This window comes from Musa acuminata, chromosome BXJ3-8 (assembly GCF_036884655.1).
Source record: "Musa acuminata AAA Group cultivar baxijiao chromosome BXJ3-8, Cavendish_Baxijiao_AAA, whole genome shotgun sequence".
Taxonomy (NCBI): Eukaryota; Viridiplantae; Streptophyta; class Magnoliopsida; order Zingiberales; family Musaceae; genus Musa; species Musa acuminata.
This window is the reverse complement of record NC_088356.1, coordinates 41,028,007-41,169,417: the sequence shown is the minus strand read 5'-3', so window position 1 is coordinate 41,169,417 and position 141,411 is coordinate 41,028,007. Positions and strand designations below refer to the sequence as shown.

The window sequence follows — 141,411 nt, the reverse complement described above, 5'->3', positions numbered from 1 at the left end:
GTTGAGCTGGTTGTCAGAGCCGATTAGATCCTCGAGTCGGGGGGTGGGTTGGTCGATGACTCGCCACGAGGGCGTCGGTCCGCCACTCCCGAGGTTGGGCTGCCTTCCTAAAAAATATCTTTCGTCGGGTAATCCCCGACTTTGGCCCCTCCGACGAGTGTTGGCTTTGATGAATCGACAACAAAAGCACCCACCGCATTAGCTTCAACGTTAGTACTATCTGTTAGAAATCACTGAAACTAACTTGTGTTTCCAAATCGTTATAATAGAAACACAATAAAAACTTATGCGGAAACGAAATAGCGTACCTCCAGCCATTGTCGCTAAGAATTTCTGCAGAGGTTTCTTCTTGAACTTTGGTACTTCTCGGCTCAGAACTCTCGCTTTAGATGGTGTAGGAAAGTCTTTCGCTTCAAAGAGATGATTGAGCCCAGGGACCAAAATCCTCATATATATAGATGTTCTCCCATCAAGAACATTTATTATCACCAAATCATAATGTTCAAGAATTAATTCAGATTTGTAACGTTTGGACCATAATGAAGAACTTTAATGATATTAAATATTTAATTTAATAATAACGGTTTCATGTTAAAGAATAAAAAAACTGAAATCATTTAAACCATAATTAATGAAGAAATTCATGATAATGAATTATGAATCTTAATGATAACAGTGATATTATTATTAAATTAGATATTTAATAATAACGGTTACATTCTCCCACTTGCTCCATACGTCTATCTTAATAATTTGAATTAATTTTTCTTGAACAACTTTCTTAAGAAATAAATACACGAATCATAGCGATAAGTCCTCTAAGAGCGAGTATTGTCATCCATGTATCACGATGTATTTAGTTTCTTAATCTTAATATGGTAATATTACTTAATGAATAAACCTTATGTTTATTCTTGGTCCAGTAACAATATATTTTCTCAAAATAATGTGCACATGAATGAGAAAATTGCATAATATATAAGACTTTCAATATCATTACAAAGTGGAACTAAGTTCCATTTTCTCTACATGATCCTTGAATTTCAGAGGTGGCATGCCTTTAGTCAAAGGATCAGCAATCATCAATTCAGTGCTAATATGCTCAATGACCACTTTCTTTTCCTTTACACGTTCTCTTATGGCTAGATACTTAATGTCGATATGTTTACTTCGACTTCCACTTTTATTGTTTTTAGCCATAAAGATAGCAGCTGAATTGTCATAGAAAATTCTTAATGGCTTAGAAATAGAATCCATGATTCTAAGCCCAGAAATGAAACTCTTAAGCCATACACCATGTGAAGTAGCCTCAAAACAGGAGACAAACTCAGCTTCCATGGTAGAAGTAGAAGTCAAGGTCTGCTTAGCGCTTCTCCAAGAAAATAGCTCCACCGGCCATCATAAAAATATATCCTGATGTTGATTTATGAGAATCAACATAACCGGCGAAGTCTGAATCTGAGTAACCAATCATATCCAGATTGTCTGTATGTCTATACATAAGTATGTAATCTTTGGTTCCTTGTAGTTACCTCATCACTTTCTTTGCAGCTCTCTAGTGGTCCATACCTAGATTACTCTGATATCGACCTAACATCCCCACAATAAATGCAATATCAGGTCTAGTACAGACCTGAGCATACATAAGGCTTCCTACGACAGAAGCATATGGGATGTTTTTCATTGATTCCCTTTCAAAGTTATTCTTTGGGCATTGGTTCAAATTGAACCTATCACCTTTCACAATGGGAGCAACACTTGGTGAACAATCCTTCATCCGAAATCTTTCTAAAAGTTTATCAATATAGGTTTCTTGTGATAGACCTAAAATGCCTCGAGGTCTATCTCTATGGATCTTAATGCCAATGACATAAGATGCTTCACCCATATCCTTCATGTCAAAATTTTTAGAAAGGAATTGTTTCACCTCATGTAGCAAACCTTTATTGCTGGTTGCAAGCAAAACATTATCTACGTATAAAACAAGGAAACATATTTTACTCCCACTAACCTTCTGGTATATGCATTGATCCATGGGATTTTCAACAAATCCGAATGAAGAAATCACTTCATGAAATTTAAAATACCATTGGCGGGAGGCTTGTTTTAAGCCGTATATAGACTTCCTAAGCTTGCAAACCAAGTGTTCACCAACACTAGAGGAGAAACCTTCAGGTTGTTTCATATAAACCTCTTCCTCTAGATCTCCATTTAGAAATGCTATTTTCACATCCATTTGTTGTAATTCAAGGTCAAAATGAGCAGCTAATACCAAAATTATACGTAGAGAATCTTTCTTATATACAGGAGAAAACGTCTCTGTATAATCGATTCCCTCTTTTTGAGTAAATCTCTTTGCAACAAGTCTTGTCTTGTATCTCTCAATGTTGCCTAACGAATCTTTCTTAGTTTTAAAGACCCATTTGCAACCAATGGCCTTTGCTTCATTAGGCAACTCTACAAGATCCCAAACTCCATTGCTCATCATGGAATTTATCTCCTCTTTCATGGCATCATACCATAAATTTGATTCTTTGCAACTCATGGCTTGTGAAAATGTTTCAGGATCATTTTTGGCTCCAATATTATAATCAGATTCTTGTAGATATACAACATAATCACTAGGAATTACTGATCTTTTATTTCTAGTAGATCTTCTTAATGTTGTACCAATGGTTCCTTGAGGAACTTGTGGTTCAACTAGTTGTTCAGGAGCTTGTTGTAATTCCTGAACTGCTTGATCTATTAGAATACTATCAACAACTTGTGGAATTTCAATGATTGGTTGTTCAGCACTAGTTTGTACTTGAGGAGTGCTATGAACTATAACCAATCTATCATTTGATGTGGAAGGTTGAGATTCTATATGATAATGTGCGGAAACTATGTTTTTGAAATGATCGCTCCCACTAATCACATCATCCTCAAGAAATTTAGCGTTTCTTGATTCCACAATCCTAGTTGTGTGAGATGGACAATAGAACCTGTAACCTTTGGACTTTTCGGCATATCCAATGAAATACCCACTAACAGTCCTTGGGTCCAGTTTCTTCTCTTGTGGATTATATATCCTGACTTCAGACGGACATCCCCAAATGCGCATATGTCGCAAACTCGGTTTCCAACCTTTCCATAATTCAAATGGTGTCTTTTGGACAGCCTTAGTTGGAACTCGGTTTAATATATACACAGCCGTCTTTAGTGCTTCAGTCCACAAGAACTTAGGAAGACTGGAGTTGCTTAGCATACTCCGCACCATGTCTAATAAGGTTCGGTTTCTTTTTTCTGCAACATCATTCTGGTCTAGAGAACCAGGCATAGTGTATTGGGCAATAATCCCATGTTCTTGAAGAAACTTAGCAAAAGGACCAGGTGCTTGTCCATTTTCAGTATATCTACCATAATATTCTTCACCCCGATCTGATCTCACAATTTAATTTGCTTACCACATTGGTTCTCAACTTCAGCCTTAAAGACTTTGAAGGCATCCAATGCTTCATTTTTGTTATGAAGCAAATATATATACATATATCGTGAGTAATCATCTATAAAAGAGATGAAGTATTTCTGACCATGTATGTCCATGTCTGGACAACATATATCAGTATGAATTATCTCTAATAAGTCTGAACTCCTATTAGCACCCTTTTTGGACTTATTGGTCTGCTTTCCCTTAATACAGTCCACACAAGTCTTAAAATTAGTAAAATCAAGAGTACTAAGTACCCCAACTTTAACTAATCTTTTAATTCTCTCTATGGAGATATGTCCTAATCTCCGATGCCATAATATAGAGGAGTCCTCATTAATATTACACCTCTTAATGTCAGCGTGAACATGCATTGAACTTTGAGTATTATCATTTTGTAATAAAATACGATAAAGACCATCAGACAAAATACCATTCCCAACACAATCAGATTTATGTAATAAACAAAATGATGTGTCTTTAAAATTAAAGGAATACCCAAATGGTACGAGTCTGGAAACATAAATTAAGTTTCGTGAGAAACTTGGTACATAAAAGGTTCTTTCCAATTTTAAAACAAAACCACTACTTAAAGTTAAAATGCATGTTCCAATTGCTTCCACATGTGAGCCCATCTTATTTCCTGATAAGATGCTTTGCTCACTTCCCACTGGCTTCCTTAGGTTTTGCATACCCTGCAAAGAGTTTGCAATATGGATTGTTGATCCAGAATCAATCCACCAGGTGTTAATATTAACATTGACCATAGTAGATTCATAACATACATATGAGGTTGGTTTACCTTTCTTTTCAAGCCATTGTTGGAATTTCATGCATTCCTTCTTCATGTGTCCCTTTCTTTTACAAAAGAAACACCTTACTTCTTTCTTGATATCAGCTTGGGGTGGTATGTTACCTTTTCCCTACTGATGAGCTTTCTGATTAGCTTGATGTTTGTCAGTTTTGTTTTTCCCTCGAGTGGTTACTACCAATGCACTCTCACCCAATTCCATCACTAGCCTCTCTTCTTCTTGAACACACATGGTCATTAATTCATTGATTGACCATTTATCCTTATGTGTATTGTATGAAATTTTAAAAGGGCTATATTGAGGTGGAAGGGTGTTCAGAATATAGTGCACCAAGAATGATTTTGACATATTAACCTCAAGTTTCTTAAGTTGAGCCGCAATATCTCGCATTTGCATTATGTGCTCACGCACACCCTTTATGTTGGTGAGTCTAAGGGATGAAAATTTCATAATAAGGGTACTTGCTAGTGCCTTATCCGAAGTGACGAATTGTTTATCAATAGCTTTTAGCAAGTCTCGGACATTTTCATGCTGGTCAACAGAACCACGTATGCCAACAGTCATCTTAGTTTTGATAAACATCACGCTGAGCTGATTGGATCGCTCCCATCGCTCATATAACGTGATCTCAGTTAGAGTGTTGTATTAGTGACTATAGGTGGTTCGTCTTTCCTGATAGCATAATCGATATCCATCTACCCTAAATGGAGGAGAACCCTCTCCTTCCATATCTTATAGTTATCACCATTAAGTTCAGGAATATCACATCGAATATCAGCGAAATTAACAGTTTGAGAAACTGCATAAAATCAAACATGCTTATGTCAAAATTTGAAGCTTAATAGACTAAATTATATGTTTTACCAATGTGAAACATGCCAAAAATATGAATCTCATGACATAAAAATTGCCTGTGGGCTAAATTCTTAATTCAAATAGATTCATATGGTCTTTATGATAAAACTATCAAATTATATTCCAATTCATAATCCCTGTGGGTAAATTATGAAAATAATCTGATATTTTATCCTGATTAATTATATTAAATATAATAAAAGATCCTGTGGGATAATAATTATTATATGAAATATAATCAGTCACAATATGATGTCTAATTACTTATGTGATCCTTATTTTAACTTTATATATAATTTTAATTAATTAAGGATGCTGTGGCTAATTCTTAATTAATTAAGATTATATGGATCACTAGACATTTTAAACATAAAAATTTACTCATAAGCATAATTTAATATAACTAAATATGCATACATAATATGAGCATTTTACCAACTAAAATGTTGAAAATGATATTTCCTCATGATTTTCAATAAAATATATCAAGAAGTTTCCAAGAAGAAACCAAAATCAGATCATTTTCATGGCATAAAAAATGAAAACTCTTTCGTATCAAGGCAGAGGTCAAAAGGCTCTGATACCAAATGTTAGAAATCACTGAAACCAACTTGTGTTTCCAAATCGTTATAATAGAAACACAATAAAAACTTATGCGGAAACGAAATAGCGTACCTCCAGCCATTGTCGCTAAGAATTTCTGCAGAGGTTTCTTCTTGAACTTTGGTACTTCTCGGCTCAGAACTCTCGCTTTAGATGGTGTAGGAAAGTCTTTCGCTTCAAAGAGATGATTGAGCCCAGGGACCAAAATCCTCATATATATAGATGTTCTCCCATCAAGAACATTTATTATCATCAAATCATAACGTTCAAGAATTATTTCAGATTTGTAATGTTTGGACCATAATAAAGAACTTTAATGATATTAAATATTTAATTTAATAATAATGGTTTCATGTTTAAAGAATAAAAAAACTGCAATCATTTAAACCATAATTAATGAAGAAATTATTAATAATAAATTATGAATCTTAATGATAACAGTTATATTATTACTAAATTAGATATTTAATAATAACAGTTACACTATCCTCTAACTTTCACGTTAACTTTTGAACAGTTTCTTCTCTTGTAACTATAGATTCTCTTGAAATAGCTTCTGATCTAGATCTTGCTTTTGCTGAAGATCTTTCTTTCACCTTCAGATCCAGATTCAGATTTTTCTTCTTCTCTTATATCTGATCATGATTGCCCAATTCTATTCAATACAATACTTTATTCCCTTCCGTCAAACTCCCCCGGTGCAACTCAAATCAACGTTTCTTCACGGACAAATGAAACTCATTCACTTGGGGCATCAAAGCCAATACTTGATTCTTTCCTGGCCCAAACTCCACTCTAAGTTTAAGCTAAACACCTTTCCTAATATCATTATAATAGCAATACCAAAAATAAGCTTCATTAACGTGTTCTAATCAGATCCTACTATCTCTAGTTTTGACATAAGCTATGTTCATAAGAATAACTCAGTCAGGCAATTTATAGAAAAGATAATGGATAGTTAAATTACACACAATCATCACACATTATTTAATATGCAAGAAAGAATTATTAAATTGTTTCTTATATTAATGAGGAAAGAAATGCCATGTGACATGTTGGGATGAGTAGACATCTATCATAGCATGGAGCTGTTTGATAGATAGTAATGTGATGTAGCATCATATTATCTGTGTACTGGATCTTTTATCAAAGAAAATTAAAATATACATATATATATCTAACAACATCATTATGTTTGCATGAGGACTCAATTTCAAGTGTCTGGAATCCTTCAATCCCATATTTGATAGTGACCATTTACTTTTTTGATTTGACACAGTCTCATGATTGGACTGTGTTGTTTCTTAGATGCAGAAGTTTACAGTCCATTATCAATTTGTGCTTTTACTCTCCCTCCCCATTTGCAACCCTTAGGAGTATGAGCATCAATTACTCTTCTTCACATTTTGTTACTTGCTTCTAAGCTTGCTACGTTCTCATAATTTGGAGAGTGCTGCTTCTCACAAATAATTTTCTATCATCAGCTGTACTTCCACATTCATCACAATCATGGAGGAAAACGATTGGTGAATAGTGAGAATGCATATCACTTGTCTTTCATTCAATCAACAGCAGGCACAGTTGAGGCGTGTGGCTTCTTGTTGTTTTCATCTCAAATGTTCTTTGCAAATCTATCGAAAATGATTTCTTTTGAGGGTCTTTTCTTCTGTTTAATATCAAAGACTATATTATTATTTTTAATATCAAAATTACATATGATAATTCTTCAAATAACAATCAATTATATCTTGCCGAGTAAGATTAGCCGATCTTCTTATCATGCTCCTGAGGAGTAGTTTGATGAATAACAAGTAAATCAGGGCTTGAAGATTGAACAAATCTCATGACAAATTCATCAGATGAATTTTACATATATTAATTTTATTGTAGTTTTCATCGTTTCAGTGGAACTAATAAACGGAAATTTAATATTCAGAACAGCACTAAAAGAAAAGAAAAGAAAAGAAAAGAAAGATGACAAGACATCAGTATTATCCTTGTAAATTAAATTTTATACATACTTATATATGAGGATTATCAATGTCATCACCATATATATCGACACACAGCCAAGGATTGCTCGTCCTTGAGAAGAGGACTGAACAAAACATGTCTTCATCATGATTACTGTGAAAAAAGGGATCTGGATGACACATCCAACATTGCTGAACTTTGAAATATATATAATGTCTAAATTATTGCTTGGCCATCTATAAATAAACCTCTAAATGAGCTCCATCACAACAACAAGTAATTAACTCCTCTTCCTCCCTCCTTGTCAACAATGGAGATACCATCGTCGGCCATATACTTGGCCCTTGTCCTAGTTTTCACACTCCTCACAGGCCTCTACGGCGGCCGCCGCCGCCAGAAACTCAACCTCCCACCTGGGCCGAGGCCGTGGCCTGTCATTGGCAACCTCAACCTCATTGGTCCTCTTCCTTACCGCTCCCTCGCCGCCCTCTCCCAAAAGCACGGCCCACTGATGCACCTCCGCTTCGGCTCCTTCCCGGTCGTCGTCGGCTCCTCCGTCGACATGGCCAAGTTCTTCCTCAAGACCCATGACCTCTCCTTCGTCTCTCGCCCTAAGTCCGTCGCCGGCGAGTACACCTTCTACAACTACTCCAGCATCGGCTGGTCGCCTTACGGCCCCTACTGGCGGCAGGCACGCAGGATCCTCATAATGGAGCTCCTCACCCCCAAGAGGCTGGACTCCTACCAATACATTCGGGTAGAGGAGGTGCGCGGCCTCCTCCGGGACCTCTTCAGATCCACAGAGACGCCTGTCCTCCTCAAGGACCACATTTTCACTGTCATCCTCAACATCATTAGCCGCATCTTGTTGGGAAGGAAGTGCACGCAGGAGCAGTCGGTGTCGTCGGGGGCGCCCGCGGCGATCGTCCCGCAGGAGGAGTTCAAGGAGATGATCGAGGAGCTGATGCTGCTCAACGGCGTCATCAACGTGGGCGACTTGATACCCTGGCTGAACTTCCTGGACCTGCAGGGCTATGTGAAGAGGATGAAGATGGTGGGCAAGAGGTTCGACAGGTTCCTGGAGCACGTGCTCGACGAGCACAACGAGCGGCGTCGGCGAGAAGGGAAGGCGTTCGTTCCCAGGGACCTGGTGGACGTGCTCTTGGAGTTGGCCGATGATCACGGTCTGGAAGTCAAGCTCGAGAGGCATTGCCTCAAGGCCTTCATTCTGGTCTGCATATATCCGCTGTCTCCGTTGTGGTTGTCTTTAAGCAGATCGATTTAGGTAATATATTGTTCCACTTGGACTGACGGAACAGGACATGATCGCCGGCGGCACCGACACCTCCACCGTGACCATTGAATGGGCCGTCTCTGAGATCCTCAAACGACCCGAGACCTTCGACAAGGCAACCGAGGAGCTGGACCGGGTGATCGGCCGCGGCCGGTGGGTGGAGGAGGAGGACGTGCACCGTCTGCCGTACATCGAGGCCATCGTCAAGGAGACCATGAGGATTCACCCGGTGGCGCCCCTGCTCGTGCCTCGGCTCTCCCGCGAGCACACCACCGTCGACGGCTACGACATCCCCGCCGGGACGCGGGTGCTGGTGAACGTGTGGGCCATCGGGCGCGACCCGGCCGTGTGGGACGCTCCGGAGGAGTTCCGGCCGGAGCGGTTCGTGGGCAGCCCGATCGACGTGAAGGGACACCACTTCGAGCTGCTGCCGTTCGGGGCGGGTCGGCGGATGTGCCCCGGGAACAGCCTCGGCCTGAAGATGGTGCATCTGAGCCTGGCCAATCTGCTGCACGGGTTCAAATGGAGGCTACCGCCGGGGATGACGGCGGAGGAGCTGAATATGGATGAGATCTTTGGGCTGACGACGCCGCGGAAGGTGCGGCTCCAGGCCGTGGTCGAGCCAAAGCTTCCGGCTCATCTCTACGGCGCCTGATGATGCTGTGTTACGTGGGGTGAACAAATCACAAATTCCAGCTTTTGCGTGATAGTAGTACGTGTTGTTGATTAGTAGGTTGAAGGGAAGTTTGCTGTTGTCCAATAAACTCTACTCTTGAGTTAAATAAATAAACAAATATATATATATATATATATATATATATATATATATGCATGTAATAATTTTAGATAAGTAAAGTACTCTTGAAAAATTTCTAATGCATTTTCCATATAAGCAAATATGTTAAGTAATCAATTTATCATCAAAAATATTTTTTCAACCTAAATGGTTGGTTAGGTCATTTAATTTAGATGAAACTTGAGTTTATTCAGTTCAATTATAACAATCATTAATTTATTTTTTTATCTAAATATGTTTGATTCAAAATTCATCCCAAAATTTTTTTATGATAATAATTTTATTATTATTATTATTATTAATTAAATCTATTACGAATTATATGAATTTAATCTAAACTTAAAATTTTATGATAATAATTTATTACGAATTATGATCCTCTTAGATAATAAATATCCTGACTCTCTTTGAAGAAGAAAGGAGATGAAACATCATTAATGAGACAGACAAACATAGTAGATGAACTTTAGGAGAAGTTTAATGATATGTTCCACTCTTTACTTATTATACGTTTTTTAAAATTAATTTTGATCTGCACAAATAAGCTTTTCCTATAGAATTAAATGAGTGAACGATTTTTTTATGGGTGATTAAAATGCCATCGTGTATAGAATTTTTTTTAGCAATAATCCTACAATTAATATTCTAAAGAGGTACTAATTTATAACTTTATTCTAAAAAATATATGAGATTAGTAAAAAATGAAAGACAGCAAGCAAGTAAAGAAGAAGAAGAAAGCATATCTCGATATTATTTCCTAAATTTCTAATTGATTAAAAGGTAAGTCGAAGTCTTGCACGATCATTATCATTAAGAACTCAATAACTAAAAATAAGTCAGTTTACATGAGAAATATTCAGAGATAGAAAGATGAACATATCAATAGAACTCTTCTTTTCCTGGAGGGAGAAAATTAGCTCCTAAATTATCTTTTGGTATGATTCCACAGGGACAAATTCCTTCAATCGATGAGAAGACTGTCGACCTCGGTATACTCGAGAAAAAGAACGTTCTATCAATGTAAGTGCAGGCACAGACAGTGAGAGTTTGTGTTTGACGAAGGTATTGGCTAAACATGTTACAAGATACGTACCGTCTACTCTAACCCATACATACATACCCTATTGTTACATCAAGTAAAGCTCGAACCACTAAATCCCAAATTCTGAAGGCAAAACTTCTAAAGTCAGTGATAACAGTAAGATCAGATCTCTAATGATAATAATCTCAATAACAACAGCAAACTAATATCAAAAATCTTCTTTTTAGTTTATTTCTATCATGGTATTAGCTCTCGCCGTGAAGGCCACTTCTAAACATCTTGAAGTAGACCCGTCTCTCTACCAGACTCTGTCGAATCTCGGCTCCTTCTCCTACTGTCTCGTGGACCGTGACTCCATCTCAAAGTAGTGTAGCGTTTTCCATGGACGTCCTCCAGGATCGTTATGTCGGCCTCCTTCTAAGCTGAATAAGGGCCACCATGCCACGCCCTCTTCTCTTCCCGACACTAGCGGCATTCTTTACTGTCGCCCTTCCTCTGTCTCTTCCTGCAGAAGCAGAGCCGACGTAGCCTTGCAACTATAGAACTACTGCAAAGAGACTACAGCACTACTGCACAGAGATTTGCAGCTTTACACAATATTGATCATTGTCAATATTGATCAATAACCCACAACCGATTTGCCACCATTTGCCACCAACATCTCTTCCTCCTTGATCATTGTCTCGCTGCAGACTTTTAGTTGCTCCAACATATTGGTACATACCCTCCATATGTCCTCATCATCTATCTTTGATGCTCCCATTACTGTTCTTGTAGGGAACCACATTATTTTCCCACAAACAAGCCTTATCTCCATAAATGCAGTAACCCTCATTCCCTTCAAATTATCTAAAGGTGGCAACTACGCATCCTGACGTGCTCAATTCTCTAATCTACTATTTGGCTATGATCTTCTAGGCTATGTCGATGGCTCTCTTCGTTGTCCACCAGCGATGCTTAACATCCCAAGTGCACTCAGTCCAATACCAAATTCGGACCACAAATTATGGTTACGCTAGGATCGTCTCATCATTCAAGCTATTCAAGCCTTAGTCGCTGGATCCCTTGCCCCACTCATTTCTTCATGTGATACTGCTGCCGAAGCTTAGTGCAAGTTACAAACCACCCTAGCCAATCGTTCCCGCACTCGCATGCTTAGTCTCCAGTCCTGTCTCATGATGATAAAACAAGAGGGAAGTACTATTGTTGATTATCTACATAACATAAGAATTATCATCGATAACTTGGCCTTGATAGGTCATTCCCTCAGTGATGAAGAGGTTACTGTCCATATCCTCAACGGCCTAAGAGACGAATACAAGGAATTGGCAGCAGCAATACACGCACGTGATTCACCAATATCATTTGAAGAACTCTATGACAAGTTGACTGACTATGAGATATATCTCAAGCATGAGGACAAGTTGCCAGGACCATCCATCATAGCTCAAGTCAGTCAAAAATCTAAGAAGAAAAGCACCCGGTACAACAAATCTATCAACAAAGGTTTGGCCTAGCATGCCTGCACTTGTGGGCTCCAAACAAACCTCCCCTCCTCAACATTTCAATTACAACCATCAAGGTGGCTACTTCAATTATCCTCAACCTTGGCGTCTTGATCACATAAATCAACAAAAAGTTGTCTGCCAACTATGTGACAAAGTTGGTCACTCTGCAAAAGTTTGTAGAACTCGACCCAGACTTCCTCCTCCGTCGCATCGGCCTCGCGCAAATCTTATAGCTACTCCGACTACTGGTCATCAAAATTGGATTGTGGACTTTGGCGTATCTCATCACATCACCTCTGATTTATAAAACTTGTCCATCCACAACGACTAAGGTGGAAACGAAGACATCATTATCAGTGACGGTAATGGACTCCCCTTTACTCATACTGGTTCTACAATGCTTAATTCACATAGCACTTCATTTACGTTAGATGATGTTTTGTGTGCACCCCACATCAAACGAAACCTCATTTCTGTTTCTCAATTCTGTAAACAGAATCATACCTCAATTGAATTCTTTCCTAACTCCTTTCTTGTCAAGGATTTGAGCACGGGGGCACCCTTGGTCCGAGACCAGAGTAAAGACAACATTTACGAGTGGCCGTCAGTTCCACAAATCACCCAACCCGCTGTCTACTCTTTGGTCGGAGCTCCAACTGATGTGTGGCATCGTCGTCTTGGTCATCACTAAACTTTTATTCAGCAAAAATTACTTTCCGGTTATTCTCTTCTTATGCTTACAACTAATAACATCATAACTCATTGTGATGCTTGTTTAAGTAATAAAAGTCATAGACTTCCTCTTGAAAAATCCTCTGTATCTTGCTCTAATCACTTCCTTTGACAAATTCAGATTTTATGTTATTTTCGTAGACCACATTACCAAATACACATGGTTATACCCTCTTCACCATAAATATGAAGTTTTCACAATCTTTACTAACTTTCGAAGACTGGTCGAGAACTTCTTTCAGTCTAAAATTAAAACTGTTTACTCCGATGGTAGCAGTGAATATCAAGCCCTCACATCCTGCCTATCTGCTTGTGGTATACAACACCTCAAGTCGCCTCCACACACTCCTCAACTCGTCGGTTCTGCTGAACGCAAACATCGACATATAGTTGAAATTGGTCTCACACTTCTACATCAAGCCTCTATGCCACCAACTTTTTGGACTGCAGCATTTCAAGTTGCCATCTATCTCATTAATCGTATGCTCACTCATGTCCTTGAATACGAGTCACCATTTGAAAAATTATTTCACAAATCCTCAAACCTTCAAAAACTCAAAGTGTTTGGATGTTTATGTTATCCATGGCTCTGTCCCTATGCCTTACATAAGTTAATATCAAAATCTAAACCTTGTGTTTTCATTGGATACTCCCTTGGCCATAATGCTTTTCGATACTATGAACCCCAATCTCGAAAACTCTTTACGTCTCGTCATGTTATTTTTATAGAGACTACCTTTCTGTTTCACAACCCTGAGTCTCTTGCTGTGCGACCTACTCCATCACACATACATCATTGGAGTACGCCATCAATCCCATCAACCGAGTCTCCCATAATATCATCCAGTCCTTCTCCTCATGATCAACACTCTCTCCTTTCGGTGCAATAGCTCCTCACTCCCTCCATTGTGCCTCTCCCTTCTTCACAAGGTTCTCCTACGACTGAAGGTATTCCCTTGGAATCACATTCACTACCTTTATCCTCTTTTGGGACCAATGACACTGAAGTCTCTTAGCCTACCCTAATTTGTGCCTCTCCACAGCCCATACCTACAACACCCTCTATAGCCCCTATACATCCAATAACAACACGCTCCAAAAGTGGTGTCTTTAAACTATGATAAATCCTTGACCTACATACCATCACAACATCTTCATCAGAGACCACTGAACCTATCACAATTACTCAAGCCCAAAAATCTCCATACTGGCGTAAAGCCATGTGTGAAGAATATGATGCACTCCTCCACAATTCTATATGAACCCTTGTGCTCTCTCATCCCACACAAAATATCATCGGGTGTAAGTGGGTCTTTCGAATTAATCGGAACCTAGATGGATTCGTAGCCAGATATAAAGCGCATCTAGTGGCCAAAGGGTTTCATCAACGACCTAGTGTTGACTTCACTGAGACATTCAACCATGTTGTTAAACCCATAACAATCCGATTTATTCTGAGTTTGGCCATCTTAAAAGGCTGACATTTATATCAACTCGACGTTAACAATGCCTTTCTACAAGGGACCCTAACTGACGATGTCTTCATGCAGCAGCCTCTTGGCTTCATCCACCCTCAATATCCAAAGTATATTTATGAACTATAAAAAGCTATTTATGGATTTCGTCAGGCTCCAAGAGCTTAGTACACCGAACTTGGTTCGTTTTTGGCATCAATTGGCTTTATCAACTCTAAGTCTGATACTTCCTTATTTCTTCGTCACCAAAGTGGCAATATATTATATCTTCTGGTATATGTGGATGATATTATTGTCATGGGCAATAATCATATGGAAATCAAGGTATTCCTCATGCATTTAGCATATTGATTCTCCCTTAAAAATCTAGGAACCTTGTGCTATTTTTTGGGAGTGAAAGCAACATACACATCTTCCGAGCTCTTTCTATCACAACGAAAGTATATTCAAGATCTATTATCTAAAACGAACATGCAAGCTGCAAAGGCAGTTACAACACCTCTGTCTAATGGCGAGTCGCTCAAACTATGTGATGAAAGCCCTACTATAGACCCAACTCAATACTGTCAAGTCCTTGGCTCCTTATAGTACTTATCTCTCACTCGTCCAGATATCTCATTTGCGATTAATAAATTATCCCAATTCATGCATCGACCATCTACTATGCATTGGTCTGCAATCAAACGAATATTGCGATATCTTCACGGGACTATCAATCATGGCCTTTTTTTTTTGCAAACACTGCCCCCTTCATCTCTATGCCTTTGCTGATGCTGATTGGGCAGGGAATTTTGATGACAGAACATCCACATCGGGGTATATTCTTTTCCTTGGACCTAATTCAATCAGTTGGAGTTCCAAGAAGTAAAAGACAATTACATGTTCTACAATTAAAGCTGAATACCGTATCATTGCCACCGCTGTTGTAGAACTCAATTGGGTCATAAATCTCCTCAAGGAACTTGGCATCAACATCAACTCTACTCCTACAATATATTGTGATAATGTTGGAGCCACTTATATATGCGTCAATCCGGTATTCCACTTCCGCATGAAACACATCGCCATCCACTTTCACTTTGTGCGAGAACAAGTTGTATTTCAATTTTGGTCCAAATTTGGGGTTTGTGGATTATTGTCAAAATGTATTTAAATAAATCCTACTCGTTGTTCATATACTTAATAAAATAAATTATAAAATTTATTTTTATAATTGATGGATTATATATATATATATATATATATATATATATATATATATATATATATATATATATATTTGGAGTGATCATTAGCAAATATACTCAAATCACATATCATTAGATCGATAGAGATTGGACCATGTAAAAAAAAATTATTACATTTATAATTTTTAATAAACGACATACTATTGATAATATCTATATAATCATAAAAACTATTTTCAAAGAGTATCATTTGTTTTTTTTAACTTTTTTAATTAATTTTGATAATGAGTTTGTAAATACTATGTCTATTTAGCTTTAGGGGGTGTTCTTTTTCATATAAGATGTCCATGTCATGTTTTAAATTTTTAACATTTTTTTTTGTCTCAGTAAATCAGCTATTTCTAATTCTTGTGGACTCATATTATGTAAGTAATAAAAGAGCATGCTAGATTTTATAAATTAATTGATAAAAAAATAAAATAAAATTCTTGAGATGTACCTACCTACCTACCTGATGGAATTCAATTTATGAACTGTTTAATAAGAGCTTGAATATAAAAAGAATTATTATTATAAAATTTTATTGCAATAAGTTTATACACATGACGACATTGGAATGTTTGTAAAAAGAATTAAAAATCATTAAAAAATTATATATTAATATTATTAGAACATTAGAAGAATATGACTAATATGGCAATGAAAATTAAATAGTTACATTATTATCTCGAGTAGATGATTTACTTTATTGATTCTTTTCTTAATCCTCGTTGTTGAGTAGCTGATTAGCTTGATTATTTAACTATGATTGTTTATATTTCGATGTTAATATTAGTAAAAAGAATAATTATTATTAACTTATATGATCATTATAATAGTGCAACTTATAATATATATATATATATATATATATATATATATATATATATATATATATATATATATATATATATATATATATATATATATATATATATATATATATATATATATAACAAGCTACCTCCCAATCTTTGAATCAAGTTAGTGATCAGAGTATTAGAACTAATAGATGGGAGAAATTATTTCTTGCAGAGATAAAAGAAACCTAAGCGATTGTTAGGCTTGAATTCTGAGCTTGACGTTAATCTAATGACTTCTTTTAAGTTTGATTATAATATTCAAATTTATAATTCTTTAATAATTATCACATCATTCGATAATATTTTTAATTTTAATCATAAATAAATAAATATTATAGAAAGAGTGATTGACAATAACTTTAAAGCAATTCACAAGCAAAATATAGAAGCAATTCACATTAATATTAATCATATTAAATCTCAAACCAATATAACATCATCAAGCAAATTCTAAAATCAAACAATTTAATTTATTCAAATGTTTCAGTCTTACCACACAATAACAACAGTCATCCAATATAACATTAACAATAGCATCCCTTGTTGGCTAAATTTCATATCTTTGCCGATCAACAAATGATCCATATATTTCATCATAAATATCATACAATCATTGTTACAAAAATAAGGATAAAATGGATTAATATAATAATCACACAAGTTGACCAATGTGAATAGCATGATTCATTTAGATTCGTCTTGTTGAAGACATTTGACCAACTTTATCTTCCGTATTGTCTAAATAAATCAATTGTAGACATATCCTTCAATTTCTTTACATGTTTCTCATCAAATAAACACCTAATATGAGATAAAATATTTTGATAGCATAACTTACAATTAATCTAAATATATTTGAATATAATATTTTTAAGAGAGAATTGTAATACAAGTAGAATTGTAATACCAATGGTTATCGCTATATAGTAGAACCAAAATATATTGAATGGAGTTATCTATCTAAGGTGATCCTTAGAATAGAGTTTGTAATTCTTCATCCGAACATGATGATGATGTGTCACCTACAATTGAAAAAGGATAAAAATATTAGTTGATCTATCACAAAGTAAAATAAATTAAGGAACAAAAATCAAGTATATTAGTTTTCCTTAAAGTATATTAGATATGGCCAAAATTTTTATCCCAATTGTATAATTTCATAACAAAGAATAAAATGATAGACATTTATAACTTCATCAGTAAATTCTCCCATAGCTACTAAAAACTAAAATAATTTATATTCAGTTCCATCTTTCTGAAATTAACAATGGCTACAATTAATTAATATGAGTTTTATGAATATTAGGGATAAATATATTATTTCCAAAATTTTCAAAATATAGATATGAAAAACCATCAACAAAAAAGATTATATGATCACATGAAAAATTTAGATAACTATATATGGAATATTATCCATAATGCAACCTTAAATTCAAGAATAATGTTGTCATGACATGATGAACAAGTCACAGTAAAATAATCATTAACCGTAACAACGAATTGAATACGAATCCATACTTTGTCACCATGTAGAGAGAGGGGCTAAGACAGGGACAGAAAGCACGCTTCCGCCTCTCACAGAGACAGTGAGAGGATAGAGCGTGTATCTTCTTGCTTCGGCCCACACAGATGATCTCCATCCGGATTTGTAGTTGACTAAGCTCCACTGTCTAAGCCATACTAGATTATATTATATGACCTATATATATATAGTTGGTTTATATGAATCGTTTAGATTATGATGAACATATTGACTATTAATGACAATGACCATACTATTAGATAATTGATGTTTGCATTCGTTGCCTTTTGACTAATTTCTTTTTTTTAGATGACATTGTCTTCTTTAGCTGAATATATATATATATATATATATATATATACACGTCAACTTGCACCTCCGAAAGCTGATGGGATGACTATTTGATGTATCTCCGTTTGACTTCTACACATACAACCAATCACATTAGATTACCAATAGTGTCTCAGCAAATCCCTCCGACTGCAACCATCTCCAGTTTTTTATGGGGCGGATCTTCCCACGTCCTTCTCAATGCCACTCCATCCTCGCTGTCGCCTGAGAACCATTCGCGCAAGCATCTCCGCCCTTGAAATGGCGGTAGCCGCCAATGGAAACGCAGCAGCACCCCCGCGTCCCCCCCCCCACAGTTGACTTTCTCCCATCGACCGCTAGATATTTCACCTCGGCTTGGCGAGTACAGAGAGATCAAGTCAGAATCTACCTGCTGTTGGGTTGAGCCCATGGAACCTCGCGTCCAAGGGCCTGCACCGCCTCCGGTGGTCGACGAGGAGTCGCGCAGGATGCAGAAGAACAAGCGGAAGCCGGTCGTCATCTACACGGTGTCGCCCGAGGTGATCCACGCTGAGGCCAGCGAGTTCATGGCGTTGGTGCAGCGCCTGACCGGGCCTGGCTCGTCGCGACCCGGCGAGGCGCCCGCGAGGGCTCGGCCGTTCCCCAAAACTCGAGACCAGCAGCTGCCGGTGAGGGTCAAAGCTCGGGCACTGATCGGGTCGGGATCGGAAGGAGCGGCGTCGGCTCCTGATGCACCCTCGCCTTCGGTTGCTGCCTCTGACACGCTCTTCTTCCATGGCTCGAGTCGTCCGTCGCGTGCTGTGCGTAAAGATGAGCCGCCCATGGCATCTCATAGCTGGCTGCTTCATGGAGAATACTTGGATCAGAGCCCTCGCCATCAACCTGGATTCCCGTAGGCCTCGCCATAACTGGATATCTTCCGCCAAGGTTCAGACCGGTAGGGTTTGATCGCTTACAAGAGTTGATTAGTGTGCGTCTCCACAAGGCATTTGCGTTCATCACCTAGCTGGCTTTTCTGAGGTTTGGCAACACGTCAAGTTTACCTGCAGCAAATGTTCAGAATGAGATGATGGCAAAGCTTTCCTCACTGTCAATCTCATCATTCTTCAAACCTTATCCGTTTATGTTCCTGTTTCTGTAACAAGGTTTGTGATTCTGCTGGTTGTCTTCTTCAACATGTAAATATGGAATCAGATGGTGGCATGTACAACTCTGCTTTCAATGGGAATTTGGTTTCATGTTCCACAGCTTTGGCCCTTTTTTATCACCAATATATTATATAAAGAAAGACATGGATGGAGAATTACCTGAAATAGAACATTTCCAGATGAAAAGTATTACCAGCCAAACTTAACATCTGCCGCAGACACAGTGATCAAAAGTATCATCCAACTCTGCAACCACTTAAGGGAAATCGAGAGAGCTTCAATGGTATCAGAGTATGTAACATCCAGAAGCCAAAATAGAATTGACGTGGAGAACTATGATGGAGGGTTGCTAAGTCCCCGATTGTTGGCAGATCAACGAAGATTATCGTGGTGAGAAAGATAAGGATTGACCGTGGAGCCTCTTAAGAATTTGGCTGCGAGGATTTTCCTCAATAGAATGGAGCTGGCATGCGAGGGCTGGTGTGAGGCGTGAGCTGGTGTAGAGAGCTGACCTACTGGGGCAAGTGTGAGGTGCCGACGTAGAGAGCTGGCCTATGGGGAGCTAACGTGAGGCACCGATGTAGAGGGCTAGCGTGGAGAGCTGGCCTATGAGGGTTAGTGTGAGGTGCCGACATAGAGAGTTGGTGTAGAGAGCTTCCTACTTATGACAAAGTTGTCTCACAGTATCTCATTTTCTACGTCAGAGATCCTGCACGATAGGTCAATACCGAGAGTTATCTCGACGTGACCTCTTCAATGCTTACGTCAGAAGGATAGGAGTAGAGAGAGTTAACAGTATTCAAGAAAGTATAATGTTCACCCGCCTGCCCTTGTTTGGCCTGGGACTTGATTTTTATACCTGAACACCTAACGAGGATTAGTGAGAGTCCCTCTTACCTTATTCATCATGGGCAATTAACGGAGGCAGCTAACTGATGTGTCATTCTAAGGCCAGTATTGACGCTGCGTGATCAGGATGACATTCCTTGTCTGACATTTTAACTGCTATGAGTAAGATAAGGAGTGGTCCCTCCTTCAATCGTCCAAAAAGGAGATATCGAGGAGGCAAATCATACTGTCGGCCATTAATGTGTCAACTAGAAATGGTCATGCAAGCTCTTTTTGGGAAGCCGGGATCGACAGGGATGGTGGGCTGATCCCTTATCACAACTGCATTGAGTTGGCGAGGGTTTCTATACTTTTGCTTGTGTGACTTCCTCAGTCCGGGTGACAAAATGAGTTAGTAGAGCTGACGCTTTCCCGGGCAGTCGACTTGCAGCATTATTAAGCAAGACATGATGACATGAACTAAACTTGATCTTAACATCCTCTAATTTTGGAATCCGGATGTCACCAGGAGTAACAACAAGCTGACAAGTTCTGTGATTTCTTCCAGATAAGAGTAGACAAACTGTAGCTGTCATATCACCAGGATGATATATTGGAAGGGTGCTAAGGTTTTCCTTGCTCAAATAGCTCATCTCATATCCTCTCTCATGAGTTACATAGACACAGTGACAACAACAACAATTACTGTAACACTCTTATCAACAAAGGTTTCATTGATCTTCACCCTCAACCTTTGTCAAGAATTATGTTGGGATGGAGGAACAAGGAAATAATTAAATACTACAATACGAGTAAAAAGAATCCTTTCGATTCAAAAAAATTCATGTAGTATTTAAAACAAAATGATTGACATAAAATACTTACAAGATATTCTTAAATATATTCTCGTCCTATTTATAGGACCTAGTGATAATTACCTCACTCATGATTGAGGTAATTATTGAAACTATCCTATGACATTTAGATCATGGTAATTACCTAGATAACTATTAGATCATGATAACTGTTAGGGTAAACAACTTTGTGCCGTGGCCTCGAGGCCGACGCGACTCGTTTCGGGGCCGGATGGCGGGGATCCTTGCTCGGGGTCTCTCGAGATTGCTGAAGTGATCGGTCATGCGGACCGGATCGCGTCTGGGTTCGTCGGGATGCCTTGAGGGGAAGGCGTCTTCTCCTTGCATCCCGGGGAAACGGCTTCGTCGCCTTACCTGCATACAGGTCGGGTCGGGAGCTCGGCCCGACCCCTCCGACGATCAAGTCAGTGAATAGTCACAGGGGGTTTGTTATCTATGTTCGTGTCCCCACTTTCGTTTAGAGCCCGAGGGTATTTATAGGGAAGCTTACTGTTTCCTGATGTGCCCGCTTGTAGGGGGCAGGCTCGTACTCCTGGTAGCGTCTAACACTGGTGTTGGTGTGGCGTAAAGAATAGAGTCTGAGCAGGTTGTTAATGGACCTCGATCTGCATTCTGGTGCGTTTGACCAGGTTCCGTCCGGTCGATCGAGGCATGAGGCGTCATCAGGCGTCAACCGAGTCTCATCATAATTATTATCCTCATCACATTCCCCCCCCCGGAAAGAAGCTATGCATCGGTCGTTGTAACGGGAGTCCGAGGCAGGCATGGCTTCGGGCGTAATGCGGCCGAGGAGCACGACACAGGCTGGCTGGCCGCACAGGTGTGTCCCGGGGATTATGCGACCGAGGAGCACGACGCAGGCGGGCTGGCCGCGTAGGTGTAGCCTCGGGGGTCATGCGGTCGAGGAGCACAACGTAGGCAAAGCTAGTCGCGCAGGTGTGTCCCGGGAATCATGTGGCCGAGGAGCACGACTCAGGCGAGCTGGTCGCGCAGGTGTGGCCTCGGGGGTCATGCGGGCGAGGAGCACGACGCAGGCGGGCTGGCCGCGTAGGTGTGTCCCGGGGATCATGCGGCCGAGGAGCACGACACAGGTGGGCTGGCCGCGCAGGTGTGGCCTCGGGGGTCATGCGGCCAAGGAGCACGTCGCAGGCAGGCTGGCCGCGCAGGTGTGGCCTCGGGGGTCATGCGGCCAAGGAGCACGTCGCAGGCGGGCTGGCCGCGCAGGTGTGGCCTCGGGGGTCATGCGGCCGTGCCCAATTGCTCAGCCGTGCGCGGGCGCAAACGGCTAGGTTGCTTTCTTCCTAGGGAAGCTCAAGGGACCGTCTCTTTCGGGAGTCGCTTGCTTTCGAGGCTGTCATGATTAGCGCTTTCGTACTCGCACCGCGCGATAGTTGGCTGCCACGTCAGGCCATATTTATGGCAAAGTGACGTTTGGGTCTGCAGACGCAGCGCACTTCAGGAGAGGAAGGGTCGCCATTTTGGCGGGATGGGGCCTATAAATAGCGCACCGTCGGCTTCCTGCACGCCCTGATACTTGCATTTGTTCAATCTTCTCTCCGGGCAACCTTGTTTCGCACCCCTCGGCCGTCCTACCTTCCTTTCCAAGATTTGGTAAGGATGGTTTCTCCTTCTCTGCCCTCTTCTTCCTCACCTTCCACTTCTGGTACTGTCGGAGAGAGGGCGTTGCCGGCGAGTCCTCGCTCGTCGTCCGATGAGAGGGCTGCCAAAGCCCTCGAATCGCTAATGTGGCCACATGACCGAGACTCAACTGTGAGCGAGTCGTCGCTCGGCTCCCTTCGGGATCGTTACGGTATCCCGACGAAATTCACGCTCATTGCCCCTAAGCCGGGGCAACGGGCGTATGACCCTATCCCTAGGGGCTTCGCCCTAACTCTAGACACCTTCGAGGTCGGGCTGCGCCTCCCTCTCCATCCAGTTATAAGTTCGTGCGTCTCGTGGTGGCACATTTCTCCTTCTCAAATGGCGCCAAATTCCTAGTGCTATCTGGTGGCGTTCCTAGGGGAATGTCACTACGCCAGCATTACCCCGAGCCGGTCCATTTTCCTCTCCTGCTTCCGTCTATCCAAGGGGTCGGGAGGTTATTACCTGTCCACCCGACCGGGCTTCCGGGTTAGCGGGGCTCCTTCTAGCAACAAAAGATGGAAGGAGCGTTTCTTCTACGTATGCCATCCGGAGGGCTGGAGTTTTGGGCTCCGGTGGGCGGCGCGCTGTCACAGACAAACTTCTAAACAGGATGTTTGATGTAATGCTTATGTATGTCTGTGTCTTTTGGCATGTTCATGCCTTGTACAGAATGTAGAGGGGCGGCCGAAGGCTTAATAGTCCCACTTTAGTTGGGTTGGTGGCCTCTTTAGGCTTGTAAATAAAGGTTGTGTCATGTGGACACGTGCGAGAGATTTTTGGTCTGTAATGGATCATTTTACCCTTTGTTGTGCCACTGTTCAGAGCTTGTAAAGTCTGTTTGTAATTTACATTGTCTATGAAGTATTTTTCGGAGATATTTACTTGTGGATCCCGATTGAGGCGTTCTCTCTAACCCGTTCTCTCTTTTGGTGGTCCTAAGGGACAATGGGAGGCCTCGGGGAGGCTGACTTTTGCGGACGGACACGCAAGGGTGCCGCACGACTTAGGAAAAACCAGCTAAGTCCGTGATAGATGGTATCAGAGCGGGACAAGCACTCATAGAAACACTTGGCATGCAAACGTGGGGGACCTAGCAGGGCTGCGTTGAAGGCAGTCAGCACATGCGCGACCGTTTAGGGGAAAACGGGCATGGAGATGTAGGGAAAAGAGTCGCTCAGAGGAGCGGGCATCTGAGATCGGCATTCAGAGGAATGGCCAACCCTTCGTGCAAGAGGCACCACGAGAACATACAAGCTTGGAAGAATGCGGAGCCCACAAAGGTTGGGATGGCTGAGTTTGAGCTACGGCTCAACGTTGACAACTATACTTGATGGTGCTCTAGGCAAGCGAGGCGCTTGGCAAGAATGAGACCATGCAAGGTGGAATGAGTTGTTCAGTGATCGAAAGAGTTGTGCAAAGCTCACAGAGGTGAGGGGAATTGCTAACTCAAAGAATTCGGTACTCATGCATGGGCTTGTATGCGAACGATGGAGTGTTCGCGGCCATCCCAAGGTGGCCGAGACTCGGCGCCATGGAGCATTAAAACTTTCTCTTCGGCATGCGAAGGATACGTCCGTAGGAGGCTAAAGGGTGCAGCGAGTTCAGCATGTTGCTAGGCCTTGAGTGGTGCAGCGGGGGCTGTATTGACGTGGAGTCGCAATCTAGCAAGTGCGTTTGCAGGAGGCAGAACAGTGCACAGTTTGTTCAGCAGATCGGAGTAGTCCAAGGGGATGGTGGTCTCCGAAACGAAGAGAGATGTTGCTCCAATGGGATAGTTATCCAGAGGGATAAGTCCCGGCTCTCTAGAGGGAGAATACATGGGACGGACCTCACAAGTTGAGGAGGAGTACCTCAACAAACAACAACTTCATGAAGCTCGATGGACTGACCAAGTGGTGAGGAGTCGTTGCATAATCTCGCTCGAGAGAATGCATTGGTGGATGCATTGCGAGATCAAGTGGGGGAGCAACACAAATGAAGGCACACTTTGAGTCGATATGAGATCGAACTCAAGGGAGGGCTGACCCGTGGAATGGTGGGCGTGAGGGCCACCATCGACTCAATGCGAAAACGAGGAGCGGAGCAACTTGGGTGTAACTTGGTGAAGTACCCAAGCCGCATGAAGGGAGCCAACAGAGAAGTTGGAACATGGAGCAGAGGCACAGTGCTTTCCTTAGACAGAGGTCAAGGACATGAATTCTTGCAGAGGCAAGAGCAGGATCATGTTGTTCCATGGGTCCTTCATTCTGACAGAGCAGACTCATCTTGCATGGTGCCAAAGACGAAGGGAGCTTCTGGGCACATGCACCTTATCTCGGGAAAGCATTTGATGGAGGAACTAAGGCGACTCAATTTGCGGAGGTGAAGTTGGGTTCAGAAGGCCTTAGCACGGGGCAAGAGGATGCAGAGGCGGGTACTCTTGAAGAATATGCCACAGTGTTGCTATTCGAGTTGCTATGAAGGAAGCGGTGCGCAGCGGAGATTGTGCTGGTAGGGGCAGAAGCCCAGGATCCAAACAATGGTGCACCAATTGCAGCGAAGTCGGGGGATTTCGGGAGCTACTAGGCGACGGACTGTCCTAGAGCGGTGCTTCATCTAGGTGTGACCCAAGAGTGGGTGGATGAAGGTCGATTGCCAAAGGAGCGAACAAAATCGAAGGTGGAAGAGACCCTACCATGTATTGGCAGAGGCCACACATGGAGAGTTCACAATTCGAGTTTATTCCACAAGGATCAGAATGCAATGGAGATGTCACCAGGAGGCGACATGGTGCAGCGGATCGTGGTGGAACAGTTCGTGGCAATGCGATACACACGACAGGACCCGTGAGGGATTAGATCATATGGAGGTATGATCGGGAGCTACTAGGAGCTCCGCTTTGGTGAACAACATGACGGCAAGAAGGGCTATGGATTCAAGGAGTGAAGGCCATGGTACCGCAGAGGCGGGTCTTCCGGGCGTGCACCGAATTTTGCATCGGATGAAAACCTTGGTCATCAGCATATGGGGGCTGGGTTCCACCAAGAGAAAAGTTCGAATGCAAGTACCAGTGAGTTCCATGGGAGGGACTTGATCATGCAAAGGTATGATCGAAGCAGTTGGAGAGTTAGACTGCTCCAGAGTTCATATTCGCTTAAGGGAGCCCGACAAGTCAGAGGACAAGGTCGAGTAAGCGAACGTTGCTACCAAGGAAGCTAAGGAGAACAGAATCGGTGCAAACCCTACAACGTGATGGCAGAGGCCATGCATGGGAGTTGTAGTCTGTCTTTCCATCGACCAAACAGACTGCTTGGAGAACACAGAGGTGTTGAAGCAGGGGGTCGAAAGGGGCGAGGAAGCGACGACGAGTCCAGAGGGACTTAGCTACCCAAAATCAAGCATCAGTTAGAATGGAGGTGGACTCAGAGGAGTGCCACGGAGACATCTCTACTGATCGTGAAGAAAAGGGATTCAGATTCGAGGCGACGGATAGTAGGGCCATGGGCATGGCAGCGCCATGGTACCGCAGAGGCGGGACTTCCATAAAAGTTATTGATCCCTTGCTCTCATGGAGGGAGAGTGCTTGGTCGTGAAAGGGGCCGAGGAGGTGGAGCATGCAGAGGCAATCTCCAAGTACCGAGACAAGGCTGAAGGGAAGAGGCCAAGAAACTTCGTAAGACCGGTGTCAACAAGTTTCTCATCAAGATAGCCGTAAGTGAAGGACTTCGGGTCATGCAAGAGTGCACGACCAAGGAACGAAGCAAGCAGTTCGCGGTGCTGTACCTTTGCTACTCAGTGGAGTAGGCGGCAGGGTTGATGGAGAAGACGGTACAATCCCAGAGGCGACCTCATCTATCAGAGAATTACTCCAAGTTGGGGTGAAAACTTCCCGCATTCCAGAAGTTCGATGGCATTGAGAAGGTGAATCACAGTAGCTAACTCAACGCAAGGAGTGCAAACACTTCAAGTGCTTCAGAAGTGTGAGCAAAGAGCAGGCGAAGGCCAGTAACCAGCTCGATGCATGGAGTACAACCTCGAGGAGGCGGGCGAAGTCAAGTAACCTTTGCCTTCTCAACTCTCAAGAGAATGGGCGAAACCGAGTACCCCAATTCTCTTATCTATCCAGCAGAAGAGCTCTGCACAAGTTCAAAGACCCTTCGAAGATAATGGAAGACAATAGTTGTCAAATCCTCACCAACGGTGATCAGTGCTACTGAGAGTAGATTGTCCGCTTCATTTCCCAACGAAATGCCAATCGAAAGAGGAAGTGATGCGAACCTACTTGGATGTGACAACTAAGTGAAAGAAGAGACAATGAGCAAATTTTGTGGAGGAAGGACCCAAAACTTTAAAAGTTTGTGAGACGATGCTCATTAAAGCTCCAACAAGCATCCACCCAGTTCAAGCAGCATGTGGAATTTTGAGAGACTGGCACAGTAAGGATGGTCTTTTCCTTCATCTGGAGGATCCGCAGGAATCAACAAGGATCAACACAACTCAGCCAACCCCACACCAGAGTCAGAGTCATTGGTGAGTTGAAGCAGCATGGCGGATCAAAAGTTCGACTACTCAAAAACAGCAGCGGAGAGCAGCTGGGAGCCAGGAGGCGCATTGCAGCTGGAGCAGAAGATTGAAGACTCAGCAAAGGCGAAGAGTTGCAGTGTTCACAAAGGCTTCGACGAGGACGTCGAAGGAATAAGTGGGGGAGAATATCACGGACAAACTTCTAAATAGGATGTTTGATGTAATGCTTATGTATGTCCATATCTTTTGGCATGTTCATGCCTTGTACAAATGTAGAGGGGTGGCCGAAGGCTTAATAGTCCCACTTTAGTTGGGTTGGTGACCTCTTTAGGCTTGTAAATAAAGGTTGTGTCATGTGGACACGTGCGAGAGATTTTTGGTCTGTAATGGATCATTTTACCCTTTGTTCTGCCACTGTTCAGAGATTGTAAAGTCTGTTTGTAATTTGCATTGTCTATGAAGTGTTTTTCGGAGATGTTTGCTTGTGGATCCCGATTGAGGCGTTCTCTCTAACCCATTCTCTCTTTTGGTGGTCCTAAGGGACAATGGGAGACTTTGGGGAGGCTGACCTTTGCGGACGGACACGCAAGGGTGCCGCACGACTTAGGCAAAACCAGCTAAGTCCGTGACAGCGCGCCGTAGACAACACCGCCCCAGTCCTGAACGACGAGGAGCGCCAGGCCCTTCGAAGACTTAAGGAGATTCTCCTGGCCTCCCGAGTCATCCGGAAGATGACCGAGGCGTGGCTGATCGAGGCGGGTCTGAGCCCGGTGCCTCGAGGTATGCCTTAAGCGGGTAGCGGTCGGTTTTCGTGTTTTTGGTGTTCTGACCAAGGTCAACGTTTTCATACAGAGATGGTGAATCTTGTTGCCATGCGTGGAGGGCGTTCTTCGTCGACCACATCCTCGCGTCATCCGGCTGGTCCGGGCATCGGCTCGAGGGAGGCGCCGGTGGAGCTCGAGGCCGGGCGTCCCCGGAAAAAGGCCAAGATTGCCGCCCAGAAGAAACCAAATCTGCCGGGGGCTCGACCAAATGACGTCGTTGTGGAGCCGGGCACGCACGACCGGCGACGGGGACTTGGCCGAGGGGAGGCCGGGCCGAGCAACGAGGGGGCAGGGAAAGCGCCCAGGGAGCGCTCTATCCGTGACTTATGCCGCCTCCCTACGGGGGCGCAGAATGAGTCCTATCAGGCTCGTTTGATGGGCGAGCTTTCGGAGGGCCAACCCTCCGACTGGTTGGTGGCCCGTTGGGCGGGGTTGACCCGTGGGACCCAGGTATGGGCCGACAGGGAAGCCGCGGCCACGTTCATCCGAGGCGGGCTTCACCCTAACATGGCTCGCGAGCTGTATACCATGCCCTCGGATGTCCTACTGGGCAAATCTGCGAAGTCCTTGCTGTGGGTAAGCGTCCCACCATTGGACCCCAACTTTATACCCGGGCGGCGTTGGTTCTGACTTTTTCTCTACAGGGCCAACATTATTCCATGGCGTTGGCAGACCGCGTGCGTGATGCAGGTCAAGCCCTCGGCATTTTGTGCGACCGGAATGCCGAGCTACGTAGGCAACTCGAGGAGGTCCGTGCGGGGGCGGCTCCGGAGGCGGTCGCAACAGTCGAGCAGAGCTCCTCGGAGCTGGAGGTAGAAGTGACGCGCCTCAAGTCTGAGGCGATGACGGCCGATCAGCATACCTCGGCGCTGGAGGCGGAGGTCCTTCGCCTGAAATCTGAGGCGAAGGCGGCTGAAGAGGAGAAGGAAGGGCTCCAAGGGCTCCTAAGGGTGACTCGGACCGAGGCTCATCTGGCCCGGAACGAGGCGGTCATGTAACACCCCTCACTTCCGAATTTTCGTATAATAGTTCTGGTGATAATGTAAGCATCTATTTTTAATTGACACAAGAAATAGAGTATGAATCAGAGGTAACTTATTTTTAAGATTTGGGAGATCTGTTCAAAAAAAAAAAAAAAGAAAGAATCTGAGGACCTATATGTAAACCCTAAGGACCTAATCGTGAATATGATAAAAACGAGGACTAAACTGCAAAATGCACCAAATGACAAATTCCACCGCTTAAGCCTCTCTGCCTTCGTTGTTAAGGAAGCAGAGGAGGCAGCTCGTGGGTGACCAGGGAAAGAAAAGAAGAAAAAGAAGAAGAAGAAGAAGAAGAAGGAGAAGAGAAAGAAAATTTGGGGCTTTTAGGGTTTTTGCTTTAATCTTGTTACCTCGGGTCAAAATTTGCAAAAGGCAAGTGTTCTAACCCCATCCTACATAAGTATTTGACTCTGTTTTTATGTTGATTCAAAATAAATTGGAAGATTTCTATTTAGAAACTGATATATCTCTCTTTGGACTTAAACCATGGATTCTGAAAGTCTTTCGGTAAACTGACCCCTAAGCACTGTTTCGGCTATAAGTTTTAATATAGAATGAGAATTCAGGCAGGAACTATTTTGTTTGGAATTAGACTCGTATGTGTTTCTTTTGACACCGATTTTGTAGATTTTGGACACCGAATACTTACCCAAAAATTTGTTTCAAAAGAGCCTATAGACGCTGTAAAACAGAGTTCTGATTTCTGACCTTTCGATACTAAAACGCCTATAACTCCCTGTTGAAAATTCTGATTTGTATCAAACTGATTTTATTTGAAAGTAGACTTGAAATTCTCTCTTTTGACATATAGTTTGAAAATTTTGGAGTTTAATTGCCCACCCTATCGTCTGTTGATTCCGACCCTATAAATTCTGTAACACAGTGATTGTGATTTTGACCTTGTGTTACCAAATCAGAGGTAACTCAGTGTTGGGAGCCCTGTTTCATATGAAATCTGTTCCATCTTAATATAGATTGATATATGATTCGACCGTAGCCTTATTATGGGTATTGGAGCATAATTGTTATTCTAAAATATTTGTTTGATGTGCCACTGGAATTCTGTCCGAAATCGAGCTTTGGTTGATTTCGCGTATTTGGTTCCATTCCTTTGGATATCTGAATTTGTCTAACCTTCTTATTGGAATTGAGCTGATTATGATTGCTTGGAATCCCTGTACACTCTTGCTTTCAATTCTTTCCTAAAATGAATACTTTTGTGAGAGATTTGTTCCTTGCATCATTGTTTTTGAAAAGGCACATGTACGTTTGGTTGTTCCGCGTGTGCTTCCGTTATATGCTGCTTATTGTTGAAACTGCCTTCTTGTACTCTGGTGTGTGGGATAATGTGAACCTTTGCCAGAAATGGTAAAGGGAGTTGTGAACCTTTGCCAGAAATGGTAAAGGGAGTTGTGAACCTTTGCCAGAAATGGTAAAGGGAGTTGTGAACCTTTGCCAGAAATGGTAAAGGGAGTTGTGAACCTTTGCCAGAAATGGTAAAGGGAGTTATGCATAGAGCCTGCGATGCTCTGCCGGCCCCCTCTGACTTCACCTAGACGTGGGTGGATGGAGCTCCCAGACGTGGGAGACTTTTGTCAGGTGGTCATTCAGAAATGGATGAATCACATTCTGACTGAGATCCCACTACACCCTCTATATGTTTGATATGACATCCAGAGTTTTGGTGAGTTATTTTTGTTCGTGCTCTGGATAAGTATGATATGATTGCAACGTCAAGGACGACGTTTGAGCTTCTGTACGACATATGAGTTTGATATGCTCTGAAATGCTTCATTCACTATTGAGTTTGCTTCGTAATGTTCCATAGATCGTTGATGTGTTCTGGAACATTTTATATGCCATTGATAAGCTCCGATATGTTTCCTTTGTTTCTGATATGCTCCAATTACTCTATGCCCCATCTGTCTGGAACCAAATATGTATGATTAAAAAGGACAATTATGATTCTGCTCTTAATGATATTATGTATACGAAATCGTATATTCTGCTTTTGTGTTTTGATACTGTATCTCTTGGAAATTGTACTATTTTGTTATGGATATGTTAGTCACTTGCTGAGCTCTTTATGCTCACCCCGTTTGTTGATAAATTTTTCAGGATAGCGTATCGCTTGCTTAAATGTTAAGAATGGGCTGGGGCAGTGGAAAGTTTAGAAGACGTTGGGCAGAACTTTTGTTAGCATATATGTAGTTGTGTATAAGCTACCTTGCATCTAATGAAATGTGACTATAAATCTAAACCTGTGGATTTTGTGTAAGTTGAAGGATCCCTCATGTATAGGGTTTTGGAATGTTAAATTAAAATTGTGTAATGATATGAACTTATGGTAAATCGATGATTGTGGTGACTGCATGGATTTCCCCACTTGTGGATTTATATTGTGGTTTTTATTTTGATGAGTCGAGTTTAGATTGTATGAATTATCGAGTGATGTGTGCTATGTTTATGAATTGTACAGGGTTATGAATTGGTAGATTATAGAAGTGAAATTTTTGATCTGAATGTTTTCTTAGTGACCTCAAATGTGTGTTTGGATCCTGGGTTAGTTGTGACGAAAGATTTTAAATATAATGGATATTTTTGGGGGCGTGACAGAGGTGGTATCAGAGCATGATTTGAGAATCACTAAGAATGTTATGTTTTTTTTTGAGGTTTATTGACTATCATTTAGAGATTGATCAAAGAAAATGTTCTTTTGATGTTTTAGGAAGCAAGGATGACGAGATCATCTGGTTCTCCTGTTGCATCTACTACTGATCAATTGAGTGGTATTATGCGGACTTTGGAGACTATGGCACAAGTGATGCAACAACAACAACAACCTGTCCAACAAGGAAGTAATGATGGAATAGAGACATCAAACCGGACGGGGTTGGGAATTGGACAGTTTAAGAAGCTTAGTCCTCCCAGTTTCAGTGGTGAGTCTGATCCAATGGTGGCGGAACGATGGATGATGCAGATAGAGAAAATATTTGATGCCCTAAGTTACTCTGATGAACGAAAGGTTTTTCTTGCCACCTTTATGCTGGAAGGAGAAGCTGAACACTGGTGGAGAATGATTAAGAGGATGTCTGAAATCAAACATGAGCAAATGACATGGAAGTTATTCCAAGAAAAGTTTTACGACAAATATTTTCCCGATTGTATGAGAGAGCAAAAAGAATTGGAGTTCTTGAACCTTATCCAGGGAAGTATGACGGTTACAAAGTATGAATCTAGATTTACTGAGCTCTCCAGGTTTGCCACACATATGACTGATGATGAATCTAGAAAGGCAAGAAGGTTTGAAAGGGGATTACGGCCAGCAATAAGAAGCCGAATGTCAGCTTTAAAATTACAAACATATGCTGATACGGTAGAAAGAGCCTTGAAAATTGAAAGAGACATGGAGGAAATTCAAGAAATCATTGGCAAGAGCCAAAGGGACAAATTTACTAGCAAAAGCAGGAGAGAAAATAAATATGAAGATAGTAACAAGAGGTTTAAGACATCTGGATTTGAGAAAAGGAAACCATGGGGGAGGACTCAGTTATGTGAAAAATGTGGATCAAATCATGAAACGAGTCGGTGTTTTCGGGTGACTGGAGCATGTTTTAGTTGTGGAAAGCTAGGTCATCAAATAAAAGATTGCCCACTGAACAGGAAAAGAGAGCCACTGTCTCCTAGACCCTCAGCCCATGCTAGAGTGTACGCTATCACGGAACAAGATTCTAAAGCTTCTAAATCTGTGGTGGAAGGTATTCTTCATGTTTCTAAAAGAAATGCAAAAGTTTTGTTTGATCCCGGCTCCAACTTATCATTTGTTTCACAACACTTTGCTTGTCACTTGGATATTCTACCTAAACCCCTGGATTATATGCTATATGTAACAACTGCTGTTGGAGATTCATTGGCAACAAACGTAGTCTACCCATCTTGTTTGATCTCTATTGGAGACCATGAACTCCTTGCTGATTTGATTCTCCTAGAGATCCAGGGTTTTGATATTATACTTGGCATGGATTGGTTATCTTCTCATCACGCTAGTATTGACTGTTACAAAAAAATAATTACCTTCTGCATACCAGATCAGCCTATATTTTTCTTTGAGGGCATTAAGCATGATTTGCCTCCTTGCTTGATATCCGCACTTCAAGCTTATCATCTTATGCAGAAAGGTTGTCTTTGTTATATGGTGTGTGTAAAGGAGCATTCAAATCAGGAAACCCACATAGATGAAATTTCAGTGGTCAAAGAATTCCCTGATGTATTTCCTGATGACTTGCCTGGTTTACCTCTAGATAGAGAGGGTGAATTTGCTATTGATCTAGTCCCCAGTACAACCCCAATATCTAAGCCTCCCTACAGAATGGCACCACTTGAGTTAGAAGAATTAAAGAAGCAAATACAAGAATTATTAGATAAGGGTTTCATACGACCCAGTGTATCCCCATGGGGTGCTCCGGTACTATTAGTGAAGAAGAAGGATGGAACATTGAGGCTTTGTATTGATTATAGACAGTTGAATCAGGTGACCATCAAAAACAAATATCCCATACCTAGAATTGATGATTTGTTTGATCAACTGCAGGGTGCACAAGTATTCTCTAAGATTGACCTGAGGTCAGGTTACTATCAGTTGAGGATCAAAGAGGAGGATATTTCAAAAACAGCCTTCAGAACTCGATATGGTCATTATGAATTCTTGGTGATGCCTTTTGGTTTGACTAATGCCCCTGCAGCTTTTATGGAACTAATGAATAGGACATTTCAACAGCTCTTGGATATCTGTGTAATTGTATTTATTGATGACATATTGGTGTATTCAAGGAGTAATCAGGAGCATGAGGAACACTTGAGGAAGGTATTGTCCATACTAAGAGAAAAGAAGTTGTATGCAAAGTTCAGCAAATGTGAATTTTGGTTGAATGAAGTTGCCTTCTTAGGCCATGTGATTTCAGGAAAGGGTATATCTGTTGATCCAAGGAAAATAGAAGCTGTAGTTGAATGGGAAGTACCAACAAATGTGACAGAAGTTAGGAGCTTCTTGGGCATGGCAGGTTATTACAGGAGATTTGTGGAGGGATTTTCTCGAATTGCTCAACCTCTCACCAAACTCACTAAGAAGAATATGAAATTTGTATGGGGTGATGATTGTGAGCAAAGTTTTCAAGAGTTAAAAAGAAGATTGACTAGTGCCCCTATTCTCACTATTCCAAGGGGTAATGATAAGTTTGTAGTTTATACTGATGCTTCAAGTAAGGGCCTAGGATGTGTTTTGATGCAGGAAGGGAGAGTAATTGCGTATGCATCTAGGCAACTTAAAGGTTATGAACTGAATTACCCAACTCATGATTTGGAATTGGCAGCAATTATTTTTGCTTTAAAGATTTGGAGACATTATTTGTATGGTCGGCAGTTTGAAATCTTTACTGATCACAAGAGTTTAAAATATATTTTCACTCAGAAAGAGTTAAACATGAGGCAGCGAAGATGGATTGAACTTCTGAAGGATTATGATTGTACCATCCGATATCACCCGGGCAAAGCCAATGTTGTAGCTGATGCACTTAGTAGGAAATCTACAAGTTTTATGGCTAGTCTGGTCGTGAAGCAATGGAAGCTAATAGAAGAAAATTTTGATTTAAAAGCTTTGAGGAAAGAGCAAGACTCGATGATTCTGATGGCCTCCATTCAAGTGCAGTCTGATCTTATGCAACAAATTAAGGAAGGACAATTACGAGATCCACATTTAATCTACTTGAGGAGTGAAGTAGAAAAGGGATTGAAGCCACAATTTCAAATTTTAAAGGATGGCCTATTGAGATTTGGGGAGAGAGTATGTGTACCAAATGAACTAGTTATCAAGAATCAAATCCTAACTGAAAGTCATACTTCAAAGTACACCCTACACCCTGGGAGCACTAAGATGTATAGAGATCTTCGAAGTCATTATTGGTGGAAAGGCATGAAGAAAGAAATGGCAATGTATGTTTCTAAATGTTTGACTTGTCAGCAAATCAAAGTAGAACACCAAAGACCTGGAGGGTTGTTGCAACCTTTAGTTATTCCTGAATGGAAATGGGAATGTATTACTATGGATTTTGTTTCAGGACTACCCAGAACCTCGAGGAAGCATGATGCTATTTGGGTTATCATTGATAGGTTAACAAAATCTGCGCATTTCCTACCGATTAATATGACTTATTCACTTGATAGACTTGCAGATTTATATGTTAATGAAGTAGTAAGACTTCATGGTATTCCAAAGGAGATTATCTCTGATAGAGACTCCAGATTTCTCTCTAGATTCTGGAGAAAATTGCAGGAGTCGATGGGCACTAAAGTCAAGTTTAGTACTGCATATCATCCTCAGACTGATGGACAGTCAGAAAGAACAATTCAAACACTTGAGGATTTGCTTAGAGCCTATGTTATGGATTGGAAAGGTGAATGGGATAAGGATATTTCACTTGTTGAGTTCACGTATAATAATAGTTATCATTCAAGTATTCAGATGGCTCCTTATGAAGCTCTATATGGGCGAAAGTGCGTAACACCTGTATGTTGGGAGGAAGTTGGAGACAGAAAGCTATTAGCACCGGACAAGGTACAAGAAACTACCGAGAAAATTCAAGTAATAAGGAAAAGGTTAAAAACTGCTCAGAGTCGTCAAAAGAGTTATGCTGACAATAGAAGACGAGATATTGAGTTTGAAATCGGAGATTTTGTATTCTTAAAAGTCTCCCCTTCCAAAGGCATTATGAGGTTTGGGAAGAAAGGAAAATTAAGCCCAAGATTTATTGGACCTTTTGAGGTTCTTGAGAGGGTTGGTTCTGTCGCTTACAGGATTGCCTTGCCACCAGCATTGAGCCATGTCCACGATATATTTCATGTCTCGATGATTAGAAAGTATATGTATGACCCTTCTCACATCATTAAGTATGAGCTGGTGGAGTTCGATAAAGATCTATCCTATGTGGAAGAGCCTATTCAGATTATTGATAAGAAAGAAAAAGTCCTAAGGAATCGGGTCATCCCACTGGTTCAAGTAAATTGGAGACATCATTCTGGAGAAGAGACAACTTGGGAGCTAGAAGAGGAAATGAAAAAGGTGTATCCTCGTCTTTTCATCGAATAGAGGTACGATAAATTTAGAGGACTAAATTTTTCTTTTAAGGGGGGGAGAGTGTAACACCCCTCACTTCCGAATTTTCGTATAATAGTTCTGGTGATAATGTAAGCATCTATTTTTAATTGACACAAGAAATAGAGTATGAATCAGAGGTAACTTATTTTTAAGATTTGGGAGATCTGTTCAAAAAAAAAAAAAAAGAAAGAATCTGAGGACCTATATGTAAACCCTAAGGACCTAATCGTGAATATGATAAAAACGAGGACTAAACTGCAAAATGCACCAAATGACAAATTCCACCGCTTAAGCCTCTCTGCCTTCGTTGTTAAGGAAGCAGAGGAGGCAGCTCGTGGGTGACCAGGGAAAGAAAAGAAGAAAAAGAAGAAGAAGAAGAAGAAGAAGGAGAAGAGAAAGAAAATTTGGGGCTTTTAGGGTTTTTGCTTTAATCTTGTTACCTCGGGTCAAAATTTGCAAAAGGCAAGTGTTCTAACCCCATCCTACATAAGTATTTGACTCTGTTTTTATGTTGATTCAAAATAAATTGGAAGATTTCTATTTAGAAACTGATATATCTCTCTTTGGACTTAAACCATGGATTCTGAAAGTCTTTCGGTAAACTGACCCCTAAGCACTGTTTCGGCTATAAGTTTTAATATAGAATGAGAATTCAGGCAGGAACTATTTTGTTTGGAATTAGACTCGTATGTGTTTCTTTTGACACCGATTTTGTAGATTTTGGACACCGAATACTTACCCAAAAATTTGTTTCAAAAGAGCCTATAGACGCTGTAAAACAGAGTTCTGATTTCTGACCTTTCGATACTAAAACGCCTATAACTCCCTGTTGAAAATTCTGATTTGTATCAAACTGATTTTATTTGAAAGTAGACTTGAAATTCTCTCTTTTGACATATAGTTTGAAAATTTTGGAGTTTAATTGCCCACCCTATCGTCTGTTGATTCCGACCCTATAAATTCTGTAACACAGTGATTGTGATTTTGACCTTGTGTTACCAAATCAGAGGTAACTCAGTGTTGGGAGCCCTGTTTCATATGAAATCTGTTCCATCTTAATATAGATTGATATATGATTCGACCGTAGCCTTATTATGGGTATTGGAGCATAATTGTTATTCTAAAATATTTGTTTGATGTGCCACTGGAATTCTGTCCGAAATCGAGCTTTGGTTGATTTCGCGTATTTGGTTCCATTCCTTTGGATATCTGAATTTGTCTAACCTTCTTATTGGAATTGAGCTGATTATGATTGCTTGGAATCCCTGTACACTCTTGCTTTCAATTCTTTCCTAAAATGAATACTTTTGTGAGAGATTTGTTCCTTGCATCATTGTTTTTGAAAAGGCACATGTACGTTTGGTTGTTCCGCGTGTGCTTCCGTTATATGCTGCTTATTGTTGAAACTGCCTTCTTGTACTCTGGTGTGTGGGATAATGTGAACCTTTGCCAGAAATGGTAAAGGGAGTTGTGAACCTTTGCCAGAAATGGTAAAGGGAGTTGTGAACCTTTGCCAGAAATGGTAAAGGGAGTTGTGAACCTTTGCCAGAAATGGTAAAGGGAGTTGTGAACCTTTGCCAGAAATGGTAAAGGGAGTTATGCATAGAGCCTGCGATGCTCTGCCGGCCCCCTCTGACTTCACCTAGACGTGGGTGGATGGAGCTCCCAGACGTGGGAGACTTTTGTCAGGTGGTCATTCAGAAATGGATGAATCACATTCTGACTGAGATCCCACTACACCCTCTATATGTTTGATATGACATCCAGAGTTTTGGTGAGTTATTTTTGTTCGTGCTCTGGATAAGTATGATATGATTGCAACGTCAAGGACGACGTTTGAGCTTCTGTACGACATATGAGTTTGATATGCTCTGAAATGCTTCATTCACTATTGAGTTTGCTTCGTAATGTTCCATAGATCGTTGATGTGTTCTGGAACATTTTATATGCCATTGATAAGCTCCGATATGTTTCCTTTGTTTCTGATATGCTCCAATTACTCTATGCCCCATCTGTCTGGAACCAAATATGTATGATTAAAAAGGACAATTATGATTCTGCTCCTAATGATATTATGTATACGAAATCGTATATTCTGCTTTTGTGTTTTGATACTGTATCTCTTGGAAATTGTACTATTTTGTTATGGATATGTTAGTCACTTGCTGAGCTCTTTATGCTCACCCCGTTTGTTGATAAATTTTTCAGGATAGCGTATCGCTTGCTTAAATGTTAAGAATGGGCTGGGGCAGTGGAAAGTTTAGAAGACGTTGGGCAGAACTTTTGTTAGCATATATGTAGTTGTGTATAAGCTACCTTGCATCTAATGAAATGTGACTATAAATCTAAACCTGTGGATTTTGTGTAAGTTGAAGGATCCCTCATGTATAGGGTTTTGGAATGTTAAATTAAAATTGTGTAATGATATGAACTTATGGTAAATCGATGATTGTGGTGACTGCATGGATTTCCCCACTTGTGGATTTATATTGTGGTTTTTATTTTGATGAGTCGAGTTTAGATTGTATGAATTATCGAGTGATGTGTGCTATGTTTATGAATTGTACAGGGTTATGAATTGGTAGATTATAGAAGTGAAATTTTTGATCTGAATGTTTTCTTAGTGACCTCAAATGTGTGTTTGGATCCTGGGTTAGTTGTGACGAAAGATTTTAAATATAATGGATATTTTTGGGGGCGTGACAGGTCACCCTGACGCAAAAGTTGGAAGGGGCCCTGGCTGAGGCAAAGGGGGCTTCAGAGGCTCTGGCTGCTGAGCGGGATCGGCGGCCAGAGAAAGATAAGAAAATAATCGAGGATTACAAACAGTCCTCGGGCTTCCAGCTCGGGCTGGTCCGGTCGGGGCAGGTCACTTATGAGTACGGGTATCGGATTGCCCTGGGCCGGTTCAGAATGCGCCACCCCAGACTGGAAGTCGAGGGGGATCCCTTCACCTCGCACCCCGAGGACCTAGACGTAGATATGCCGGACGAGGTTCCCTTCGATGATAGCGTCGGGGGTTCTGACGGTTAGGGTAGAAACTTGTAATAACCTAGGCGGTCGGTCTGACTGTGTGAGTCAAGGTCGAGTCCTGTAGCCCCCGTTTTTCTTAAATAAAAGAAGATTTTCTTCTCTTGTGTGTTACCAAGCTTTCGCTTCCCTAGACGAAAAACTTCTTAAGGTTCTGGACGTTCCATGTTCTCGGCAAAGAAGAGCCAACGATCGTCGCGAGCCGGTATGTGCCCGATCGGACAAACTCGATCACCCGATAAGGTCCTCATTTGGGAGTGAGTTTGTCGTGCGCTCGGGTTGGGTTACTTACCTCGACCCTGCGCAGCACTAGGTCGCTCAACTTGATGGGTCGGGGGCGTACCCTTCTATTGTATATCCTGGCTATGACTCTTTTGTAGGTTAGGTCCTTCAGGTGCGCGCTGGCTCGCCTTTCCTCGAGCAAGTCCAACCCAGCTCGAAGTCCTTCAGCCGACGTCCCTTCGTCATAAGATTCCATCCGAGGGGTGGTAACCCTCATTTCGGCGGGCAGGACGATCTCGGCGCCGAAGGCTAAGCTGTAAGGGGACTCCCCTGTCGCGGTGTTCGGAATGGTCCGCAAAGACCATAAGACGCTCGGCAATTCGTCAGTCCAAGCGGATCCGGTCGCCAGCGTCCTCCTCTTGAGTCCGCCAAGGATGGCTCGGTTGATTACCTCGGCGAGCCCGTTCGTTTGGGGGTGCGCGACCGAGCTGAACCTCAACTGTATCCCGTAGGTCGCGCAGAACTCCTTGAACCGAGCGTTGGCGAACTGCGCCCTATTGTCGGTGATGATGACTCTGGGTATGCCGAATCGGGTAACAATGTTCCTTCACACGAATCTCTTCACCTGGCATTCCGTTATTGATGCTAGCGGTTCAGCCTCGACCCATTTGGTGAAGTAGTCTATCCCGACAATAATGTATCTTCGTTGCCCCGAAGCAGGGGGAAAAGGGCCGAGGAGGTCCATCCCCCATTGCGCGAAAGGCCACGCGTCGTCTATAGGCGTTAGCTGTACCATCGGTTACCGGGGGGTCGGTGCGTGCCTCTGGCACTCATCGCACTTCCGCACATACGAACTCGCGTCTTGGCACATAGTGGGCCAGTAGTACCCTTGGCGGAGCACCTTGAACGCCAATGTGCGCCCGCCCAGGTGCTCCCCACAAATACCGTCGTGGACTTCTGCGAGAACCGACTGAGCCTCTTCGGGCTCCAGGCAGCGTTGGAGGGGACGTGAATATGACATCCTGTACAACTGGCCACCGATTTCACAATACCAGGCTTGGGTTCGGCGCAGGCAACGAGCCGCAACTTCGTCCTCAGGAAGCGTCCCGTGGCGTTTGAACTGCAACATCTCCCGCACCCATGTCGTTAGTGGGCCGATGGTGGCCACCGCTGCGACTGCGATGGCTCGGGCGGGGAGTTCCTCTACGTCGGGCTCGCCCTCGGGATTCGATCCAGAGGCCAGTTTAGCCAAGGTGTCCGCCCGATCGTTCTGGCATCTCGGCACCTCTTACCTCGGCCAGATACTTTGACATGATCGGGTCTCGGGCCTCATATCCGCCAGATAGCTGCCCGGCTACGAGCTATGAGTCGGTGTGTACGTGTATGGCGCCGACCTGCATCTCTATGGCTAGTGTGAGCCCCATCAGCAGCGCCTCGTATTCTGCCTCGTTGTTGGTGGCCTTGAATCCGAAGCGTAGGGAGCGCTCGAACGAGCACCCGTCGGTCGCTTCTAGCACCAACCTGGCCCCCGCGCCTTTCCGGCTGGATGATCTGTCGACACGTAGGAGCCATTCTGTCTTCACACTTTCGGATTCCTCGGCCTCGGGATAAGTCAGTTCAGAAATGAAGTTAGCTACCGCCTGTGCTTTGATGGCGGTCCTCGGGATATGCTGAATATCGAACTCACCGAGCTCCATTGACCACTTGAGTAGGCGACCTACATGGTCAAATTTAGACAAAATTTGCCGGAGCGGCTGGTCGGTGATTACCTCGATTGGGTAAGCTTGGAAATAGGGGCGCAGCTTTCGGGCGGTCAATATGAGCGCTAGCGCTAGCTTCTCGATCGGAGGGTATCGTTCCTCGGGTCCGTTGAGGACATGGCTAATGTAGTAAACTGGTAACTGCTCTCCAGATGCCTCCTTGATCAGGATAGAACTTACTGCATGCCGAGAGGCGGCCAGGTAGACACTCAGCTTTTCCCGAGGAGATACCGTAGCGAGGCGGGGAAGTGATGTCAGATGCTCCTTTAAGCGGGTGAAAGCCTCCTCGCACTCCGCCGTCCACGCGAAGTCCTTGGGGTTCTTCAGAGCCCGAAAGAAGGGGAGGCATCGGTCTCCCGATCGGGAAAGGAACCTGGACATGGCGGCGAGCCTCCCGTTCAAGCATTGCACTCCCTTGACCGTCTGAGGGGGCTGCATGTCGACGACAGCCCGTACCTTTTTGGGGTTTACGTAGATTCCCCTCTCGTGTATGATAAATCCTAGGAATCTGTCCAAGTTGACACCGAAGGCGCACTTGGTGGGGTTGAGCCGCATGTTGTGCCTTCGGAGTGTGTCGAAGGTCTCGGCCAAGTCAGACAAGTGAGTCATAGTTGTGCGACTTTTCACAATCATGTCGTTGACGTAGACTTCCATGTTTCTCCCGTTCTGGTGAGCAAACATTCTGTTCACGGTTCTTTGGTATGTAGCCCCCGCGTTTTTCAGCCCAAATGGCATGACCTTGTAAAAATACACCCCTTGGGCAATGAGGAACGCGGTGTGCTGCTGATTCTCGGGTGCCATCCTGATCTGGTTGTAGCCGGAGAAGGCATCCATGAAAGAAAGGCGGGCATGACCGGCCGTTGCGTCCACCAGCTGGTCGATCCGCGGGAGGGGGTAACAATCCTTCGGACAAGCACGATTAAGATCGGTGTAGTCAACGCACATCCTCCAGCTTCCACTAGGTTTTTTCACGAGAACTACATTGGATAACCAACGCAGGTATTTGGCCTCTTCAATGAAGCCCGCCGCTAGAAGGCACTTTACTTCTTCTCGGACGACCTGTTGGCGCTCGGGAGCGAGACGTCAGGGCTTCTGCTTTATTGGCCGCACGTCGGGAGAGATGCACAGGTGATGCTGAGATACCTCCGGGCTGATGCCTGGCATGTCAGCGGGCAACCAGGCGAAGATGCTCACATTCTCCTGGAGAAGATTGATGAGCTGGGCTCCCGCTCCGCGAGCTCTGACCCGATCTTCACGGTTCGGTCTGGGCGTCCATTCTGTAGTGGCACCTCAATTATAGGTTCCGTCGGCTCGGGGTGTTGGGGCAATCTCCTTGCTTTTCGGTGGTCTTCGAGGGGCGGTTCATCCCTCCTCCTCTTGTGTAGGGAGACCGTAGTCATGTAGCACTGCCTTGATTTGTGAGGGTTCTTGTCGACTTCTCCGACCCCGGTACGGGTCGGGAATTTCACGGTTCGGTGGTAGGTGGAGATGATCGCCCTGAACTTATTGAGGGTGGGACGCCCCAGAATCGCATTGTAAGCGGTAGGGAGGTCCACTACCAAGAAGGTGGCCATTACCATCTTTGTCCTCGGCTCTTCCTCGAGGGTAAGAGGCAAGGTGATAGCGCCCAACGGTGAAATTGACTCGCCGGTGAACCCAGTGAGCGCTGAGCTCATAGGCTCCAGGGCGTCGCGGAAGAGCCCGAGCTTTTGGAAAGCTTCCTTGATAAAGGATGTCGGCCGAGCTTCCGGTGTCGACCATAATTCTTTTTACTCGGGCGTTCGCGATCCTCGCGGTTACCACCAACACGTCGTCGTGTTCGCGCTGCTCGGCTCTCTCCGCGGGAAACGTGACCTCGGGAACGGGCCCACCCACGTAGTCTTCAGCTACGGCGCGGGCGTACGCTTTTCGCCCAGACATACTGTTTCCCCCGGACGTCGGGCTGCCCGTAATGACGTCGATCTGCCTTTCGATGGGACCCTCGGCCTGCGGGGAACGTTCCTTATCCTGCCGTAGATAGCGGGTGAGTGCCCCCTTCGTATCAGCTCCTCGATCTGCCGCTTCAATTCGCGGCATTCCTCCGTGTCATGGCCGTGTTGCCGGTGGAAACGACAATACCGCGTCTGGTCCGCGAGTTCCCACGGGCTCTTCATCGGGTTGGGGGTTCGGAGCAACCCTTTCTCCTTTATCTGGAGGAATATCTGTGTCCGAGATGTTCCCAGGGCGGGGAGTGACGACCTTGGGATGGGTGGGTCGGACCGGTCCGACCTGCGCCTCGGCGGGTCGGGTAGCTGACCTCGTGGTTGCTCCGTCCGAGGCCTTTTGTGTTCCTCTCACCTCCCCGACATCCAAGCTTCGGCCGCCACATACTGGTTGGCTCTCTGAAGCATTTCTGAAACTGCAGTGGGGGACCGCTCCATGAGGGACCAGAAAAACCTAGAAGGACGGAGACCTACCGTGAATACCTACATCAACAGGGAGGGATGAGCATCTGACAAGCCCCGGATTTCCGTGGCGAAGCGATTTACATAGTAGGAGAGGCGTTCGTCTTATTTCTGGTTTAGCCCAAGGAGTAGGGCGACGGATGGCTTTGGTCGGGCTAAAGCTAGGAAGTTGAACTCGAACTCCCTGGCGAGCTGATCGAAGGAGGTGATTCCCCCGGTCTTCAGGCCGCCGTACCACGTGCGAGCAGGCCCTCTCAGGGTTGTAGGAAACGCCCTGCACGTCAAGGCGTCAGAAGTTCCGTACAGCGCCATTTGGGCCCGAAAGGCAAATACATGGTCCGCGGGGTCAGTGGTGCCATCGTAAGCATCCAGGGAGGGGAGTCGAAAGTTTGCAGGTACCGGCTGGTCCCGTATTTCGGGCGCGAACGGGGACCCCTCGTGCGGATCGTCCCCTAGCTGTTCCTTTGAGGTACGAACCTCCCTCTGTACTTCATCCAGTCGTTGACCGAGGAGGCGCAGTTGGGCCCGGAGGGAGTCCGTCGAGCTCGAGGATATTATCTCCTGCTCGGGTCGGCTGACAGGGTTTCTCACTGCTTGATCCCTCAAGGGGAAACGCCTGGGGTAGGGGGGAGCCAGGGAGTTCCGGGGTGATTACGTGCGCAGGCGCAAACGGGTCCAGTCGATGCGTCGGCTGGGCCGACGATGGGTTTGCTGATTGGGAAATAAGCGGAACGACGGTCTGCACCATTCCCGTCAAAGCTCAGACTTGGTGGGCGAGGTCCTGGAGGGCCTCGGTCGATACGGGTGCGGGGACGCTAGGGGTGCCTTCGGGTGGGAGCAGACCCGGGTCATTGAACAAACGCCAGTAGCGTTCTGAGGTCGCGGCGAGGTCGTCTGCTTGTGGTCGTTCGTGCGGGGGACGCGCGACCGGTGCCCCTGTTAGAAACGACCCCTCGGTTGGGGGCTCGTTGGTGTCGGTCTGTGGATCCCTCGACATTCGGGCCCTCCTTCTAGCGCCAATCTGTTAGGGTAAACAACTTTGTGCCGTGGCCTCAGGGCCGACGCGGCTTGTTTCGGGGTCGGATGGCAGGGATCCTTGCTCGGGGTCTCTCGGGATTGCTGAAGTGACCGACCGTGCGGACCGGATCGCGTATGGGTTCGTCGGGATGCCCTGAGGGGAAGGCTTCTTCTCCTTGTGTCCCGGGGAAACGGCTTCGTTGCCTTACCTACATACAGGTCGGGTCGGAAGCTCAGCCCGACCCCTCCGACGATCAAGTCAGTGAATAGTCACAGGGGGTTTGTTATCTATGTTCGTGTCCCCACTTTCATTTAGAGCGCGAGGGTATTTATAGGGAAGCTTACTGTTTCCTGATGTGCTCGCTTGCAGGGGGCAAGCTCGTACTCCTGGTAGTGTCTGACACTGGTGTTAGCGTGGCGTAAAGAATAGAGTCTGAGCATATCGTTAATGGACCTCGGTCTGCGTTCTGATGCGTTTGACCAGGTTCCGCCGGATCGATCGAGGTGTGAGGCATCATCAGGCATCAGTCGAGTCTCATCATAATTATTATCCTCATCAATAACTACCTACATAACTGCTATGAATCAATTATTTGTTTGATGACCTCGATCAGCAGACCGGTTCGGACAGGCCGAAGAACCCGTGCTGCTGCCCCTCGACCTCCACCACCTCCACCGGTTTCCCCACTCCTTCAGCCACCTCGCGTACTCCAGCGTCCGGTCCCTCAGCAAGCCCCTCTCTGCCGCCACCACCAGCATCGGACCCAGCTCCGCTATCTCCAGGCTCGGCGCGCCCAGCCCGAACGGGTTCGACGCCGGGTGATCCGCCTTCGCCCCCGACGGAACCGCCAGTACGGTCGCTCAGCTCCTGGCTCAGCATTGCGTCCTGGGGGCACTCCGCCTCGGACCTTGTCTGCTGCGCTCCGCCAAAAAGGGGCAGCAGTAGGACGAACCCGCGCACCAGGACCGGTCCCAGCTTGGCGCGGCCTTCGGGCGAGCTGAGCCGGACGGCGAGGTGGTGAGCGATGTTCCTGCCGGCCGACTAGCCAGAGACGAAGACCCGGCCGAGGTCGGCCAATTCAGCGAGCCAGGGGTCGGCGGCGCCAGCCTGGGAGCGGAGCCAAAGGAGGGCGGCGGCAGGGAGGCGGTGTTCAGGGGCGAAGGCAGCAGTTGTAGAAGCCGGCCAATCGCGGGCGCCGAGGCAGTAGCCGCCGCCGTGGAAGTAGTAGAAGACGGGAAACTTGGTGGCGGGGCCCAGGGGGAGATTTCGGGGCTTGTACAGGCGAAGGTGGAGGTCGTAGGAGGAGAACCGGACGTCCTTCCAATCGACGGGGACAGCACCATCCTCGCGAGAGGGGGGGGTGGTGGATGGGGTTCGGCGAGCGGAGGATGGAGCCATCGCTGAGGACACGGAGGATGCCGCGGCAGTCCTCTTCGACGTGAGGAGTAGGAATAGCAGGGGAGTCGGAGGGGGCCATGGCGGCGGAAGCAGTGGTGGCGGTGGTAAGAATGAGGCAGGGGAGCCCACGCAAGGAACCACGCTACGACCAATTATTATGGTATGATTCCGGCAGCTGCGGTTTGGGAATTTAGTCTTTCTGTTACATAAATAGCCACAGAAGACAAGCTCGAAGAGCGTTTGTAGTCCAAAGGTTAGGATAATTGCCTTCCAAGCAATAGATCCGGGTTCGATTCCCGGCAAACGCAGTTTCTTTCTACAATAATTTTTGTTAAATGTTCTCCGATCATACAGATACAACCAACCAATCACACATGATGAATCGGATTGATCAATCCACCATTAAATTCTTATGCCGTTTATGATATGTTTAATTATTTTTTAATTAAACATAAGGAAACATTGGAGTGAGTCACTGTGAACCCCATTCAGAAATGAAGCTACGATTAACACAAATCTAAATGCAAGAATTAGCAAGTATCAGCCAGAGAGAGGATGATGAGGCGAACACCTTACACGACTCTCCTTTGCCATGGTCTCAGATATCGAGAACTTTTTGTACTCCCAGATGGTGGCTCTCATTCAGAGCATGTCTTAGATTCAGGCAACCTTGTTTCGACATTCTCCAACAGGGAAAAGTGATAGCAAGGAATAAAGCCTAAAATATGAGCTCTTACGGGCTTCTTCTTGAAAACTAAACACAACCACGCTGAAATCACAGCAACGATAAATTACAATGGTTTGCTCCCATAAAGCTTTGGTTTCTGTTAGTTAAACATTTCGAAAAAAGGACATCCTACAGCAACAAGCAAAATCCTAAGCTAGACTTTGGCAGATAAAATGTGCTGAGAACTTGTCCATCAAACAATCTTCTGCTAATCTTGGTTGTTTCCGGCAGCATCATCCACCAGCAAAATCCTTACATCTGCATGCTTCGCCTTCCTTGCAATATCAACCAAGTCTCATTCTTTTGACATGTACATGTCTTGAATGTGGCCTGCCATAAAATAGTTCATACACGAACCTCTTACTTCCCCATTTCCACCACACTGGTCCAACCAGATGCCTCCTCTTCTTCATCTGGTCTCCTAACAGGAGCAAAAAATTGTTTGATCCGAGAGAAAGGAACTTCAATCAACAATCAAACTTTAAAGTAATGTAGGAATAATAATGGTTAATATAATGATCAACATGGATAGTTCTAGTGTTGCAGCAACATACAGAGGTGAAAACCATCCACTGTAACCATACTTAGCATCTCTTGTCAGATCTTAATTTTTGTCCCATGGGCAACATTAATTTTGAGCCCAAAATGTCTGACTCAAAGATATAGATAGCAACTACTGGAGAAGATATTTCGGTTGTAACTCAAGGAGAGGAGCAAAAATGCCTCCACATTTTGACAAAAGAAGGATAAAAATCCATATATTACAAGTTCATGAAAATGCTATAACCTTGATAGTAACAACATTTGAGTTGATCCAAACATTTAAAATAAAGGAAAAAAGATATATATAGATATGTTTAAGCAACCGATCAAACTCCATGTTCTAACATGATACTGACTACTATAACTACAGACACTGACAAGTAATCATAAACCACTCAAATGATGGATCTGCAGATTTTTGCAGGAACTGTTTATATATTAGTGACAGAAAGATCTAAAGTTTAAACGGTACTAGTAGCAAAGAGCACAAAGTAAGAAAAATATTTTCCTACTACACTGCTGAACATCTCAGACAATATCCAAACAATGAATCCTCATATTGCAGAAATCACTCCTAGATCTTAGCTCATCCAAAAAAGGGCCTACATAAGTTACTTGGTCCTCATGTTATATAATTTCTTCCCACTAGTAATTCATCATCCACTAAAAAACACATGTTTCTCTTAAATTAATGCCTAAAAGAAGCATTTAGACTTTACACTATGCATCAAACGCTTACAAATTTAATCCTTCAACTTAATCCAACAGCTCTTTGATGCCCTCAACTTTTCGTACACATTGCTACTTAATCACCCTTATATTAAAATCCGAATTGTTACTAACTTATAAAAATTCTCCAATCTAAAGGACACTCGTTGATCACACAAATTTCCCAATGTCCATCTCCACCTTAACCATCTAGTTTTTCTTCTGTTGCACTTAACATGTTCTTTTTCAGTAGTACATGTTCTTTGACATCGTACAAAAGTAGCACATAACTTCAATCCTGTGCACCACCAACCCCTCTTTCTTCTACCAAATCCTTAATTTCTACTATCTAGATGCATCCCAGCAATCAGTTTGTCACCATTTTCCGTGGGATCTCAATAGAAAATACTTTAATCATATAATTGGTCATGATGCACAGATGAAATATCAAAATAAATAATGCTAACATCATTCAGATCACCATCAACTCTGCTGTTTCCCAACATTATAAATCAGGTATATAGTATAAATTAAGCTCAAGAGGTATACATCAACAATTCAAAATTTTCTCATGACCAACTCACTAGTGTAAACCCTCAACATCAAGTAGTGTGATCAAAGTTAAAGATAAAAAAGCTAGATAAGGAAACATATTTATCATCAAATAAGTATTCACAATTAGTCCTAATATTGTTGGAAAGGCCTCCACGAAATTCAACATGAGTATGGGTAGTTGCAAGCATAACATGCACATAAAAGTTGAGCGCTAGAAGATGTATGCTTCAAGCCTATGAGAAGAAAGTCTGCAGATCATGACAGAGGTAAAGACCTCCAAAGATGTTAGCATAAATAACATGAAACTAAGCAAGAGGCAAAGGTCTATAGAAACAGAGAATTCCTTCAAGAAGAAAAAGGAGATGGCTCCATTCTTCTCCTTTGAGCTTCCAGAAATATAAGTTATAGAAAAGAGAGAATCTGTGTCCATTGTCGTCCTCCCAACTCAAAGTTTTAGTAGAGATAAATTTTGGTGGAAATACAAATCAACTTCGCTAAATTGTATCCTCATAATTCGATCCTACTCCTTTGAGCAAGCATATTATATATGGTTATTGAATCACAAATGTAATATTGAACATAGCCACTCACTGTTATCAGAAGCAACGAGGCCCCATTGGGACTGTAGCACCAGATAGGTTGCTTTTAAAATTGGCCAATACTTCAACTGAACTTTCAAGACTTGAAGAATAGTTTGCAGGCCTGCTCTTGAAGGCACGATGTCACTCATCTCACAATAAGGATTGTCACCAAGTAACACCTGTTAAGTTAGAAAGATAATGAAGTATGAAGCACATGAATCTAATTTTAAATTTGCAAACCAAAAGTCATTTGTATGCTTGATGTCATAACTTGCAAGATTAAAAATAAACTGTCACTTCTCGGTGGCAGATGCAGATCACAAGTGAAACAACCAAGTAATCTTTTAAAATATGGCAAACAGAAAAAATTAGAACAATCATGCTATCATCACATAAGATACACTTTTTGTCAGAAAGGTGCTGAAATGTTACATGTAGGAAGTCTCCTGTAAGTAAAGATAATATTTTTCCAGTTTTTGTTCAAAGAATAATATTATCAATGCATGACTGCATTAGCTAACATAATTTCTGCAATGATAATACTTGAGAAAGAGTTCATTGTCATCCATTCTATATTAAACTGACTGTACTTTGTCTATGCATTATCTCAGCGAGCTGTTGGACATAGATCCAAAATCCACCTTATCTCAAGATATACTGAAACACAGAGTGGCCAAGTGTAAGTTACTATATTATCACCATGTGAGGGAGAATCAAGCTTTCAACTTAAAGCCAGTAATAACTTAGCCATCAATAATCACATTTCGAACAGGAGGATACCTTGTGGTTGGCAGCAGAACCAAGATTTCTATGAATGGCTTCAATGATTTGTTTATAGTAATTGTTCTACATTTGATATAAGGAACAAAAGCACGCATCCCTTAAATGAAATGAAAGAATGCACAAAATAGATCTCATAATTTGCTTTGCTTCATGTATGACAGACACTTCTATTTAGCTGCTGTTTGATTTTTTTTAGCTTTAATGCATACCAACGGCACACTCATTATCAATGATACAAATTCATTAATCATATCAACAGAAAATTAAAAAATGATATTTAAAAATATTACTGTGGTCAATCATAATCACAAGAAAGCCAAGAGTTACTCTAACTGCAATGTATAAGATATTACTTGTAGTGTTAACCAGTTGAATGTACCTTAACCACTGCTGTAGCTGAAGTGGATATTGAACGGAGGTTGTAGCTGTGAATGGAAAAATAAAATAAGTTCACTAACAGTTAAAAATGAAAAGAAAAACATTAATACAACCCAACCAAGTGAATGAGGTACAAACCCTCCTTCAAGTATGACCAGCAATTTTCCTTCAGAGATAGAAGTAAGCAAGTGTGTCATCTGAGCATATCCAGCAGGTGTTACCTAATACCAAAAATGCATAAATAAATGTAGAGAAATGAAGTGGAACATGTAGTAGCAAAATTGTAACAAGTAAACACTCGAAAAACATAATCAGGGTAATCATACCTCCTAATCATACAGTAATTAGTAGTCGATAATCAATTGCTAAATAATTGAAGAAACACATAGATGAACAAGATCTTAACAATCTGATAATATGACTAAGATTTCTAATATGTTTTAGTTAAGAAGCTGTAAAACAACACTTGCAAAAACCTAGGAGAACCATCATTAGTTCAGCATGAGGAAAATGAATGGAACCAATTTTTGAGATAAACAGGATGACAAGCAAGATACAAAGCAGAGGTTGCACAAAAAATTGCTCGAGTGTAAAATGCTGTTAGGTCGTTCATGAAACCAAAGCCCAAAGTCATCGCCTAATTGAAATAAGTAGATCTCTCCATCCTTATGGACAGAAAAATTATGATAATTGTTAATGTAATAAGCACTTTAGTGTAGTTTGCAAACCATTGTTCACCCAAAAATGTTGAAGGTGGGCTCTTCTCTTACTTGATCATGACCTACGAAAGTACAAAATGGTCAAAAATTCAATAATACCCATTTTACAAACAAATGATATAGTTCCCTGGTTTGATCAGAACATCCCAACTTTACATTTTGTGCATGCGCCAACAACACGAGGCATTTCATGGAGTTTCTTCACACAGTGAAGCATGTATTAATGCAAATAGGTGTTTAGTAGATCAGGTTAAGAACCTCAAAGGCTAATGTTTGCAGGATTTTGGGTACCAGGTAAACAGTAAATCCAACCCTATATTAAAGTTTTGACTCAGTTTACATGACAAAACTATAAGATTATTTGGAGAAAATTATTAATCTGCAGATAAATTGTTAAAAGAAGTGTCAAACAAATAATAACACAGTCAGTTAAAGATTGGTTTAGACAATAAAACAAAAAGAAGCATTCAACGATTAAGAAATTGATAGAATAAAAAAGAAAACCGATGAGAGAATGAGAATAAATAAGAAAAAAATAAATCAAGAAACTGGGGGCTAACAGCATTCTCATTTGGCTAAGTTTTCATATGTTGATCATAAGCATCTGATGATTTAAGTCAACATGCCATAAGTTAGACTACTCATTCAAGTTTCTACTCTTCAACCTAATTTTTAATTGGCTAGTTCTCAAAAAGACCACTAGACTTTCCTAGTGATGCATAAATATGAATTGTAACCATGATCAGGTTGAAAAGTCCTTACATCACAACAACCAAGGGGATCACCCCTTGCTGCATCAAATCCTGCTGATACAATTGTAATATCAGGGGCAAATTCTAAAGCTGCAATTAAGCATGATCAATATGTCAGACATGGGACCAACTCCTTGTAAATATAGCAAACAAAAAAATGCACGATCAAGAAATTTTATGAAACCTGCTGCTCAGCTCAGACAAGGTTCAAGCATGAAATGTAGACCACATTACAAAAAAGATGGATATGCATGAGCTGCTAACACACAAAATCATATTGTCCACAAATATTTTCATTTACAACTCACAAAATAAAGAAAGAAAATATTTTTAATTAAACAGAGGGGGAACATTCCTTCACAACCTGAGTGGATAAGGTTCAGATCAAAAAAATCTATTAGTAAGGATAAGGTTGCATGTTTTGGCAGTCCCTAGGATTCCAGAATATTTAGACCTTGTATAATGGGCCATTCCCATTTATCTTTTGATGGAACCATTTGACCCTGCTTAAACATACTGGGGCAATTTGCAAAATACCAGTCATGACCTGTTCACTCATGCTTACACCAACTGATAATAACTCTATATCACGGACTGTTACAAGTGCCAAATAATAAAAAAAGGCTTTAGATCTATAGTGAGAGCAGATGTGATTGAACCATAACTTTCTTTTTACTTTATACATGCAAATATATCATCGGAAAGCAAAAAAGAAGAAAGTAAGAACAATGACCTATAGGAAGTACAACATGTTGAAAGGCATAAATGTAATCATTATCTCCCACACCCCCACAGCTCCAAGGAATGTTAACTGAGAATCCTTCAGCATCCATAATTCCAACCTGCAGGTTCGAGCAACAAGAATTAGCCATCCAAATAATACGACTGAATTATTCACAATCAGATATAAAAGAAAAACTTAAACACAAAACAGTTAGTCATACAAAATATAGCAGAGAGTTGGCATATGCGGTAAGCCTGAATATGTAACTGCAAACAAAATATTTTTTACCAGCAACAAAAATTGGGGACAGGTGTTCTATCACAGTATCACTAAAGCACTTTAATTACAGATTATCAATCTAAACTCAGATTACTAATGGACCAAAAGCACAAGTAGCAACAGACAATTGACGGATAGAGCAAAACATAGTGTTCAAACCCTTGAAATTCATCTTAAAATTTCCAATCAACTTCTTTTTGTTTGTGGTTAAATATAATCATCTATCTTATCCCAAAAATTTAAGACTTCTAGGAGAACTTAACGACTTAGGCAGTGACTCTCAATTGAGTAAATAAAGAATAATACTTTTTTTTTTAATCACTATTGGGCCGTCTCAAAAAAAAATTCTTGAAATAAATAATAATACAAGCATCACCCAAACACACTCAAAAATAATGTTCACAATAGTCAAAATGCTTGATAAACAACAAGAGTTAAAGAGCTTAAAAGACCATTTTCAAAAGCACGCATCTAGCTATGGCACACAGCGCGTACCATGCTAGCACATTATTGGCATGGATTCATATGTTGTAAAATAGCAATCCATGACTTGGTCTAAAATGAAACAAACATCACAACACAACAATCACCTGAACTGATTTAATCATCTTCTAAAACTGTATGCATTTCCACAAGTGAATGATACTACAAACTCGACCGAGTCCAAGTGTATTGTAATAAAGAAAGTACCTCGTCAACTGCTCCAGTTCCAGGATAGAATCTTCCATTTTCATGCCTATGCAAAGATATATATAAAACCTAAAAAGCATAGAGAAGCAATTAGCACTCAATCACAACATAGGATAAACAAAGTTCAAGTACAGAAAGTCGTCTAAGAAACTAGTGAGAAGACAATCTCAATATCAGCAACAATTATGTAATGTAGCTAAGAATTAACTATATATTTGATCGCATCTGCCCTCATTGTGACCGACACTGAAATCTGCTTCTATGTTGTTCCGTCTCTCTCTATGCGCTGCATACACAACTTTGCCTCTGCTTTCAGTTTGCAGTTGCTAATGCCTATTAGACAGCAAGCAACCGAAATGCCGACACCTCAGCCCCGCTTGACTATGACAGTCAAAAGATCACCAATCTGCTTGTTTGAACTAAAGAAAAGATCAAACAAGACTTCGGACATGCTTCCAATGCCTTATTTGGCAAGGACTCTTGGATGACTCGCATAGATCAGGAGTTCTCGGACATGCAGAGAAGTTTTGGGACCCACGTTTCACATAGCATAAGCACAACAAGATAATAGGATCTCTATTTCACAACTACTTTGTAGTTTTAACCGACATATTATATGTAGATCAAGTGATCATTCTAGAGACAAAGTAGGTTCAGAAATAGGAACTTGGGGCAAACTGACTTTTTAAGATAGAAGTTTGTAAGGCTTTAAGATGATGCTGAGACTACTGATTTATCACTATTTGCATTATAGGAAAAAAAAATAGACAATGGTTGATAGTTCTCAACGTCTACCTCTCTTTTAATTGAGGTAATTTAAAAAGTGCAAGGTTGGTACATCAGTTCTAGACCTTCTTTGAGCAGCAGCAGACAGTAAAGCTGACATCAACTTTTATGATGACTAAACCAACCAAAGAACAGTACTTATTGTATTTATATCGATAGTTGTTGCATTAAACACTAACAGAAAATAGTTATACATCATACATGAGCATGATTTATCATTAAATTCATTTTGAGACATCATGGTCATTTAGTTATGATAACTGTGTCTGTTGTCCTATTTCTTAACATAGTGATAAGACCTAACAGACCATGATACTAAGGAGACTTTATGCTTTTACCTTTGTCTGATTAACCAAGAAATCATATTGAGGAAAGAGATTTCAAAATGCAAACATAACTAGTTTCTGTCACAACATGAATTCCGGATTGTATTACCATACAAACAATCTTTAACAAGTGACACCTGATGTTGCCTCCAAAAGAGAAAAAAGAACAATCGATGCATTATCAAACATGAGAGAGATGGAGTTACTCATATTAAAGGCTCACCGATTTGTTCCCCTCAAATATCTCTTGTGTGCCATTGCCATGGTGGACATCCTGCAACAACAAACAAAAGACAAGTTTCTTAATTAATGGTAGAAGCATCTTCTTCTCATGTGACTCAAAGCCATCATGTTATTCATTAATCTCAACAAAATGACAAGCACAGAACTCATAATAAAAGAAAGATTGTCTACCCAGTCAACAATTAAGACTTTCTTAGCACCAGCACTCTGGGCTGCCAATGCTGCAACTGCAGCATTGTTATGGAGGCAAAAGCCCATTGCTTGTCTTACACCTGCATGATGCCCAGGAGGCCTAACCTGACATAGGAGCATATAATCAGCACATATGAAAGACTAGCAGATCTGCTTGCAATTTGCAAGTTTTAACATAAATGAGATATTAGTGCAAAACCTCAGCCAAATTACCCTGAAATTTTCAATTTGCAAATTAATGGTAACGTACAACATACCAAAGCAAAACCATTCTTGGCACTACCAGACACTATTGTGCGAGCAAGATCTGAACAGAGTCCAGCTGCAACCCTTGCAGCACACGCTGAATGTTCATTGGCATAAGTGTCGGACGTGAAGTAGCTATCAGTTTAAAAGAGGAAGAAAATATCACGTCATAGTAATTTACAGCTTAATTAAGAAATACAGAAAAATGAGTGTAGTATTGAACATGCATCATTTAAATCATCATTATTATTGTTGTCATCAAATAATCAAAAATCAAAATTTCCTTTTCTTTCCTGTTGATTTGCTTTAGGATCTTTCCTTTGAAAAAACAAGGGCTGGTCAAGTATTGATGTCAGATATTCATACTTCCTTTGCAGTTTAAGGTCATCAAATAATAAACAAATAATTAGCCTTGAAAAATAAGTTGTCAGCAGTAACAAGTAACTTGGTTCAAAGGATATCACAGAAAACAAAAAAAAGGAGAAAAGGGCAAGCAACAACTAGATCTTTTTGGCTGATGCTTTCATTATGAAGAATAAAGAAATTAAACATTATAATAGAGATGATAGGTGATAAAAATGAATGTTGTAACCATGGTTTGCAATACTGTACCATACTGCTCGGTTAGGGCTGTACATCGGTCATGTGTCGGTATACTCAATACAGCTCGATGCATACCGTACTAACAACTGATTGGTACACTAGTACGATACAGTATTCAGAACCTTGGTTGTAACAAAAGTGAATAAAGAAAACAGTAAGCACCTTGCAAGCATATGGCTTGTGTGTTGAACTGCTTCAACATGATCCAGAGAGTGTACCTGCAAGGTGTCAACTTTAATTTAAAGAGGGTTATTCTACAAAACAAAAAAGGCAATTAGTTATTTCAATTTCAAAAGGAACTGGTCTAGTTGATCATTTGACCTAGAAAATGGGCAAGTAAAATTATCAGATTTGGAATATGATCTCACAGGAAGTAAAATTTATTTCCTTTGTTGTCTCATTCTTGACAAACTATTGCTTATTAAGAGCCTTGTACACCTCAACCAGACCTTCACTACCAGGTAAATTACAAATTTTAACCCAAGATTATCATCAAAGAAATATTAAATTGCCTACAGAAGCTACTAGAAGGTAAATGGCCATAAAAGCAAAATCATAATTGTCATCAAAGAAGCAATGACTTACTCTAAGAAGCTCTTCTTGTGTTATTTCTCTAGCCGGTATCAGAGAGCACTTTCCTGGAAATATCCCTGAATTTCAAAGAAAAATTAACCCGGCAGAAACTTTAAGGAGTAAACACAATCTGAAAGCCATCCAGCTCAAAAGATTTAGCAGCAATACCAACTAAAAATGATCACCACATAAAATTAAATCACATAAATCACCTGCAGCAGCAAGGCTAGATGCAATTGCTCTAAGACGATCAGGCCTCTCTGGGTGTGGGTGTGACTTCATTTCAACCTAATTACAGTAGCACAGATAAAAGCATTTGTTACTACATGTGTCCATCAGCATGACAGCAACAAATTAGAAAGCAAACATGCAAATTTGTGTGTTCTGTACTAAAACACAGAAAGAGTAGCATAAGATAAGGATGCAAAATGTGTACACTCAATGTACTAGCATCCATGCTGTTCCATGTCCAGCCACATAGTTGGATAAGCTGATAGAAGTATCTCCAACTGATTAAATAGGCCTCCTCAGCACACCAAACCCATCAAATAATTGACAGTACACCCCAGTGACTCTCAAGCTCATTGTAAATGATCCTCTCAGTGATTTAAATAGGCGCTTGGGTGAGGCAAGGCAAGGCGAGGCCCAAGCGCCTCTACAGTGAACCAGGCGACACACTTCAATGATGCACCCCCTGGGCGCTCGCCCGAACCCAGGTGTTGGGTGCCTCGAGCGAGCAACCAATTAAAATAGTTGAACCAAACCAGATTTTTAAGTCTGGTTCGACCCCGAGTGATCCCCTTTCTTACCTGCAAAAGCCACTCCCACACACACGCGCAACCTCAAGCAATCAACCCTAGCGAGCGCTCCTGCCTCCGTCACTGACGCTTTCTGCCATAGACACAGCGGATCGAGGCCTCCTCTGTCGCCGACAAACAGGTCCGACGACTTAGCCTTCGTTCGTACCATCCTTTCGTCATTGCTGGCAGTTCCTTCTATCGTCGAGGGAGAGGACAGCAGCTTCCTTCGCGACTGATGTACACTTCGAAAGCTTCCTCCGTCCACGACATCGCCGTTCGCAGCTTCCGTCAGTGTCGTCAATGCTGATGCTGCTGCTATCCACAGCTTCTGCTGTTGTCCGCAGCTTCCTCCGCTGCCACGACTGTCATCCGCAGCTTCATCTACCGCTGCTGCTGTCGTCCGCAGCTTCCTCTGTCACCACTGCCTTCTCCTTCCCCACTGTCAACCATCGATGACACTTTTCTCTTGTTTTTTCTCCCTCTGCTACTGTTAACAGTTTTTTCCCCCTCTTAACTAATGTTAAGAGTAGATTGTTAAATCTCTAATCTTTATTATTTTGAAATTATATATTAGGTTTTAGAATTAATGACAAGTGTACAAAGCAGTTTAATTCTAATATAGGTCTTCATAAACATGTTTAGCATATTTCTATTTAGTTGTATATTATTTTAATTATAATATTCGGGAGCGCCTCGCTTCACTCAGACGGGCGCCTAGCGCCTCAGGCGTTGTGAGACTTTGGCGCCTAACGCTTTTTAAATCACTAGATCCTCTACTAAAATATACAACACTGATCCATCAACCAATTCCAAACCAGCATATCAAACAGTAACCCACTGTTTAGCTCACAAACAAAAGAAAAAGTAATAATAGTAGCCTCTGACTTTCAGAGGCCTTTAAATAACTGGTTCATTTTCTGAACCTGATTAAAGAAAAAAAAATCTTTCTTGTTTTTCTCTTCTTTCAACATGCCATCTATTCCAATAAGTATGTTTCGGATCAAGACAAATCATCATCGAATAAACCTAGTCTCCTCTTATAATCCCCTCTAATATATGATAGTAGGGCTGGGGCCATTTGCTTTCCCAAATAGTAGATGGTTGGGACTGACAAGAGGGGACTCCACCATTCACGCCCACTACAATGATCTTGAGGACCACGCATTACCGGTCAAGAATAATGCATTAACCTTCCTTAGCAACAACATAGATTTGTTAGCTAATAGCAGCATAATAAGGTTGCAAAATAATCACGAGAAAGATTGGTCCAGATGCATTAATATGTACAACAACTCAGTTATTTATAAAAAAGATATACTAATTCAAAAATACTGCTCATAAGCGTCAACCAACCTCCGCATGGAGCAACATTTTCTCATCAAAACCAATAGCTGTCCTCGTTCTCAAGGACAAATCTGTGTAACAAATTGAGAGCACATTAGGAAATGTTTGAATGTTTTGGAAAAGCAGAGTGCAATCTTTTTAGACAAAACCTACTACAATGTTACACCACACCTAAAGCAACAAAAGCTGAATCAAAGAAAAGTAAATTTGTAACAACATCAGCAAACTCAAGGAAGAATTTTGTTCTAGAACAGGTTCATCGAATGAAATAGCTACTAGATTAGAGTAAAGCAAGAAGATCCACAAAATGGTTCAGAAAAAGACCACTTAATGAAACTAGTAATGCTGTTAACAAGAAGACCTACTCCATAACCAAGTCCATTTCCTCAAATATCCTTGCCTATTGATGAAACACTTCACTAGATTCTTTTTGCACAAAGTATAACACTTAAAAGACCTTTTTGCACACCAACAAGTTTACAGGCATAGAATCTTGCAGAAAAATGATCCAGTAAGTGGTTAAGCAAACAGTAACAAATGATGAAAAAAAATTAACTTGAAATCTTGCTTAGCCTTCCTTTTGGAGGAGCTCCTGAACAAGTTGACTTATTATCATTAGATTCATGCCTTCAACTGATGGGATAATTGATACGATAAAATTGTTAAAAGCCCATCCGACCTAACCCTTTTTTTTATTCCTAGTTAAAAGACCCAAAGAAATCAAAAAGTGATACTAAATGGAAAATAAGGAAAACAAATGTTTGGGATGCCTTAACCTTTCAGATGAAGCAGTACCACCAACACAATATCATGGATCAAACACATAGTCAAAGCTTCTTAATCACTAGATACCATTCTTGCTGCTTAGGCTTATTAAGAAATAGAGGGAAGTGAGAACAGTTTCCAACCCTGCAAATAATGTAATTTGCACCTGTAGTCCACATAACCTAAAAAAAGAATACTCTTTTACCGGTGCACTAGTTTGCATTAAATAAGCAATATCACAGGCCACAAAAGGGGACCAGCAATTTTTTTTTTTTTTTTTGTTGGAACAACTTCTGCAATTCTAAAGTAATAAAGTATTCAAATATTGCCAATTCAAAGTCCATCAGGAGAATTGACACAAGACAATGTATTTACTGACCATATATAGATGTGTTCATTTTAAACTACATACCAATTGATCTCTGACTGACAATTTACTGTCTCAAATAACTATGTCTAAAATGGAAGATTAATAAAACATCAAGGTCATGACCATCAACAAAATTCTCAAAGGCTTGCAAGAAAAGTCAATCTATAAATAAAAAAATTTCACCAAAAAATAAATAGGAGCTGTGAAAGGATAAATAGGCTAGCAGTAGCACATACCTGAGCTTCCTGCATCTGTCTCATTAGACATCTGAGCTTCCTGCCCAACAAGAGAATCGATAGGATCAAATCTAAAGAACTCGCACTCCCTATCCTCTCCGCATACCTTCAAGATGAAGTTACAAGGCTCAGTGGAAATATTGTTGGAACCAACTAAACTGAATATCATCCCAGATGGGAGGTCATCATATCAATGGTCAAGCATGCACTTTCGAGAACAGAAAATGAGAACAAAGAAAAAGTGAACATACTTCACAATGACAAACATCATCAAAGTTTGGCATTGTACAATTAGCACAAAACCATTTTTTGATGACAAAGGGACTGACTGGTTCCCAGTCGCTGTCATCATCATCATCATCATCGTACTCTTCTTGAAAATACAGATCTTGTAATGTATTGTTCCTTTGCTTCTTCATATATTGTTGCAGTTTTATAGAATTGCATGCATCACAGCTTTCATGCTCTTCATGCAGACAAGCCTTTTCAGAAGCATTGGTAACAGTTCTCACATCTGATAATGATACACCCACTAACCTTTCTGAACCAACATCTGTTTGGTTGGACTTCTCAGTTAACAAGCCACCACTATGATCACCCAAATGATCTTTGTGAAATCTTTCACCAAAACTCACAGAGCCATTCCTGGCCTGAGAAGCTGATTTTCCATGGCATTCACATGAGCAAGAGAAGCTCTTTTGAGATTCTCCTGGATTAATTTCATTATGTCCTTTACTTTCTCTGCAAAAATTTCCACCCCTTTGATCACTTGCACAAAGTGTCTCAGAAGCCATAAAAATGTCGGAAGAATTTTATCTCTTTAAGTGGTAAGTAGAGTGTTCATTTACCATAGCATCCTGAAAGCTAGAATACAACTAATATGTTAGAAACTGAAGAGCAAAAGAAACAAAAAACCACTCAAAATAAATATGTTTTAAAAAGATTAGATGGCAGCAGTGTGAACCATTAAAAAATATTTTCACAATAAGAATGGCAAGTTTTTGGGAACTAACAAAGAATTTACTTCTTTTCATACAATGAAGAAATTTATAAAATTCATTTAAATCATCATTGTTAACAATGAGTAAAAGAAACACAAATAACAATTCCAGCTTGTGATGGGAAGAGGAACAACTACATGTATAGACTAGTACCAACGATTTAACCATACTAGTAGTACACTTGCAAAATTAGCTACAAGATGCAAACTGCAAGAAGACAGGCATAAGAAAACAGATAACAGAATGACCTTGGTGCTGTAAGTGCAAACAACTGAATCAGGCTCCTAGGACCTATATCCACATCAAATTCCGTTTCTTGTGCAATGGCTCCATCAGAATTGGAAGCAATTTGCATTGTATGATGTTTACTTGTTTTTGGTGTACATCTGTCAACTGTTTTTTTATTAACACTGTCTCGATGAGTCCAGATACATCTTCCTGTGTATACCAATAAAACAGGAACCATTAGCAACCTACACTTGATGAAACTTTCTTTTTCTTCCTTGAAAAAATGCAAGAGTTCAGAGATGGAGTTATGGACTATCCCAATCCACGTCCCTCTCTGATGATATTATGCTATAGCAAAGAGGAAAGAAAAAAGGCAACCCTACTTCTATTTTCAGCCGTGCCATCTTCTTCATTGTGAAAAAGAATCTAACAGTCCTCGCTATTCTTGCATATTTGAATCAGCAATTAGTGTTTGTGAAGTTGGTCTAGGAAGATCGTTAGACCAACTCTGGGTATCATACAAGAAAAGACATGGGTTGCTGAGGAGGGTTTGCAACAAACCAAGAAAACCAAAATGATCACTTCATCTGAGTAAAACTTATATTTCTCTCGCATATCTTCCGCTTAACTCCAAAAAAGATTGATTACGTCTTTAAAAAATTTAGAGTAACCCGAAGGTGTCCATCTTCCATTATGCGACTTTTGAATTCGAAATTAAGATCACAGATCAAGAAAACTTCAATGACGATGCATCAAGAAACAACGGAGCAGTTTCTAGGCAGAACGTTAGACCAACTTCCATTGCTACACAAAAAGATTCATGGGTCGACGAAGAAGCCTTTGACAGGTTCGCGACAAACTCAAGAAAACTAAAACGACTTCCTTGTCTGATCAAAACACCTATGTCTTTCTCCTATTTTTCCCTTAGTCCTAAAGAGATGGATTGCGCTTTTAAAAGAGTAAGGGTAACACAAGCGCGTTGATCTTTATCTTACAACTTTTGGATCCGAAAGCAAGATCACGGATCAAAAAAACTTCACTCGCAATCCCAGTTTCATATATCAGCACCAAGAAACATCGGATTTCTTGAAACCAAACATCGATACACGATCTTCGTCAACGATGACCGAAAAGGATTCGCGAAGACGAAGAGGAAAGAAAATATCAGTAGATCACGAAGCGATCGAACCTGCGGTGTCGAGATCGACTCCGGAAAAAGGAAAAGTTCTTTGGGCCAACGGATCAGCGACCGGGATGGCAGCCGGCGACGGTAGAGGACGGGAGGACCAGACCGAGGCGATTAGGGTTTTGGGGGCGTCGCCGGGCGTGGTGGGATCCTGAGTTAGGGCAGGACGGCGAGAGAGGGCTCTTTCGTTTCAGAGCTTTCGGATCGTTCATACTCGATCCAATGGTCCAAGTTCATCGAAGATTTAGTGAGACGGATCCACCCTAAACGCGAATCCGACCCGAACGGCTGTAGGCCAAGGAACTAAAAAGAACAAGATATTAGGGATATTATCGGATCAAATCCACGTAGGATCCGACCTGAAAATATTGGATCCTAACTAATGTTATGAAATGAAGCTGATAAAGATCGATATCAATAACTTTTGGGTTAAGGTTTATTTTAATCCATTTGATTTTGTACGTTAAACTCTTATAGTTTATTCGTATCCAAAATAATTTTTATATTTAAAAAAATATAACATATAAATTCTTTCCGTTAAGTTTAAGTTAACAAATGATAAAGTTTCTGATATATTTATTCATACTAAATTATTAATATAATAAATATATATAATTTAAATACAAAAATATTTATTTTTTACCTTATGATTTTGTTTATGGATCACTTGATTATATTTATGCTTAAAATAATTCTTATATTTTTAAAAATCTAATTTTTAAGTTTCTCTCATCAAGTTTGAGTTGACAAACGTCAGAGTCTACTTACGTGACATGCTAACTCATAATAAACCATTAATACAATAACACATGTAATTTAAATTTTAAAAATTAAGACCACTCTCAATAGCGGGACGAGGAATCGTTGTGGAAACGATCAGCAAATTCTCTCATGTTAACGACAAACTTAAAAGTTTCTGGTTCTACCTAAGGTAGAAGTGTATCGACTAATCCAACACTAAACATGCAATGGTCTCATACTCCTTCTTCCTTCTCTTATGTGTATTTATCCCTATTGTCTTCCACTTTGTCCTTTCCTGTACCCTCACCCATCGCGCCTATGATGTGATGATCCAGCTCTCCCTTACCACCACCTCCGCCTTATGCTACTTTTGCCTCTCCACCTTCGACTAAAGCCTCCATTGCTTCCTCAACAAGATAGATTTTTTTAAAACTTCAATTACATAATATTATATTAATAATTTAATTTGAGTCAGCATGTTACGTAAGTAGACTTTAACGTTCATCAACTTAGACTTGACGGGAGAAATTTATATGTTATATTTTTAAAAATATAACAGTTATTTTAGATATAAATAAAAGCATAACGACTTAAGTGGTCGATGATCAAACTAAAAAAAATTAAAATATTTTTTTTTAATTTAAATTATATATATTATTATATTAAAAATTTATTATGAATGAATATATGAGATAAACAGATTCTAATGTCCGTTAACTCATATTTAACAAAAGGAACTTGTACGTTATAATTTTTAAAATATAAGAATAATTTTAGATACGAATAAATCATAAAGAATTTACCGACAGGAACGAATATTAATCCATAACTCTTTTTCTCAGTTTTACTGTAATTGATGAACCAAAAATGAGAACCAGTCGGTGTTGATGAAAGCACAATTCTTGAAGTCCTAGTTGGCTATTTCTTAGACCCTTGAAGAGTCTTTCTTAGACCCGAAGGTTGCCCGAAGGATCCGGTACCATCTTTACTCTTTCTCACTCTCTCTCCATTATAATACCAGAGAAGAAGTAGAAGAAGATGGAAGTCTCAAGGTCGGATCAGTAGTGGAGGACAGTGGGTGTTGAGGATTATTGCTAAGCTAAGGTGAGTTCTGTTCCTTTGCACATGTGAGGACTTCTTCCCTGGCTCTTCAGCGGTTTTCTTTTCCTGTTTTCAGTAGAAACATAAGATCTCAGTCTTTTAGGTGTTGTATGAGTTCTTCTGACTTGATTGGATCTCCAAAGTTTGGGACATAGCGGGATTTTTGCGTCATTAAGTTGGATCATGGAGATAAAGACTTCATTTTATGCTTTGTCATTAGTCTGGGAGTCACCTGATGCAGATCTATTGCATAAATCTGCCAAGATTTTTGAGCTATATATGTTGGATATTTTCCTAGTGGAGAAATCGACCATAACTAGCTGTGATTTCACATGTTCTTTTGAAAGGTAAGCTCTGATTCAAGCATAGACAGGGTTGAACATTTCAGAGGCATCAGTCCGTCAGAAACAGCACAATGCTTTTGGTGTTCATCACTGGGATTCCAAGATGAGCAAGTTTTACTGCATATGGATCATAGTTGTAATCACCTCACATTTTTCTCCTCTTAGCATTAATCAATCAAAATTACCATAATTAATGATTTACTTTATTTGAACCCTTCAATTTTCTTATAATATGATTAAGAAAATAATTAAAATTGGTGATGTGAATTTGAGGATAATAATATTATTATAAAATTTTGATTTATATTTTGAAATCTTTGATATTATAATTGTTACAACATTTTTATGATGCATAATAATATTTCAATTTTAAAATCTTATTATTAGTAAATATTAATTGTTGAATTTTGACATTAAAATAATTATTTAATTTCATGATGATGATGCATGAGTTATGATGTTATTTTAAGCTTATATCATAAATTGATAAGTTTTACAAAATCTCTATCATTTTATCTTAAACCAAATTATTTTGATATCGATTTAATTGTAAACATTATAGTTTTTGAATTAAAATGATAATTATAATTCATTTAATTAGACAGGATTTATGTGTGAAGTTCTATAATTTAATTAGTTTTAAATCTGAGATCATGAATTTATTAGATTGTTTTAGTGAATTAATATTGTATTACTAAAAGTTTTAATATATTATCGCTCATATGTTCTTATTTTATATTTATTTTCAAAGAAACCTACTAATTTATATTAGATCTGACGTTTGGGAAGAGACTTTTTAGTCACTTATAGCAATGTTAATCTTTTTCAAGTTGAAAATGTTTAGTAATGTGAAGACAAGAATATTGAATAAAAAATATAAATTATGGATTTTGAAGTGGTGATTTATAATTATTATATTGGGATGTGATAATAGCAGCAATTGATAGTAAAGAATGTGAAAAGATACTTAAAAATATTTTGTTGCTACAGTACACTTTGACAAAGCAGGAATTTGAAAAGATATATCCAAAAAGCTCCTGTATAAATATCTCAAACATATCAGATGCAACAAGAAACTTGATTATGCTAGTGTTTGTTGGAAGAAATACTTGTGTGAAATCTTCAACATGTGGTATGTGGTACTCGAAACTAAATGTCTTGCTACTTTTTGTTATTTTCAGGTCTCATTTCAAGCAGAAAAAAGGAATTTTAGCTGCAGAGACCCATCAATCACCAATCCACAAATGGAGGAGAAATGTGACTCTGTCGGCAACGCTGAGGTAAAGAATGCAAAGGAGGAGTTTCATCTCAAGCTCAAAACAAAAGAAAAGGGTACAATGATAGAAAAAGAAGAGAAGGAAGAGATCAAGGTTGAAGTAAACACAAAAGCTGTGAAGAAAGAGAAGGGCAAGTTCAAGCATGAAGACGACGATGATAAATGCAGAAGTGAGAGTGAGGAGAAAACACAGAAAGAAGTGAATGATAGAGATGCAGAAGCTGGAGAAGTTAATACAAAGGACAAGGGGAAAGCCAAGAAGAAAGACAAGGGGTCAAAGGATAAAGAAGAGAAGATGAAAAAAGGTAAATCAAACGACAAGAAGGAAGAAGATGGAGAGTTGGTAGAAAAGGATAAATCAACAGTGAAAAAGAAAGATGAGGATTGTGACCAAAAGAACAAGAAGGATGGGGAGACGAAGAAAGTTGAGAAGAAGGAAAAAGAGAAAGCAAAAAAGGACGAAGATAGTGAGCGGGGGGAGAAGAGGAAACACAAAGAGAAGGATGGAGAGCCAAAGAAAGATAAGAAAAAGGATGAGGAGGTGGATGAGATTAGCGAATCGAAGAAAGACAAGAAAAAGGAGAAGGATGAGAAGAAAGATAAGAAAAAAGATGAGGAGGTGGATGAGATTAGCGAGTCGAAGAAAGACAAGAAAAAGGAGAAGGATGAGAAGAAAGATAGGAAAAAGGATGAGGAGGTGGATGAGATAAGCGAGTTGAAGAAAGATGAGGAAAAGGAGAAGAAGGATGAGAAGAAAAAGGACGAAGCTAAAAAATCAAAGGAAGACAAGAAAAAGGAGAAAAAGAAGGACAAACACGATGAGTCCAAAGTAGACAAAAGTGATGCCAAGGAAGTCTCACAAAAAGAACTAAAGAATGGTGACAAACCTTGTGAACACAAAGATACTGAGGAGAAGAATAAACATGGAGATTCGGAGGGTGAAGAGATGGAATGCAAGCAAGAGCTCAAGGAAAAAAAGAAACTGAAAGAGAAAAATAGTGAAGAAAAGGAAAAGACGAAAAAGAAAACCAAGGATGGTGAACATGAATTGAAGGTAGAAAAAGAGGACGATACCGAAAACAAGAAAAGCAAGAAGGAAAAGAAGGGAATAGTGACAGTAGCAGACCAAATGACACATGAAGATCTTCAAAACAAGCTTGAGAAAGATTTGGAGCACAAAACGGAGTCGGCACATGCTGAAGCCAAATGCAAGGTTGGGGGTGATTCAAATGAAGATGAACACAAGGTCAGAGAGGCAGAAGCTATGAAAGAGGAAGCAGATGAAGATGGTAAGAAGAAAAAGGATAAAAAAGACAAGAAAAAGAAGGAAAAAAGCGAAGGTGAAGCAACTGAGAAGGAGGACAAGGGAGAGAAGAAGAAGGAGAAGCTTGATGGAAGGGAGAAGAAGAATGTTGGGAAGCTCAAACAGAAGTTAGAAAAGATTGACGCCAAGATGGAAGATCTACAAGCCAAAAAGGCCGACATCTTGAAACTGATACAAGAAGCAGAAGGGGGAGGTCGAGAGGTGGAAATACCCAAGGAAGAGTAAATGGCAATGCAACTTAGCTTTCTAATGTGTTCCGAGGGTGGCTTTTGTTAGCTTATGTCACTTTTCGATCTATAGTGTGTGTCTATGTAAGCATTAATACAAGATCATAGTAATCAAGTTGAATGTGATATCCTGGCTTTGTTGCACATATATATATATATATATAGAAGTCGGAAGATAGTTTCTTCCTGCACACTGGGTTGTACAGACGTTAAACATGTAATCTTTGGAGCCATGGCATGGAAGCTGAGCTTTCCTTTTCCTTCATTTGAGGAGAGACTGGTGCCCAGGTCTCCTGATGTACAAATGTTTATTCTTGCACGAGTACTTGCAATCACACGCAATGTGTACTTTCAGCAGGAGAAGAAGAGTTTTAAGGCAAATAATAAAAGAATTGGGACTTAAACCACAAAATTTAGCGCAAAATGCCGATACAACCCCGCCCACACTAGTGCGACCAAGCCACCTCCACCGCCGCCCTGGCCCTGTGGAACCGACCGCCGTTCCTCACCGCCACTCTGCCGCCGTCGCTGCCACCAATGTCACTCTTCTTCCTCCGCCCCTCCCTCTCTTTTCCCTTCTTTGCTCCCACGTCTCCGCCCCTTCGCTTTTCCACCAACAGCGCGGTGCTTCCGCGGGCCAGGATCCTCACGATGCCGTCGTATCCGTGGGAGGCGGCGATCTCCGCCGCCGTCGCTCCCTTCGCAGTGCGTGCCCCGATGTCGGCCCCCCGCCTCAGAAGCGCCTCCACCGCCTCCGCGTACCCAGCCTCGGCTGCGCAGTGAAGCGCCGTGTAGCCGTCCTCGTCTCTGGCCTCCACCTCCGCCCCCTTGTCCGTCAGCACCCGTATCGCCTCCACTCTCCCCTTGAACGCCGCCCTCATCAGCGCCGTCCACCCGTGCTGGTCCCTCCCGTTCACCGCTGCGCCTCTATCCACCAGGCGCGCCGCCGCTTGCACCTCCCCCTTCCTCGCCGCCGTCGCCAGCGCGTCCCCCAGCCTCAACGCGTCCAGCATCCTCACGTGGCCTCCCTCCGCCGCGAGGTCGTACGCCGTCAGCCCCGCTGCGTTCCGCACCTCCTTAACCCCCGCTACACCCCTGGTCAGCAGCAGTTTGACTATGGCTTCGTCCCCGCCGGCCGCAGCCGCGTGTAGCGGCATCCCACCGTCGGCACCGCCACGGGCGTCCACCCTCGCTCCCGCCTTCAGCAGCAGCTTCGCGCAGTCATGCCGCCGCCCCTCCGCCGCCAGGCGAAGCGCCGTCCGCCCGTCCGCCGCCGGCGCGTCCACGGCCACGCCATTGAGCAGGAGGAGACGGACGACTTCGGCGTGGCCGGCGGCGGCGGCGAGGTGCAGCGGGCCTAGGTCCGACCCCCGCGACCGCTCCACCGACGCCCGCCGCGCGATGAGGATCTCTGCGATCAGGGCCTCCCCGGCGGCCGCAGCCGCCTCCAGCGGCGTCCGGCCGTTCCGGTCCGCGGCCTCCACGTCGGGTTCGAACTCGAGGAGCAGCTGAACCAATTCCGGCCGGCACTGGGCGATGGCCAAATGGAGCAGCGTCCGACCCTCCGAGTCGACCGAGTCGACGGCCCGCCACTCCGGCTCGCTCCGTTCCAGCACCTCCCTGACCGAGTCCATCAACCCGTCCTCCACAAGCCGAGTCAGCACGGCCGATCCAACGAAGAAAATCCTGATGCCGCTATCTATGAACACTTGCTTCTTCTTGTTGGTGAACCACTCACCGGGGATCGAGTCGGAGATGGAGGCGGGGACCTTGAGGGAGGCGCTGGGGACGACGACGCTGTGGAGGAGGAACCGGTCGTCGCAGCGCGGGAGCGAGTCGGGGAGGGGCGAGTCGAGGGGGAGGAGGTAGGTGAACTCCACGAGGAGAGTAGCCAAGGGGGCGATGATGCCCGACCGGGGCCGGATCGCGTAGCGAAGCCGGTTGACGGGGTCGAGCCGGAAGGCGACCGGCATGGTGTACATGACATTGCGCAGGGTGAGCTCACCGCAGCATTTTTGGGTGGGTTCGACGCGGATGACGACCTGGCTGGACGGCTCCAGGTTTATCAGCCTATCCATGGGTGGAAGCCTCCTTTCTATCGAACACGAATCGATGGGCAACTGCAGTCCATCACCGAATGTGGTACGATTGAGGAAGGAGAAGAGAGGCGGCTTTAAGAGCTGTGAAAGAGAGCTCAAGGAACAGCCGGCGACAAGAAGAGGATGCCTGCCATATGGTGGGTGAGAAGAACAAGGCTGACCAGTTCATCAATCATACCAAAGTCTGCCATGACCTCTTCTTGGCAAACCAAGGGGTACGTCAGCTGAAAAGTTCCATTGCTCTACTAATAGCTTATTCGAGAATAAGCATCTCACTGTTGACAATGTCCATGGAGCATGATGCAGCTTAAGAGTCATTTCCCTCGAAGAAACACCATTTTCTGTGATAGCCGTTCGAGGACAAGAAGCAAACCGGCCTTTTCCTCATAGCAAACGTCAGAGTTTTGTCTTAAGCTGTATTATTGTGGAATAAGGAAGCTATGAAAACTCAGCCTCACTTGAGGCCATCTACTTCATGGTTGTGTCTTCGTAGAAAACAAATCTTCTTTGTGCTTAGTAATATCATGTGGTTTTCGTTTGTCTGCACTAGCTCTGTGCAAATTGGACGCCGGAGTCTTCTTTATTATGGATACTGTTCTTAGTATCCTTGGTTGTACGCCCAGCCTCTGCCCATTGCAAGAAGGAAGGGTTTCTTTATACACTTGCTGCTGTTCCTAGTGCAAAATCTAAGTCGATTGGATCATCGGGGCCCGATGATCCAAGGTACACATAACCACAGAAACAGTAGGCGAAAAGAGAAGGAGGCGAATGTCTCCGATCAAAGGAAAATAGTTGCATTAGGTTAAAGATCCGAAGAAGAACTTCCAATCGACATGAACAATGATCGAGCAGAACATCAACATTGGGAATAAGAACAAATCATTGAGAATTGATTCATAATAATTATCTAGATAGTTACTATGTTTTAGATAGGTATAGACATGTTTTAAGAAGTGACTCATGATCTAGAAGTTATAGGATAGTTCCTATACCTAACTCAATCATGGGTGACATGATAGAGTGAGATAGTTACCTCATGAAGTAAGATAAAGAATATACAATTGAGAATATTTTGTAAGTATTTTATGTCAATCCTCTTGTTTAAATACTATATCGGTTTTCTTGATTGAAATGATTCTTTTTTAATTGCATGTATTCCGTTTTTATCATTTCCTTGTTCTTTTATCTTTAACATTTGTGGTATTCGAGCCAAGTTTTAATTTGAACTAAGCATTATAATTATCAATGGTAATTCCATGTCTCAACCCCTTATTCTTATCTTCTCAGGCAAATGCTATGAATTTTAGAATATCAAGATGAAAACTCTATTCAAGTCTCAAGATCTTTGGGACTTAATAGAAAATGGATATATAGATCCAAATGACGAAATCAGACTGAATGAAGAATAGAAAGAATGACTCAAAGGCATTATTCTTCATTCAACAAGTTATACAGAGACAATCTTCTCTAGAATTGCAGCAGCGATGACCTCAAAGGAAATTTGGTTGATACTTCAAAATGAATTTCAAGGCTTATCAAGGGTGATTACGGTAAAACTTCAAATCCTTCATCGTGAGTTTGAAATTTTATTCATGAAAAGCAATGAATCGGTGTAAGATTTTCTTTCTTAAGTGACTAAAATTATTAGTCAAATGAAATAGTATGGTAAACATCTTCCTGATCATACAATTATTACAAAAAATTTGAGAAGTTTAACTCTGAAATTTGATCATGTTGTTGTCACAATTGAGGAGTCAAAAGATTTATCTACATTTGTATTTGATGGACTAATGAGTTCCTTGCAAGTACATGAAGCAAGGTTAAATATATCACTTGAAAAAAGTGAAGAAAAAATATTTGAGGAGTATTCTATTTCAATAAAAGATAAAAATTAACAGGAAAAGAACATGGAGGATTTCGTGGTAGAGGAAATGGAAGAGGAAGATGACACTTTAATGGGCATGATGAACAAAAGCAATCAAATTATAATAAAAAAAACTACAAGAGTGGAATTAAATGTTATTATTGTAAAAAGTTTAGTCACATGAAGGCAGATTGCTAGAAAAGAGAAAAACAAACAAGCTATGTGGAGGAAAATGAAGAAAATAGTAAGTTGTTTATGACTTATTTATAAGTTAATGATATCTCAAATAATTATTTGGTTTCACTGATAGTGATTAAGCAGGAGCGTTAGATGATAGAAAGAGTGCTTCAGATAATATTTTTAACCTCAAATCAGGAGTTAAAGCAAGCAACAACTGTTATCAACATCGAAAGCAAAATATGTAGTCGTAACATCGACAATTTGTCAAGCAATATAGCTTAGAATACTTCTTGAAGATCTTCATCAGAACGAAAAGAAGCAATGAAAATGTTTTGTGACAAGAAAGCCACAATTACAATGACGAATAATCTAATATTTTATGAAAAAATGAAGTATATAGAGATACGTTATCATTTTATCTGGGATCTTATGACAAATAGAGTCATAGCAATAAAATATTATGGAACAGATGAATAAGTTACATATATCCTCACTAAGTTGCTTCTAGTTCAAAAGCATGTTTATTTCATATTACAAATTGATGCATATAACTATGAATCAAGGGGGAGTGTTGAGAATTGATTCATAGTAGTTATCTAGGTAGTTACCATTTTTTAGATAGTTATCAATATATTTTAAGAAGTGGTCCATAATTTAGAAGTTATAGGGTAGTTTCTATACGTAACTCAATCATGAGTGACATGATGGAGTGAGGTAATAACCTCTAGGTCCTATATATAGGACCATAGTTTATGAAGCAAGATAAGGAGTATACACTTGAGAATCTCTTGTAAATGTTCTATGTTAATCCTCTTATTTAAATACTACATCGATTTTTTTTATCGAAATTATTCTTTTTAATTGCATCACAGTATTATGTTTTTATCGTTTCTTTGCTTCTCCATCCCAACATAAATAAGAATAAGGAGAACCGCCAAGAAGACATAGTTGGTAAAGATATGAAAAAGCACTTACAATTTACCTAACCTTCTTATGCAAAGAACCAAGAATGACGACATAGTCGATGATTACCAGAGTGCTTAACCGGGGAGTAGATTCATCGTATAATCAATCGACGAGCGAAAATCTAGAGGATATTCGATCGACGTAACATTGTTGAGCAAAAACCTATATCGAGAACAATGAAGTCGAGGATTAGTATAGAGGGGATCGAACGAATGGCCTGACATCGTGAGAGCATCGCTCCGTGAGAAAGAGAAAGAAAAATGAATCTTGTCGAGTGTCGTATTTGGTATCACCAGTCGGGAGACTTGTATGATCCTAATTTAAAAATTATATAAATTATTTTTCAAATATGCTCGTTATTATAGCATTTTAGTTATCACAATAAAAATATTATAAGATTTACTTAAAAATATTTTAAATAAATTAGATAGAATCAAAATATACTAGAATTCATTTCATATATCATTCAAATATATATTAATAATGACTTAAAAGAATAATATTACCTGAATAAAAATTAAAAATTAATTTATTACAATATTTTGACTATCATAATAAAAACACTATAAAGCCTACTCGAAAACATTATAAATGATCTAAATAGACTTTTAATTTTAATCAAACTAATTACAAGCCTAAAAATATAATATATGAGTAATGATAACCAAAGAAAAAATATGATATGTTGTCGTTTATAGTTAATAACATTTATAGTATTTTCAGTACATCAATAAAGCATTATAAATACTATTGAATAATATTATAGTAATTTAAAATTGATAAAAATGGATAAAAATTTTGACAAATTTTTTTTAAGGGCTACTTAAGATATTTTTAAGTTAGAAGCATTGTTTGAAAAAAATAAAAAAGGGTACCAATTAGAAAATACTCAAAATATAGGTATTTTTAAAAGATCATCATTTTGTAAAATTACCAATTGCTACATAAATTTTTTTGGAAATAACCAAAATAAAATATTTAGAATGCTCATACATGTCCAATAACTTTTTTTTATGATTATAATAAAATTTGAGAAAAAACCATAATAACCATTTTAATAAGGTTATGTAGCCATTGAACGTCAATGAGAAGCCACCTAATCCAAAATCAAGAAGAAAATTTGAATTTATGATCACTGTGCTATTGTAATGATATGGCAAAATAACATAAACTATGCTTAATTTTACTTCATCCAACAATTCTAAACGACAATGAGAAGCCACCTAATCTAAAACCAAAAAGAAAATTTGAATTTATGATCACTGTGTTATTGTAAGATTATGGCAAAATAACATAAACTATGCTTACTTTTATTTCATCCAACAATTCTAATTCTAATGTTAATTATGTTATATAGAATGGCCAGTGGTAGCGATAGAATTATTATTTTTTGTTTGACACAAACATCAGTGGATGTGCATAAAGCAACAAAGTATATACGATATATATTTTTCTTAAAAGATAAGAATGTAAGTTTCGGATTAAAAACATACAATAAACTATCCTAATCTTTACTAATTAAGATAGTTAATATTTTTAAAAAAATATATTAAAAAAACATCATTGTTAGATTAATATTCAAGATGTAAAATATATCAGGTAAGATTTTGAACCATAGTTTTTAGTAAAAATATATGGTACATTATCACTAAAATAATATTTAAGATGTAAAATATATAAGATGAGATCTTTAATAAATTAATTTAATATACTATCATCAAATTAATAAATAATGTCTTATCGATGATAATACCGTAACCATTATAACAATCTTAATAATAAGTGATTATATATATATATGTGATATTGACAATTAAAATATTATTTTAATGACGTGGACTGCACTTTTCGTGAGTTGTCCCACCCAGCCTTGGCCACAGCCATGCAATGGCTTCCTCAAAACAACATCACGCTAATAGCTGATCGGAAGAGAGACATTCTCGCTGCAACACATTTGTCCCACACTATGTCCGAACTCTGAATGATGCTCTCACCTCGTGTATCACACATGCGAAAAGATGGTCCAGCGACAGGATCTGTGCTGCAATGTACCAAATACCCAAGCCTGCCGAAACATTCCATGTGTCAATGGAACCAACAGAAAGCAGCAGTAGACGATGACTATAAATGCAGGAATGGACCGCATCCCTGACAAGTTATTGTGCGTCGGGCAGGAATGGCAATGGACTAAATCGATCCACCACCGAAGCGATTGGTTAATGCGGAATTATTATGTCGGGAGACCGTATGGTCGGACCGACTTACCAATCGAACCGAGTGGGATGCTGGTTTGCTTTTGAACCGGCATCGGGATTCCTATCATATCATAACATTTGCAACGTTTTAATGGCCATATACGCGTGTGCATCCAAAATTATACGTGCTCACATATATTTATGAAGCAGCAGTATGCAACACATATTATTGCAAACTACGGGAACGCGATAACTTATATTTTTATGACTTCCAATTTATTTCATTCAGGTAATTTCGATGGGATGGGCCACTCACGTGCGGTGCCGCCACTAGAGTCGCCCGGGCTCTCCCTCACCCACGAAACACGTCACTCGTCTTTAAACCTCCGCGTCTGTCGCCTTTCAGCGGATCCCTTTGCCCAGCGCGATCCAGCACGTGATGCTCACGAGCGTACATGTGGCATACGATGGCGTCGGCCGTGGTGGGTCAGGATATGAAAGGGCGCTCCCACCAGACTCCGTATAAGACAGAAAGACGTAGCAAACATAGTCTCATCTACGTCAATTTTTGTACACCCAGAGGATGACGCGTGTCAAAATCACACGCAAAAAGCATTTTTTGCATGGTGGACATGGCATCTTTTTGACAGCAGTGACTCTTGCGAAGTTACCAAACTGGTCCGGCGACGTTGCAACCTCGATGAGGGCATTTCGGTCCTTTCACCGAGACAATGAGACACGGCGTCCTGCATCGATGAGAGCATTTGGGTCAATTCACCGATGACACTGAGACACTAAAAAAGGACGAGGTGGGGTGCTCAGCAATCTGTGTACGGTCGGGGAGAGCTGTTTCGGGATGGCTAATAGGCTGGTGGAGGCGGGGAGGGAGCCGAAAGGGGCCAAGAACTCGAGCAGTTTCGTGGTCTTCGCTTCATGAAACCATGGAGATTTCGTAAGCCAAAGCCATGCGATGGCCCATGGTTTTGTTCCCCCCCGCCCCTCCTTTATATACCCCCACCTGTCCAATCCTCCCTTGCGCAAGTTCCATTTTTTCCACTGTTCTTCGTGGATCCCGATCCTGAGTTCGAGCTTATCCGCTCCATGTCTGGTCTTTTCCCACTTCTCCGCCGATATTAGATCTCCGGTGCGTGTAAAGCCCGGACCTTGAGACGTCTCGACAATCGCCAACGGCGAAACATTACGTCTTGCAGGCGAGACGGGATGAAGGTGGAGGCGAGCAATGGGGAGGAGGGGAAGCGAGTGGGGGCGAAGCGGAACGGCGAGAGGCTGGTGAGGAAGCAGGGTTGCAGCCGGAGGACACGGCGGAGGGTGCACGCGGCCTCCACCGCCATCCAGCGGCTGTTCGTGGCCTGCAAGTCGGTATTCAAGGGCCCCGGGACCGTGCCGGAGCCCGCCGACGTCGAGATGCTGAAGCTCCTCTTAGGTATCGTCTCCGAACCTCCTGCTAGCGTTGCTTTGCGCGAATCCCAACCATTGTTGTATCTTTCTTGGTCTTTAATACTTGTAGATTCGTTCTTTGATTGCGCTGATACCAACTTGAAGTAAGATTTGATGCATCTACCCATGCTCTGTGTTTGAAGGCACGAACTCCAATCCATAAATAATATTTTACTTAACTAGGTTTTTTTATTGGCTTCATGCTTCGGATAGAACTCGATTTATACCCATACTTCTATGCACACAAAATTTCCCAGTAATCTTCTAGTTTGTATTCATTATCAACATTGAACGCATGCTCTTGCTAAAGTTTGAAGGCCGTGCTTACTGGAAGTTCTAACCATGTGAGATTCTATCCATCTCCAGATAAAATGAGACCAGAAGATGTTGGGCTAAGCACGGACATACTCTTCTTTAAGTCCAAAAGTTCTTCCAGTGGAACCCCAAGGATCACATATGCCACCATACATAAATGCGACAACTTTTCGGTAAGACTTGCCCCCTTGATGGCACCATGCTTTGCTTACCATGAGAAATTGCACTCTTAGCAAGATGCATTTGTTGGATATGATGACATATTGTTAGAGCTAGCCCCAGGAAATTTACCACAAGATAATTTTGGCAACCCAACAAGACAATAAAGCGGAAGAATAAAAGAAGCGACAAGAACATCAGAACACCAGATATACGTGGTTCAGTCAATTGACTTTGACCTACATCCACGGACGAAAGAGGAGCAAATTACTACTGCAAAAGAGGGACAATTACAAATGCCTTAGGAAGATGTTCCTAGGCCATAAAACACTCGAAAATACTAAACAAGAAAAACCAAACTATAAGTCCAATTTATTTAACTGAGTATGGATTTAAACCAAAGCAAACACTTAGGTTTTTCTTGTGGTGCCACTTGTGGTACCTATGGTGCATCTGACTTCAAAGCCCAGACCCTTATTTATAGTTCCAAGACGAGACAACAAGTCTGATTTTCCCGATGTGGGACTATGGGACTTGCCAAACTAACAAATCTCCACCTTGGCATGTTCCAACAAAACTTGCTCCACCTTCTTCATAAAAGCCCCAACGGGCAATCACCAACAATGAACACCAACCAAGTCCAAGCACTGCTTGAACTTGTAAACCGGAAGAACCTTCATAAGCATATCAGCTCGATTGTCCTTCGTATGAATTTTCTGAACAAGGACCTTTCTTTCAGCAATGGTATCCCATTTGCATCCAACAATTTTCTTACCAGAACGCGGCTTCACAAGATCCCAAGTTCTATTCCGATGGAGAGACTCAATTTCTTCATTCATCGCAATCAACCACTTAGCGGAATTATCACAGGAAACTGCATCTGAGTAGGAAGTAGGCTCACCAACTTCACTTGTCTCTTCTGCAACAGACAAAGCATATGCAACCAAATTTGCATATCTTTGTGGTGGTCGAATATCTCTCCGTGGTCTATCCTTGGCTATGGAATATTGCTCTTCCTTTGGATCATCTGCGTCAGTAGACTCGGGACCACCTACTGGCATTCTTTTAGTAGAAGAGTTCGACTTAAAAGAATCTGAACTACCAATCTCAAGCTTCACTTGCTTCTGCGCACTATCATTTGAACAACTAGTAGAATCCTCTTTGGAAGATAACATAAACAATTCATCAAAAGTAACATCTCTACTGATTATAAATTTTGGGGATTTGGGATCAGAACACCATAATCTGTATCCTTTTACCCCAGAAGCATACCCAAGGAAAATGTACTTTTTAGCCCGATGCTCTAATTTTCCTTCATTTACATGCATGTATGCTGGACACCCAAAAAATTTTAAATCAGAATAATCAGCAGGAGTATCTAACCAAACTTCCTCCGGAGTTTTAAAGTTAAGTGCTGCAGAAGGAGCGCGGTTGACAACGTAACAGGCCATATTAATCGTCTCTGCCCAAAAGTCCTTTGTCAACCCTGCATTTGAGATCATACACCTTGCCCTCTCCAAGAGTGTTCTGTTCATACGTTCGGCCACACTATTTTGTTGAGGCGTCATCCTAACAGTGCGATGGCGAACGATTCCTTCATTTTTGCAAAATTCTTCAAAGTCACCTTCACAAAATTCCATGTCATTATCTGTTCGAAGCCGCTTAATCTGTTTACCTGTTTGCTTCTCAATCAAAGCCTTCCATTGTTTAAATGTTAGAAAAACATCATTTTTATGCTTCAAAAAATAAACCCAAACTTTCCTGGAATAATCGTCAATGAAACTCAACATATACCTGGCACCACCCTTAGACTGAACATGAGCTGGACCCCAAAGGTCTGAATGAATATAGTCAAGAGTACCTTTCGTTTTGTGAACTGCCGGAGAAGTGAAGCTGACTCTTTTCTGCTTTCCAAAAATGCAGTGTTCACAAAAATCAAGTGGCCCAGTACTCTGTCCGCAAAGTAGACCCCTTTTGCTCAATATGCTCAAACCTTTTTCGCTCCCAAAAGCATATGCCATAATTTGGTGATGTCAGAATCAGACAATGATGATGACGAAACTGCAACCAAACCTGTGACAGTAGTTCCCTGCATAATATACAAGTTACCAGACCTACAAGCTTTCATAACAACAAGAGCACTTCTAGAAACTTTCATAACTCCACCTTCAGTTGTGTATTTACACCCAAGGGCCTCTAGGGTGCCTAAAGAGATGAGATTCTTTTTTAAATCAGGAACATGTCTAACATTAGTGAGCGTCCTCACAATACCATCATGCATTTTAATTCGGATTGTACCTCTACCAACAACATCACATGCGGCATTATTGCCCATCAAAACAATTCCATCATTACAAGATTCATATGTGGAAAACAAATCCCTAGTGATAAGAACAACCTGAATCTAAAATCCATTCATTTTTAGACCTCGTCCTGTCATCAATAGCAGAAAAAATATTTCCAACAATCTCATCTGTTGCTACACTAACTTCAGCGGATTCAGTAGTTTTTTCAATAAATTTTTCCTTTTGCTTTAATTTATTTTTCAATTTAAAGCAATCAGATTTAATGTGCCCCATTTTATGACAATATCTGCATTACAAATTTCTATGTCTAGATTTAGATCTAGATTTAGATCTACTACTGTCAAATTCTCTTTTATCCATTCTCCCCCTAATAACCAGACCCTCAGCCTGATTCTCTCTATTTTCCCCAGTGATATTCCTGTCTATCTGCTCCTTAGATTTCAATGCATATTTAATTTCTTGATACAAAACTATTTCTTTTCCATAAATCAAAGTATCACGGAAATGCTTAAAAGATTGGGGAAGAGAACACAAGAGTAACAAAGCCTTATCCTCATCATCAATTTTTGCATCTATATTCTCCAAATCCATAACCAAAGAATCAAACTTATCAAGATGTGAGAGTATAGATGTACCTTCAGTCATCCGAAGCATATATAGACTCTGCTTCAAGTAGAGACGATTCTCCACTGTCCTCTTCATGTAAAAGGCTTTAAGCTTGTCCCACATGCTCTTAGCCGTAGTCTCCGTAGCTACCTCCCGTAAAACCTCGTCAGAGAGATTTAGAATGATGCTTGATCGGGCCTTCTTATCCATACCCGCAAACTCTTCTTTTGACATATCATCTGGAATGCTCTCGGTTCCCTGTAGTACCAAATCAACTCCGTCTTGAACCAAAATGGCCTCCATCTTGAGTTGCCACAAGCCGAAGTTGACATTTCTAAAGCGGAAGAATAAAAGAAGCGACAAGAACACCAGAACACCAGATATACGTGGTTCAGTCAATTGACTTTGACCTACATCCACGGACGAAAGAGGAGCAAATTACTACTGCAAAAGAGGGACAATTACAAATGCCTTAGGAAGATGTTCCTAGGTCATAAAACACCTGAAAATACTAAACAAGAAAAACCAAACTATAAGTCCAAACTATTTAACTGAGTATGGACTTAAACCAAAGCAAACACTTAGGTTTTTCTTGTGGTGCCACTTGTGGTACCTATGGTGCATCTGACTTCAAAGCCCAGGCCCTTATTTATAGTTCCAAGACGAGACAACAAGTCTGATTTTCCCGATGTGGGACTATGGGACTTGCCAAACTAACACATGTAGATTCCTTAACAAGCATTAAGAATTTATCGGGAAGTTCCCTTTCTTTGATGAAGGTGCCTTTAACATGTGGGGTAGAATGTTCTTGTTTTTTGATACATTCATGTTTCCTTGCAGATGTGTATATTCTTCTTGCCCCTAACAGCAGTTATTCCTCTTCATAATCACCCTGAGATGACTGTTTTCAGCAAGCTACTATTGGGATCGATGCATATAAAATCATACGATTGGATCGATCCCGATAAATCAAGTATCTCCGCATCCTCAGCTAAAAGTGAGCTCCCATTCGCTCTCTCTGATTCCATCTTACCAAATTCTCAATCCATGGCAATGTGTGGTATAATTTGCAGTGAGGCCGGCAAAGCTGGTGGTCGATTCCGATTTCACTGCACCTTGCAACACCTCCATTCTTTATCCAACAACTGGGGGAAACATCCATACCTTCACAGCCATCACACCCTGTGCTGTGCTCGATGTTCTTGGACCCCCTTACTCAAAGGAAGACAATCGCGACATAACGTATTATCGCGATCATCCCTACACGAAATATTTAGGTAAGCAATGATCAGCTCCTACGAATAGATGCATGTTGCTCGACTTTGTTCTTTGCTTGTGGATTCTGATTCCTACTGCCCAATATATGCATCTTAGTTGACACTACAATGGACTTGTAATAAATAACAGTATCCATGTTTTGCAAACATTGTGATGATTCAATGAGCTGTTAGTTTGCATGTGTATTATATCCAGTATGTCACCTGACTCATTGAATCTTTTCCTTTACAATTTGTTTCTCCTACTGTTTGAAAACCATGTGGTTCTTTGACTTCACCAGTGTCATAATACTGACTATGATTGCTGTCTTTAATGCTAATGTATTATTTTGGACTTCACCCAACTATTTTGCCAGGCTACTACTGCCATGCATAATGTCACTGAGTAATCTGTTTGTTTGGTGCTGATTGAACAAGACAGATGATTTCTGTTCGTTTATAAAGTCTTATGGACCTTGTGCAGATGATGCCACTGACCAAAGTGGAGAGGAGAAACATGATCTGGGATGGCTGGAAGAGATTGACATTTCCAAGGATTTAGAGATGGATGGCGTAAAATACCTGGGCCCACCTGTCATTGATGGTTGACCAAAGTTCCAACCAGGATTTAGTTGCCATCCTCCATAGGTTTTTCCTGGTGCGAGTTTGATGTCAGGGTGTGTAAAGGCAGAACTATTTTTTAGGTGATTGCGTCAATTTTATTCCTCTTTCTGGTCTGTCACTTGTCGATTCTCATTAACTCAGTGTCGTGAACAATTTTTTTCTTGGTTTTGATGAGATTCACTCCATATGGAATTTGTGACGAACATATGTTCATCGTCATCATAAAAAAATAATCTCAGTTCATGGAATCAACCCAAACAATGAGGAAAGAGATTGTGAACCAAATCTAAATTTGGCTACAGTCAACAGTCAGCAGAACCATGAGAAACGTATCATCCACCGGAGTTCATGTTTCTTCTGACGGCAGCCTGCCGACACAGCAAGAGCTTCCACAGAAGCAAGGTAAACCCTGCTTTGTAAGATCAGCAACTCCGTAGCTGAAGGTGAGTTCTTCACCATCAACCACATCCTTGGCAGCAAAGAAACAGAGTCGCGGAAGCAATGACCCAGAGTTCCTGACCAGGACTGTCGAGAGATTGCCACCATCGCACGAGTGATTGACGAATCGAGCTATGTTTCCCACCTTAGTAGCATCGATGTTGACTCTCAAGCATGCTTTGCCTGATGGAAGATGCTCTCTTACAACCAGAAGGGCAGGATGAAGCCTACCACCACATGCAAGCTCATCGTAAGTTCGCTGCCTCCTCCTTGCTTCTTCTGTCGTCAAGAACTCACCTACACAGAGCAAAATCATTGTCCAATGACAGAGAAGCAGCGAAAATAGGATAAGAAGCCCATACCGGCATATTCACAAACAAATTGCCCTCTGTGGATGAACTGAGCAGCGTGCAATCCCCAACCCTTATTCCTATCTTTAATGATCCTCAATTTAACCGAAACCCCTCTCTGAGTCAATCGATTCACGCACTCAACTCCACAAGAACAGTTTGTCCCGCACTCTGTCATCAGATCTGTTCCGTTTCCGGCATTGGAACTTGAGAAAGATCCCATCTTGGGGCTCGAACACGGGCAGCGACCGTAATCCCCGACTGCCAGAGGAGCGCACACGTTGCAGCCGCAACCGGCGCCGCTTCCCGTGATCGGGGACTCGAAGACCGCCAGAGAAGAAGCATCCAAGATTCGATTTTTATCGGGGTCTCCGCCCCACGGCTGGGCGGAGGGAGCCGGTGAGGACAAGGCGAGGACGGGGAATCGGGTGTAAAGGAAATACGAGTAGGGTTGACCATCGCCCGTGGGGTCGAGGAAAGGGATGGAGTGGCGCTCTAGGCCGCGGGTGGCATCGGACGCGCGTCGGGAGGAGACGGATTTACCTACGCGGCTGAGGGCCTTACAGGTGGAGGCGGCGGCCGCTAGGTCCGGCGGCGGAAGCCACGGTAGGACGAGCTCCGCCCATTGCCGAAGGTCCGCTCCCCCGCGGGTTCTCCTCATGGATCTTAAAATGTTACCGGCTGTGAATAAAGATAGAAGTATTGGCCCTAATATTACACTGATTTATGCGACCGTACGCTCAATAAATGTATGTTTTGTGCATACACCATTGGGAAAATCATCCGATCCTGACCTGAGTTGGATTTGAGTCGCTCGCAAACTCAAACCCGGTCCGAGTCAAGCTCACGAGTCGGTGCGTCACGAGTAAGCAAATCGACCGTCGCGAATGCCTATAGGGGGCCGTCACCTCCACGCAACCGTCTCTCGTCTGTCTAGGAAGAGAGGAGACGATCTCGGAGAAGAGGGCGATGAAGGGTTCCACCACCTCTCCTTCCCCTTTTTTTGTCCTCCACCTCCTTCTCTCCCTTCTCTCTCACGACTCTCTGCTGGTCCTTGCTTCGAGCGATGAAGCGCCTCTCCGAGGTACGTACGCCTCCATCCCCTTCAGTAAGCGATAAAAGTTGTTCGCCTGCCTTAGAAACCTCGCGGATGGACGATTCGAATGGTGTCCTCCTTGTTAGGCGTATCTTTCGAGTGGTTTTATCCATTCTAGGGTTTTCTGTTTCCGCTGATATTTGCATTTGTTTGAGCACTATATCAAACACCCGAAATCCAAAATGGTCTCTCCCATTTTTTGAATTCTGCTTGCGGATTCTCATCAAAGAAGTGCTCTTTGTTGGAAGTTTGGTAACGTGTCATTCAATGTCGTTGCCATCGGTAAGCATTCAACCGGATCGCTCTAGTGTTTCGTTCACTTGGCTTTCTGTTCTTTCATAAATGTGCATGTTCTTCTTTTTCTTCGAACTACTGATAGAAAGATAAACATTCTTCTGGGGTATTTACAAGAACCTAACGGAAGGTTGTCTTGTGATGGCAATTACAATTTCATTATGCTACTTATGTTTCCTTGAACTATCCTGTTTGTTATTTTAGCAGCATTTTGGTTGGAGTCATTATTTACATACAAATGTCCTATTTGATGCAGACATTAATTTGGAAAATCCAGTTTTAGAATTCAGTTCATTGCCATACGCTGGACATTCATGTCAGCGGGTTCGTGTGACTGGCATGTCAAGGTTGAACCTCAAGTCATATGCCAGTTCTGTACGTGTTGCTTTGAAGGTTTCAGAATCCATTCCTGAAAGACTTGGAGGAAAGATACGAGTTTGCTTCCATTGGTTAGCATCTGACATTTCCATCTCGGATGAAATCCAGAGTTAAAACAATTTGTTAGAAAAATATTGTTTTCATGTTTTGGAACTCATTGCAGGAATGCTTCTACTAGTTTATGTCAATGTGAGGAGGAGAAGTGGGAATCTCTTCGAGACAACCAATGGAGTTCAGTGATATCACCCTATGATGACAGATATATTGATGTTAAAACTATTGATAAAATATCTACTTCCTTGGCAGTTTCTCTCGAGGAAGGTAAATCATTCTTTTCCTAGTTGTATTGTCACTTTCTGTGATGAAATGCATATAATACATTTGAACTTGTTTTTGTTTTTTCATCAAATAACATAAGCTTCAGAGCCCACCCTTTTTTTTGGCACTTGCAGAGCTTCAACAGTGGCGCCTGGTTTGCCTTGGTTTTGGATTTCTCTTGCTGCTCATGGCACCTACTGTCAGCAATTGGGTGCCTTTCTATTACAGCAGTTCAATGGCCTTAGGAGTTCTTCTTGTTGTTTTGATCATTCTGTTTCAGGTACTTTGCTGTTAATATTTGAATGTGATTCCTCCAACTTGGAAATTGGACATCTCTAGATTTGTAGGCCATGAATCTAAATTGTGAAACTAATAGAATAGATTTTTACATGTTAAGTTGCGCTATGGAATCTTGTTGGCAGATCATTATAAAGAATTAATCATAAGTTTCATATGCTTTTTTGCTGCATGTATGGGTAAGTTTGGACTTGGTTTCAGTTAAGAACAAATGCAGTAAACTGATAGATAGTAATCTTTAGCTAGATTGGAGATATCAATGGATCCATTGTATCTTAGAAAATGTGAACTTATGGCCACAAAGATGGAGAAAATTGAGGGATAGGTTTGAAAATGGATTTTGGTAATCTTGGTGAAATATCCAAGGGATGTTTAAAATGGAAATTGGAACTGAGTTTATTGTTGCAAGTGGTTAATTCTGCATAATTTGATGTTTGTATAAGAGATGTTTGTTATAAAGCTTTTGACAGGAAAGATGCTGTATTTACTGACTTTTCATGTTCCTGATCCTATAAATATCATTTTAGAATCATTCAATTACACATATGATGTGTCTTTTGGTTATAACCTACACTATTACTGGTATCTTAATATAATAAGCTAGTTGTAAAAGTTTTAGTGGTATGATCCTGGTTTATTCTTGGATTGGTTGGACTATAGCTGTTTCAGGAAACAATGCTTGTCTGTTTTTCACCTTTGCTACCTGTTTTCTTCTTCAAGAGTCTTGTGTTAAAAACAATACATACTCACCATGATCCTTATTGGATATTTTATGTGAGTAAGCAGGGTTGTGTTGTTTTTATTTGTAGAATTTGTAAGTTCTTATTTGCTTGCAAAGGTAATTTATATATCTTAGGTCATCCTGAAGGTGGTGGTTCTCACTAATTTCTTGTCTTACATTATATTTTACTTATGATACTGATTAATAGAGTGACAATTTTACATTTTGCTCTCTGTTGTTTAAAATATGTTGACCCATTTTTTGCATGCATGATATAGGGGATGAAGTTACTACCCACAGGCAGGAAAAGCATCCTATACTTCACAATCTGTGGATCTATTGTAAGGGTTTCCTTCCATGCTATTGCCCAATTTTGCTTTTACATGCTTTAGATTTTTACTACGGCAAACTTTATTTATTCCAAAATATTTTCCTCTGGATAAAGCCCTGCTTACTTTTGTGTTTCTTGCAGGTGGGTGTTGGTTCATTTATTGCACACTACTTCTCCACATTTGTCAATTCTGTTCTTGTTACTTTTGGCTTGAGTGAAGAGTTGCATAATCCTGTAAGCATTTATTTTCATGATACTGTTAATATGGAGTTTTACTACTATGCTTTGGGGAATATTCTGTATGACTGTCTTGCCCTTTGTTGATTCATTTTTCATTTTAGTGCTGCTTGTGTACTAGTGTATGAAAGATTGTAACACAGATATTTCAAATTGCTTTTCTTATTAATATCATGTATGTCTCAGTTAGGGCACTTGCAGGATACATCTTGATATATATATATATATATATATGTATATATATATATATATATATATATATATATATATATATATATATATATATATATATATATATATATCAGGTATTTTAGGATACTTAGGTATATTTGGTGGACATTTTCGGGAACTCATGTGTTTTGTTAATAATGATCTTTTTACTATAGATGAGACAATTATATGTTTGTATCAATTATTTATATTTTGAACATAATAAAATATTGACCATAGTTCATTTATTTGCTTTTGTACTCGGAATCCATGCTGAACCTTTACAATAGCAATTTTCAGTAGAAGTGATCATACCAACATCTCAGTGATCTTAGCAATGGAAGTTGATATGGCAAAAAATGGTAAACCCCACTCCCGACAACGCCCCCCGCACGTGGACAGGCGCGGCGCCCCAGGAAGAGCAACGTGGGCAACGATCTGCGTCCGGACGCCAGCCTCACTGAGCCCCTAGCCCATCAGTCAACCCAGCACAGTAGGACGAGACTGAAGTAGGTAGCGGTTGAAGCTCGCCCATACCCTGTGATTCCCCGGTCCCATACGCAAGACTCTCGACGATGTCGGACGCCATCAGAGATACGGCCCCGACCGACGGGATGGCGTGCCCGATAATGCCGAGTTCCCCTATAAACGTCCTCAAGCCAGAGGGAAGAAGGCAGGCTGAACCTCCCGAACAACCGCCACCGCATCTCTCTAACTTAATCGTCGGAGGGGTCGGGTCAAGCCGACCCGACCTTTGTGCAGGTATCAAGCCGAGGACTCCCGTCCGGGACGCGCAGCCAAGGGATCCCCACCCGGAGGAAGTCGCTGCATCGCCCCGAGCCCGAGGCCGCCCCGACCGCCCCGGTGGAAGCGCGCATCGCCCCAGGGAGATCCCCGCTATTCGGACCCCCGAACGAGCCGAGACGACCTCTCGGGTCACGGCTAAGAAAAAAAAAAGGTGTTTACACTAACATAATGGCGCTAGAAGGAGGGCCGGTCCGAATAACAGGCGATCAACAGGCTCACTCCGACGAACCCCCGACCATCCGGTCGCACCCGACCGACGCAATGGATGAGCATCCCCAACAGGGAGGGGTCCGAGACGAGCGCCCCGCTGCGATCTCGGAGCGCTACTGGCGATTGTTCAACGACCCGGGTCTATCGCCGCCCGTCGCAAATCCCGGCGGCCCGTCGCCCGTACCGCCCGAAGCCTTCCACGATCTCACGCACCAGGTCCGGGCTCTTGCGGGAGTGATGCAGACCATCATCCCGCTGGTCCCTCCCCCGACGTCTTCACATTCAACTCTACCTCCTCCACGGCAACGGTCCGCCACCCAAAACCCCGCACCACTCCCCGAGTCTCCCGCTTCGCCTCTAGGCCGATCGACTCAGCTCGGGAGCCGAGGAGCGGAGGATCCGACGGCGCGCCCGACGCCCGCAGCCCCACTTTCAGACTCGACGGAGGGCCTGTGGGCCCAGCTATGCCTCGTGGGCCGCCGGCTGGACGAGGTGCAACGTGAGGTCCGCCAGACCAGGGGAGACCCGGGGGCCGAACAACACCAGGGGTCCCCCTTCACCCCCGAGATTCAAGAGCAAGCAATCCCGCCGCATTTTCGACTCCCGTCATTAGATGCCTATGACGGTGCCACCGATCCGGCGGACCACGTGGCTGCTTTTCGCGCCCAAATGGCGCTATACGGGACGTCCGACGCCCTGATGTGCCGGGCGTTCCCGACAACCCTGCGGGGCCCAGCTCGGGCATGGTACAGCAATCTGAAGACCGCGACCATCGCCTCTTTCGACCAGCTGGCTAGGGACTTCGAGCTTAACTTCCTGGCTCATGCCAAACCGAAGCCGTCGGTGGCAATGCTCCTAGGGCTCAACCAGAGGGAGGATGAGCCCCTTTCTCACTTTGTGAACCGCTTCACCACACAAATCCGCGGACTGTCCGATGCTCACCCTTCTTTGATGATGCAGGCATTCATGATGGGCCTGCGCCCCACCCGATTCTTCTGGTCTCTGGTGGAGCGACCCCCCACCTCGGTTCCCGAAATGTTGCAACGCGCGAACCAGTACATCGCTGTCGAGGCATGGATGGTCGGAAAGCGCGACGAGCGCAAGAGGGTCAAGCCAGAGCAGTCCCAACAACAACAGCCCGCTACCTCCCGACGCAGGGCCGGCGGCCTCAACGACACGGTACCTAGGTCCCCTCCCCCGGGCCTGAACTCCTCTCGGACCGAAATATTTCTCCATATTAAGGAGAAAGGCCTTCTCAAAGACCCCTACCCGATGAGGAGCCCGCGCGAACTCGCGGACCGCTCTAAATACTGTCGTTTCCACCGGCAGCCTGGTCACGACACCGAGGAGTGCCGAGAATTAAAAAGGCAAATTGAAGAGCTCATCCGTCGAGGACACCTCGGCTCATACCTCCGACCAGATAAGGAGCTCTCGCCACGCCCGGAGGGCCCCATCGAGCGGCACATAGATGTCATAACCGGCGGGCCAGCGTCCGGAGGGAGTTCCATGGCGGGTGGAAAGGCATACGTCAGGGCCTCCCGGGTTGAAGCTTTCAAACGTGAAAAGGGTCCCGAAGTCACCTTCCCAACCGGGGAACCTGAACCAGCCGAACATGATGACGCGTTGGTAATATCAGCCAGAATTGCCAACGCGCAAGTAAGAAGGATCATGGTCGACACTGGAAGCTCGGCCGATATACTATATTGGGACGCCTTCCAAAAGCTCGGCCTGGTAAAGGAGAACATGAAGCCGATGTGCTCAACACTCACGGGGTTCACCGGCGCCTCGATCTCGTCACTAGGGGTCATCACCCTGCCCCTGACTTTGGGAGCCTTCCCGAAGGCAAAAACGGTGATGACCTCCTTTCTGGTGGTCGACCTCCCCACGGCATACAACGCCATCCTGGGACGGCCAACCCTCAACAGGACCCGAGCCGTCATCTCAACGTACTATCAAACCATCAAGTTCCCGACCCACGACGGGGTCGGGGAAGTGGCGGGGAACTCCTGGGAGTCTAGGCGCTGCTATTTGACCGCTGTGTCATTAAACAAGAGAGCAAGGATCCAATCCCCACTGGAGGACCCCCGGGAGGAAAAAAAACCGACCCCCCGCCCCGAGCCGAAGGAATCCACCATCGACTTACCACTGGTCGAAGGAAGACCCGACCAGACAGTCAAGATCGGGTCGGGACTGCCCGAACAAGAACAACGGCAGCTTGTCGGCCTTCTGCAGGCCAACGCCGACATCTTCGCTTGAACGCCGGCTGACCTAGCGGGAGTCCGTCCGGAGGTCGCGCTGCACCACCTGAACATCTCGTCTGACGCCCTGACACGGACTTAGCTGGTTTTGCCTAAGTCGTGCAGCACCCTTGCGTGTCCGTCCGCAAAGGTCAGCCTCCCCGAAGCCTCCCATTGTCCCTTAGGACCATCAAAAGAGAGAACGGGTTAGAGAGAACGCCTCAAACGGGATCCACAAGCAAACATGTCCGAAAAACACTTCATAGACAATGCAAATTACAAACAGACTTTACAAGCTCTGAACAGTGGCACAACAAAGGGTAAAATGGTCCATTACAGACCGAAAAGCTCTCGCACGTGTCCACATGACACAACCTTTATTTACAAGCCTAAAGAGGCCACCACCCAACTAAAATGGGACTTATAAGCCTTCGGCCGCCCCTTTACATTCTATACAGGGCATGAACATGCCAAAAGACACGGACACACATAAGCATTACATCCAACATCTTGTTGAGAAGTTTGTCCGTGACATTCTCCCCCACTTATCCCTTCGACGTCCTCGTCGAAGCCTTTGTGAACACTGCAACTCTTCGCCTTTGCTGAGTCTTCAATCTTCTGCTCCAGCTGCAATGCGCCTCCTGGCTCCCAGCTGCTCTCCGCTGCTATTTTTGAGTAGTCGAACTTTGATCCGCCATGCTGCTTCAACTCACCAATGACTCTGACTGTGGTGTGGGGTTGGCTGAGTTGTGTTGATCCTTGTTGATTCCTGCGGATCTCCCAGATGAAGGAAAAGACCATCTTTACTGCGCCAGTCTCTCAAAATTCCCACATGCTGCTTGAACTGGGTGGATGCTTGTTGGAGCTTTAACGAGCATCGCCTCGCAAACTTCTGAAGTTTTTGGGTCCTTCCTCCACAAAATCTGCCCATTGACTCTTCTTTCAGTTAGTTGTCACATCCAAGTAGGTTCGCATCACTTCCGCTTTCGATTGGCATTTCGTTGGGAAATGAAGCGGACAATCTACTCTCAGTAGCACTGATCACCGTTGGTGAGGATTTGACAACTATTGTCTTCCATTATCTTCGAAGGGTCTTTGAACTTGTGCAGAGCTCCTCTGCTGGATAGATAAGAGAACTGGGGTACTCGGTTTCGCCCATTCTCTTAAGAGTTGAGAAGGCAAAGGTTACTTGACTTCGCCCGCCTCCTCGAGGTTGTACTTCATGCATCGAGCTGGTTACTGGCCTTCGCCTGCTCTTTGCTCACACTTCTGAAGCACTTGAAGTGTTTGCACTCCTTGCATTGAGTTAGTTACTGTGATTCACCTTCTCAAAGCCATTGAACTTCTGGAATGCAGGAAGTTTCCACCCCAACTTGGAGTAATTCTCTAATAGATGAGGTCGCCTCTGGGATTGTACCGTCTTCTCCATCAACCCTGCCGCCTACTCCACTGAGTAGCAAAGGTACAGCACCGCGTACTGCTTGCTTCGTTCCTTGGTCGTGCACTCTTGCATGACCCGAAGTCCTTCACTTACGGCTATCTTGATGAGAAACTTGTTGACACCGGTCTTACGAAGTTTCTTGGCCTCTGCCCTTCAGCCTTGTCTCGGTACTTGGAGATTGCCTCTGCATGCTCCACCTCCTCGGCCCCTTTCACGACCAAGCGCTCTCCCTCCGTGAGAGCAAGGGATCAATGACTTTGACGGAAGTCCCGCCTCTGCGGTACCATGGCGCTGCCATGCCCATGGCCCTACTATCCGTCACCTCGCATCTGCATCCCTTTTCTTCACGATCAGTAGAGATGTCTCCGTGGCACTCCTCTGAGTCCACCTCCATTCTAACTGATTGCTTGACTTTGGGTAGCTAAGTCCCTCTGGACTCATCGTCGCTTCCTCGCCCCTTTCGACCCCCTGCTTCAACACCTCTGTGTTCTCCAAGCAGTCTGTTTGGTCGATGGAAAGACAGACTGCACTCCCATGCATGGCCTCTGCCATCGCATTGTAGGGTTTGCACCGATTCTGTTCTCCATAGCTTCCTTGGTAGCAACGTTCGCTTACTCGGCCTTGTCCTCTGACTTGCCGGGCTCCCTTAAGCGAATATGAGCTCTGGAGCAGTCCAACTCTCCAGCTGCTTCGATCATACCTCTGCATGATCAAGTCCCTCCCATGGGACTCCCTGGTACTTGCATACGAACTTTTCCCTTGGTGGAACCCAGCCCCCATATGCTGATGACCAAGGTTTTCATCCGATGCAAAATTCGGTGCACGCCCGGAAGACCCGCCTCTGCGGTACCATGGCCTTCACTCCTTGAATCCATAGCCCTTCTTGCCGTCGTGTTGTTCACCAAAGCGGAGCTCCCAGTAGCTCCCGATCATACCTCCATATGATCACATCCCTCACGGGACACACTGTCGTGTGTATCGCATTGCCACGAACTGTTCCACCACGATCCGCTGCACCATGTCGCCTCCTGGTGACATCTCCATTGCATTCTGATCCTTGGGGAATAAACTCGAATTGTGAACCCTCCATGTGTGGCCTCTGCCAATACATCGCAGGGTCTCATCCACCTTCGATTTTGTTCGCTCCTTTGGCAATCGACCTTCATCCACCCACTCTTGGGCCACACCTAGATGAAGCACCGCTCTAGGACAGTCCGTCGCCTAGTAGCTCCCAAAGTCCACCGACTTCACTGTAATTTGTGCACCATTGTCTGGATCCTGGGCCTCTGCCCCTACCAGCACAATCTCCGTTGCGCACCGCTTCCTTCATAGCAACTCGAATGGCAACACTGTGGCATATTCTTCAAGAGTACCCGCCTCTGCGTCCTCTTGCCCCGTGCTAAGGCCTTCTGAACCCAACTTCGCCTCCGCAAATTGAGTCGCCTTAGTTCCTCCATCAAATGCTTCTCCGAGATAAGGTGCATGTGCCCCGAAGCTCCCTTCGTCTTTGGCACCATGCAAGATGAGTCCACTCCGTCAGAATGAAGGACCCATGGAACAACATGATCCTGCTCTTGCCTCTGCAAGAGTTCCATGTCCTTGACCTCTGTCTAAGGAAAGCACTGTGCCTCTGCTCCATGTTCCAACTTCTCTGCTGGCTCCCTTCATGCGGCTTTGGTACTTCGCCAAGTTACACCCAAGTTGCTCCGCTCCTCGTTTCTGCATTGAGTCGATGGTGGCCCTCGCGCCCACCATTCCACGGGTCAGCCCTCCCTTGAGTCCGATCTCCACATCGACTCCAAGTGTGCCTTCATTTAAGTTGCTTCAGGTCGCTCCCCCACTTGATCTCGCAATGCATCCACCAATGCATTCTCTCGAGCGAGATCATGCGACGACTCCTCGCCGCTTGCTCAGTCCATCGAGCTTCGTGGAGTTGTTGTTTGTGAGGTACTCCTCCTCAACATGTGAAGTCCGTCTCACATGATTCTCCCTCTGGAGTGCCGAGACTTATCCATCCTGGATAACTATCCCGTTGGAGCAACATCTCTCTTCGTTTCGGAGACCCCCATCCCCTTGGACTACTCCGATCTGCTGAACAAACTGTGCATTGTTCTGCCTCCTGCAAACACACTTGCTAGATTGCGACTCCCCGTCAATACAGCCCCCACTGCACCCCTCAAGGTCTAGCAACATGCTGAACTCGTTGCACACTTCAGCCTCCTCCGGACGTATCCTTCGCATGCCGAAGAGAAAGTTTCAATGCTCCATGGCGCCGAGTCTCGGCCGCCTTGGGATGGCCACGGACATTCCATCGTCCGCATACAAGCCCCTTGCATGAGTACCAAATTCTTCGAGTTAGCAATTCCCCTCACCTCTGTGAGCTTTGCATAACTCTTTTGGTCGTTGAGCAACTCATTCCACCTTGGATGGTCTCATTCTTGCCAAGCGCCTCGCTTGCCTAGAGCACCATCAAGTATAGTTGTCAACGTTGAGCCGTAGCTCAAACTCAGCCATCCCAACCTTTGTGCGCTCCAAATTCTTCCAAGCTTGCCTGTTCTCGTGGTGCCTCTTGCGCGAAGGGTTGGCCATTCCTCTGAATGCCAATCTCGGATGCCCGCTCCTCTGAGCGACTCCTTTCCCTACATCTCCATGCCCGTTTTCCCTCAAACGGTCGCGCGTGTGCTGACTGCCCTCAACGCAGCCCCGCTAGGTCCTCCACGTTTGCATGTCAAGTGTTTCTATGAGTGCTTGTCCCGCTCTGATACCATATGACACGGACTTAGCTGGTTTTGCCTAAGTCGTGCAGCACCCTTGCGTGTCCGTCCGCAAAGGTCAGCCTCCCCGAAGCCTCCCATTGTCCCTTAGGACCATCAAAAGAGAGAACGGGTTAGAGAGAACGCCTCAAACGGGATCCACAAGCAAACATGTCCGAAAAACACTTCATAGACAATGCAAATTACAAACAGACTTTACAAGCTCTGAACAGTGGCACAACAAAGGGTAAAATGGTCCATTACAGACCGAAAAGCTCTCGCACGTGTCCACATGACACAACCTTTATTTACAAGCCTAAAGAGGCCACCACCCAACTAAAATGGGACTTATAAGCCTTCGGCCGCCCCTTTACATTCTATACAGGGCATGAACATGCCAAAAGACACGGACACACATAAGCATTACATCCAACATCTTGTTGAGAAGTTTGTCCGTGACAGCCCGCCCGGTGAAACAGAGGCCCAGGCGGCAGGCCCCGGATCGACAGCTGGCCATCCGAGAAGAAGTAAACCGGCTCCTGGCGGTCGGTTTCATAGAAGAAGCGAGTTACCCACAGTGGCTCTCCAATGTAGTCCTTGTCAAAAAACCTAACGGAAGCTGGCGGATGTGCGTTGACTACACCAGTCTCAACAATGCTTGTCCAAAAGATTGCTACCCCCTGCCGAAGATCGACCAGCTGGTCGACGCCACGGCCGGCCACGCCCGGCTCTCGTTTATGGACGCCTTCTCCGGGTACAACCAGATCAGGATGGCACCCGAAGACCAAGAACACACGGCCTTCCTCACCGAGCAGGGGATATATTTTTACAAAGTTATGCCGTTCGGATTGAAAAATGCCGGGGCAACCTACCAGAGGGCGGTGAACAAGATGTTCGCGCACCAGATCGGTCGAAATATAGAGGTATATGTCGACGACATGATCGTAAAGAGCCGAACGGCGGAGGCTCATCCCTCCGACTTGGCAGAAGCATTCGACACTCTGCGGAGGTTCGGCCTGCGCCTCAACCCCGCCAAGTGCGCCTTCGGCGTAACCTCGGGAAAATTCCTCGGATTCATCATACACGAGAGAGGGATTGACGCCAACCCAGAAAAGATACAGGCCATCATCGACATGCAGCCTCCTCGGACGATCCGAGACCTGCAGCGCCTTAATGGGAGGCTGGTCGCTTTATCGCGTTTCCTCTCCCGATCGGGAGATCGCTGCCACTCTTTTTTCCAGGCCCTGAAGGATCCGAAGAACTTCCGATGGACGGCGGAATGCGAGAGGGCCTTCGAGCAGATGAAGCTACACCTGGCCAGTCTCCCTCGACTCGCTTCGGTCTCCCCGGGGGAGAAGTTGAGTCTCTACCTTGCCGTCTCCCGGCACGCGGTCAGTTCGGTTCTAGTCAAAGAAATCTCCGGCGATCAACTGCCGGTCTACTACGTCAGCCACATGCTGAGCGGGCCAGAAGAACGCTACCCGCCGATCGAAAAGCTGGCGCTGGCGCTCGTCCTGTCGGCGCGGAAGCTCCGCCCTTACTTCCAGGCCCACCCGATAGAGGTAATAACTGATCAGCCGCTTCGACTCGTTCTGTCCAAATTCGACGTTGCAGGGCGTCTCCTCAAATGGGCAGTGGAGCTCGGCGAGCACGACATACAGTACATACCTCGGACCGCCATCAAAGCCCAGTCCGTGGCAGACTTCATCGCGGAGCTAACCCCGAATACAGGCGAAGAACTCGAGCCACCGCGTGACGCGTGGACCCTCCACGTAGATGGCTCGGCCAACGCAAAAGGCGCCGGCGCGGGCCTGGTACTGGTAACACCTGACGGCCGCTCGATCGAGCGCTCCTTCCACTTCGGGTTCAGGGCCACCAACAACGAGGCAGAATACGAGGCCCTCCTGGCGGGGCTCCGGTTGGCACTGGAAATGCGGGTGACCGACATACGCGTCATCACCGACTCGCAGCTGGTGGCTAGGCAGCTCGGCGGCGAATACGAGGCTCGGGACCCGACTATGGCGAAATACGTAGCACAGGTAAAAAGCCTTGCCGCCAAGTTCGCCCATTTTGAATTGTCGAATGTTCCCAGGGGCGAGAACCAGCGAGCCGACACCCTGGCTAAACTGGCGTCCGGCCCGGCCCCCTGGGCTCGACCCGAGACCGAAGAACTCCCCCGCCGAGCCATTGAGGTCGTCGCCACCGTCGCCCACGACGCGCCGGCAACTTGGGTACAGGAGATGTTACGCTTCAAGCAGGACGGAACCCTGCCCGACAATGCGACTACAGCTCGGCGCTTGCGTCGGACGCAGGCGTGGTACGCCGAGGAAGGAGGACGGCTGTACAAGCGGTCTTTCTCGCGCCCCCTCTTGCGCTGCCTGGAGCCGGGCGAAGCCCGGATGGTTCTGTCCGACACGCATGAAGGGGCCTGCGGGGAGCACATAGGCGAACGAGCCCTGGCGCACAAGGTACTCCGACAGGGATACTACTGGCCAACCATGCGCCAGGACGCGAAAGCTTTTGTGCGGCGATGCGGCTCGTGCCAGGAGCACGCCCGCACCGCCCGGCGGCCGGCGGTCCTGTTCACCCCCGTCGACTGTGCCTGGCCATTCGCGCAGTGGGGACTGGACATACTCGGGCCTCTCCCGCCCGCCTCCGGCCAGCGGAAGTACATCATCGTGGGAGTGGACTACTTCACCAGATGGGTCGAAGCCGAGCCCCTAGCAACCATCACGGAGTCGCAAGTAGAAAGATTCGTGTGGAGAAACCTCATAACTCGTTTCGGCCTGCCCCAGTCCATCGTCACCGACAACGGACCTCAGTTCGCCGGCAGGAAATTCCAAGAGTTTTGCGCCAAACACAAAATTCAACTGAGGTTCAGCTCGGTGGCTTACCCCCAGGCGAACGGGCTGGCTGAAGTAACCAACCGGTCCATCGTCGACGGACTCAAGAGAAGGGTATCCGCTACCCGATCGGCTTGGATCGACGAGCTCCCGAGCGTCCTGTGGGCGCTTCGCACCACCCCCAAGACCCCGACCGGGGAGTCTCCCTATAGCCTCACGTTCGGGACCGAGGCCGTGTTACCATCTGAGGTAACCGTCCCGACTCCGCGGACGGCAGGCTACAGCGAAGAAGCCTCGGGCGAAGGACTCCGATCAAACCTGGACCTGCTCGAGGAAAGACGGGCCAACGCACACCAGAAAGCTCTCTCTTACAAAAGAGCCGTGGCAAGGGTCTACAACCGGAGCGTGCGACCCCGATCGATAAAGTTAGAGGACTTGGTCCTGCGCAAAATCGAGGTCAGCCACCCAACCCAAGTAAGGGGGAAATTGGCCCCAAAGTGGGAGGGACCCTATCGGGTCATCGGAGTACCCCGACCGGGAACGTTCCGACTCGCAACAATGGATGGCGACCCCGTGCCCCGGACTTGGAACATACAAAACCTTCGGAAATATTTCGTCTAAAGACGCAGGCGCTACGCAAGCACTGGAAATCAGGGAAAAAGATCATCTTATTAAAAAGGAGGGGATACAGAAGCCAAAACCTATACACAAAACCCTCACACCCTCGACCCCGACATACAAAAAACGACCCTCACTGCTCTCCCGGAGTCTTCGGGCGGTCGTCAAACGGCACATCTTCCGGCATGTCCACCTCCAGGTCCACAGGGTGAGAGGCGAACGGATCCCTTTCCACCTCGGAGCCGGGAGGACACGAGCCGAAGCGACCCAAGGCGATTCTGTATCCATACTCGTAGGATACTCGCCCCATTCGGGTCAGTCCGAGCTCAAAATTCTCGGACTTCTTGTAGGCTTCGATCGCCTTTTTGTCCTTTGACGGGCGGAGGCGAACCTCCTCAGCCAACGCCTCGGAAGCAGCGCGGGCTTCGGCCTCGGCCTTCTCCGCCCTCCTAGAGAGACCAAGCGCCTCTGACTTCGACTGGCGGAGCTCGGCCCGATCCAAACGGAGGAACTCCTGGAGCTCCTTGACCGAATCGCCCGACCGCTCGAGCTCTGCTCGTAGGCGCGCCACCTCTTCCTCCGAGTCGGTCGCGCGTTTTTCCGCAGCCGCTACCGCCTCGGGGCCCGACCCGGCCCGAATCTCCTCTAGCTGACGACACAGCTCGGAGTTGCGCTCGCTGAAGTCCCAGATTATCTGGCCAGCATCACGCACTCGGTCCATCAGTGCCGTCGAATAATGGAGACCCTGCCACAAGAAAATAAGGGTCAGCGCGCGGTCGCAGGGACGCCCGGGGATCAGCGAAATGCTTACCAATGTCAGAAACCTCCCCGCCTTGTTGAGCATGACCTCCGAGGGTAGGGTGTACAGGTCCCGAGCCAGGTCGGGGTGGAGCACGCCTCGGAGAAAGGCGGCCGAGGGATCTCCCCCGGCCCATACCTTGTCCCCTCGGGACAGCCCCTTCCATCGGGCAACCAGCGGGTCGGAAGCCTCCCCTGTCGGAAGCTCGCCCATCACGGCTGCCCATAGGGGCTCGTCGGCCCCCGTGCGTAGCCCGCACAGATCGTCCACTGTGGGCAGGTCCGCCCTCTTCCCGGCCGCCCCCAGGCCAAGCCCTTCAAATCGGGAAGGCCCCTCGTCCCGAGTGGTCCGCTTGGCGCCCACGATTGTTTGAGGAGCGGCCCCCGACTTGGTTTTCCCAGGACCCGTCGTCCTCGCCTTTTTTGACGGACGTCCCTCGGGGATCTCCAATGGGGCACCCGCCGAACCGGGCAACGGGTCGGCTGAGGAACGCGGAGGGGAAGCAGCGGACTGGCGTGGGGAAGAAGCCGACGAAGAGCGACCACCACGAAGGGACAAGAGCTTCATTCCTACAAAGGAGACAAACAAAACCGTCACGAACTGTGGAAACAAATAAAACATACAAGACGCGAAGAACACCCGCTATAGACATACCCCTGAAAGCCGGACTGAGACCCGCCTCGGCCAGCCACTCCTCGGTCATAACTCGGAGGGCCTGAGAGCCAGGAAGGACTGCCCGAAGCTTCTTCAGGTCCCGACGCTCCTCGCCACTCAAGTCCGGGAGGGTGTTATCTATCGCCCTCACCGCCCACCGAACTCCGAAGCCCCAATCCTCCGACCAGCTAACATAGAAAAACCGCCCCTTCCACCCTTTGTTGCTCGAAGGGGCTCCCCCGACGCGAAAGCCGGACCGGGCTGATACGAAATAGCCCCCCGGCCCCTTGAGAAGGCGGAAACAAGAAAGGAAGAGGTTTCGCGTAGGGGTGATGTTAGCATAGTAACATTCCCCCAAGAACGCTACTAGGTAGCGCCATGAGTTAGGCGCCACCTGAGAAGGCGAAATCCTCCACAAGGAGAGACAGGAAACGATAATAGGGTGAAGCGGGAGGCGCAGCCCGGCCTCTAGGGCATCTTGGGTCAGCGCGAAACCACGGGGGATCGGGTCGTATGACCGCTGCCCCGGATCAGGGGCAACCAGGACAAACTCCTCCGGGATGTAATAACGCTCCCGGAGCTTTTCCAGCGACGACCCGCTCACCACCGAGTCGAGGTCGTGCGGCCACAGCAGAGCCTCAAGGGCTCGCGCCGCCTCCTCGTCTGGGGAAGACGGAGGCTTGCTCTCCCGGACTCTATCGAGGGGCGAAGGTGGGGAGACGGGTGAGAAGGACATCCTTACCGGCTTTTGGAACGAACAAGGGAGACGACGAGGAAGCAACTGTGGGATGGTGGCGTAGGAGAGGAGAAGGCGTGATGGCAAAGAGGAATGACGAGGTCCAAGACTTAGCAGCAGAAATCGTAAAACGGGCAGAGCGCACCATTCATGTAAGAAAAAGCCCGCCAACAGAGACGTCCCTTCGTCTCCCCCTGGCGGCCGACAGCTCATCCGCACACCCACTCGCGTCAGGGAAGACCAACGAACACTCCATCATAAATGCGGACCCAAAAGCCGCTGCAGGGAACGGCGTGGAGAACGGCCACTGCGACTTCTCAGCGCCTAAAAACAACGATGATCTTGCCCCACCGCTCCCGAGACCACCTCCTCGGCGCGGCCAGCCCGCCCGAGACGTGCTCCTCGGCCGCATGCCCCCGAGACCACCTCCTCGGCGCGGCCCGCCCGTCCGAGACGTGCTCCTCGGTCGCATGTCTCCCGAGACCACCTCCTCGGCGCGGCCAGCCCGCCCGAGACGTGCTCCTCGGCCGCATGTCCCCGAGACCACCTCCTCGGCGCGGCCAGCCCGCCCGAGACGTGCTCCTCGGCCGCGTGTCCCCCGAGACCACCTCCTCGGCGCGGCCAGCCCGCCCGAGACGTGCTCCTCGGCCGCATGTCCCCGAGACCACCTCCTCGGCGCGGCCCGCCCGTCCGAGACGTGCTCCTCGGTCGCATGTCTCCCGAGACCACCTCCTCGGCGCGGCCAGCCCGCCCGAGACGTGCTCGTCGGCCGCATGTCCCCGAGACCACCTCCTCGGCGCGGCCAGCCCGCCCGAGACGTGCTCCTCGGCCGCGTGTCCCCCGAGACCACCTCCTCGGCGCGGCCAGCCCGCCCGAGACGTGCTCCTCGGCCGCATGTCCCCGAGACCACCTCCTCGGCGCGGCCCGCCCGTCCGAGACGTGCTCCTCGGCCGCATGTCCCCGAGACCACCTCCTCGGCGCGGCCAGCCCGCCCGAGACGTGCTCCTCGGCCGCATGTCCCCGAGACCACCTCCTCGGCGCGGCCCGCCCGTCCGAGACGTGCTCCTCGGTCGCATGTCTCCCGAGACCACCTCCTCGGCGCGGCCAGCCCGCCCGAGACGTGCTCCTCGGCCGCATGTCCCCGAGACCACCTCCTCGGCGCGGCCAGCCCGCCCGAGACGTGCTCCTCGGTCGCATGTCTCCCGAGACCACCTCCTCGGCGCGGCCAGCCCGCCCGAGACGTGCTCCTCGGCCGCATGTCCCCGAGACCACCTCCTCGGCGCGGCCAGCCCGCCCGAGACGTGCTCCTCGGCCGCGTGTCCCCCGAGACCACCTCCTCGGCGCGGCCCGCCCGTCCGAGACGTGCTCCTCGGTCGCATGTCTCCCGAGACCACCTCCTCGGCGCGGCCAGCCCGTCCGAGACGTGCTCCTCGGCCGCATGTCCCCGAGACCACCTCCTCGGCGCGGCCAGCCCGCCCGAGACGTGCTCCTCGGCCGCATGTCCCCGAGACCACCTCCTCGGCGCGGCCCGCCCGTCCGAGACGTGCTCCTCGGTCGCATGTCTCCCGAGACCACCTCCTCGGCGCGGCCAGCCCGCCCGAGACGTGCTCCTCGGCCGCATGTCCCCGAGACCACCTCCTCGGCGCGGCCAGCCCGCCCGAGACGTGCTCCTCGGCCGCGTGTCCCCCGAGACCACCTCCTCGGCGCGGCCCGCCCGTCCGAGACGTGCTCCTCGGTCGCATGTCTCCCGAGACCACCCCCTCGGCGCGGCCAGCCCGCCCGAGACGTGCTCCTCGGCCGCGTGTCCCCCAAGACCACCTCCTCGGCGCGGCTAGCCCGCCCGAGACGTGCTCCTCGGCCGCATGTCCCCGAGACCACCTCCTCGGCGCGCCCCGCCCGTCCGAGACATGCTCCTTGGCCGCATGTCCCCGAGACCTCCTCGGCGCGGTCAGCCCGCCCGAGACGTGCTCCTCGGCCACATGCTCCCAAGACCACATCCTCGGCGCGGCCACCGCGCCCGAGACACATTCCCCGATCTCATGCCGCACTAAGCACCTACGCAGCGTGGCCTACTTGCCCCGAACCTGTGCCTCAATCGTGAACCACGAAGAACACCGCCGCTTACCGATCAAAGCCACGCCTCAAATCCCCACCGACCGGTGCCGAGCCATGGCTTCCTTTGGGGGGGGGATATGATATGGCAAAAAATGGTAAACCCCACTCCCGACAACGCCCCCCGCACGTGGACAGGCGCGGCGCCCCAGGAAGAGCAACGTGGGCAACGATCTGCGTCCGGACGCCAGCCTCACTGAGCCCCTAGCCCATCAGTCAACCCAGCACAGTAGGACGAGACTGAAGTAGGTAGCGGTTGAAGCTCGCCCATACCCTGTGATTCCCCGGTCCCATACGCAAGACTCTCGACGATGTCGGACGCCATCAGAGATACGGCCCCGACCGACGGGATGGCGTGCCCGATAATGCCGAGTTCCCCTATAAACGTCCTCAAGCCAGAGGGAAGAAGGCAGGCTGAACCTCCCGAACAACCGCCACCGCATCTCTCTAACTTAATCGTCGGAGGGGTCGGGTCAAGCCGACTCGACCTTTGTGCAGGTATCAAGCCGAGGACTCCCGTCCGGGACGCGCAGCCAAGGGATCCCCACCCGGAGGAAGTCGCTGCATCGCCCCGAGCCCGAGGCCGCCCCGACCGCCCCGGTGGAAGCGCGCATCGCCCCAGGGAGATCCCCGCTATTCGGACCCCCGAACGAGCCGAGACGACCTCTCGGGTCACGGCTAAGAAAAAAAAAGGTGTTTACACTAACAGAAGTGATTACACCAACATTTTCAGTAGAAGTGATCACAACAACCTTTACAATAGCAATGGAAGAGTCAAAGAGGATGAGATGAGAGAAGAGAAGAAGAGAGAAAGAGGAATGGAGAAGACTTGAGGAGAAGGGACTGGAAAGGAAAAGAGAAAACAGAAGAGAAGATGAAGGGAAAAAATAATATTTTCAATAGTATTATAAAAATTTAACATGTTTCAAATTATGATAAATGCATCTTAGATCATATTAATATATAAATGTTTATCTCCAAACATTTTGTTTATCCCTGTACTGTATTTTAGACTTGATTTCCTTTAAATTGTATCTAAATATATTAAATTAGAGGTTAAGCCATGTCAACCTTTGGGGTCTGTATCACATCCAACATTTCATATGCAAGTCCGAGCGACATAGTTGATTTCTGATCGAAGCTCACATGTGCTTGATTATTTTAACAGCAAATTTTTAGTTGACGCCAGCCTTTATGGTAGTAGAAGTTGTTTGATATCTGCTTACATTATCATGAATGTTATTAGTTTTAACACCTCTTAGAATGTCTTTGGCCTTGAACTTTTATTTGCTAACACCTCTTACAATGTTTTTGGCCTTGAAGTTTTATTTGCTAATTTCTCTCAATTACAGGTTTCAGTTTTTATAGTAGTGGGAGTAATCTTGTCAGGAGCAGCTTTGGGTTACTGGATAGTGCGAAAATTTGTCCTTTCTGAAGATGGAACTGTAGATGCTGGCATAGCACAGTTTGTGAAGTGGGCAATGCGTTTTACTGGGGTTGTATTTATCCTCCAGGTATGTTCTTCATGATCAATTCATGCATCATGCCTTAAGCTCTATGTTATTTCTTGAAATGGTTCATTTATGTAGTAAGCTAACTTTTGCAGTATCTTTATGTGTTAGTTGCTTCAGATTGTTCATTAAAAATGTGCATTTTTTTGTAACAACAAATTTGTTCGAAAATAGACTTTACCATTTGGTAGTATCAAGGGTGAACATGTCATCACAATCTAATGTAAGATTTGATGCCCCACAACCCAATTGCCACGGTGGATTCAGTATATTAGCAACCACTATAATTATGATATACTAGGTATTCTTATTTGAGGATGGTGTCAAGTGAGTCTTGTTGGACTAGCAAGGAGAGACATGATACAACCATGTGGCAAGTGGCATGCCAAAAAGAGGCTAGCACATTTTTGGCATGCAACGTGGCATGGTCTTATTCAATTGGAGGATTTTATATATGCAGCCTCCAGAATCTTTTTTCTTGGCCTATTGTTGTGGGGCATGAAATTGATCTCCTTTTGAGAGTTCAAAGCTCTGATCTCTCTTTTCTATTTTGCTAAGTGCTCAAGAACATGCTTGGCTGCTTGATTATATGATGAGTTGCTTGATTGGTGTTCATTCAGTAAGCTTTCCTACTCTTTGATCATCTGATTCCTTTTTGTTTTTTTTACCCTTGAATTTGTGAAATGTTCATCATCAACTACTTGTCCTGTAATCTAGAACTATGAAGACATGAATTCTTTTTGTCAGTATTACTGGTAAACTAAAACCTAAGCATTCTGAAGAAGTTTTGAGTGCGGAACTATCCCTATCTTGAAAGTGCTGACCTTGTATGTTGTTGGAACAATATTGAATGTTGAGTGCGGACTTATTGACCAATAATTCATGTGAAGGTTCATCTTTTAAGTGTATCAAGCTTTACTTGTGTTCTCTCTCATTTCTATCATTGCTAATGTTTTTCTGACGTGAGAGGCTTGCCTTAAACTATTGAATAGGAAAACATGCAGTTCATATAATAGGAAAAAGATGGAGGAATTGTTGTAAAATAATCCTACCATGATCAAACATCCCATCAGCAATGCATGTTTTCATCATCACCATTCTCTTACTAGCTATTTCCTTTATCTAATTGTCTGCTAAACATTTACCTTTGTTACTTTTCTTTCTAGAGCACTCTTGATGTCCCTTTGGCATTGGCTGCGTTGGCTGTTTGTTGGAACTTCAGTTCTCTTATTAATTCGAAGAAGTGGTAAGTACAATTACAAATAGTTTTGTCAAGATTATGCTGTGTTCAACACACTGAAAAACATGGTTTTCCTTCAGGCGGCAAGCACCGGTGAAGAATCATAGTCTATGGCAGCAAAAGGCTAGGCAGTCACCTTATAATAGGCAGGCTGAATTCTTGAGTCCTATATCTAAGAAAGAGCCCGGAAGGGCATTTTGGGGAAGCTCAAGCCCATTTTCTATGTCTCTGTCACCGTATCAAGGTACAATTAGATATAAGCATTGCTGGGGTGTTCTTATTCATACATGTTCTGCACGTCTGCAAGAACATCTTTCTCAATGCAGTAATACATGGTTGGAAGGACTTTCATTTTGCGGTTGGATCACTGCACCTTCTTTGTTTACAGAGTTGAGACTTCAAGATGCTTGTTCACTACACATATCAAAGCATCTTGCCCGAGCATGTCTGCATTTAGTTGATACTAGCATGTTTTGACTATCGCAAAATTGATGGCACTTGGAAGCCCTCTTTTATTTGCATGTAATAATCCAGGGTCCATGAGTTCTGAAGTTGGATTGTTTTCATATTTGTTACAGCAGGAAAGAGCTACTCATCCTCCAGGCAAGGGAGACGGCAGAACAAGGACTACTACTCAACCTATCATAATCTGCCAGTAAGAAAGTTCTCCAAGAAAGACTGGGATAACTTCACACGTGAGTCGACCAACACAGCCCTAACAGAATGGGCGTCGACCCCCGACGTTGCCAAATGGATTGCTGAGAATGCTCACCGCATGCGGCTTGATCAAGGCAGCAGCTCCGGGGAGACCATGGAGAGCTCATCGGGTTCATCCGAAGAAACTGTCTTGGAGAATGGGAGTGGGCTAAGTTTCTTCAAGTGGTTATGATTATGAATTCAGCTGGGCGCAGTATCCTAAATGTCATTATGACATATGGATGAAACCTGACTTCCTACTCATGTTAGTGCTGATAGACTTAGGTTAGACTAACCATCTTATTTTGGAAAAAAAATGATTTGCATGTCAAAAGCCAGAGGATCAGTGTAGGATCATTGTTGTGAAATATACGGTTTATTAAACGGCTGTGGTTGATTTAATGATCAGTGTAGGAGAACATGATGCTTTTTGGGATGTCAGAAAAGAGGGAAGAAAACAAAGAAATTTTAGGTACGATTCATGTATTTGACTTTGCACTCTAATCTGTGTGTAATGTGAATTTCCTGTAAGCCTTTTTGTCTCTAAAAATTTTAGGTGAAAATAATTAATTTCTCCCACTTTTGTTGCAAGTCTCGATGGATTTTTTTATTCTTTTGGGGTGTGTCGTATCATCATCTAATCTTTTCTATCGTAAGGCCCTCTTGTGAAACATTTATGTCTCTTGGTATGTACTTGGAATCTTTCTATTTCATTCTTTATATGTATAATATGTGGATTTCCTTAAAAGTCAAGAAAAATGCAAGATTAAAAATATAAGATGACATGGTCACACATGTCCTCTTCTTTCTTTATCCTTTTTTAGTGGAATAAACAATTTCTTGCACCTCACATGTCCAAAATGTATCTCCAACAGGCTGATGCTTCTGATGCCCACATGACAAAGAAGGAGATCAGGAAAACAGTAACACTGGATTTGATTCCTCGAGCTTCATGCACAAGAAATCAAGGCATGTGTTCTCTCTTAAATGCAGACAAACCACAAGATTCTAAGCATTTACCACTGCTCCCTCTTGATGTGGCCTGCCCACTGAATCTTAAAGATAAAAAAGGGAACCGATGGAATTGTAAATTTCGGAAGGATATATCTCTAATTCAACACAAAAAAGTTTGGACTCGAAAGGTCTGAAATCTAGAATTCAAACCAAAGTGGGAGTTGAAACCTTTCTTCTTTCCTTCCTTCTTGCGTGCTTTACCCTTTCATCTATCGTGTTGAATCTTCTTGCATTTACGTGGCAGCTTCCGGTGGTTGGCCGCAAAATCCCCCAAATCAATTAAATTAAATAGTAGTAGTAGTTCATGCCTTCCTGCCTCGGTACTTTTGCTCTTAAATAAATCTTGCAGATTGACTTGGACTCCTCCAAGGAAACTTCCTAAACGATATACGCTTCTTACGCCATCAAATGAACCCACATGATCCCAACCATTGATTACTCTCGCAACTTGTCCTGTTTAGGGTATCTCTTTGGGGTTTTCGCAATTGGAGTCCTCGAATCATTCCTCAAACTTGGAACTCTCTTCACAGAAACAGGTCTTCTTTGACCATGGAGCCCTTTCCCACCTCCGCTCCTTCATCCATCTTAGCATCCACGGGTCACCTCTCTCTCTCTCTCTCTCTATCTCGCTCCCTCTCTCTCGTAGTTGCATACCAGCCAATGTTGGTGCCATGTAGAATTCGAGCCATGGCCTTCAATGGTCTCTACCTCAACTGTTCCTTCCTGCTGCTTCTGACACTCCTTGTTCTCGCAGCTCATCTCGGTTCCTCCCCTCGAAGCCTTCGCCAACCCATCAAACAAGATGGTTGCGAAGGCCTGCGCAGGATCAACGACCATGAAGCCATTTGCTCCTACCTCAAGACACATGAGCAGGCCTGTGTGCCCCAAGGCTTCATAGATTACCTCCGAATCTTTTACTGCGCTTCCGGCGGCTGCCCTCCTCTGGGTTACGCTCTTCTCCTCCTGTGGCTGTTGCTGCTCTTCTACTTGCTGGGGAACACCGCTTCCCATTACTTCTGCTCGTCCTTAGGGGGCCTGTCGGGGGTGCTGAGGCTGCCTCCTACCATTGCCGGCGTCACGCTGTTGTCCCTCGGCAACGGCGCGCCGGACGTCTTCTCGAGCATCGTGTCCTTCGCGGGCTCTGGCGTCGGCGACGTCGGCCTCAGCAGCGTGCTCGGCGGCGCATTCTTCGTTTCGAGCGTGGTGGCGGGGATCATCAGCATCGCCGTGGGCTCTCGGTCCGTCGCCATCGACCGGTCCAGCTTCATACGTGACCTCTGCTTCTTCCTCCTGGTGCTGAGCTCCCTGCTCACCATATTGATCGTTGGCAAGATCGGTGTTTGGGGCTCCATGGCCTTCGCGTCCCTCTACATTGCGTATGTTGTTCTAGTGTGGGCAGGGCATTACTGCAAGGAGAAGCAGAGCGAACTGGTGGTGCCGATTCTTGATGGCCTTATGGTGGAAGAAGAAGAAGACACCGTAGCGAAAGATGTCGAAGAAGGTGTTCGACCAAATGCGAAGTCCCCGGTCTCACAGTACCTGAGCTGGTTTCTGTATCTGCTAGAGATGCCACTAAATCTGCCAAGAAGACTCACAATACCAGATGTGTCCGAGGAGAGATGGTCAAAGCCATTTGCAGTTGCTTCAGTGAGCCTATCCCCACTCTTCTTGGCAACTCTTTGGATCTCCCAAAGAGGAGAAGTAGGCTCAGAAGAGAGGATTACAACCTATGTTCTTGGTAGCGTGGCGGGGATGGTGCTGGGGATCATTGCAATTGAGACCACTGAGAAGTCTGCACCTCCAAAGACATGCCTGCTGCCTTGGCTTGCAGGTGGGTTCCTGATGAGTGTGATCTGGTCTTACATGATAGCAGGGGAGCTAGTGGCACTGCTGGTGGCCATTGGTGACATAGCTGGGATCAGCCCTCTGGTTCTGGGATTCACTGTCTTGGCATGGGGCAACTCCCTGGGGGACCTGATTGCCAACGTTGCATTGGCAGTCAGTGGTCGAGGGGATGGAGTTCAGATTGCCATCTCTGGGTGCTATGCAGGTCCAATCTTCAACACATTGGTAGGCCTGGGTGTGTCCCTTGTGCTAGCTTCTGGGGCTTCACACCCCTCTCCCTTTGTAGTCCCTCAGGATAGAGCTATCTTTGAGACACTAGGGTTCCTGATAGGAGGTCTGCTGTGGGCTCTTCTCATGCTGCCAAGGAGGAAGATGAAGCCAGACAGGGTGCTGGGCATTGGACTGTTGGCTATCTACTTGACATTTCTGTGTTGGAGGCTCTTTGAGAGCCTTCAGCTGGTGAAACTTGGAATGCCTCTCAACGTGTAACAAGCCATTCCGATGCTCTTAATTGGAGGCTGTGTGCTGATTGATATAGGATATACAAATGTATACTGCTGCTATACTAATTTAAATATCTGATTCTGCTGAGTTTGGGAGTCCAACAATGACAATGATGCTCATTTCATGTTCTAGTCCTCTGCAGTGGAAATATATCAAGGAGAACATTCCTTAGCTTATAGTCTGTTGAGCTTGGACATGTTAAGAGTAATAACTCATCCATGCTTCTGGAGAGGAAGGAGAAGTGTTAGGTGATAAGGCAGCTATTGTTTCAGTCAATCAGAAAAAGATGGAGTCTATTGAGGAATGCTACTGTGTTTCTCCATGTTTTTGGTGTGATGGTGGTTATGGTCCAGCAGAGTAAAGGCATCATCAAGTGCATCATATTTTAGCCTTGAAAGAAAGCTGTCATTTTGTTTAGCATTTGAATATGTGATGATTAAAAATCAGTGAATCAAGAAATAAGATCACTTATTGTAGTCATAGGTCACAGCTGGCCTACAATTTCTTCTGGTGAAGGCATTTACTGTCATCCTCATCCATGCTTTCCCATTCATGGGAGACTCTCCTACACTGCTTCGCTTGGAACTTTCCTCCCCAAGAGCAGTTTGAGGTCCACAAGCAAAGGATGACGCTTACTCTGATGCATCCACCAGTGTCTGTCAGTCTGAGGTGCTGCATGAATTGAATGGATCCAAAAGAGATAACCATGTCTGATCTCCTCCCATTGAAACGAGTGGAAACTCTTGTGGACTGGTTGTGGCCTCTCCTCAGATACATCTAACAGAGAGGGTTGGACAAGATTGGGTAGCTTTGGCTTTAAGGCTCTGTTGACAGCCTCATCTGCAGATTTATTTATGCCAAGTTCATGAATGCCACATCTTTGATGCCACCCCCTCAGAATTTGCTATCAAGCTGCTAATAATTGCAGGTGACTGCTATTATTTTGTATTGTCAAATGTCAGTCTTTAGCATCAGTTTGACATGATGATGAGATTGAGGCTATCAGTGGAGAATGGAGAGCCAAGGCAAGGCCATGTCTATGTTCATGACCTGCAAGTTTGGTCATGGTCTAAAATGTTATCAACTCAAGTCTGGTTATTTAACTCCCATTGTTTTCCTATAGAGTTAGACAAAGAAGAAGACAAAAGAGAGTAGGTGTAACTGTCAAATCACAACATTCTGTGTGAACTGTGATCAGACTATGGACAAGGAAGAAGTACTTGAAGTCTCATTGATGCCAGGAGGTAAGAAGGCCCAAGAAAGATGAAAGATCAACAAAAGACCAAGAAGCATGTATGCTTTCGTGTTAATATATTTCTTAATTATTGTAGGATTTAGTTTCGAGGGTCCTTGGCATCGATAGAACCAGGTGGCCTACGACTCGGTGGCCGACGACTAAATCATACGCTCCACGTGAGCTCCCTTCCTTCCACGCCGAGCCATGCACATAGCACGCGGCCGAGCGTCCTGAGGCGAACCCGCTTCTCTCTCTCTCTCTCTCTCTCTCTCTCTCTCTCAACTCTATAAATATCCGCTTAGCCATTCACATTGCATCACACATCTCCCGCAAAGACCAGAAGCCAAAGCGAAATGGCCACCAGAAGAGTCGAAGCCTTCCTCTTCCCACTTCTCCTCCTGCTCCTCTCCTCCAGCTGCCTCTTGGCTTCATCCTCCAGATCTGATCCGGAGAAAAAGCGTTGCGCCATGGAGTGCAGAGGCATTCCGGAGCAGCAGCAGAGAAAGCTATGCGTGCACCGGTGCTTAGACCATTCCGGCGAGCAAGAATCTGGAAGAGAGCACAACCCTTACTACTTCGGCCGGCGGAGCTACCAGCAGTGGAGCAGAACGGAGCACGGCAGTTTGGAGGTGCTGGAGAGGTTTGCTCGGACATCCGACCAGTTGCTGGGCGTCGACAACTACCGCCTGGCGGTGTTGGAGGCGGAGCCACATACTTTTATCATGCCCTGCCATTGGGACGCCGAACAGGTGGTTTACGTAATGCAAGGTATACCAGTCGATGCATGCAAGCTTTGATCTAAGCCCAATGGTCTCTACGTACGTAATGTCATGGCCGTCACGTGCAGGGCGTGGGACGATAACACTGCTGCACGAGGAGAGGCGAGAGTCACACGATATCAAGAGAGGAGACATCATGAGGGTTCCGGCGGGGGTGATCGTGTATGCCATCAACAAAGCCAGTAATGAGAGGCTCCGAGTCGCCATGCTCCTCCACCCCATCTCGACTCCGGGGCACATTGAGGTAGATTGGATTCAGTGCGCTCCTTTGGATTAGGTCCTCGGTGCAATGTGAAGGACTCATGGTTTCTTTGACGTAGGAGTACCATGGTGCAGCCGGGAGGAATCCACAGACCTTCTACACCAGTTTTAGCAACGAAGTACTGGAAGCTGCCTTCAATGTCGGTTCCGATCTGCTTCCATCCCCATTTTCTCATCGACTCTTCCCTCTTTAGGACTTTAACCGTACTGTGTTTGATCTGTAGACTCCGTGGGATAAACTAGAGAGGGTGTTTAGGAGCCAGAGGAAGGGGGGAATCATAAAGATAACCGAGGATCAGATCAGAGCATTGAGTGAATCCAATACTGAGAGTGGACTCTCAAATGAGCCATACAATCTGCTGGAGAACAGCCCTTCTCATTCGAATGAGCACGGTCTACTACACGAGGCCACAGGTAACGAGTGCGAGATGCTCCAGGATCTGAATGTGGACGTATCCATTGCTAACATCAGCGAGGTGATCTCACTCCTCTCTTTTTTTGCACTGTTATATGCACCACTGTAAGAGTCGTTCCCATCATTCAGCCTCTGCGGTTGTTATGTGTAGAGATCAATGATGGCTCCAAACTACGACACCCGGTCGACCAAGTTGGCCATGGTGGTGGAAGGAAGAGGCTACATCGAGATGGCTTGTCCCCACCGCTCCGCCGAGCGACGCAGAACCCAGGAAGAGACGGGATCCCAAGGAGAGCAGCGCGTCCGCTATCGGACCGTGAGATCGCGAGTCTCCCGTGGGTCGGTGTTCGTGATCCCCGCAGGGCACCCGGCGGCAGTCGTGGCCGCTGCTAACGAAAACCTTCAGGTCCTCTGCTTCGGGACACGGTCGGAGAACAACCGGAGGTACTACCTCGCGGGGAGGAACAACGTGCTGAACAGACTCGACAGGGCGGCGAAGGCGATGGCCTTCGGCGTCCCGGCGGAGGAAGTGGAAGAGGTGCTCAATGCGCAGCCGGAGAGCGTGTTCATGCCCGGTCCGGAGCGCCGGCGGGAAGAAGAAGAGAAGCGGCGGCAGCTTGTCTTCAAATATGCCGGGTTTTGAGTGAGTTGTTGAGCTTGTGGGTAGGGAATCCTGTTTCGGTGATCGACGATGAGTGCGAGAAGGATAAATTGGGGCACGGACAAGTGCTTCTGCAGTTCGAATAAAGAAGTCACATAGTTTGCGTGCTCCAACATGTGTTTCTACATGTTGTTTTGGTGATCAAATCCGCTTCTACAGTTTCCGCTGCTCTTCCCACTTCAGCTACATGTGGTTTTCACTGGTTGCGAACTGATCGTGTGTTCACGTTTGACGTCCCTTGGAATGCCAAAGTTTGAAGATTTGATCATCAGCGGCCAGTGGCATCTAACAAGAAGAGTATGAATGTTGCTAGAATATGATAAATTCTTGTCGAATTCACACTAAACAACAGTATAATAAACACAAACGATATAAATTTCAAACTATATAAAGTATAATGTATCAAAAAAATATAAGTCAAAGTTTTAAGATAACCTTTATATATATATATATATATATATATATATATATATATATATATAGAATAATTTTTTAGAAAAACTTTTATTTTAAAATTTTATCACACGATATATTTTTTTCATAAATAATCATTTCACCTTGGTCCCGCACGACCCGCGATTGCCTTCGCCCTGCAAAGTCCCTACGTTGCCCTTGTAATGCTCATAGCATCTTCCAAGAAGAAGAGTAAGGTTGCAAGAATATGATAAATTCTTATGAAAGCCGTCCTAAACAGTAATATAATAAACATAACCATGAAAATGATATAAATTTCAGACCATATAAAGTATTACGTATCAAAACAATATAAGCAAAAGTTTTAAAAATTATATATATATATATATATATATAATATAATATAAGAAAATTATAATAATAATAAATAAAAAGAGTGATAGTCATGTCATACATATCAACACTCACGTGAGGTTGATTTACAGAAAACATATCACTAGCAAATATGTAGCATATCTGACGTCGAAGGTGATGGTGGAGGTAATGACGAAAGTACTAACGCAGGAGCTGCGAAAGATGGGGATGACAGCCAATTATGTGGCGTTGGGACCGACGACCACGGAGCTCTTCTTCGCGGGGAAGAGCAGGAGGCCATGAAGTGGATAGTGGAGGCAAGCCCAGCCAGAGGACATGGCTGCATTGGTGGGGTTCCTATACACCGACGTTGCCGAGTGGGTCAATGGGCAAGTGGTTCAGGTCAATGATGGATTCATTTGAGATTGGCTTCGACTTCATTATGTTGTCATCACTCTTTATTAGTCTGTGAGATTGTGCTAGCTTATTTCAATAAAAAAATTATGCTATCCTTTTATACAATTAAAGGATATTGGGTTAAGATCCATTTTAACCAATGTAATTTTGATCATGGACCTCTTAAGCCTTTATGATTTACTTATGTCTAAAATAATCCTTATATTTTAAAAAACACATCATATAACCTCGTCCTATCAAGTCTAAGTTAATAGATAATAGAGTTTATTTAGATTTATAATAAATTATTAATATGATGACACATATAATTTAGGATTAAGATTAATTTTAGTTCATATGATTTTAGACCTCTTAAATCCTTATGGTTTACTCATGTTTAAAATAATATTTATATTTTAAAAAAATATAACATATATGTTCTTTCAGTTAAATCTAAGTTAACAGATGTTAGTGTCTGATAATTTCTTCCACAACATAATGATGCCCCCTCTTGCCATTAATGGTTTATTTTGAGTTAGCATGCTACGTATATATGTTAACTCAAAATTGATAAGAAATTAATACGAGAAGCTTATATGCTATATTTTTTAAAATATAAGTTTATGGTCAAAATCACATGAGCTAAAATGGACCTTAATCATAAATTATATGTATTATTATATTAATAATTTATTATAAATCAATATATCACCTAAGTCAACTCTAACATATGTTTAACTCAAATTTGATGAAAGAAACTTACATGCTATGTTTTTAAAAATATACAGGTTATTTTAGATATGAATACAGACTTAAAAGGTATATGCCCAAAATCATATGAGTTAAAATGAACCTTAATCTAAGGATATTTCAATTGACACAAATTAAATTTAGCCGAACCTACCACAAGATTTGATCATTTCCAAATCTAATAGATTTCAATTTCAATTTTTTAACAAGACTTGTTTTATACCATTTGTGTGTTTGCATATCACGGCACAAGTAGTAAACCCATTAACTGCAGTGACATTTTATCATCGGATCTAAAACGTGATGTGCAGACAATTCGCAATCTAATAAACGAACCATACTGCAATAAGCTACTAGCTTTCTTTGTGATTTGTACTACTGTTCGAGAATCTTGATTAATAGATGATGATGGATTATTCATTTGGTAGTAGAAAGGAAAAAAAAAAACCTCCCAAGAAGGAATAAAGTCTTGATTGAGAAATAAAATTTCAGGAAAAGAACAAGAAACCTTCCTCACGAATGAAAGGACCCGCGTAAAGTGTGGCTTAAAAATCCACATGAAATTTCAAGAAACCACTAAATTAATAAGAGGAAAGAATTCAGAGAGAAGATCGAGATGTCATCTACTTCACTGAGATCAAGTGAGACGTAGAGGAACAAAAATCAAACATAAAATATCAAGAAGAAAGGATCTAAGAACTGCAAAGCGACTAAGGAAAAGGAACCAAGAGACTAATCTATATGTAAATGTCGAGTAGAGGAACATCAAGAACGAACCAGCAAAAAGGACAGAGAACAATGTGGGGGAAAAGATGAATCCGAAAGTAGGGACATAACTGAAGAAAAGGATCCAAGAAAGATTCATTACGATTGAAGATCGAGTAAAAAGGAAAAGCAAGAACGAATCAATCAATAATGTAGCTTAGAATCACATAAAAATACGAATAAATTACTAAATTGGTAGTAAGAAAGGATTTAGGGAGAAGATCAAGGCACCGTTACTATCATGCAACTTACTAATGTGAAAGAAATAAGATCGAGAATAAAGGATTCGAAAGCACCGAGACGATTAAAGAAGTGGATCCGAGAAACTAACCTTAACATATAGTCGAATAGAGGAACAACATCAAGATCAAACCAACCAAAAGAGTAAAGAATTGTCTCAAAACATAAGATAAGAGAATAGGAAAAAAGGACCCCAAAAGAGAAGGAACTTAAGGATCTAGGAAAGTAGCATATTAAAATCAAAATCGGGCAAAGAATCCCCAAGAACGAATCAACCAATAAGCAAAGAAACAACCAAAGAAATTAGCATCGGAGAAAAATAAGATCGAGGGGACAAACGCCAAGAAGGAAACCGAGGATCCAAGAAATAAGGAAAATAGAATAAAAAACGATGGAAAGAGACACCAAGAACGAAGAAGTCCAAAAGCATAGAGGTATCCAAAGAAGATAAACAATCCAAGAAATTAGCATCCAAGAATCAAGACCGATAATGAATCCAAAAGAAAAAAGAGAAAATTAGCAGACAAAGAGGCGAAGGTGTTGCCTGGTTTCTCACAAGAGGGAAAACAGAGGAGGGGGAAGAAACAATGAGAGATCTGATGATCGCGTAGACAAAGAGGTGACGGTGTTGCCCGATTTCTCACAGGATGGAAAACAGAGGAGGAGGGAAGACACGATGAGAGATTTGACGATCGACTCTCACCAACCAAGGGAAAGATTAAACAGGAAAGCGGGCTTCATTCTTACCGTCTTTGAAAGCAAGTGACGGCCAGGGACATGGCATAAGCGACGACATGGATATTGATGCCCATCATCATGATGGCAATGCAGTGCATAGTATGATTGGATGAGCTTCGGATCCACATAATTTTTGTACTTTCAATGATTCAACATATCCATGACATACGAGAGACTTATGAGAATTAGGTATTCAAACCGGTTCGAAGCGAACCGATTTGAATATCGTTAATTTAATTTGATTAAAATAAGATAATCGAAAGGAATCGATTCAAATTTACCTAATTGAATCAATTCAAAATCGATAAATCCAATTCATTTAACCAATTAATTAATTTATGATTTTTAATAATTATATATATATATATTTTAAATACACCAATTCAATTCAATTAAACAAAAATAAAATCTTAATCCAATTGAATGACATAATAAGATTTATAAAATTAAACTCATATCATTTATAAAATTAAATCTTTAGACTGGTTTGATTAATCAATTTGAACCGAATAAAAATTAAAAATATTAAATTCAACCGATTGATATTTTTAAATTAAAACAGATTCGATTTAGTTTGGTTCGATTTGAACCAATTAACCGAACTAAAATCATTTATAGTCTTCAAAACTGAATTATTAATGAATCAATTCAGATCAAACCAGTTTTAAATCAGTTTGCTTTTTGATTTGAACACCACTGTTGGGATTTATTAAAGTATGTGGAAGCAGATGCCAATAAAAATCTTCCCTATAAAGAACAAATCATACAATACATACACAGTTTGTGGATCATATCAGGATCACCTCCACAGGATCCACAATCATATTATTGCTTTAATGAAATGGTTCCATCTGCTTCATGGTTTAGTAATTTACTGTTGCCTTGATTGCATCCAGGATCTGGAAAACAAAATATGAAGAATTGAATTGACATACAAATATATGCATGGATCGATGTGTTGCTTCAGATTATATACTCACCTTGTTCTTTGTAGGCATGTAAAATTGTTCATAAACAAGGGGGAAAGGTGTATCAAGGCCACAAATTCTTGCTACAGGAGCTTCCAACTGCAAAACACATTCAAGTCATGGTGAGAAAACTTCAAGAGAACCGAAGACAGAACAAGACAATAAATTATTGCTAGATCCATCTGGTTTATCTTACCTACTAGATAGTTTAACTAAGCAACCATAATGAATCTGACCTAACATATCGTTAATGGCGTAATGATCCCAATGGCCATTAGTTCACATCAAGAGCTTCGTCTCTAATCAAAATTCTGCCAATTTCATTTAGCAAGCTCTTACTGAGATTCACAAATTCATGTGTCTGTGTTTCCTGATCCTTATGCAAGACTTGTACAAAAGGGAAATCCATATGCCTTATAAAGTCCCAGCCCACAAAATTGCCCGACTTAATCTTCTAAACTTGCAGTAGATGTCTGGAACAGTTATTCAGTAATGCATTGATTCTAGACTATTTACTTGTCCATACCCATCTCTGAGTTATCCTCTATGATGGGTCAAGACAAAAAGATAATAGCCTTCTATTTTCTCCTGGCTTTTTGTCATATAAGTTTGTGTCACAGGCTATTATGTTTTATTTTCCACTGATGTTTAATCTAACTGACCCGATTATGTGAGGTTACCAATCTGCAAAAGTAGAGGCAAGATATGTGCACTCTTGAGTTAAGCAGCAAGCATTTGACAAGTAATGGAACTTTTAAACAATCCTGTACCCTCAAGAAGCAGCTCTCAGCAATGGAAGCAGATATCTCTGCACCAAATCCTCCAGTCACTGGAGCTTCATGACTAATCTGTGAGATGAGAACAGAGTTATAATTGTCAATGCCATGAGATGATAAATTAACCATGTACATTCAATAGAGAGCATATCTTACAAGAAGCTTCCCAGTCTTTCTAACAGAGGCTTCTACAGTTTCCTTGTCCCAGGGAATTAATGTTCTCAGATCGATCAGCTCGCAAGAAATTCCCTCCTGTACATATGCTATGTCAGTGGAATCAAGATGCTTCTAAGCCATGTTGAGATACTACTGATATAGTGGTCTTTAAATGTATATAATCTCAGCTCAAATTTAAGACTTTTATATAATTTATACTATCTTATCAAAAGTTCTTTTAGAACATAATGTGGTCATAGAAGTGCACATATGATCTTTGGTTCAAGTACTTTCTTGTTAAGAAGCTTAATAATGAGAGTGTTTTTTACGATTACTGAGCTTATGAATCTTAGATAAGTACTCACTACCAGAACACAAACTCAGATTACTGGAAGCACAAAATTAGAAAGCCATTGATGAACAATGGACCTTTGCAGCTTCAACACATGCTTGTTCTAATACAGAAAGCTGAGCTCCCCATCCAACAAGTGTGATGTCACTCCCTTGACGAATCACCTGGTGGTAGGCATTGACAACTTAAGGTTCCTTTGCAATGATCTTTAGTGAGAGGGCATGCTTTACCTCAGCCTCCGATAAAGGCAACATGTAGTCATGTTCAGGAACCTCTTCAACAGCCAACCTGTACAACCACTAAACAAGTAGCAGATGCGACAATATCCTAAATCAACCATTTTTGGGATGACAGAGTAAAGATCTCTAGACATTTAGAGAAAGCAAAATTCATGTAAAAGATATTCATACTTTTGGTTCAAAAAATATACTTGGATTTGGATCGCGTATGCAGGATAACAACAATCCCTTCGCTTGCTGTGGGCTTCGAGGAATCACCACCTAAAAGAAATTTACTTGAGATCATATATTTTGTAATTGAGATGTGGTATTTTCTAACCTTGGCGAGGAACTTAAGTTCTGAAATGGGAAAGATGACTAGCACACAAGTTAGCTAGTCACTATATCTTTAGACAACATATTTATTTAACATTGAATTTATTTTAAATCAAAGAAATGAAGAGGAATCAGGATCTAAACCTTTAGACCAGGTACATGACAAAAGAAAGACTCTGGTGACTGTGAATGATAATGGCCACCATGTCCAACAGCTCCATATGGAGTTCTTATTGTTAACCCTGGGGTAAAACAGTAGGAGAATATGAAAGAACTAAAACCCAATAAAAAAAAAAAAAAAAGGAGAGGTACCTCCACAATTGAACTCATTCCCGCTTCGATATCTAAATTTTGCAGCCTCATTGACAATCTACAAGTTGGAATAAAAATGTCAAAAATTTGCAAACAATTGCAAGGTGAAAAGAAATATGACATGGTGGTGTCCCTGAGATTCATTTTGAATCAGAAGTCCTGAGAGACATTGATGTGACCGGTGCATGTAGTGCCTAATAATATTTTGGATGTCAAAAATCATACTCAATAATCAACAATCTGACTTAATACTATGTACCCTAGAGCTTTTACATGGTCAATGAGATATTTATGTAGAGTCCACTTTTAAAACTTAATAATACATATGTGTCATGGTATTCCCTAAACAACAGGAATACAAATAATAACTGAGTCCTCGGTTTTAGTGGAGTAAGCCATTGGAGCAGCAGTGACTAGCAGAGTTGGATTTTTAAGGTTATGCATGATATAAGATTGTATGGTACAGGGTGAAGCACAATAGGGCAACAGTAGCAATATTCAATGATGGTGATATAGCATAGTAACTCAAGGGATGGCAACCAAGTCAGAAATAACAGGCCCTCACCGAAATGAATACAGATCGATACCAAGTATATGATCCAATACTGGTCCTGATCAGATTGATGTCTGATTGGTATTTAAAGCCTTGCCCTCAGCCCAATCCACTTCAAACACTAAGAAATGCAAAGTATGATTATAAGCTGAAGCGCAAAGTATTTTCTGCTTCAGGCTTATGGTGATGGGAATCATGGATGTTGCGATTTGCATGTGGTGGAACAGTAAACAACTATATGTTGTAGCTATATTAATTATACCTGGTAGATAATGAACCAATTAAATAATATATAACAAAGGCACAGCTAATTTTAATTCTGCAAAATGATTTCAATTGTTGAATTATTTTAGGGTATGACTATTTCTATGTTATTATTTACCACGTACTTTTGTTGAGCAAGTCATGCTTCAATATCAATATAACAAATTCCAATTCTAGATTAGCATCTTCCTCGAGTATCTTGTTTAAATGAAACATCTAAGTTAGATATCAATCGCCCTATGAAGGATAAGTGGTTAGGAAAAACATAAAACATATCCATTGATAGCTATAAACACCCTTGATTACAAGCAAAAAACAATCTTCAACTTCCATTTCTGTACAGAGGATATGATTAAGTTTATGATATTCTCCAGATTTTTTTTATTTATTGATAAAATTAAAGCAGGCATTTTTGATCAAGCAAATAAACAGTTGACCTGCTTGAACTTACCACATTCTTAGAAAGTAGAAACTATCAAACTGAACTTTATCTTACAAATGAAAAACAGAGTCAGATAGACAAATACATTCTTAGTGCAAAGGACATGCCTGGTCAAAAGCAGGATAAATGTAATCTGCAAACTGGATCTCTGCGATAGCTCGATTCCCCTTATCAGACACACACAAAAAGAAAATGGCCAACGTCACAAACAACAAACTTTGTATTGATTTCTAATTAACAGAAAAGAAGTAAATTCAAAAGTGTATATATAGGTGAAAATATTAAAACAAGACATCATACCATTGCTGCAAGGCCTATTGCAAATCCAACAATACCCTGTGAAAACAAGGTTAAAATGAGAGGAATTATGCAACAATAAAAAAAAATCTAATCTTTCAGCCATGATTCCACTGGAAAGAGACAAGGAGCATTTAGCCAAAGAACACATAGAACACTCATTTTGTAAAATCAATGAATCATCATAATTTCTGGGTTCAGTATTAAATCTGCCAATTTCCATCATCTATGTGTAAACATTTCACAGATAAAAAAATCAAGATAGTACCTGTTCACACAAGGGAGTATTGAAAACTCTACTTCTACCAAATCTATCAGCCAGTCCTGTTGTACAGCGAAAGACCCCGCCAAATCTGACATCTTCTCCAAAGACATACGCACTGCAAATAATTTATTTTTTGAGATTAATAACCATCAAGAAGTGGAAATAACATGGTTGGGCAGCAGCAAACAAAGAAAACATTCTTTCATCTAAAGCTGTGGTAATAGTGTTACTGACACAATGAAAATTTTGATTACTCAGCAAAATGCATATGCATTTGCTAGATACATAAAAATAAACAGCTGAATTACATCAAGAATCAGCGCCGCCACCTAAAAAATAGCATTAGAATGAACCAAAGTCCTAGTGAATTTTTTATTACTCCAAATACATATTGGTAAAACATAATACGATGCATGTCTAAGCTGCAACATATGAACATACCAATGGTAAAAAATTAATTGTGGATCATGAGTGGTCCATGTAGTACCTAAATGATCTCCCATCAAAAGAATATTATCTTTAATGAAAGGTAGAGGCTTCTGTAGTTTGTTGTTGCAACATTTATTTCAACAAAAATAAACAGCTATACAGTGTCATTCATGTTTCAATTCTATGGAATTCCTTCTAATGCCTCAAGTGTGCTGCTTGTGGACAAGGTTAACAGTTTAGAAAGGTAATGGAAACATATTGCAGATGCTTTACTCACTAGTTGTGACTTGACAGTTGCTTTTAGGTTACTGGTTATGTATGTAACAATGGGATTTAATTATATAGAAACTGCAGTGAACACATGTTATTTTCACATATGCACCAACACATGGCGATGAAAATTTTTCATTGATAATAGTATTCATATTTACACTTAAGGTTATTTAAGGCAACTTTGCAATTCTCTTAGGGAAACTTATGGGAATTGTGGCATTGTACCCAAACCCAAAGAGGTTATAAAGTTCAGTCACCCTCAACTATTTTCTGATTTAGGTACGTCAAATTTAGAGAACTAAACTTTTTCTTTGGGGAAGAAAGTAATCCTCATAAGATTTATTTTATTTGAGATAAGGAAAAAATGCAAAATTTCTGGAACCAGAAGGAAGAATCACTCTTTAATACAAACAAGCATGAAATAAGTGATAAATTTTCTCCAAATAAAGCAGCTGGGGCTTGTTGGATAACAGAACAAAAACAAAAGCATAGCAATTGGTGTAGCACCAAACTTTGAAGGTGTAAAGGAGGAAAATTATACTAACAGCAGCAGACAAAGATATTAAATCATTCAGGAAGTGTTGTAACACACTATAAAGGGACTTGGTCAATTAAAAAACCCAAGTGCAAACTTGATTTGGTCATAGTCATACCAGCCCCAGGGTCTTCCAGGTGTTCCCCATAGTTTTGTTCTTCAGTACGCCAAACTAATGGTTCAAATCTAAAACTAGCATATCGAATGTTTCGATATTCATTGCAAAGTAGGATTAATCTCTTTTTCTTAGCAACTTTAATCGGATTAAATAGACGATATGAGAAATAACCAGTATCGTTCTTCTTAAACCCATATCAATTCATTCATCCAAGAACTGTAGTTCGAACATGCTTTTTGCGACCACCAATAGTTTCATTATTTTCAAGAACGAAATTCGAAAAAGAATCACATGCATCGGTAGATCAAATATACGCAACTTTTAAGAAACTATATAAATATATGAAATCCTTCCCAAATAACCAAAATATCATCAATGATCCAATGCATCATAAAAAAACAATACATTTCAAGAATCCAACACAACAAATTCCGAAACATTAGGTTGGCTCAGAAATGGCTTCTTTCACATACCAAAACAAGGAACCAACACGATTTATGATCAAGCGAAAACGGAAAAGAAAATAGCCGACGAGAGGATCAAGGACCGACCGTGGATCAGTGTCTAGCGCGATGTGGAGGGCCTGGTTAATTGCCGAGAAGAGATTGATGGGTTTCCCGTCCTTCGCGGCCTTCTCCGTCTCACACGAACTGGAGAAACCCCTCGCCGCTATCGAAGTCCTTCTTCCGAACAACCGCAGGGCCATAGCCGTTGCCATCGGCCGATGCCTTGATCTGCAACCGATTCCGGTCGAAGAGGAGCACCGATGGTGGTAGGTACGAATGCCGTCTCCGAAGTGCCAACGGGAGCGCTGCGGGATAATGTTGCGGGTCCCCGAGTCGAGAAGACGTTCTTATCCCCGAAAGCCCCACGCGTGCCCGAAGTGCCACGAGGGATGAGAAAGTTGCGGGCAGAAATATACTACTCGTCCGATTTGCACAGTCCAACGCCGCGTCAGCGAAGAGTCAGCATAAGCGATCGCCCCGTCGCTCACCGACGATGATCCCCAATCAGAACCGGTGAATGGGCTTAGCGCATTCACGGGTCCCACATCAACGGCGATGCGGAACATCTCTCTGGGTCCCGCATGGATCCATCGTCGTGGGAGACAACTGCGCGTTGCCTGTCCCGTCACCCGCACCATATATTTTTTTCCCAAAAAATAAATATCAATTAATTTAGGACAATTTACCCATGAAAATCTTTTTCCTAATAATTTAAGGCTGAATTTTTTAATAAATAAATAAATATATATACAATCTTTCAGGTTTACCGCATGCTATGATTTTTTTTACAAATGAATAAATATACAATAAGTGTTTTCCTGACCTAAGAAAAAAAAATTACCACGAACAGAGTACCTCTCATGATATTTAAAATTTGTCTAATATTCGAATTATCAGTTCAATTTCAAGAAAAAGACATAATCCCTCTTTAATAGTAGCCATTCATTGTAGGAAGTCTCCTTACCTTCAATGAATTCACATACACCAAATCTAATAAGCAAGTTATTAATCCCCTCAAACAACTGCAAAACCCTTATCATTTGAAATGTAGGTCAAGTTATTATTCTAATTGACTTTACGGACCAAATTTAGGGTTTTTTTTACGTGATTTTACCGACCAATTTTTTTTACTGATCGTATTTGTTTTGTGAAACTGTGACGATTCAAGATGGTTTGAAAGAAGCTTTACTAAATGATATTCGACACATTATTATAGAATCAGATTCAAAAAGCATCACACAAATAATTCAAAACAATTTTACTACTGAAATGTGAAGTGTATAAATTTATTTTGGCTGACAAATCATTACAGAGTTTATAAATAATGTTTTCTTTGGAAAGATGGAGAATTCTGTAATATAATATATAAATAATAATATTTTTTTACTTTAAGAAAAAAGACATGTAGGTCATTGCCAGCTTCATATAAAATAGAAGAAAGAGTAGTTTTCATTCCATCTATGGAGTTTGACTTGGCCTATTTGACTGAGTCCAACTATATAAAAGATATCTTCTTATCCTATGTTGTTGATCAACATCCAATATATCAATGTACTCCTACGTATACTTGGTGGTATAAACCTTGTATCACAGACTATAACATGTGAAAGATTCCATGGACTCTTTGGGGTCAAGAAATAATTTTCTATATAGTGCAATGCTCTTCATCATCCACAGTATATATAAGAAGAAAAAATGAACACTGCACTTGTGTAGTGTAGCATTCTCATCCACATAAAAAAGTCATACACATTTGAAGGAGAAGTTGGATAACCCTTATCGTCCAGCTTAAGTTGCTGCCATGAATCATAGTGACGAGCACTGTCAACTTTATTGTAAGAGTTTGAGGGAATCAAATCATGCTTTACATGCCACTGCAGTCAATAGCGTTGCTTTGGAAGGTAGCCAACTTTGAAGTACTTTTACACACCCCCACGGAAGAACATTTGATCATATCAAATGCCTAGTTCGCATTGTAATAAAATTTACCCTCTACAATCTTCGACGATCCATCAAATCCCGTGTTGTTTCGAGCAAAGATCATTCTTGTACATGTGATGAAAGAATCAGGAGATAAGAACGGTTGGGAATATTTTGATCTTTCCTATGGTTAATGAAAGAATCAGGCACAAAATTTTTATTTTTATATAAAAACTTAACAGATGAATATCCACACGACGACAACGATGGATGCTAAGATATATCATTTCAATGTAAATCAAGATAAAAAATAATATCTCAATATTTTTTTACTAAAGAAATATTTTTTCGACTATAAAAAAATCTCTTTAGTTTTTCTTTCTCTTTTCTCCTTATCTCTTATTTTATATTTAGAGAATAAGATGACTTGGGTATCGGATAAGTCTTTAAGTGAACTTAGTAATAGTTTTAATGTGGGCATAATGATCTAGCTCATTCTCGATGATTTATAGAATCGATTCTCCTTCTCTTCTTAAAATTTGTGTTAACGGTGGTTCCAATAATATATTAAGTTGTAGGACCGAGTTCCAGTCTAAGTTGTTTTTTAAATTTGGATTGATAATCAAATTTGAGACTAATAGTGATAAAATTTATTTAGGAGATAAATTTGTATGTATCACTAGGATGCATATAATTATTCGCATACTAACAAATAAAAGATTATCAATGTAATGACATAAATTTATTCAATAAAATTGATCCTACTTAAGCTTTGTCAAATCTATAAATGTGGCTCAAATTAACCAAAATGTGGTCAACCTCTACTTAAACTAGAGATCTTGACTCCAAGATTGATGTCTTTATCGTTAGCAAAGACACAATCTATCTACAGCTGTGCTAATAAAGCCACACTGAAAGTTGCAATCAATGTACTGTGCTAATAAGAAATCTTTTTCAAGTGAGCACATCTTTATGAAAGATACATTTCTAGTGGTAGACAAATGTTACATGAATGTCCAATCCAAGGAGTTTTCAACTCCTTATTTCTGGTGGCACTAATTCATTGGAATACCTTCCTACTATTACTGTTGTGATCTATACTTCTAGGTTTTGGAGGAGATGAAATAGATAGGTTATGCATTACTATTGTTATTATCATCATCATTATTATGATTATTATTATCATCATTATTATGATTATTATTATCATCATTATTATGATTATTATTATTATTATCATCATCATCATTATTATTTTATTATTATTATTATTATTATTATTATTATTATTAGTGCTCTCATAATGACTAGAAACCCTCAAACACAATTATTTTGTGTTTAAGTTTTTTCTCAGATTTGTTGGTTAATTTCTTTTGTCATATAGAGTGGTCAAAGTGCATGAGCCTTCAATGGTATTGATAGGGATTCTTGAACCAAGGAGAGGAGAACTTGGAAACCTTTCTTCTGGAGTTGCTTCTAACAACAATTATAAGGAGACAACGATACAAAAATACTAGTATAAGGTTGTGGAAAGAGTCTTCAACAGTAATTTTTTGATTAATCATGATGCATTATCGATGATGTTACCTCAAATTTAATGATGCAAAGCTACATTTTGTCTTCAAATTATGATAAAATCAAAACTACCATTGGCAATAATTATATCTGTAGCTAAATATTTTTATTATTATTTTTATACATAGAGGGATGTCTATGAACATTTATTAAGTATCTTTTAACATTTAATTTAGCAATGAATATAAACATTCAAATGTCTTATATGGCATTGTAGCATATGCAAACTATGGAAAGAAGCATTGTTTGTATCAAATAACAAATTTGTTTTGACCAAGCTTAACTAGGTCAAAGGTGTGTTTTGACTTCTACCAGATAGATTGAAGATACTGTGGGATCATATAAATTTGATTTAGGTTATGGATATAATGCAATCATATAAATTGTGCTGTGGTCTAGTATGATCCAGAGGTAGGTCTAATGCAACATTGCATTCCCTCTGTTTTTTTTTTAACAATGCTAAAATTATTTTTTTTAAGAAGCCACACAACTTTAAAAAAAAGAGAAAAATGCAATAATTTAAACATTCTCACACTTCTTCATGTTTTATTTAATTTTACTGGTAACTATGATGATTATCTTTTCAATAGATTTGTCAGTATTCTTTTTAAAATAATAATAATATATTAGTTATATATCTAATATTATGTTGAATATCAGATTTTGATGATAAAATCAATTGATGAAGTTAAGATCTAATAGTGACACAGGATTAACTTCGATCGTGGAAAGATAAATCAACTGAAGTAGGAAGAATTATATTTTGGGCGGGAGTAGAACATGTCAAAAGATTAGACGTCGGGCCAGAGGACCAGTCGACGTGTCGGAAGGACTTCGTTCAATGAGTTCGGGCATTGGGCCAAAAGGATCAGACATTGTGCTAAGGAAATCGGATATTATGGGAAGTCAACATGCCGATGATCGAGCAATACGCCGAAGGAGAATGTGATTCGCCAAAGGATCGGATGAAGTGCTAGATGAACCAATGATATGCCAAACAATATAGGATTCATGCTTGTAATCATTTGTGTCTAGATCGAAGTAGTCTAGGTCTAATTAAGTTAGTTTCGGGTATAATCAGACTAACTTAATTAGGGGTCCATTGAGCCTGATTTGGAGTTAAGTTGGGCCTATTGGGAAGCATATCCAGTGACCCATAAATGGGTTAGGCAGTGGTGCCGTCCAGACATAGTCTCCCAGATTATGTCAAGCGGTAGTATCACCAATGTCAAGCGATGGTACCCACCCAGACATAGTCTCCCAAACTAAGTCAGGTGGTAGTATTGTCAGACTAGGCAGTGGTATTGCCTAGTGTCAATCCGGCCAGTGGTAATATCGACCAGAATAGGCGGTAGTACTGCTAGTTGTCAAGGGTGCAGGCGGTGGAACCGCCAGTACCTCGAAAACCCTAAGATAAGATTTTTTTTATTATATTTTTGAAGTCATTTGGGCCTATAAATACCTACTATTTCTTGCTTATTAAAGTATAAAAAGAGAACAAAAAATCTTGTGATTCTGAGCTGTAAAATTATGTAAAGTGCTAAGTGTTCATTTTTTCTTTAAGTTTTAAGCTTATTGTAAGAGAGATATGTGACTTGTAAATATTGTCTTATAAACCTATGAAAAAGAAAAAATAGTTGTAAGAGGATAGTTGGTCTATGTCCATTGAAAGAAGATCGTTAGTGAAAGCCGATGGCCTTGATGAAAGAGGAATCGAGAGAAGATGTAGGTCGCGATAACTGAACTACTATAAACTCAGCTTATAATTTATATTCTGCTTTTTATTTCTATTACTTTTTGAGTTAATTACTTAGTTCACTTAATCTAAGTCAAGCATATTTCTGATACAATGTTTCATCGAACAAAATTTTAAAACATATCAAAGTTTTACGAAAGCACTAATTCACCCCTCTTCTTAGTGCCAAAACAATCCTAATACATTGCACTAAAAGAATTAATAGTATGTCATCTTTTATTGCATCGACCACAAAATATAGCAACACATTTTTTTTTAAAATATGAAAATATTATTTTTGTTATCATTTATCCCTGATAACATCGCCATTTCCTTGATTTCAAATCCTTTAAGATTTTCCTATACTTCCTAATAGGCTTATTAACTTAATTTTTTTCTCTTCTTATAAAAAACTTTCCTATACAACTATTTTCAACATAAACATATCCTTTTCATTAAAAAAATATAAATTATTCTTTTCGAAAACAAGCATCGTTTCTTTTTATCATCTCCTTAATAATAATATTTTTTATATAACGATTTAGTTTCATATTGAAAGCAAACAAAAATTTGAATCGACCTATAAGAGTATGATAATTGTATAATTATCAATTTAAATTTAAACAGACACACGAAAAGCGAGAGTCACCATTGGATTAGCCCAATATTCTCTTAATTTTATCCAACTACCTAATAAGCTCGTTGGCCTAAAACAATACTCGAATGATGAACTATGTATATATACATACATGTCTTAAAAAGTATAATTTAAGATGGTGACCTAATTAACACTAGATTAGTTTGACCTTCTTAACATTACCAAAGGATACGAGGGATGAAGGAGAAGAAAATAAAAACGCGCATCTACCTCGAAGAGGTAGGTTTTAAAGCCATTGCAAGCCCAAGTAGGTGGTCAGGTCAATCTTGTAAATTCAACCCCTATCATAATATCCATGCCAATTCGAAATCACTGATGTGATGGAAGGGCGAAGTCGATCACCGCCGCTACGTCAATCCCCGCTTCCCATCCGACGGTGGACGCGTGAGCCACGTCTGCTATACTCACCTCCTCCCTATGCATGCATGAATCGTGTACATAACACAAATAAGATTTCGGACAGCGCAAAGAAAGGGAGAGAGAGACAGAGGAAGTCCGCCGTAGCGCACACAGCCCGTCCTCCTCCTCCTCCTCTTCCCCCCATCCCCATCCTCTCTTCCCCTCTTTGGCGTTGCTCCGACAATCCGATCTTTCCTCCCCCTTCCCGATTCCCGAGGAAACCCTAACCGCTTATCAACCGCCGCCACCGCCACCGCCACCGCGCCGTCGCCGTCGTTGGAGATCCCAGCTCGATCGGGCACGAGGGACTAGGGTTCGATCGTAAGGACGTCGATCTTTCTGGTTCCGGTCCCCGATCGTGTTTCCGTCGCCGCATTTCGGGTCGATCTTCGGGTTTCTTTGAAAATCTTTTGAATTTTTCTGATGCGTTTTTGTCATCCGATGGTGGTCTCCGATCGTGGTCTTGGGCTGGGTGATCGGGCGTGCGTCGGTTGGAGTTGGTCTGCTTCAGAAAGATTCCGTTTTGCTCTTGTTTTTATCGGATGTGTCGACGGTTGATGGTTGATTGAAGATAAGGTGGACAACCGATCGTTTTCCTTTTATCTCGTTGTTCTTTTGATTCATCTATTCATGCCTGATATAGGAGCAAGATCGGATTTTTTATTGGGTATTGGGAAGGGAAGATATCGATAACCGATTTAAACATGGATAGATGGCCTGATTACTTTTGATGGATGATGTTTTAGGGAAAAGGTAGATTTTTTCGCTTCAAAATACTCGCATCGGACAATAGATATACCTCTGCGGTTTGGCTGCGTTCGATTCCTTTCAAAAGGCTATGGTGCTGGAAAATTAGGCCTCCTTTATAGTTATTGCTGAGAAAATCTTCAATATGATTCTGATATATATTCTGATGATTTGTTCATCAAGAAGACGATTCACTGTGATCATCCTATTGCAGCCAAGAGACAAATTTGTTCTTATTACCACTTGTGCATCATGTTTCTCCGGTCGACATGGTGTTATCTGATTCTAGAGAGCTGGGTTATTGGCCTATACTCAGAATTGTGGTTTTTACTTATTTCCCTTTGCTGGAGATTGCTTGCTGTATTTTCTTTGACTTGCATTTCTGACCTGAATTGGATCGTTTTCATTCTTGTTAGTTCAAGTTTCTTGTGCAATCTAACATGTTCCTTTTCTTTCCATGCCATTGCCCTTCGGATGAGAAGACCGAAGAGGAATTCCTGGAACTTAATGTGGGCGTGACGTGCATGGGGAGAGGATGCCAGAGTTGCGCAGTGGAGCACGGCAAGGTCGTCTGAGATCAAAGAAACTCGAAGATATTCCAGTGCCACCTCAACCCTTTGGTCAAGCAGAAAATCCCATATTGCCTGCACCAAACAGAAGGCGTGGTGGTGCAGGGAGAGGGAGAGGCTCAAAGGCCGCAGCAGTAGCTAAAGGTCCTTCAGTAGCACCAGCTAGGCCGACATTTGGTGGTAGAGGAAGAGGCATTGCTCTGATTGACTTGGACCCCGATCAACCTTGCGAGATACTTCCCAGAGCTGCTGCAGGTGGAGCTGTTGCTGGTGGTGCCCAAGACTTCATTCTGAACCAAGCAGCTGAGGGAGTTGCTGTCAAGGCAATGGATGGTGCAAGTGCTGAAAAGGTTTTGGGAGCTGAGGATGAATCTACTACAGCTCCTGTCCCTGAGCGGGTATCAAGACTTGCCCCCCAGTAAATGATTATTTAAAATTTTTTAATTTACCCACGTGTATTTCTGCATATCATGTATTCATGGAAATAGGATGTTATAAAATAGTTTATTGTGTTTATTCATATTTAAATGGAAAATCACCAGTTTCTGAATCAAGTTGATTTACTTGCTGAATTTTGAACTTAGACTTTGCTCTTTAAAATTATGGTCAACACTAGTATTAGGAAGTTAAGATTATATAAAGAAGATTATATGAAGCTATCTTGGTTAGGAAGATCTCCTGTATAACCTTGATTAAGTACCTTTTGAATTTGTTTGTTAGTCTTCACTATATTAGTGAAAAATGCCATGAGAATGGAATTCTCCTTTAGATATACCTGTTGTGTGAATCAATGCTGTCTACTTGGTATGATATGATGATATCTAGGTACTGCATTTTAGTAGTTAAAATTGACACATCATTATTATTCTTGATTAAGTTGTCCATTTAGTAAAAGTATGAGGCCATACTCTGAGTCAACAATTATGTCATTGTCAGAACTTTAGGATGAATTTTGACATTATTCATTGTGTAACTTGCCAATATTTTATTTTTGGAATTAGGTAGACCTGCTCTATAGATATGAATGCATTATGTTAATTTTGAGGTTAGTAATCATTGTTTAGATTTTTTATGTCTTTGCTACTATATTGGAATATAACTCCAATACACTGGCTTAGATGGAATTTTATCATCCTTACACAAACATCTATCTTCTTTTCTGGCTGCTCTTTTCATGTAATATACTCTAATCTTTCTGGTTAGTGCTCCATGCTCAATATTGTCATGTCTGGGCTTATTTTGCATCTCTTGTACAGGTTCAAGTAGGTAACTCGCCTGTATATAAGATAGAGAGGAAATTGGGAAAAGGTGGTTTTGGTCAGGTCTATGTTGGCCGAAGACTATCGGGTGGAAGCGAGCGAACAGGTCCAGATGCTTTTGAGGTGAATTCGATAACTTTCTTAATTTTTCATGCTTGGAATAAGATTAACAGGTACATAATGGGTATTAATGCTTGCTTATTTTAGGTGGCTCTTAAATTTGAACATCGAAATAGCAAGGGTTGCAACTATGGCCCACCATATGAGTGGCAAGTTTACAAGTAAGCAACTTTTTTTCTATGAAATGCATGTACGAAACATATCTTGGCATTGCTAGTCATTAATCTAATCTTTTGGTTCTGGTCACAAGCACTCTTAATGGATGTTATGGAATTCCATGGGTTCACTACAAGGGCCGTCAGGGAGATTACTACATTCTGGTGAGTGAGATAATTTTCATGTACATTTAGCTGAATTGCCCCCAAGCTTATGATAACCACTTAGAAAAATGAAAACTTTTAGGTTATGGATATGCTTGGTCCTAGTCTTTGGGATGTGTGGAATTCTGTTGGCCAAACGTAAGAAACATGCTATTCTTCTATCATTTACTCTGTAATATTTTTTCTTTGCCATTCTGTGACTAGTGTGTCTATCAGGATGCCTCCAAATATGGCTGCATGTATTGCTGTAGAGGCTGTATCGATTCTCGAGAAGCTTCATGCGAAAGGGTATTTTAGTTGATGCATTTCTGGTTATCTCTTATGGGATTATGTTCTGATTTCCATTTACTTTGGCTGATCAACTTTGTGTTAAAATTTACATGCTTTCATGGTTAGGTTTGTGCATGGTGATGTTAAGCCAGAAAACTTTTTACTGGGACAGCCTGGAACTGCTGATGAGAAGAAACTTTTCCTTATTGATCTTGGTTTGGGTATGCTTCTACTGACCATTTGTCTTTTGCCCAGTTATGTTGGAGGCTTACTTTTTAGGAGGGGGTATCTTCTTCTAGGCAGCTCAATTGCTTGCCTATTATATTGCTGTTATGGATAGATACATTTGATGGATTCATTAATGAGTCTTTTTGGTGCAGCCTCTAAATGGAAAGAAGCGTCATCTGGCCAACATGTTGAATATGATCAAAGACCAGATATATTTAGGTGTGTACACATGTAGATCTATATCTAGCTATGGTATCCATTGTATTAAGCAATCTTCTTTTTCAGGGGAACAATTAGATATGCAAGTGTACATGCTCATCTAGGTCGCACTGGTAGTCGGAGGGATGATCTGGAATCATTAGCCTACACTTTGATATTCCTCATTAGAGGAAGGTTACCCTGGCAAGGTTATCAGGTATTTTATTATTTTCACATACTCATAAAATGATTTCTGTTATTTTATTAACAGTGTTGACTTTAATGCAGGGAGATAACAAGAGTTTTCTTGTTTGTAAGAAGAAAATGGCTACTTCCCCTGATATATTATGCTGTTACTGTCCTCCTCCATTCAAACAATTTCTCGAGATTGTGACAAATATGAAATTTGATGAAGAACCAAATTATTCCAAGCTTATTTCTCTTTTTGACAGTTTGATTGAACCATGCACTTCTCTGAGACCTATCAGGATTGATGGGGCTCTAAAGGTTGCTAGAGTTATCCATATTAGAGTTTTCCACATTACATGAACTGTTATCTTTTGATATGATTCCTTTTTTGAGTCTATGACTTTATTAATCGTTAAGGTATCTAGGTGGGGCAGAAACGTGGTAGATTGCTTGTAAACCTTGAAGAGGACGAGCAGCCCAAGAAGAAAGTTCGATTGGGAAGCCCAGCAACTCAGTGGATTTCAGTTTATAATGCTAGGAGACCCATGAAACAGAGGTATGAAAAACAATTTCAAGTAGTTTTGTTCTTATACTATTCCTTATACCCTGTTATCAGTTCATGGTGTGCCTTTAAATGTTATTTCTTTAGTTGGATGATGCTTTTGTAGGTGGAATTGTTTCCCAATGCACTTTCTTCAGAACAAAAACAAACAAGTGCTGATATTCCAACAAAGTTCACTTTCTATAATGAGTTAAAGCAATAACCAATTTTTCATATTTAATGCACTCATGATCTATTCTCTTCATGCTCAAGGGTGAGCAGTAACAAGAGTTATGAACCAACAAAAAGCAACAAGAGTTATGAACCAACAAAAAGCAATGTCCAATTATTTCTGTTCCTGCACTATCATTTTAAGTTCTACTTTGCTACTAACTCTTAGAGTTGGTAGTCTCCTAATTAATTTGACTATGACTTGGTAATATTTCAGAATGGATAGAAATGGCCTATCTCTTGTTCCTGCATCAGCATTTGAAGTTTTTACTTTTACTACAAATCCAGAGTATCAATCCTCTGAATTGGTAACGCCTCAGATAAAAGACCAATTCCCTTGAACATGTCAATGGACACATGAGAACTTTGAGTTTTAAGTAGAGTATCATATGTTTTTTGCATTTCAGCAAGTTGTTGAAGCCATGCTTTAGAATCCAACCTGGGCAATGGCCCCTTGGACTTAGTCTCAGGTTACAATTCATCCTGTGGTTGGTATGGGAATATTAAAATAAAGGGAGACGGTGTTGTGTTTGAAATAGAGTGGGAGTGAGAAGGTGAGAAAGAGATGGATAGAAGTGTATGTTGCACACGCAGGATTGATGACTCTCATTTCTGTCTGATGCTGTAATATGGCTTTATTAAGATTTGTGTAGGATTCCAGATATTACTGAAAAACTGGGTGCCTGCAAACTGACCAGTTGAAGCAGTTGATCTGCCATTTTTGAAGGAAATTTTAAGGTCTAAGGTTCACCGAATGATAAAAGCTGATGGATGAGCGGGACAACTGTGTCCCAACCAGTTAGAAAAACACTGGTCTCAAGCATGTCAAACACTCTGTTACTTATTATGTTTATTAATTGTTATCTGTTACACACACAGTTTCTATATCTTGGTGCAAGGAAAATTAATCTCACTGAGAAATAAACCCATCCCACCACGTGACAATAGGATTGGGCATGAGCCTTATGATCCTTACCTGGCATACTGCTGTATCAACAGCAGAAAACTACAATTAAGTTACTTCTATTGGACTAGCACAGCAGAAAACTAGATTTAACTAGATCAGTGGAAGCCTGGTTTCTCTACGCTGGATGTTGGACCTGTTGTACCTTATCCAACCATCCGTTACAGGGAACTACCACTACACATGTTTCTATATCTTGTACATCCAAATTAACGGTATAATTATGCATTTCAGTCAGCAATTTTTATGGGCCTTTTCTCAGATATCACTACAATGTAGCGGATATAAGACTTCAACAACATATAGAAAAGGGAATGGAAGATGGTTTATATATCAGTTGTGTGGCATCTTCAGCAAATCTCTGGGCCCTGATTATGGATGCAGGAACAGGATTCTGTTCCCAGGTTTATGAATTATCACCAATCTTCTTGCATAAGGTATTTAATATGCAAATATGCAACTACTTATTTTGTCTGAGTTGTTAATTCCTAGGTTTGATCACTGGCAGCTCTATTCTGTCTGTATTCTGTTATGTCCTTTTCATAGGATTGGATTATGGAGCAGTGGGAGAAAAATTACTACATTAGCGCAATAGCTGGTACAACAAATGGGAGTTCATTAGTTGTAATGTCTAAAGGTTTGTGAACAATGTTATCATGCAAAAGCATAATTTAGATTACAAATTTATTATTATCCTACAAACGCCTACTCTGAATGCATCTTTATTTTTTGCAAAAATATTTTTAGTTTTCCTTTTCAAGACTGATGCTTAATGAAATTATCTTCATTGCAGTTTATTCTAGTTGTGATAATCCCAATGAATATTTGTCATAGAGTAGCAATTTTGTCTATATTGTGATTTGCTTTTATTAATCCGGTTCAACCAATTTGACATGGTTGACTAGAAAATTAAAATGAATAATCTGTTATTTATTTTGCCCTTCTGCTTGAAGGATTTTCAGTGGAATGTGATTTGTTGGATGAGCCATGGGTCTTTTTTTTGTGATGCTTTATCTGCCATATCACTTTCTTTCAATGTTGTAAACTTTTAGGCCTGCATGCTTGCTTAATCATGTTAGATTCTCAACTAGTCTTAGATCAAATTGCTTCTTGCTGTCTTGGGAGGCAATCTTTCAAATTTGTCAGCTACATGGTTCGACTGATTTTTAAGAACACTTCTTAAGTAATTGAAGTAATTTTACACAAGTAGGGATAGCAAATTAAAGTTTTTTATGTGGCTCCACATTCTAAAAAAGAAATGGGAAAGCACATTGGAGAGAGAAACTAACTTATGGTTTCTCTTTGGATAGTAAATTGTTTTCCTTTGTGTGACATATATTTTTGGCTGGAATATGTCCATCAGGGAGAGGTTGCTGTGGAGTCTATGCATATCACAAGGAATTTGGCACAATATGAACCGTGTATGCATATTGATATAACCCTTCAAATTCACTATCTGATTTGGTCAACGCCACCCATAGATTGAGCTGATCCTAAATTCTATGACAGATCCCACTCTAGTGAACCTTGCTTCTGTGATCCAAATCACTTTGGGCTTTATCAATTTATCCTCTATTGGTACTCTTGTATTTTAAAGAATGCAAATATTTCTTTCTGTTTTCATTTGTATACAGCAGAAACTTTGTGTATGTTGTATTCTGGCTGCCCAACACTGTAACTCTTACATTATAACTCGACTTTTGCAGTTGTCATGTACAAGATTTATCATCTTGGGGGCACTTTTTATTTGTTCAAATGCATTCCTCCACTTATTTATACTGCTGCAGTCTATGAGCTATACATGTTTAATATCTAGATTTAAATTATAAAAAGCTTTTGCCTGTCTTGTAAGGATCCTCATCTTGCAAACTTTGCTTATTGGTTGGTGCCTCTCAGTTTTCATGGACACAGTTTGCAGAACAGTGCTTAATGAAGTAAAAACTTTGAACCTTTTGGTTTGCTATTTTGGTTCTTTTTCTAATGTTGGAATGGTTCAATAGGTGAGCCCATCTGGCTTGTACTAATCAGTTAACCTATATTAGATTTTACCTTAGGCTTTAGAGTGCCAATCATTCCTTGAAATCACTCGAAACAGTACATTTAATTTGACACTGCATCAAACAAAGACTTCTAATGCAAGGGAGTATAGGTTGGGTTCCACGGAGGCAGGGGATAAGAGTCATGTACCTTTTATTATTTATGAAAATTGATCGATACTAATCGTATTTGAATTTAAGTGTCGGTAAAGAGCTATAGTGCCAGCTCTGTGAAATGATTGGCAGATGAAAGTTTTTTGAGAAATGGGCATACATTAGGCAGTTATAAATAAAACTTGGATCTAGCTTGTGAACTTGGTTGATCTTTCATCTATATAACAGTTCTCTTTACCTCATTTTTCCACTCATTATGTCTAAGTTGTATTTCTTGGTTAATCAGCTAGAAGGGTGATTCTGTTTGTTTAGAACCTTTTGCATGGCAATGAACTGTTGTCTGATATAATTGCAGGAACTCCTTATACGCAACAATCCTATAAAGTTAGCGAATCATTTCCTTTTAAGTGGATCAATAAAAAGTGGAAAGAAGGGTTTCATGTTACATCCATGACCACTGCTGGCGGCCGCTGGGGGGTAGTCATGTCAAGGAACTCTGGCTATTCTGATCAGGTAAATCCATTCTTGTTTTTCCTTCTGTTGACAGGAGACTCCGTGCGAATGAACTTGATCTTTTCATAAAGTTCAAACCTTCTATTAGCAAATTATATATTTCATTCTTGGTCTATATTTTCATAAAAATATTGAATTAATCAGTAGAATATCCTGATTAATCTGACATTGGAAGTGTATTATATTATGGTGGTATATAAAGTTGGATAGAGTTACTACTCATAACTTAAAACTCACCTGATTTAGTATTTCCAAATTACAAAGCCAGTGGGCCTATGAAGTTGGATTGTAACAATAATGTAACTGAATGAATAAACTGATATCTGATTATGTAAATTATTGTGATTTTTTTTTTCGAATGTAGGTTGTAGAGTTAGATTTTCTTTATCCAAGTGAAGGGATCCACCGAAGATGGGAGAGTGGTTACAGAATAACTTCGACTGCAGCTACTCCTGATCAAGCTGCTTTTATTTTGAGCATACCAAAAAGAAAATTGATGGATGAGACACAGGAAACTCTTCGAACTTCTGCATTCCCTAGCAACCATGTAAAGGTAATCTTATCATGATTAACTTGCTACCTAGAATTTTAGATCTTACTCTGGTCATAGGAACCCTGTTTGCTTTCCAGATAATCTAGTCTTGATCAGTGTATGATCATAGAACACTTGGTTGTGTTTTGCTTTTTGTCTATATTGTGCTGAATGATACTTTCTTCCTGCTAAAATGGTTGAGTCTAGGGCTTGCACTTTTCTGCTAAGAAAGTACCTTTTCATCTATGCTCTTTGTCTCATGAATTCATCGTGCTATGCATTCTTTTCTAGGTCACCGTATGCCTACTTTGCTTGGTACTGCAATCTATATAACTTTATAGTGAGCCATTATTTGTTTATTTCATTCAATATTAGTCATCGATGTCAAAGATGGCTTGCAATCATCATGGAGCTGGGTCCCCGTTAGAGTTGTCACTGAATTAAATCTCCTTCATAGGTCACCTCTCAAACTGGTACAAGCCCATAAAAGTACAGTGAACTACATTTTTATGACCCAAAAGTAAAAAAATTTGAGTGTGGGTATTATGGTAAGGTATATAGCTTCAGTACTGTGGATAAGTTTGGGTATCAAAAAGCAAACATTCTGAGCCAACCTAATCAAGTTAAGCCTTTTTACAGGAAAAATGGGCAAAGAATCTTTACATCGCCTCGATCTGCTATGGTCGGACAGTGTGCTGATACTTGCACTGACTACATATCTGGGAGGGAGCCAAATCGTCCAAGACATTCAAATCGTGGATATGCATCATATAATGAAGTCTGGTTGCAGTTTTCCTTCCCATGAGTTGTACGCCCGATGAAACAGGGCCTTATCTGGGTAAATCCAGACCCTGTAAGATATTGTGTACTGATCACAAGATCCATATACCCTACACGTTTTGCTGCACTATCTTTTTTTGGCAATTCATAGCAAAGATCTGGCTCAGTGTTTGTACTTCTTTTTCTCATGCACATGAGAAGTTGTAGCAGAAGAAGAGAAGCTATTTTGTTCTCAGCTTTCAAGAAAAAGATGGCGTGAGAAAATGCTTGATAAGTAGGGACATGTCAAAGTTATTTTGGACATGAATCAGAACAAAATAAAAGAAACGGAAGCTGTATGAAGTGATTTGTTATATGGCCAACGGAGACGCAGCATAAAAAAATGATTGCTTCTTTTCGCTGCATAAGATTTGATCATTTTAATCAGATATATCCAAATTGGATATGAACTCCATTAATCATTTTGATATTTCCAATCGGTTATCTATTTTTTTATCTGTATTTTCGAAGCCACATATCCAAATTCAACTTAATTGAATCAAATAAATCCAAATATTCAAAAAATCGGATACATAAATATGCTATTCATGCATTTCACTTTCTTCGATGAACCTAATTAACTCACCTAAATAACCTTATATCCAATATATATACGCACCCATTGCGGGCAACCTTGTCCTCGTCCCGAAATTTCGGCTAATCTGCGCCGTCCAATTCAAAATAGACGGCTCCTGCGCACTTTTCGCTTGCCCCTATCGACACTGCTTCGCCATAAAGCCGCCGCGCCTCCCCCTACTTCGTTGACCTCTTTCGATTCCAACCTCGATTCCCTCGACGTGAAAAGGAGAAGCTTGCAGGTAACTACCACTACTCCTACTACTAGTTTATAAAGATAAGTCGTTCGGGATTTCTTTCTTCTTGCCTTCTACATGTATGACAAAATGCCTTTAGTTCGGAATTCATTTCCAGTGTGATTTCAGAGTTGGTGCTTATCAATTGTTTGATGGAATGACTGAGAGAAGCTTGGTCATAATACTTGTCCTTTACTTGTTCAAGTAACAACTGGTGTCTTCTCGATTCAGAATTCTTTACTATATTCACACTAATGCGAGAAACGAAAAGATACAAGTAGGAAATGGTGCTGCATGCCTTTCTGCGATAAGGGATATTGTCACGTTCTGTTTAGTTTCTCTGCAGCTCAGATATGAAGGTGGGCTTATTGAGATGGGGAGTCCTTAAGCATCTGAAGGAAGGTTTAGGGCAACCGAGGTTTCCACTAGGTAATCTGATTCTAGTAAAAGTATGTTTTGCAATTTTCATTTCTGTGTTTCAATGCCTATCGATGAAAGTTACTATTCGTTGCAATTTTGTTCCCTAGCTTACGAAACTTAGTAGCGATTATGCTCTAGTTGGAAGTGCATTGTTCAAGCACCTGAAGAAGAAATTATAACAAGAATCCTCACATACATATTTTGTGTTTGGGAAGCAGTCTTGAACTTTTTATACTTACAGGCCTCTATAGAGGTTCCCAGGCATGTTTTTCAACCATATCATCTGATGAGAATGAGGAGAAGATTGGAATTGAGGATGATGAATTTATCGAAGACAAGAAAGAGTTGGAACCACAAGGTGTAGACCCCATGAGGGGCTGGGGCTTCAGAGGTGTGCATAAGGTATCATTGGCAACTTTAGAATTTTGCTACATTTTTATCACATGTAAAATGCGATTTTTTTAATTTTAATTCTTCTTAACATCTATGTTTCTCCATATAGGCAATTATTTGTGGAAAAATTGGTCAAGCTCCTGTACAAAAGATACTAAGGAATGGCAAGACAGTGACCATATTTACGGTTGGAACAGGTGGTATGTTTGACCAAAGAATCACTGGTGCTGAGCATTTGCCAAGACCAGCTCAGTGGCACCGAATTGCTGTTCATAATGACCAGCTTGGGGCATATGCTGTTCAACAGTTGGTGAAGAAGTATGCAATTTTTTCACACTAAGCAAATCAATTTTTCTGTGATTCTATTTTCTTGTGGAAGTTCTTAAACATGAACATGATTTCATGCTTCCCAATCAGTATTATAGTTGTTAACCTTTGGTATTCATGAGTTGTATCTATATTTGCTACTTTGTTTCAGCTCTGCTGTTTTTGTTGAGGGTGATATTGAGACCAGAGTCTACAATGACAACATCACTGGCCAAGTGAAAAATATACCTGAAATCTGTGTGCGCCGTGATGGTACGTTAATCATCCTTTTATGTACTGTTGTTTAATTTGCTTGTTCCATTGATGCACCTATTTCATTTTTCTTTTAACTTGAGTCTGTCAGAAAGTGAACTTAATAAACAATTGTTTGAGCTTGGATTATTTCATAAAAATAAATTGGACTCAGCAGGGATTTCTCTGAGATAGAATATCAGATGAATTTCAAAATTCACATGCGGTCATAATCCATCTGGTTATGTAGTATCTTGTATGCTGTAATATCAGTATCATTTTATATGACAAATATAATAAGTTTAGATTTTCAGGTCATGATAATGATATCAGTATGATTTCTGATGGAATAACATAGATTTTATTTATGTCAAGGTAAGGTTGCTTTCTGTAACTTATATGACCAATGTTCAAGTCATGGTAACAACTTGTCCCTTGCGGAGGTAATGTTCTGTCCATTGACCCTCCCCAAAAGTCCAAAACTTATGCTTTTTGGGATCCTCATGCACTAGGCTGCCTTTTTTGAGGGATTGTATTTTTTTCCTTGAATTGTGAGTTTGAGGATAATTCGTACAGTTCTCTAAATGTTAGTTTTTCATATATTCTTGTGCTGATCAATATGTTTCACGGTGGTTCATCTTAATAACCAATATCAGTCATGCATTTTGGTTGCAGGAAAGGTTTGCTTGATTAAGTCGGGGGATAGCACTGCTAGAATATCTTTGGAAGGACTGCGTAAGTATTTCTGTGCCTTGTTTTTGATTGGAATAGTCTGCCTTTGGCCTCTTTCTAAATTTACATTTCATGACATAGTAGCTAATTTTAGTAGCTAAGTAAAACATGTAATGGCTGAGTACATTATGTGGATATATCTGTGTGAACACATCTGATTATATTGTTAATATTTGTCATTTTCCTTACAAAACAATGCCTCAGATGTTCTCAAGATTTTGAGGGCTGACAAGGCCACTACTACTTTAATGAAAATGTCTCATTCAGTCTCAATGTAGAATGCATTAACTAGAAATTTTAGGAAGAC

The 141,411-nt window shown here is 42.4% G+C and overlaps 12 protein-coding genes, 1 non-coding gene and 1 pseudogene across 23 annotated transcripts in view; 9 read left to right on the top strand and 5 right to left on the bottom strand.

Moving 5' to 3' along the window:
* The first annotated feature begins 7,969 nt into the window (after positions 1-7,969).
* LOC135645335 (trimethyltridecatetraene synthase-like) lies at positions 7,970-9,776 on the top strand. Its single transcript, XM_065163635.1, has 2 exons — positions 7,970-8,944; positions 9,033-9,776. The coding sequence occupies exons 1-2, from the start codon at positions 8,024-8,026 to the stop codon at positions 9,660-9,662; spliced, it is 1,551 nt and encodes a 516-aa protein (XP_065019707.1). The 5' UTR covers positions 7,970-8,023; the 3' UTR covers positions 9,663-9,776.
* A 35,722-nt stretch (positions 9,777-45,498) lies between these two features.
* On the bottom strand, positions 45,499-46,494 carry LOC103995143 (carboxylesterase 15-like; annotated as a pseudogene).
* Positions 46,495-46,609: 115 nt separating this feature from the next.
* Positions 46,610-46,681, top strand: TRNAG-UCC (transfer RNA glycine (anticodon UCC)). The gene has a single exon. It is a non-coding gene; the product is annotated as a tRNA-Gly (tRNA).
* Positions 46,682-47,085: 404 nt separating this feature from the next.
* On the bottom strand, positions 47,086-62,913 carry LOC103995089 (histone deacetylase 15). 6 transcript variants are annotated; one of them, XM_009415595.3, is made up of 18 exons: positions 62,715-62,904; positions 61,546-61,735; positions 60,548-61,153; positions 60,297-60,402; positions 58,935-58,996; positions 56,994-57,069; positions 56,794-56,858; positions 56,371-56,426; positions 55,617-55,740; positions 55,339-55,464; positions 55,148-55,198; positions 53,813-53,881; positions 52,853-52,961; positions 52,130-52,209; positions 50,787-50,869; positions 50,650-50,695; positions 49,498-49,666; positions 47,086-47,521 (listed from the first exon to the last, which is right to left on the bottom strand). In XM_009415595.3, the coding sequence occupies exons 3-18, from the start codon at positions 61,088-61,090 to the stop codon at positions 47,385-47,387; spliced, it is 1,902 nt and encodes a 633-aa protein (XP_009413870.2). In that variant the 5' UTR covers positions 61,091-61,153; positions 61,546-61,735; positions 62,715-62,904; the 3' UTR covers positions 47,086-47,384. The 6 variants fall into 6 exon arrangements, with proteins under 6 accessions (XP_009413870.2, XP_009413868.2, XP_009413871.2 ...); XM_009415593.3 differs by lacking the exon at positions 61,546-61,735 and having other exon boundaries at positions 60,548-61,160; positions 62,715-62,913; XM_009415596.3 differs by lacking the exon at positions 61,546-61,735 and having other exon boundaries at positions 47,086-47,513; positions 60,548-61,160; positions 62,715-62,905.
* Positions 62,914-64,416: 1,503 nt separating this feature from the next.
* On the top strand, positions 64,417-67,850 carry LOC103995090 (uncharacterized). Its single transcript, XM_009415597.3, has 2 exons — positions 64,417-64,556; positions 66,079-67,850. Exon 2 carries the CDS (start codon positions 66,142-66,144, stop codon positions 67,720-67,722), a length of 1,581 nt encoding a protein of 526 aa, XP_009413872.2. The 5' UTR covers positions 64,417-64,556; positions 66,079-66,141; the 3' UTR covers positions 67,723-67,850.
* A 220-nt stretch (positions 67,851-68,070) lies between these two features.
* LOC103995092 (protein VAPYRIN) lies at positions 68,071-70,218 on the bottom strand. Its single transcript, XM_009415600.3, has one exon. The coding sequence runs from the start codon at positions 69,800-69,802 to the stop codon at positions 68,171-68,173; it is 1,632 nt and encodes a 543-aa protein (XP_009413875.2). The 5' UTR covers positions 69,803-70,218; the 3' UTR covers positions 68,071-68,170.
* A 5,628-nt stretch (positions 70,219-75,846) lies between these two features.
* Positions 75,847-81,926, top strand: LOC135646147 (plant cysteine oxidase 2-like). The gene is made up of 5 exons (XM_065165354.1): positions 75,847-76,472; positions 76,853-76,974; positions 80,713-80,869; positions 80,946-81,149; positions 81,613-81,926. Exons 1-5 carry the CDS (start codon positions 76,250-76,252, stop codon positions 81,735-81,737), a joined length of 831 nt encoding a protein of 276 aa, XP_065021426.1. The 5' UTR covers positions 75,847-76,249; the 3' UTR covers positions 81,738-81,926.
* A 48-nt stretch (positions 81,927-81,974) lies between these two features.
* Positions 81,975-83,230, bottom strand: LOC135646146 (histone-lysine N-methyltransferase SUVR3-like). Its single transcript, XM_065165353.1, has 2 exons — positions 82,553-83,230; positions 81,975-82,487 (listed from the first exon to the last, which is right to left on the bottom strand). The coding sequence occupies exons 1-2, from the start codon at positions 83,199-83,201 to the stop codon at positions 82,099-82,101; spliced, it is 1,038 nt and encodes a 345-aa protein (XP_065021425.1). The 5' UTR covers positions 83,202-83,230; the 3' UTR covers positions 81,975-82,098.
* A 117-nt stretch (positions 83,231-83,347) lies between these two features.
* On the top strand, positions 83,348-105,670 carry LOC135646145 (uncharacterized). 2 transcript variants are annotated; one of them, XM_065165352.1, is made up of 10 exons: positions 83,348-83,624; positions 84,187-84,379; positions 84,472-84,629; positions 84,761-84,906; positions 85,923-85,985; positions 86,117-86,209; positions 102,985-103,146; positions 104,310-104,389; positions 104,464-104,627; positions 104,965-105,670. In XM_065165352.1, exons 1-10 carry the CDS (start codon positions 83,510-83,512, stop codon positions 105,270-105,272), a joined length of 1,482 nt encoding a protein of 493 aa, XP_065021424.1. In that variant the 5' UTR covers positions 83,348-83,509; the 3' UTR covers positions 105,273-105,670. The 2 variants fall into 2 exon arrangements, with proteins under 2 accessions (XP_065021424.1, XP_065021423.1); XM_065165351.1 differs by having other exon boundaries at positions 104,962-105,670.
* Positions 105,671-106,663: 993 nt separating this feature from the next.
* Positions 106,664-108,529, top strand: LOC135645954 (cation/calcium exchanger 1-like). Its single transcript, XM_065164920.1, has one exon. It carries the CDS (start codon positions 106,754-106,756, stop codon positions 108,425-108,427), a length of 1,674 nt encoding a protein of 557 aa, XP_065020992.1. The 5' UTR covers positions 106,664-106,753; the 3' UTR covers positions 108,428-108,529.
* Positions 108,530-109,977: 1,448 nt separating this feature from the next.
* Positions 109,978-111,953, top strand: LOC135645955 (vicilin Cor a 11.0101-like). The gene is made up of 5 exons (XM_065164921.1): positions 109,978-110,447; positions 110,527-110,702; positions 110,779-110,859; positions 110,944-111,195; positions 111,286-111,953. Exons 1-5 carry the CDS (start codon positions 110,033-110,035, stop codon positions 111,775-111,777), a joined length of 1,416 nt encoding a protein of 471 aa, XP_065020993.1. The 5' UTR covers positions 109,978-110,032; the 3' UTR covers positions 111,778-111,953.
* Positions 111,954-116,181: 4,228 nt separating this feature from the next.
* Positions 116,182-122,612, bottom strand: LOC135644588 (2-oxoisovalerate dehydrogenase subunit beta 1, mitochondrial-like). 2 transcript variants are annotated; one of them, XM_065162294.1, is made up of 13 exons: positions 122,298-122,612; positions 120,395-120,506; positions 120,130-120,165; positions 119,937-119,996; positions 118,571-118,628; positions 118,403-118,500; positions 118,115-118,204; positions 117,935-118,003; positions 117,782-117,868; positions 117,353-117,448; positions 117,191-117,268; positions 116,433-116,519; positions 116,182-116,351 (listed from the first exon to the last, which is right to left on the bottom strand). In XM_065162294.1, exons 1-13 carry the CDS (start codon positions 122,462-122,464, stop codon positions 116,316-116,318), a joined length of 1,074 nt encoding a protein of 357 aa, XP_065018366.1. In that variant the 5' UTR covers positions 122,465-122,612; the 3' UTR covers positions 116,182-116,315. The 2 variants fall into 2 exon arrangements, with proteins under 2 accessions (XP_065018366.1, XP_065018368.1); XM_065162296.1 differs by lacking the exons at positions 118,403-118,500; positions 118,571-118,628 and having other exon boundaries at positions 122,298-122,584.
* Positions 122,613-128,588: 5,976 nt separating this feature from the next.
* LOC135584536 (casein kinase 1-like protein HD16) lies at positions 128,589-138,325 on the top strand. Of its 2 annotated transcripts, none has more exons than XM_065164421.1 (17): positions 128,589-128,860; positions 129,769-130,253; positions 131,112-131,237; positions 131,322-131,395; positions 131,485-131,554; positions 131,637-131,692; positions 131,771-131,842; positions 131,951-132,045; positions 132,205-132,271; positions 132,338-132,467; positions 132,539-132,757; positions 132,865-132,995; positions 134,438-134,612; positions 134,722-134,812; positions 136,681-136,838; positions 137,203-137,391; positions 138,010-138,325. In XM_065164421.1, the coding sequence occupies exons 2-17, from the start codon at positions 129,822-129,824 to the stop codon at positions 138,067-138,069; spliced, it is 2,145 nt and encodes a 714-aa protein (XP_065020493.1). In that variant the 5' UTR covers positions 128,589-128,860; positions 129,769-129,821; the 3' UTR covers positions 138,070-138,325. The 2 variants fall into 2 exon arrangements, with proteins under 2 accessions (XP_065020493.1, XP_065020494.1); XM_065164422.1 differs by lacking the exon at positions 128,589-128,860 and adding an exon at positions 128,907-129,115.
* A 513-nt stretch (positions 138,326-138,838) lies between these two features.
* The window catches only part of LOC135584542 (single-stranded DNA-binding protein, mitochondrial-like), a 2,976-nt gene continuing 403 nt past the window's right edge, over positions 138,839-141,411 (top strand). Inside the window, exons 1-6 of one of the 3 annotated variants that reach the window (XM_065165570.1) lie at positions 138,839-139,007; positions 139,353-139,430; positions 139,663-139,823; positions 139,924-140,132; positions 140,293-140,393; positions 141,048-141,107. In XM_065165570.1, coding sequence (XP_065021642.1) covers positions 139,355-139,430; positions 139,663-139,823; positions 139,924-140,132; positions 140,293-140,393; positions 141,048-141,107 — 607 coding nt within the window. In that variant the 5' untranslated portion in view covers positions 138,839-139,007; positions 139,353-139,354. Of the gene's footprint in view, positions 139,008-139,336; positions 139,431-139,662; positions 139,824-139,923; positions 140,133-140,292; positions 140,394-141,047; positions 141,108-141,411 lie in introns of all 3 variants that reach the window. The other 2 variants (XM_065165569.1, XM_065165568.1) reach the window with 2 other exon arrangements.

Bases quoted from the DNA above. Each gene is read 5' to 3' on its own strand.
- LOC135645335 (XM_065163635.1), top strand. From the start codon at position 8,024: ATGGAGATACCATCGTCGGCCATATACTTGGCCCTTGTCCTAGTTTTC. The intron at 8,945-9,032 runs GTCTGCATATAT...CTGACGGAACAG, and splicing joins GCCTCAAGGCCTTCATTCTG to GACATGATCGCCGGCGGCAC.
- LOC103995089 (XM_009415593.3), bottom strand. From the start codon at position 61,090: ATGGCTTCTGAGACACTTTGTGCAAGTGATCAAAGGGGTGGAAATTTT. The intron at 57,070-58,934 runs GTTGGTTGACGC...TACTGTAATTAG, and splicing joins AAATGTTGCTCCATGCGGAG to GTTGAAATGAAGTCACACCC. The intron at 52,210-52,852 runs GTCATTGTTCTT...GCTTAATTGCAG, and splicing joins ACATGTTGTACTTCCTATAG to CTTTAGAATTTGCCCCTGAT.
- LOC103995090 (XM_009415597.3), top strand. From the start codon at position 66,142: ATGGAGGAGAAATGTGACTCTGTCGGCAACGCTGAGGTAAAGAATGCA.
- LOC103995092 (XM_009415600.3), bottom strand. From the start codon at position 69,802: ATGGATAGGCTGATAAACCTGGAGCCGTCCAGCCAGGTCGTCATCCGC.
- LOC135646147 (XM_065165354.1), top strand. From the start codon at position 76,250: ATGAAGGTGGAGGCGAGCAATGGGGAGGAGGGGAAGCGAGTGGGGGCG. The intron at 76,473-76,852 runs GTATCGTCTCCG...ATCCATCTCCAG, and splicing joins GATGCTGAAGCTCCTCTTAG to ATAAAATGAGACCAGAAGAT. The intron at 80,870-80,945 runs GTGAGCTCCCAT...TATAATTTGCAG, and splicing joins CTCCGCATCCTCAGCTAAAA to TGAGGCCGGCAAAGCTGGTG.
- LOC135646146 (XM_065165353.1), bottom strand. From the start codon at position 83,201: ATGAGGAGAACCCGCGGGGGAGCGGACCTTCGGCAATGGGCGGAGCTC. The intron at 82,488-82,552 runs GTATGGGCTTCT...TGCTCTGTGTAG, and splicing joins ATTTGTTTGTGAATATGCCG to GTGAGTTCTTGACGACAGAA.
- LOC135646145 (XM_065165351.1), top strand. From the start codon at position 83,510: ATGAAGGGTTCCACCACCTCTCCTTCCCCTTTTTTTGTCCTCCACCTC. The intron at 84,907-85,922 runs GTACTTTGCTGT...TGCATGATATAG, and splicing joins TTTTGATCATTCTGTTTCAG to GGGATGAAGTTACTACCCAC. The intron at 86,210-102,984 runs GTAAGCATTTAT...TCTCAATTACAG, and splicing joins GTGAAGAGTTGCATAATCCT to GTTTCAGTTTTTATAGTAGT.
- LOC135645954 (XM_065164920.1), top strand. From the start codon at position 106,754: ATGTTGGTGCCATGTAGAATTCGAGCCATGGCCTTCAATGGTCTCTAC.
- LOC135645955 (XM_065164921.1), top strand. From the start codon at position 110,033: ATGGCCACCAGAAGAGTCGAAGCCTTCCTCTTCCCACTTCTCCTCCTG. The intron at 110,448-110,526 runs GTATACCAGTCG...CGTCACGTGCAG, and splicing joins GGTGGTTTACGTAATGCAAG to GGCGTGGGACGATAACACTG. The intron at 110,860-110,943 runs GTCGGTTCCGAT...TTTGATCTGTAG, and splicing joins TACTGGAAGCTGCCTTCAAT to ACTCCGTGGGATAAACTAGA.
- LOC135644588 (XM_065162294.1), bottom strand. From the start codon at position 122,464: ATGGCAACGGCTATGGCCCTGCGGTTGTTCGGAAGAAGGACTTCGATA. The intron at 118,629-119,936 runs GCATGTCCTTTG...TCCAACTTGTAG, and splicing joins TTTATCCTGCTTTTGACCAG to ATTGTCAATGAGGCTGCAAA. The intron at 117,269-117,352 runs GTAAGATATGCT...CTCATCTCACAG, and splicing joins GAAAGACTGGGAAGCTTCTT to ATTAGTCATGAAGCTCCAGT.
- LOC135584536 (XM_065164421.1), top strand. From the start codon at position 129,822: ATGCCAGAGTTGCGCAGTGGAGCACGGCAAGGTCGTCTGAGATCAAAG. The intron at 131,555-131,636 runs GTGAGTGAGATA...GAAAACTTTTAG, and splicing joins AGGGAGATTACTACATTCTG to GTTATGGATATGCTTGGTCC. The intron at 136,839-137,202 runs GTAAATCCATTC...TTTCGAATGTAG, and splicing joins ACTCTGGCTATTCTGATCAG to GTTGTAGAGTTAGATTTTCT.